This window comes from Cyprinus carpio, chromosome B23 (assembly GCF_018340385.1).
Source record: "Cyprinus carpio isolate SPL01 chromosome B23, ASM1834038v1, whole genome shotgun sequence".
Classification (NCBI taxonomy): domain Eukaryota; kingdom Metazoa; phylum Chordata; class Actinopteri; order Cypriniformes; family Cyprinidae; genus Cyprinus; species Cyprinus carpio.
Window position 1 is genome coordinate 19,084,510 of NC_056619.1, and position 116,882 is coordinate 19,201,391.

General features: G+C 35.8%; 14 protein-coding genes across 24 annotated transcripts; 9 read left to right on the forward strand and 5 right to left on the reverse strand.

Annotated features, from left to right (window-relative positions):
• Positions 1-11,811: 11,811 nt before the first annotated feature.
• On the reverse strand, positions 11,812-16,951 carry LOC109056317 (mitochondrial fission regulator 2-like). 3 transcript variants are annotated; one of them, XM_042750327.1, is made up of 8 exons: positions 16,821-16,951; positions 15,965-16,123; positions 15,718-15,822; positions 14,906-15,030; positions 14,502-14,704; positions 13,935-14,157; positions 13,674-13,857; positions 11,812-12,281 (listed from the first exon to the last, which is right to left on the reverse strand). In XM_042750327.1, the coding sequence occupies exons 2-8, from the start codon at positions 16,034-16,036 to the stop codon at positions 12,237-12,239; spliced, it is 957 nt and encodes a 318-aa protein (XP_042606261.1). In that variant the 5' UTR covers positions 16,037-16,123; positions 16,821-16,951; the 3' UTR covers positions 11,812-12,236. The 3 variants fall into 3 exon arrangements, with proteins under 3 accessions (XP_042606261.1, XP_042606259.1, XP_042606260.1); XM_042750325.1 differs by having other exon boundaries at positions 13,935-14,184; XM_042750326.1 differs by having other exon boundaries at positions 13,935-14,184; positions 16,785-16,823.
• LOC109056331 (armadillo repeat-containing protein 1-like) lies at positions 16,888-19,963 on the forward strand. The gene is made up of 7 exons (XM_019073544.2): positions 16,888-17,042; positions 17,735-17,899; positions 18,028-18,119; positions 18,642-18,831; positions 18,942-19,058; positions 19,152-19,226; positions 19,325-19,963. Exons 2-7 carry the CDS (start codon positions 17,735-17,737, stop codon positions 19,514-19,516), a joined length of 831 nt encoding a protein of 276 aa, XP_018929089.2. The 5' UTR covers positions 16,888-17,042; the 3' UTR covers positions 19,517-19,963.
• Positions 19,964-20,042: 79 nt separating this feature from the next.
• nlrp12l (NLR family pyrin domain containing 12-like) lies at positions 20,043-28,025 on the reverse strand. The gene is given in 14 exon segments (XM_042750340.1): positions 20,043-20,743; positions 20,880-21,053; positions 21,132-21,305; positions 21,896-22,066; positions 22,338-22,511; positions 22,586-22,759; positions 22,990-23,193; positions 23,295-23,468; positions 23,804-23,977; positions 24,068-25,870; positions 26,108-26,209; positions 26,330-26,431; positions 26,526-26,700; positions 27,981-28,025. Coding segments are annotated over 13 exon segments (3,465 nt in total). The 5' UTR covers positions 26,555-26,700; positions 27,981-28,025; the 3' UTR covers positions 20,043-20,733.
• Positions 28,026-28,565: 540 nt separating this feature from the next.
• LOC109073502 (uncharacterized protein C1orf115-like) lies at positions 28,566-33,821 on the forward strand. The gene is made up of 2 exons (XM_019089610.2): positions 28,566-29,115; positions 32,921-33,821. The coding sequence occupies exons 1-2, from the start codon at positions 28,879-28,881 to the stop codon at positions 33,056-33,058; spliced, it is 375 nt and encodes a 124-aa protein (XP_018945155.1). The 5' UTR covers positions 28,566-28,878; the 3' UTR covers positions 33,059-33,821.
• A 283-nt stretch (positions 33,822-34,104) lies between these two features.
• On the forward strand, positions 34,105-39,151 carry LOC109073501 (nuclear envelope integral membrane protein 1-like). The gene is made up of 9 exons (XM_042750321.1): positions 34,105-34,335; positions 34,917-35,038; positions 35,128-35,347; positions 35,466-35,538; positions 35,772-35,865; positions 36,023-36,137; positions 37,293-37,519; positions 37,595-37,761; positions 38,457-39,151. Exons 1-9 carry the CDS (start codon positions 34,230-34,232, stop codon positions 38,674-38,676), a joined length of 1,344 nt encoding a protein of 447 aa, XP_042606255.1. The 5' UTR covers positions 34,105-34,229; the 3' UTR covers positions 38,677-39,151.
• Positions 39,152-42,168: 3,017 nt separating this feature from the next.
• On the reverse strand, positions 42,169-45,830 carry LOC109073500 (ORM1-like protein 2). Its single transcript, XM_019089608.2, has 4 exons — positions 45,722-45,830; positions 45,103-45,277; positions 44,025-44,176; positions 42,169-43,552 (listed from the first exon to the last, which is right to left on the reverse strand). The coding sequence occupies exons 2-4, from the start codon at positions 45,274-45,276 to the stop codon at positions 43,417-43,419; spliced, it is 462 nt and encodes a 153-aa protein (XP_018945153.1). The 5' UTR covers position 45,277; positions 45,722-45,830; the 3' UTR covers positions 42,169-43,416.
• A 1,360-nt stretch (positions 45,831-47,190) lies between these two features.
• On the reverse strand, positions 47,191-48,692 carry LOC109073516. Its single transcript, XM_019089625.2, has 4 exons — positions 48,419-48,692; positions 48,182-48,280; positions 47,662-47,811; positions 47,191-47,445 (listed from the first exon to the last, which is right to left on the reverse strand). The coding sequence occupies exons 1-4, from the start codon at positions 48,569-48,571 to the stop codon at positions 47,284-47,286; spliced, it is 564 nt and encodes a 187-aa protein (XP_018945170.2). The 5' UTR covers positions 48,572-48,692; the 3' UTR covers positions 47,191-47,283.
• Positions 48,693-52,523: 3,831 nt separating this feature from the next.
• Positions 52,524-68,540, forward strand: LOC109112074 (PAN2-PAN3 deadenylation complex catalytic subunit PAN2-like). Its single transcript, XM_042750285.1, has 25 exons — positions 52,524-52,621; positions 54,420-54,589; positions 54,795-54,915; positions 56,663-56,740; positions 58,532-58,802; positions 60,241-60,586; positions 61,694-61,790; positions 62,019-62,138; positions 62,283-62,402; positions 62,667-62,795; positions 62,887-63,086; positions 63,171-63,319; positions 63,411-63,517; positions 63,705-63,803; positions 64,096-64,178; positions 64,296-64,437; positions 64,554-64,691; positions 64,781-64,840; positions 64,982-65,072; positions 65,322-65,479; positions 65,822-65,965; positions 66,267-66,446; positions 66,524-66,617; positions 67,116-67,319; positions 67,956-68,540. Exons 1-25 carry the CDS (start codon positions 52,607-52,609, stop codon positions 67,988-67,990), a joined length of 3,351 nt encoding a protein of 1,116 aa, XP_042606219.1. The 5' UTR covers positions 52,524-52,606; the 3' UTR covers positions 67,991-68,540.
• A 2,345-nt stretch (positions 68,541-70,885) lies between these two features.
• Positions 70,886-75,233, forward strand: LOC109112002 (zinc finger protein PLAGL2-like). 3 transcript variants are annotated; one of them, XM_019125021.2, is made up of 4 exons: positions 70,886-71,130; positions 72,066-72,142; positions 73,194-73,260; positions 73,463-75,233. In XM_019125021.2, exon 4 carries the CDS (start codon positions 73,509-73,511, stop codon positions 74,643-74,645), a length of 1,137 nt encoding a protein of 378 aa, XP_018980566.1. In that variant the 5' UTR covers positions 70,886-71,130; positions 72,066-72,142; positions 73,194-73,260; positions 73,463-73,508; the 3' UTR covers positions 74,646-75,233. The 3 variants fall into 3 exon arrangements, with proteins under 3 accessions (XP_018980566.1, XP_018980565.1, XP_018980567.1); XM_019125020.2 differs by lacking the exon at positions 72,066-72,142; XM_019125022.2 differs by lacking the exon at positions 72,066-72,142 and having other exon boundaries at positions 73,197-73,260.
• Positions 75,234-77,344: 2,111 nt separating this feature from the next.
• On the forward strand, positions 77,345-79,372 carry LOC109112006 (trafficking protein particle complex subunit 6b). Its single transcript, XM_019125026.2, has 6 exons — positions 77,345-77,631; positions 77,762-77,829; positions 78,088-78,205; positions 78,323-78,406; positions 78,799-78,892; positions 79,080-79,372. Exons 1-6 carry the CDS (start codon positions 77,554-77,556, stop codon positions 79,109-79,111), a joined length of 474 nt encoding a protein of 157 aa, XP_018980571.1. The 5' UTR covers positions 77,345-77,553; the 3' UTR covers positions 79,112-79,372.
• Positions 79,373-79,906: 534 nt separating this feature from the next.
• LOC109112075 (targeting protein for Xklp2-B-like) lies at positions 79,907-86,496 on the forward strand. Of its 3 annotated transcripts, none has more exons than XM_042750287.1 (18): positions 79,907-80,063; positions 80,652-80,777; positions 80,924-81,067; positions 81,174-81,291; positions 81,600-81,674; positions 81,749-81,796; positions 81,958-82,122; positions 82,550-82,659; positions 82,765-82,928; positions 83,012-83,180; positions 83,358-83,496; positions 83,575-83,791; positions 83,900-83,995; positions 84,077-84,247; positions 84,335-84,481; positions 85,295-85,406; positions 85,653-85,819; positions 86,007-86,496. In XM_042750287.1, the coding sequence occupies exons 2-18, from the start codon at positions 80,669-80,671 to the stop codon at positions 86,115-86,117; spliced, it is 2,262 nt and encodes a 753-aa protein (XP_042606221.1). In that variant the 5' UTR covers positions 79,907-80,063; positions 80,652-80,668; the 3' UTR covers positions 86,118-86,496. The 3 variants fall into 3 exon arrangements, with proteins under 3 accessions (XP_042606221.1, XP_042606220.1, XP_042606222.1); XM_042750286.1 differs by having other exon boundaries at positions 85,295-85,403; positions 85,629-85,819; XM_042750288.1 differs by lacking the exon at positions 81,749-81,796 and having other exon boundaries at positions 85,295-85,405; positions 85,631-85,819.
• A 7,257-nt stretch (positions 86,497-93,753) lies between these two features.
• Positions 93,754-101,718, forward strand: LOC109063358 (CD63 antigen-like). Its single transcript, XM_019080432.2, has 8 exons — positions 93,754-93,895; positions 95,186-95,270; positions 98,468-98,650; positions 99,925-99,999; positions 100,086-100,178; positions 100,712-100,858; positions 101,110-101,193; positions 101,282-101,718. Exons 2-8 carry the CDS (start codon positions 95,205-95,207, stop codon positions 101,345-101,347), a joined length of 714 nt encoding a protein of 237 aa, XP_018935977.1. The 5' UTR covers positions 93,754-93,895; positions 95,186-95,204; the 3' UTR covers positions 101,348-101,718.
• A 93-nt stretch (positions 101,719-101,811) lies between these two features.
• On the reverse strand, positions 101,812-106,676 carry LOC109063357 (LETM1 domain-containing protein 1-like). The gene is made up of 9 exons (XM_019080431.2): positions 106,516-106,676; positions 106,078-106,232; positions 105,849-105,964; positions 105,682-105,764; positions 104,663-104,849; positions 104,455-104,556; positions 104,210-104,362; positions 104,021-104,117; positions 101,812-102,992 (listed from the first exon to the last, which is right to left on the reverse strand). Exons 1-9 carry the CDS (start codon positions 106,632-106,634, stop codon positions 102,919-102,921), a joined length of 1,086 nt encoding a protein of 361 aa, XP_018935976.1. The 5' UTR covers positions 106,635-106,676; the 3' UTR covers positions 101,812-102,918.
• Positions 106,677-107,062: 386 nt separating this feature from the next.
• Positions 107,063-114,068, forward strand: LOC109063359 (gametocyte-specific factor 1-like). 5 transcript variants are annotated; one of them, XM_042750332.1, is made up of 8 exons: positions 107,063-107,158; positions 107,420-107,572; positions 107,754-107,866; positions 107,997-108,123; positions 108,216-108,296; positions 108,499-108,562; positions 108,823-108,893; positions 113,962-114,066. In XM_042750332.1, exons 2-8 carry the CDS (start codon positions 107,488-107,490, stop codon positions 113,967-113,969), a joined length of 549 nt encoding a protein of 182 aa, XP_042606266.1. In that variant the 5' UTR covers positions 107,063-107,158; positions 107,420-107,487; the 3' UTR covers positions 113,970-114,066. The 5 variants fall into 5 exon arrangements, with proteins under 5 accessions (XP_042606266.1, XP_018935978.1, XP_042606268.1 ...); XM_019080433.2 differs by lacking the exon at positions 113,962-114,066 and adding an exon at positions 109,292-109,626; XM_042750334.1 differs by having other exon boundaries at positions 107,099-107,113; positions 113,962-114,068.
• Positions 114,069-116,882: the final 2,814 nt, after the last annotated feature.

The following is a 116,882-nucleotide window of genomic DNA, read 5'->3' on the forward strand; positions in this document are numbered from 1 at the left end:
TCACAGCCAGGTTTCTGCCCACCTGAAGCACCTCTTGCACTTCAAAACTGCTGTCAATGTAGACACGCCATATTACTGACCAATTTAATTTTTGATGACTATTATAAACAGTGCCATGATACTTAACAAATAGCAGATGTCTTACTGCCCACATGGCACTTAATCAGACAAAGAGTAAACACAGAAACCTTTCATGCCGATTAAAAATTGCTCTTTACGCAACACTTCAACAAACACTTGTAGCAACCCGATAAGCATCATGTGATATTTGTCAAATTCATAGGAAAAGGCAACGTCATGGATCCGGGTTCTAGAACATCAAGAATTAAAGAGGAATGTATTAAAGGAATAGTTCGACCAGAAATTACAATTCAGTTATAATTTACCCACTTTCATGTCAGTCCAAGCCAGTATGACTTTGTTTTTTTAAGACTGTTCTGGTTGCTCTTTTCCACTGAATTACAATTAACAGAGGCTTTCAAGCTTCACAAAGGATTCAAAAACACCATTTAAATGAGTATTTATGGAAATTTGTATATAAATTGCACAACATACACTACCATTCAAAAGTAAGATAGTGAACAGAGTAAAAAATTTTAATACATAAAATGCATAAGCTGCATTTATTTAATTAAAAATACAGTAAAAACAGCAATACTGTGAAATATTATTGCAATTTAAAATAATTTGAAAAATTTTAAAGTTACTTTTCAAATAAAATGTAAAAATATAATTTTATTCATGCTGAAACAGCATTTATTTGAAAAGGAAATCTTCTGCAACACTATACCATACATGTCTTTGCTGAATAAAAAGTGAACTAAAAAGCTGAATAAAAGCATTAGTATATTTCTTTTAACCATAGATCTTACTGGCCAAAGTTTAGAACATTAGTGTGCCTCTTGCTATAAGATTAAAAAGACCATTAATGATTTTTCAGTCATTGTAGTATCAAAACAATACTACAACATGATACTTGGATAGATGCTTTATGGACTTTTAAGCTTTAGTGTTTTACATCAGAACAAATAATATCTGTTTCAGCCAAGAGAAAAGAACTCCATCAGGACAAACTGCTCGTAAATTAGACATTGGTTAGTGATTCATAGAACTGTTACTTAATGATTTATAGTGGCTAAACAGCACAGTATGGACAAATATTTGAACATGCAAAAACTTTTTTAGGCAGAATCCAACATTTAAATTGTTTTCAGTTCATTTAGAAAACACAGGTCACAGAGACACGTGCTGGATAAATCTCTGATAATGCATAGACACCCATTTACTGATTCTTCCCTTAAATCCCCGTGGGACCCCCAGAGTCGCAATGGAAGGTCACGACTGTTCTCGTGGGAAAATGCTGGACCGATACTCCCTCAGTCGGGACACAGAGCTGGAATCCCGTCAGGCCTGTTTCCACCTTCTCCCTATTCTCAGAGTTCCGATCCCAGCATGTCCAAACCCGTCATGACGCAGACTTGCCGAACGGGAAAAATGTTACCCATATGACTTGGGGATCTTATTTAGATTTCATTTGGGCTTTTTCTGTTAGAAAAGGTTGTTTGTTCTTTCATTAGGAAGTCTTTAGAGGAATAAAGAAGTTAAATGAGGTTTAAAAATGTTTTAATACAGCAGAATCTAATGACTGACTTTTACTGGGGTCACACTTCTGAATTGACCGCAAGTTGCACAAAGGTTCAACTTCTCCTAAAACACAGAACGTGCCTGGAAACATCCTGATATACACAGATAAGCCTAACCTCTTCCCCTCCACCTCTTCACCACTTCTTCTTTCCTATAAATTCCAGAGATAGAGGAAAGTGGAGGCAAACAGGACAGACTGGATATGACTGATGTATAGTTCTGCCAGAGGATTCTCCATCTTAACGTGGGAGGTTAATCACCTGCCTGAAGCTCTGGCAAGCAGGGTTTCGCCTGAAAGAATGAAGTCATTTTCCCAAAAAATTTGTCAGTGTGCCATGGACAGGTTTTGCTGCCTACGTTCTGAATTCTACTAAACCTGTACATTCCTAATTCTAAATGATTATATAAAATTAGAGCAAACATTTAATTGCAATTATTCTCATATTTTTCTTAGTTAATAAGTCCAGTTTCTTGTTAAGGAAAGAATGGTAAAGAATAATAATAAATATATTATTCTTTATAAACTAATATAGATGCCACTTGGTCTTATTGTTGTTATAAAATGCAATAGCATTCATTCATTTTTGAGTGTCCAAATGCTAATCAAGGGTCCACAGCATTTTGCATATATAAGCAGCATAGTACTGGTCACTAGTGCCCAGTTACTGAAATAGCCCATAAAATTGTATGTAGTTTACGAATTTGAGTGCTGGTTACATTTTACAATAAGTTAACGTTGGAATCAAAAGTCATATCTTTAACTTAAGGTATTGCACTGTGAAGAAACAAACGCATTAAGAAAACTTGACAAAAAAACAGTAAAAATATATCATTATATTGTGCTAGTTGTTAGTTTATGTTAGTTAATGCATTAACTAATGTTAACAAACAAGACCTTATTGTAAAGTATTATCAATACAGCCTTAAGTATACTAATGCACCTATTTATCTTATTTTACTGCATTTGTTTACTACTTAAAACTGCACAGCAATGGATCATTTTAAAGCAAACTCAAGAGCAACAATACTTAATTTGCCTCAGCAGCCATTATGATGTAACTCTCTCTATACCCCTCTGAAAAACACCTGGCAATGTCTTGATGTCCTTCTAGACACACCTTGTCACGGGTCTCCTTATTTGCATATCATTTGCAAGTCAAATTAAATTATCTGCCAGATATCAGGCCAAGGGTCTCAGCAGCCAGTTTTCCACACATTCTGTCTGCACCTTCAACCTCCCAGACACATCTCAAACTACCCCTAAAACATAGCCTCAAGCACAGAAACATACACGCAGCACACATCCAGACTTCCAGAAAACACCACACGCCAGTTAATGAAACACATAAAATGAATAATTAAATTATTAACTACACTAGGCCATGTGTGAATAGTGAGGCGTCTAAAACAGACACCATTGTATGCATGTTTATGCTTTCTTGATAGGAATATTTATAAATGATCATGTAGTTTAAACTCTGGTAAGTCTGCATTCTCCACCACATTTGAAAGTTTGAAAGTTCAAAAAAAGAGAAAAGAAAACTGAAATTGAGAAAGATTGAAAGAAAGAACATGTTCCAAAACAAAAAACCTTCCAAAAGGAAACATGTTTGAAAGTAAAAAAATAAAGTTCAAAAGTTCAAAAGAAAGATAGTTCTAAAGAAAATTCTAAAAATCTTTAAAAGAAAATTGTACAAATATCTGAAAGATAAATAAGTTAAAAAAGAGATGAAAACAAAGCCTGAACGTTTAAAGCAAAGTTATCAAATGTTCTAAAGCTTAGAAAATTTCTGAAAGTTCTAATTATTTGAAATTTAGAAAGTTGAATAAAACAAAATATTGAAAAGACTAGACAGAAAGACTGAAAAAATAAAAAAGTTCAATGAAACACTGAATTAATTATTAACTATAGGCAAATCATGAATAAGTGACACCACCCTGTGTGTCTAATTTTCACATTTACAAAAACAAAAGCAGAAAAATTAGAAAGAAAAAAGATAGCATAAGAAAGTAAGCACACATATTCTTCCACGCAATCTCTCGATAAGAATTCTTGGGAAGAAACAAGAACATAATGTCGCAAGAATGCTGTGGACCACTGCACTTATAGTGTGGGCAGACAGCGTCACAGTAATTCTGCACATATGTCCCTGTCTCAGCCTTCACGACGCATGCATACTCACACGCCTCTCTCTGTGTGACCCCCACATACACAACTGGCAGACACATGACCAGCTCCTTGACACACCCTTACTCAGGGCCCTCATTTGCATAGAGATTTGCAAGTCAAATGAGATTGTATATTCCCTGTGTCAGTCCAGGGGTAGACATCTCCAAGTTTACAGACACACACACACACACACACACACACACACACTTTCCAGTCCAAACACTTCAATCTCACACAAATTCCTGATACACATGCAAACTGTTCCTGGTGCTCATAGTTCCAGACAAATAAACTGTAAAACAGATTTATTCAAGTACTACATCTAGAAGAGTGTCATTTCTGAGGCACAGGCATCACCAAACTTAAAGGGATAGTTCACTCAAAAATTTGAATTCTATCATTCATTACTCACCCTCATGTCGTTCCAAACCTGTAAGACCTTTGTTCATCTTTGGAACACAAATGAATATATTTGTGATGAATTCTGAAAGCTCTCTGTCAATCCCATAGACAGCAAGGGTCCTAACTACAGAAACGCAGTAGGGACATCATTAAAATAATCCATGTGATGTCAGTGGTTCAACCGTCATTTTACGAAGCTACGAGAAAAAATTTTGCGTGCAAAGAAAACCAAAATGACTTTATTCAAGAATTTGTCTTCTCCACATCACCCTAGCGCCATTTTGGAGAGTTTCACATACGTAAAAAATGTACATATGTGGATACGTTGTTTGCGTTCAGATCAAAGCGTAAACAACGTAAACAGTGCATCCATGTACAGCGCTGCTGACACAGAACAGCATACGTTGTTTACATAGGTGATACTCTCCAAAATGGCGCCAGGGTGACGCAGAGGAGACGATTTATTGAATAAAGTCATTATTTTTGTTTTCTTTGCACACAAAAATTATTCTCGTAGTTTTGTAAAATTACAATTGAACCACTAATGTCACATGGAATAGTTTAACGATATCGTGTAAGGATCCTTGCTGTGTATGGAAGGGTCAGAGAACTCTTGAATTATAATTAATATCTAATATTAATATTAATATAATTTGTGTTCCGAAGATGAATGAAGGTCTTACAGGTTTGGAACGACATATGGGTGAGGAATGAATGACAGAATTTAAATTTTTGGGTGAACTACCCCTTTAACTGATAAAAATGATTGTGTTCAAACAGGTTAACCCAAGGATTTTAAAAAGCCTTCATTAAAGATTTTAATGAACCTAATCAACCATCAACCAGCTACGAGGTGAATCACAACATTACAAACAAAAAGACTTTATGTATATGTGTGTGAGTGTGTGTGTGTATGTATAAGCACACACACACACACACACACACACACACACACACACAATATGGAATAGTTTGGCTGCACTCTATTGGCTGACCATGTGTCTGGTCAAAATTCTCCAACAATGTTTAGTGGAACCAACCTAAAAAATATATTTCTTAATATTAAACTAATTTAACTAGATCTACATAGCTAATTTAAACAGTGCTTCTTTTTAACACCTCAATAATATTATACCTTACTTTTAAGCTGATAACACTGCAGCTCAGTGTAATGCCACACATTTGCATCATGAATCTCTGAGAAACAAATGTACTGAAACATCAAATGTTTTCATAATCATGGTAACGTTTTAGTCATCTCATTAAGTCACGGTGAGTCAGTGTGTACTCACGGACTGTATTGTTTGTGACCTAATATTTGCCTTTAATTAAACCCAAAAATACAATAATTAATGCAGACAGCTGAAAAGCAGACAAACTAGCTTAACTCATCCTACAGGTTCAACTTATTGAAACACCTTTTTCTCTATTTATCATCTCTCTGCTTGTGGAAATCACACACACAGAGCAGCTGACCCATGACACTTAGTGGCCTGCTAACATACAAAAAGCCGCTTTTATTCTTACACACGCCTATTTGTAATGTTTATGATTGCAATAAGAGCAGGTGATAGAGACAGGTGTGTTTTCCTCTGTTTATGGGGGCTAATAAAAAATACATGAGACTGTGAAAAGCAGAAAGTAGTATTTAAACGCACGCATAACCACTGTCCACAAATAAAACACGCATATGTGTGTCATAGGGCAAGATATGCGTAGAGTTAGTATAAAAGTCTAAATGAAGTACGGTGAGCTGCCAAACGAAACAGAAAGAAAAGGAGAGCAGGAAGAGAGTGACAGGAAGAAAGAGAGAGGAAAGAGTAAAGGAGAGAAAAATAGACGGGGCAGTGAAAAATTAACCCTTTCCTTCCCAGAATCATCAGCTTACTCATTTAAGAACTCAAATGACTCTCACTGGGAAAGTACCGAGCCTAGGCCAGAAAGGAGGTTATGCACGCACACATGACGCTTATACAGTACATTTGTGTGTTGTTAACGTTAAAATGAATTTAATTCTAGAGAAACTGAATTAGTCAAGTGCAGTCCTGACAAACGATGTGAGTGCAAATAGGGTCAAACCAGTCACAATGGGCCTCATGGGGTTTTGTGTTGAGTGTAAATAGTGCTTGTGTAACATGCACACATAAAAACAGATTATGTTCAATGACTTTAAACATGTAATTTGCACTTCCTGCTAAAACTTGCATGTAGTCTGAGCTCCTTAACAATGCAAGTGAAAAGTCACATTAACTTCCGTAACCTCAAAACCCTAAAAATTCCTGCTGGTCCAGTAATATTGTGAATATATATAAGTTTTCATCGTGGTCTGAGGTGTAATTGCTTTGTAGTGTTGTAAATAGCTTAATTTGACCCCTGCACTTCGGTTGTTCAGCTTCTTGTCAATAGCATGGCCTGCAAATGTTTTTCAAACATGGAAAACGCCTCTGGAACACACACAAACACAACAACAACAAAAATCTGCAAATTGATGTGTGGAAACACTCTACAAGGAATTCTTTTCCCAGGTAAATAGGTAAATGTTCAAAATAGTGAACAAAGGGTTTGCCAGGTGACCTAACTAGCAGCCAATCATATTGCAGTGTTCTTATAACTCTTTGGCTTGACTTTGCATTGCAAATAAGTTCATACGAGTATGCAAATTCAAAATGACACCGACCCATGAATTTTCGCGGCCTCTCCCTTGCTTCTTTTTCCCCACTCATCACATCTCTGCACTGTAGATTGTTTTTCTCTTTCTCTGTAAAGTGGTCCTGTTTATCAGTTACATATCAGTTTCTGCAGCGTTAGTTCTGATTGCACGAGAAAGGCAATCCTTAAGCGCCCTCAAGTGGTTCTTTGATTGTTCATAAAGTTCGTCTTCAAACACAGAATCTTTATGTAACAGAGTCTGTATTTACTCTTTACCTTTTTTTTATTATGATATGTGCAGCAAGAGCTTATATTAATAAGTAATATGCACTTACTGGTATTTAAAAAATTCATTACAGAGACAATTTAAGTGAATATTTAATTGAATAAAAACGGAAAAAAATCAATATATATACATACATATACACATATATATATATATATATATATATATATATATATATATATATATATATATATATACATATATATTTTTAAAAAAAACTTTTTTTAACGCAAAAATATATAAAAAATATGTATGTCCCCTTAAACACTCAATGTCAATTTTATTCATCCTGATGGTGAATAAAAAAAATAGACTTCAGTATTTCAGTATATGTCAAAGCCGTGTCAATTATGCTATTGCTTCTCAGATGCAAGTATTAATAATCAAAAATGTCCATTAGTGTCTGGAAGAGAAATATAGATTTTCAAAGTGTAAAAATGTGTTTATCATTCTTTTTGGAAGTTTTAGTAGTACAGTTGCAAATTTATGGCCTAAAAATATAATTAAAACCTTTTGAAACAATGAAACCAGATTTTTTTTCCCTTCCAAAGGCTCAAACCATGTTACATTGTTCAAAACCTTAGAGGGAAAGCAAATAGCCATCCACAAAAAGATAAGCCAACAGATGCGGGCTGCGGTCAAAAATCACAGGGCCTGGGAAAACTTATTTCCTGTCTGGTAGCAGTGACAATTTATTTGCGGTATTAACAAATAGAAAAGGGGAGGGAAAAAACATCATCATTATCACCCTCCTGCTAAATTCTGTCAGCCTTAAGAACAAACAAACATGTGTTACGGAAACGTGGGGGTAATAAATTTAGTCCACAAGTTTCTCATTAGAGCAGGTGCATTTCTGAAGATAAACAAAAATAGAAAGCATATGCCAGATATAGCAGTGGGGGAGAGACTTTACACTACAATATTCCACTCTGAACACCCTCCTGTCAGGCCAGCATCACAACACATCTGACGGAAGCAAAGGATCAATCAGATTTTCAGCGTGTAACCATTTCCTGTCTCGGTAGACCAGCATATCCTCTCCATGATAACCTTTAGTGATTGGAAGGATGTGGTTTACAGACACAACAAGTTGCAATTATTCCATCCAGCAAGCATCCACCCACACATAGATACACTTGGCCTGACAACAACAATGTAAACACATGCTGGTGTGTGGAGGTTGTTAGGTCAGGGTCAAAGGTACACGCAGTGCACATCCACACTGTTTCACACACACAAAAAGTTTGCAAATGCATGCAACCATCAGTAGTTGTAATCAATAATACTTTTACTACAGAATTGATTTGTTGTTTACTGCTAAATTAGATGTTAAAAATATTAAAATAAATAACTGAAAAAATTGTTGAAATAACATAGCCAATAGAAATAAATAGAACATAGAAATAACATTGCAAAATATACTCTTTCAGGGTGATACAGGACCCTGTCAGGATTTATTTTGCGATAATTAATAAAGAGTGCTTGTGTTAGAGGGTATTTAAATAAATATAAAGAAAAGTAGGAATAGATCAGATAGTGCTAGTATTAGAGGGTCAGATATTAATATTATTAAAAAAAAAAAAAACAAGTAGATAGAATAGAAATAGAATTGAGAGTGCTAGTCTTAGAGGGTCAGTTGTTAGAGTGTCAAGGTTTTTTTAAATAAATAAAAGAAAACAAGTAGGTAGGCTAGAAATAGAATAGAGTCAAGTGTATACGTATACGTGATACATATACAAACCCATTGGGACAAAGTTGGGACACTGTACAAATTGTGAGTAAAAAAGGAATGGAATAATTTACAAATCTCATAAACTTATATTTTATTCACAATAGAATATAGATAACATATCAAATGTTGAAAGTGAGACATTTTGAAATGTCATGCCAAATGTTGGCTCATTTCATGAGAGCTACACATTCCAAAAAAGTTGGGACAGGTAGCAATAAGAGGCCAGAAAAGTTAAATGTACATATAAGGAACAGCTGGAGGACCAATTAGGTCAATTGGCAATATGATTGGGTATAAAAAGAGCCTTTCAGAGTGGCAGTGTCTCTCAGAAGTCAAGATGGGCAGAGGATCACCAACTCCCCAAATGCTGCGGCGAAAAATAGTGGAGCAATATCAGAAAGGAGTTTCTCAGAGAAAAATTGCAAAGAGTTTGAAGTTATCATCATCTACAGTGCATAATATCATCCAAACGTTCAGAGAATCTGGAACAATCTCTGTGCGTAAGGGTCAAGACCGGAAAACCATACTGGATGCCTGTGATCTTCGGGCCCTTAGACGGCACTGCATCACATACAGGAATGATACTGTAATAGAAATCACAACATGGGCTCAGGAATACTTCCAGAAAACATTGTCGGTGAACACAATCCACCGTGCCATTCGCCGTTGCCGGCTAAAACTCTATAGGTCAAAAAAGAAGCCATATCTAAAACATGATCCAGAAGCGCAGGAGTTTTCTCTGGGCCAAGGCTCATTTAAAATGGACTGTGGCAAAGTGGAAAACTGTTCTGTGGTCAGACAAATCAAAATTTGATGTTCTTTTTGGAAAACTGGGACGCCATGTCATCCGGACTAAAGAGGACAAGGACAACCCAAGTTGTTATCAGCGCTCAGTTCAGAAGCATGCATCTCTGATGGTATGGGGTTGCATGAGTGCATGTGGCATGGGCAGCTTACACATCTGGAAAGGCACCATCAATGCTGAAAGGTACACTCACCTAAAGGATTATTAGGAACACCTGTTCAGTTTCTCATTAATGCAATTATCTAATCAACCAATCACATGCCAGTTGCTTCAATGCATTTAGGGGTGTGGTCCTGGTCAAGACAATCTCCTGAACCCCAAACTGAATGTCAGAATGGGAAAGAAAGGTGATTTAAGCAATTTTGAGCGTGGCATGGTTGTTGGTGCCAGACGGGCCGGTCTGAGTATTTCACAATCTGCTCAGTTACTGAGATTTTCACGCACAACCATTTCTAGGGTCTACAAAGAATGGTGTGAAAAGGGAAAAACATCCAGTATGCGGCAGTCCTGTGGGCGAAAATGCCTTGTTGATGCTAGACGTCAGAGGAGAATGGGCCGACTGATTCAAGCTGATAGAAGAGCAACTTTGACTGAAATAACCACTCGTTACAACCGAGGTATGCAGCAAAGCATTTGTGAAGCCACAACACGCACAACCTTGAGGCGGATGGGCTACAACAGCAAAAGACCCCACCGGGTACCACTCATCTCCACTACAAATAGGAAAAAGAGGCTACAATTTGCATGAGCTCACCAAAATTGGACAGTTGAAGACTGGAAAAATGTTGCCTGGTCTGATGAATCTCGATTTCTGTTGAGACATTCAGATGGTAGAGTCAGAATTTGACGTAAACAGAATGAGAACATGGATCCATCATGCCTTGTTACCACTGTGCAGGCTGGTGGTGTAATGGTGTGGGGGATGTTTTCTTGTCAAACTTTAGGCCCCTTAGTGCCAACTGGGCATCGTTTAAATGCCACGGCCTACCTGAGCATTGTTTCTGACCATGTCCATCCCTTTTTGACCACCATGTACCCATCCTCTGATGGCTACTTCCAGCAGGATAATGCACCATGTCACAAAGCTCGAATCATTTCAAATTGGTTTCTTGAACATGACAATGAGTTCACTGTACTAAAATGGCCTCCACAGTCACCAGATCTCAACCCAATAGAGCATCTTTGGGTTGTGGTGGAACGGGAGCTTCGTGCCCTGGATGTGCATCCCACAAATCTCCATCAACTGCAAGATGCTATCCTATCAATATGGGCCAACATTTCTAAAGAATGCTTTCAGCACCTTGTTGAATCAATGCCACGTAGAATTAAGGCAGTTCTGAAGGCGAAAGGGGGTCAAACACAGTATTAGTATGGTGTTCCTAATAATCCTTTATGTGAGTGTATATCCAAGTTCTAGAACAACATATGCTCCCATTCAGACGTCGTCTTTTTCAGGGAAGACCTTCCATTTTCCAACATGACAATGCCAGACCACATACTGCATCAATTACAACATCATGGCTGCGTAGAAGAAGGATCCGGGTACTGAAATGGCCAGCCTGCAGTCCAGATCTTTCACCCATAGAAAACATTTGGTGCATCATAAAGAGGAAGATGCGACAAAGAAGACCTAAGACAGTTGAGCAACTAGAAGCCTGTATTAGACAAGAATGGGACCACATTCCTTTTCCTTAACTTGAGCAACTTGTCTCCTCAGTCCCCAGATGTTTGCAGACTGTTATAAAAAGAAGAGGGGATGCCACACAGTGGTAAGCATGGCCTTGTCCCAACTTTTTGGAGATGTGTTGATGCCATGAAATTTAAAATCAACTTATTTTTCCCTTAAAATTATACATTTCCTCAGTTTAAACATTTGATGTGTCATCTATGTTGTATTCTGAATAAAATATTGAAATTTGAAACTTCCACATCATTAATTCTGTTTTTATTCACAATTTGTACAGTGTCCCAACTTTTTTGGAATCGGTTTGTAACACTGTCATGGCAGACGGCGATTATCGGGATATCAGACTGCTTTATGGTGCGACTAAATAGTCAGAATCAAGTATTCCAGAGAGTTGTATAATAAACTGGATTATGTAATAGTGCACACTTTGGACACATTTAAAAGGCATATAACTTGTTTAATGCTTTTGAGTGTGATAATGCATTAGCACTTTGTAGAAGAGGATGATAACACATGAGAAACATGGATGAACACATTATTAGCAAACCAAGTACCATGACTGATATTTTGTTACCCCAACTAGGCTTAAAAAAAATCTGTATAAAAAAGAAGCATTGCATAGATCAGAGTAGACCTTATTTATATGCTACATTGGTAGCTGAAAAAAAAATTAAACTGTAGCATCCTATGAGATAATTAAAATCTCAAAAATATGCATAATGTACTCAGATGGAGGCCCATGTGATTAATTCAGAAAGGGGAAAGAGAAAGCGAGAAAGTGCAACCAACATTAAAAAGAAACATGTCCGTCACGTCAGTCCATGACACAACTTTGTTCCTGAAAGACTTTAAGGTTGAGGGTCAAAGGTGAATGCGTCCTTGGCTGCGTCTGGTGTGAGGGAGAATCTGTAAACCAATACAACACTAAAGTCACAATGCATTCAATGCAAAAGCACACAATGCATTCTCATTAAACTGCATTTGCAGCTAAACTTTATAGCAAAACGTCAAAGGTTCTGTCCAAGTATTGTGTAATAGTACTAGAAACCAAACACTGGTGTGGCAAAGATTTGGAAAGTGGGGAGGAAAATCTCATTAGAAGATGAAGACCACAAGTATTTCAAAAACGCATACTGTGATCAGAGAAAAAAAAAAAAAAGAATCATTAATGGCCATAAATGCTTTTAATAGGATTTTTTAAAAACCTGATTTAATGTTCATAAACTGCTTAGTGCTAGGAAATGTGTTCAGTCAATGCTGAGGTGGCTAGTTTGCACAGCTTTAATGGACACAGTAATGAAAAGTCGCCCTCTGCTGGTCAAAATTTAAAACTATGAAGTTTTTATACAGATATATTCCCTTAGTGGTTCAAATGAGATTTCCTCTGCTATTATTGCACCCTGAAACAGGGTTCGAAAATCCTACCTGAATCCTGCTACCAGCTAGTTTAACTTCTATTTCCCAGGTTGGGTTATCAGTTTTTTTTTTTTTTTTTTAAAGGCACTCAGAAACCCCAATCCTACCTCTAAAATCTGCAATTCATTTACTTATCTATAATCTAAGGAAGTCACTACTCGGAAGCAACAGTAACTGTGTGTACATGCACAACAACACAAAGATAAAGATCAAACATCTGCTTTTTCAAAAACAAAAAAAAAGAAAATATGAGAAAATTGTGTTTTGACCAGATTTTCACTAGTTTTTATGTAATTATTATTACAAAAAAAATATTAAACAAAATCAGATAATTTTCTATTATTTTACTATTAAAAAAAAAAAAAACAATAATTTTGTTGTTAACTGTAAAATTGCAATACTAATATTAACGGTTGTCTTAATGTCTTCATTTTTTAAGTTAAACCATCAAGCTTTTGGTGAAAGATTTTGGCAAAAAAATGCAGGAAGCCTTTAAAGCTTCTCTTTTGTTGACAACTAACAGTTTATAATCACTTCTCATTACAAACTTGGGAATATGATTTGCATGTTGCATTCGCAAATGCATGTAATAAGCAATCACGTGTAAAAAAGAGCACAGTGCCATGCTTCACTCTGAAACATGCAGCACATATATTTATTTCATTAATTCACAGCCTTTGCAAGGTAATAATTGCACCAAGTCATACTGTGATTTTGGTTTTGTTTCTATTCATCGTGCAGCTCTACTAACAGGAAAAAAGTTCGCTGTGGTGATTGTTTTTTGTTTTATTATTAAGCATTGAGTACTTTGCAGTATGATTGGATTTAAAAAAAATAATAATTATACAGGAAAAAAAAAAAAAAAAAATAGAGTTAACCTACCCTGGGAGTATCTGGGCTGCTGAAAGGTGAGGGTTCAGCTGAGCAGTTCTCTTTACCAAACGAATCGTCCCTCTGTTTGTGTGCAAACTTCCTTTTCAGTGCTTCGGCTATAAGAGCTGCCGGATCAGATGAAAATGCTACACCTTTACTTCTCCGTCTCCTCACTGGCGTTCCACCTGGAGATCTACAAATACAAATGCATACTCAGTACTGAACTTAAAACGCAGCTGTGCTTAAAGTTTGAGCATGTTAAATCCATACCTCTCCACAAAGCGTAGTTTGACTTGATTCAGGTCTTTCAGCACCTCTAACATTGAGGGCAGGGCAGCAGGTGGATCACACTGTGCTAGTTTTTCTCTTTTTGCTGCCTTTCTTTGTCGAACCACATCTGACACGGACACCTCCACGCAGCTGCCCATAGCTGGAGAAGGAAGTGGTGGTGGAGGTGGAGGACGACAGACAGGAGTGGAGGTGAGGACAGGAACTGGAAGAGGAGTAGAGCCGGTAGTAGCTGGAAAAACGGAAGGTGCAAACCTGGTGACCAACTACAAAAACCGTCTTACCTCTGTGCTTGCCAACAAGGGTTTCTGAACCAAGTACTAAGTCATGTTTTGCTTGGGGATCAAATACAAATCAATTTCTAACCTTTATATAATGTGTTTTTTCTTGATTTTTTTGGTTGATATTCTGTCTCTATCCATTAAAATAATTAAACCTACCATAAAAATGACAGACCCTTCATTCTCTGTAAGTGGGCAAACTTACAAAATCAGCAGGGGATCAAATAAATATTTTCCCCACTGTATAGAAATTCATAGTATATGTTACCTGCAGGAGCAGTGACTATCATAGCAATCTGTGCTCGCAGTCTCTGCAGTTCCTCTTCCAGAGCTGAGATCTTCTGCAGGGCCTCTGGCTGGGTGCCCTGTCCCAGCACCCTACATCCCCTCTGAGCCGGGACAGACACGGACAATCGACGTTCAGACCCCAGTGAGGGAATCTCAAAAGCTTCCCTCAACGGGACGACATTCCTGTTTTAAACATGGTAAGATGTGATGACACTGAACTTTCTCCATAAACCAAAACTTATACGAAAATACCTCATACAGAAATCTCATAACAGGTGTAACTTCTGTTCAGAAGAATATAAAGCAATCTCATACAGATGCTGTCAGTGAGCTATTAATAAACACCAGACAGTTGTGTTTATATGGCTTCTGATGTGTGACTACCTGAATTTAGTGTGGCTGTCCCCTTCCTCCTCCACCAGCCAAAGCACATCCTCTAAAGTAGGAATGGCTGGCTTGTCCACCGTCACATCAGTATGGCTGTGTCTATTGAATGTCTGCAGAGGAATTTGAAACGAAGAGTAAGAACTCATTAGTAATGGTGCTCTTAAGTCCTTCAAAGCCTTTTACATGTGAAGAGACTTTAAAGTGCTTTCTTAAATTCTTATTAACAATTCATATCAAGTGAAGACATGCATGTCCTGTATACAAGCATCCATTGCTCTTGTGTCACTAATGAACCAACCATAAAAGAGTTATACTTCAATCTGAAATATTTTCCTCTGATGTGCAAAATTTGATTTGATCAACAGCTAAACAGCAGCTTTGAGATTTAAGAAAAATAGGAAACTGCTTGTTAAAGGTTAAGTTAAAAGTGTACTTGCTATATGGACAGATTTTTATTATTTTTTTGATGTCAACATATCCATGCACATAGTGTCTGTCTTTATCTCATTGTTATTGTTTACATTGGCTGTTGTAATTGTTTTTAGTAATTGAAATTATAAATAAATAAGCTTAAGTTTTCATTTTTTACAACTGTTTATTTTTTTTAATTTTTTTTTTAGAAAAATTACTAAACTAAAAAAAGGAAGAAAAAGAACAAAATTACTACAACCTATATCAAGATGACAATAAAAATAAAATAAAACTAAAAACTGTTGGGTGTATCATTTTAGTAATATTTCTCAAAAGTACTCAGAATTAAAAGAAAAAAATACTGAGTACAAATAACACACAACAGAACACGTGTTTACCTGAAACCGCTGCCGAGGCTGAGGAGAGAGGGGAAGGTTTGTCCCAATCATACGGACTATGCTTCGGTATTGTCCACAATATGTACTGTCCCATACTGGAACCAACTGCAACAACACAGAGTTCACAAAGATGTACAGTTAAAAAGCTGCACTTACAACCATACTGTAAACCAGCCTGTAAAATTATGTTATTTGTTTTAATAATATATGCAAACATATTTGCATACTAAATTAGTTTTCGCTTTACCATGTCAGGTGGCACTCCAAAGAATTCCAGGACGCATCTCAGCAGGTCAGCGATGTCCTCCAGCAAAGACATTGACTGTATTCCTGTGTGCTTCCACTCTGGATTTCTGCTGACAAATGAGCCGACAACAATCCACTGCACCAAACTCCTCCACGTGACCTGAGGGATCAAATCAGCTGCAGTCCATTCAATTCTGTAGCGAAAACGCCGTTTAAAGCTGCAGTCGGTAACTTTTGGGGCTCGCGTCTGGCGGAAGAAAATTGTAGCCGGAGCTACTTCTCTCTGTTTAAATCTATGGCGAGTCACGCAGCGTGGCCGACCCCAACCAGACTAAAATAGTCCGAATATAAATACTTATTATAGGTGTACCGTGGTGATTCATGATGTACTCGCTCATTATATATATTTTTTACATTTTCAACACAAAACAACACTGTGGCACAGCCCTGCGCTGATTGGACCAGAAGAACCGGGAGCGGTGGATTTTGTTTATATTGGAGAGAAGTAGCTCCGGCTACAATGTTCTTCCGCCAGACGCGAGCCCCAAAAGTTACCGACTGCAGCTTTAAATGTGCAACGTTAAATTTTAAACACTGAGGAAAAACTATCAGAATCAATGCGAGAGATGGAGGCGTAATTAACCACAGCAATAATTAACTGTCAGCATCAACAAAGACTATGTCCGGCATCAGCCAGTAACGTTAATCTCTTATCGCCGGGTTCGTGAGAACACGCACGTATTTCAAATCTATGCATGTTCATCTGCTCTTAATTTAAACACATATGCATTGTATTATTACAAAATTTAGCTTTTACATACAATGCCGATTTATTTCATGCGTATTTGTCACCTTACCTCTTCCTCGTATCCTTCCCGTGCAGGTAAACTCAAATAACGCTCGTTGCCTGAGAGCGTTTGTGATTGGTCCGGAGAGAAGGGCTGGCGCCTGTAGCCAATCGGCTTGAAGGTTTAGGAACGTCATCAGGGGCCTTCAACCAATCATTTTGTTTAAACAGAAGCAGTGGAAAGTTTTGTATTTTGAGTGTGCTGTGCGCTGTTACAAAATAAACGGTGGTGGTGAGTAGTACATTGTAATTTTATAATTTAATTAACATATTACACGAAGTCGGTTTTTATGAATGATGTATAAGAAGGTGAAAATGAATAAAAATGGATTCGCTCAATTACAGGAATGCACATTTACATTAAACTCAAATCTAAATTCCAGCGATGTAGCTTTCATACTAACAGACTAACGTTACTACTGTTAGTGTCTTCAGTTTTTGTGCTGTAATTGTTTTTATGTCAACTCATTTAGTTTCATCCGGTAATATTAGTGGCCAAAATGTACTTTTGAAAAGTGTATATATATTTTTAATATAATTGAAAATGTATGCGCCTTGGTTTTCGGTGGACATTTACGCAACTGATGTAAATGGTCACGTGACAGGAGATGTTGCTATCTTTGAAAGATGTTGCGTGTGTGTGTGTGTGTGTTAAAGTTTCATAAAACGAAGCACGTAAAACATATCATAATACTCCTACAAGTACTACATTATTTAGGACATATACTATTTAAAGGACCTATTATTAATGTACCATTAAAAATTAGTCTCATATACATAATGATCATAAAAGTGTCCAGTAGGAAAACCAAGAGATATAGTTTTGAATAAATTAAAGTATTGGATCGTGTTTATTTTTTAAAGTGAATCTGTGCAATCATATATGATTCAAGTAATTAGTTTTCATATCTTTTTTTGTTTCAGATGTCCACAAAAATGATGGACACGTTATCAGTAGTCACACAGCTGCGGGACCTGGCATCAGAACCACAGAATCGGGAGGCGATTGTTCAGGACCGGGGTTGCCTTCCAGGACTAGTGCTGTTTCTCGACCACAAAGACCCTAAAGTGCTCTTTGCCACCCTCCAGGTACACCCAGAACTGATTTGTCAGTGCAAAAAATCTTGTTAAACTGATAAAGAGCCAGTTGTGATAATAAATTGTTTAATGCTTTGTATGTTTCTTGTACTGAGCTCTTAAGGCTTGTGTGTCCTCAGACATTGCGGTACCTGGCTGAATCACCCCGCAACTTCAACACCATGAAAAATGAGCTCGGCATGATGGTGAGCCTGGAGAGACTGATAGAGAGGTGATTTTATTTATTGGAGGATAAAATTATTTATTTTAAGATATTAATATTTTTCTTTTTTTTTTTTTTTTTCGGTTTTCATTTTAATTAGTTGGTTTTAGTATTTATTTATTTTTTACTTTTTTTTTTTTTTAATGTCTATAGTCAAAATTGTCTATATCTATGTTCTTTATGCCAGTTAGTGTCTTTGATATACTATTATAGCTTTTATTAATATTTTGATCTGTTTTTTTATATTTTTATATTTATATTTTTGTCTATATACATTTTTAATTAATTTTATATCAGATTTATTTATTTTAGAACAAGTTAAACTAAATGAGAAATGTTGCAGCAAACACATTTAAGGTTTTTAATATTTTATTTCATATTAATGTTTATTTCAAGTAACAAATTATATATATATATAATTTTTTATTATTTTTTTTTTTTATTTTAAAGCAGGGTTATTATGGTTAACTAAAAAAAAAATCGTAGGTTTTTTTTTATGATTTATTTATGTCCCTTTTCTACTGTTTGAAGGACTGGTATGACGACTGATATTACAGACCTTGCAAAAGAGGTGTATGGTGTGTTGAGTTCTCAAACACAGAGACCGGCTTGTCAGACTCCAGAGCAACAGAAGAGGAGGAACAAACCCCAGTTCTTCATCAACAGCTCCAACAAGAAAGCAAAATCAGTTACCCTCCATATACAAGGCTTAGATGGGGCAGTATGTACCATAACAAAGCTTTCACACATGCACTTTGTTGACCTTAACTGGAGTTTTCTCATATTTATGCAGATTACAGAGTAAAATCAGATGTTGCCTTGTGTTGACAGGATCAGAGAGGTGTGTGTGAGGAGGCCCTTTTGAGAGTCAAAGGAGTAATCAGCTTCACCTTCCAGATGGCTCTGAAGAGATGCACGGTACGCATCCGTGCCGACCTGTCCACTGAGGTACACAATATTCCTCTTTCTGTAAGGGGAGAGGCAACTAATAAAAGCAGATTTGTTTTCAAGAAATACTAAAAGCAAATATCTTTTGTTTAGAGTCTGGCCTCTGCTATTGCTGCCACAAAAGTGCTTTCAGCTAAGCAGGTCTTGAAAAATGAAAATGGAGAAGAGGTGGGTGTTTCTGTTGCTTTTAAGTATGTATTTAAATATGTTTTAAAGTGACCCATAACCTTCTGTTATTTATTTTCATGGCTGTGCTATGGTTACAGGTTCTCATTCCACTCAGCACCTCTTGCTCAAAGGTAGAAGAGAATTCCCACCTGCCTGATTACCTGCCAGAGGATGAGAGTCCGGAGAGAGAGCTGGACCGCGCTGTGTCCCGTACTGGTGCCAAACAAGACACCGGTGGCAGCTGGCTGAACACAGCAGCCAGTTTCCTCACTAAAACCTTCTACTGGTAAAGCCTGAGTTTCACAGACCTCTCTGGCTGAGTTTGGACCTCAACATTTTTAAGACATCAGCCTAGAAGAGCAAGTTGCACCACTATTGGAGCATTAAGCATTAATGGAAGGTCGGGAACTGACAAATGTGCTTTATCTTCTAAAGGTGTTCAATTTATAAGCAAATATCTGAGATGTCCGCCTTGTCACAACTCTGTATTGATATATATAGATAGATGTTGAATTCATGTTGTAAATTTATATGTGTTTATGAAAACATGTCTTTCCTCCCTCTCAGGATCCAAAATGTCCTGTTTCTGCTGTCAAGTTTGTCTGTTGTATCATCTTCCTGATTTCTTGTAAATATTTCCATTTTGGTGTCTTATCTATCAATGGAAACAACTGAAAGATAGGTTAAATGTTTATTGCTGTTTTGTGTAAAATAAAGGTTTGGAAGGAAGAAGTCAGTACATGTTTTTGTACTGATTATGTAAGTGTTCAAAATATGCTTTCATGTTGAAAAAGGTGAGTGAATACAGATGCCCACACCAAATAACTTTCTCTTTTAATTCAGTTGTATTATGGTTTATTGATACAAACAAAAAAGTTTTACATGACTTTAAACACATTTTGTAAATGAATGACATATATAAAAATGTAACTTAAGGTTTTACATTATAAATGTCTGACCACACACACATTAAAAAATAAAGATAGCATTAATTTAAACTACATAAACAAAAACATAACCAATTAAATTTATGCAAACAACCTTCCTGATTGCTTTAGACCTACATCTTGTAATGACACAGGGTTTGCATAGTTCAGTGGAAAAAGTGTCAATGACCTTTACAGTTAAGAGGTTCTGAGCCTTTTCTTATGAGTTATAAAAAAATATGCATTGCACACCTTGGCCCATCTTTTAAAAACAACAGCAGTTCATCAGTCAACATGAAACACTTGTAACTGTACATAGTACATATTAGTATCAAATGGAAAGCATAGCTTTGTATAACCAACACTAATGCAGTGCAATTGACTTCTCTGCTCAGTAATTCATACTAGAATATAATAGTGCAATATAAGAAGAATATAAATAAAGGATTTAAAAATAAAACATCTGAAAGCATCATATAAATTACCAACAAGAAGTGCCTTCATCAGTGGTGAGGTATGGCAGCATTCTGCTACACTTTCATCAAATGTTGATGTGTGTTGTGGTACAAACAGGCCTGATTTTAATACAAGCTGGAAAGACAAAAGAAAAGGTTTATCAAATACATTATTACATAAAGCTCAACACATGCAAATATACAATTTGAGTGTTTTGTAAGACACACTGTTGCTGTTATGCTGTCAGGAGTTTATAACAGGAACTACTTACATAAGTTTCTCTAGTTTACAGTCTGGATCATCTAGCAAGACTGATAGTGGCCTCACGGCTGAATCTGTAAGATTGTTTTCACTCAGGTCCAGCTCTCTTAAAAGTGAGTGCTTAGATCTCAGTGCAGAGGCTAAAATTGTGCAACCTTCCCCTGTGACCCCACAGTTAGACAGCCTATACAGAAAAACATTAGTGACATATAAACAAAACTTCTCTGAAAGCATCTTTGAAAGGTTGTAGATATAGCATTACCCTAAAGTGTCCAGCTGACAATGTGGATTTTCCAGTCCAGCACAGAGGATTTCAATTCCCAGATCTTGAAGATTATTTACTCCTAAATTCAGCTCTCTAAGACTTGAGGATTTTTCTTCAAGAGCTGCAGCCAGTGAATCACAGCAGGCCATGGTTAAACCACATTGACTCAAACTAGGGAAAACAATGATATAGTAGCATTTTACTACTATACAATTGTATACGTTTATAAGAAGTATCTTTTGCTGGCTGTACTTATTTGATCAAAAGTATGGTATAATCATTAATACAGTAAAGACCATAATATTGCAAATTATTATAACAGTTTGAAGTTACAGTTTTCTATTTTAATAAATTTTAAAATTTAATTTATTCCTGTGATGTCAAAGCTGAATTTTCACCAGCCATTGCTCCAGTCTTCAGTGTCGCATGATCCTTTAAAAATCATAATAATATGCTAATATTTGCTGCTCAAGAGACATTTCTTCTAATCAGTGCTGGAAAGACTTTGCTGCTTTTTTTTTTTTTTTCTGAAAATCTTTTCTTCCCAGGATTATTTGCTAGATAGAAAGTTCAAATTATTTGAAATAAACTAAATAAAAAATACAAATAATTAAATAAACATCTGTACTTCCACTTTTGATCAATTTAATGCATCCTAATTTGTAAAAAAAAAAAAAAAAAATTCTTTAACAATTATTTATACTTAACATAGTGTATCTGATACATTAGAATGTTAATTAAAATATATGTACAGAACCTACTCTAATTTCATAATGTTGCTGTGATTCCTCAGGACAGGAGAAAGGAGCCTCATCCCTGCGTCTGTGAGCTCATTACTGCTCAGGTCCAGCTCTCTCAGATACGACAGGTTTGAGTTTAGAGCGGCAGCGAGGACAGCACAACCGTCCTTTGTGACCCCACTGTCTCCTAAACTGTTATGAAAGACGTGTGTTCATAAAATGCTCTTGTTGTTAAAATATTTAAAACTAGATTCATAATTTGCTTAATAGAATATGTCATCATTCAGCATCCAAATAAAAGAAAAACCAACTGACATCAATATCACATTGTCACTGTTGATTGTAATTAGAACCTTAATCTTAAATTGAATACAAAGTATGAGATTTACAAAAATCAACAATAGTTAGTACACCTAAGATTGAAATTACCTGCATAGCACTATGATAAGAGTCTACTGCTCACCATAACATCTCCAGCCTACAGTTGGAAATCTTCACCACTTCAGCAAGTCTTGATACACCGAAATCTTTTATGTGGTTCTGTCTCAGGTCCAGCTCTCTCAGATGAGTTGGGTTAGAAACAAGAGCTGAGGCCAAATCATCAACACCCACCCCTGTGATCTCACACAATGCCAACCTGAAAAGACAGGATATGCATCAAGAGTTTGCTGAGGGTAGGATATAAATATACTGCAGATTTAAAACCCTTACCTCAAAATCTCTATTTTACAGTGAGGGCTTCCAAGTCCATTCGAGAGCATTTTCACTGCTTCATCATAGATTGCATTGCCACTCAGATCTAAAGCTTTCAGAGTAGAGAAGCTGGACCTCAGAGCCGAAGCCAAAGACTGACAGGATTTCTCAGTGAGCAAACCGTAACTTAGCCTACCGGTTGAAAAATTAACATTTAGGACATATGATAAAAAATAGTAGCTATGTCTTTGAATGAAGTCTCTTATGCTCAGAAAGATTCATTTGATCTAAAATACAGGAAAAACAGTAATATTTCGAAACCTTATTACAATTTTTCTAACGGCAAATTTTCAGCAGCAATTACTTCAGATGTCAGTTAACGGCAAATTTTCAGCAGCAATTACTTCAGATGTCAGTGCTACATGATTCTTGTAACAATGTAAATGTCTTTGCGTAGTTTTTCTTTTTTTTATAGTGTATGCTTTTTAACAGCTGAAAGCTTCTCCACTCCATCATCTCCTGGGTTATTCCAGTGCAGATCGAGCTCTCTTAAGTGTGACGGGTTGGACAGCAGAGCTGAGGCTATTGCAATGCTGCCCTGAGTTGTAACTCTGCAGTCCTTAAGTCTATGAATAATGCAATGACAAGCGCTCATGAGGACCAAACAAATTGATATCTTCTGATGAACTAAAGTGGTTTGAAGAGGTTTAATTCTATTGCGACTGACCTCAGTATCTCAAGTTTACAGTGCTGATGCTTCACGTAATTGGCTAAGATCTTAATTCCTGCTTCTCTCAGACTGTTTTCACTCAGGTCCAGCACCCTAAGGTTTGGAAGGTTTGGAAGCAGTCCTGTTTTAAGAATAGAGCAGCCACGTGTGGTGATTCTGCAGTATGAGAGCCTGAGGAAAGAGTAACACGTCACGTGATGTGTTATAGTACTAAATATTAATTTACAACTACAATATGAAATCATTTTGTTGAGGAAATTAAAAATAATTTAAATATGCTTAAACATTTTCATGACGTATGCTTTATTGGGTTTTTTATATTTAGTATTTTCAAAAAAATCAATAGGCAAAAACATTTTAGAGAAATGTCTTAATTTTAGTACTCTGGTTAGGGTTAGTTTAGCATCTTGTTTCCCTCCAAATATGTAATAAAAGCATTAAAATGATCAAAAGTGACATTTATATTTTTTTAATAAGATTTCTATTTCAGTGATTAAGAACTTTACCTCAGTTCCTCTAAATTACACTGTGTGTTTTCCAGTCCGGCTGTCAGAAGCTCCAGGCCTTTGTCTCCAATGGAGTTATTGCACAGATCTAGCACTCGTACATTAGAAGAGCTAGAGCCAACAGTGGAGGCAAGAGTTCTACAGCATCTCAAAGTAAGTCCACAATTATCCAGTCTGGAATATAATGTGAACGTAATAAATAAGACACACAAACACACACATGTGACTTCAATCAACATAAAAAACACCAAAACAAAAACTCACAGCGCAGTTTCTGAAGCTTTGACCACTGGCAACAATCTGGTGAGGCCTTCATCCGATCTGATATACTTCTTCAGGTCAAACACATCCAGCTTCTCTTCTGATGTCAGTAACACAAAAACCAAAGCAGACCACTGTGCAGGGGACAGTTTAGAAAAATGCCCTGAGTTCAGGAACCGCTGGACCTCCTTGACCAAAGAGAGATCATTGAGTTCATTGAGACAGTAGAAGAGATTTATGGACTTTTCTGGCACGGACATCTCCTCTATCATTTTCTTGATATAGTCAACGGTTTCCACAATGCTCTGACAGTCTCTGCTACCAGACTGAGAAAGCAAGCCTTGTAAAAGGCTCTGATTGGACTCCAAGGAAAGTCCCAGAAGGAAGCGGAGAAAAAGATCCAGATGTCCATTCTCACTCTTTAGAGCCTCGTCAATGGCACTCTTATGCAATTCAAACAAGGTGGTCTCGGTAAGCTCTTGATGTTCTTCATGATCAATGACGTTGCTGTGGTGGACCTTAAACATGTAATACACATACAGGGCTGCCAAAAACTCCTGAATGCTCAGGTGGATGAAGCAGTAGACTTTGTTCTCAGTTAATGCAGACTCCTCTCTGAAGATCTGTGAGCAAACTCCTGAGTACACCACTGCCTCCTTCACATCAATCCCACAGGCCATCAGGTCTTCCTCATAGAATATCAGATTGCCATTTTTCAGTTGTTGGAAGGCTAGCTTACCTAGCTTTAAAATCCTTTCTTCATCCTCCATGCCTGGGTTGTGCTCTTTGGTGTATCTCATGTTTTTCGCATGGGTTTGGATGAGAAGGAAGTGTGTGTACATTTGAGTAAGAGTTTTGGGGATTTCTTCATCTTCTGCTGTGTTGAACATTCTCTCTAGTACCGTAACGGAGAGCCAACAGAAGACTGGTATATGACACATGATGTACAGACTTCTTGATGACTTTAAGTGTGTGATGATACGACCAGAGAGGTGTTTATCACTGATTCTCTTGTTGAGGTATTCCTCCTTTTGTGGGTCATTAAACCCTCGAACTTCAGTCACCAGGTCGATATACTCAAGAGGGATCTGACTGGCTGCTGCTGGTCGAGATGTTATCCAAATGAGGGCATCAGGAAGCAGATGGTTACTGATGAGATTGGTTAGCAAAACGTCAATAGAAGCTGGCAGAGTTGGGTTACTCAACTTTCCGTTATTCTGGAAATCCAAAGGAAAGCGGCATTCATCCAGACCGTCAAAGATAAAGAGAACTTTTTGGTTTTCGTGATTATCTGCAGAGCCTGTTTCCATTTTGAAGTGTTGGAGAAGCTCAATCAAGCTGAAATGTTTCCCTTTCATCAGGTTCAGCTCTCGGAATGGAAGTGGATACACAAACTTGATATCCTGATTAGCGCTGCCCTCAACCCAATCCAGTATGAATTTCTGCACTGAAACTGTTTTCCCAATGCCTGCAACACCCTTAGTAAGCACACATTTGATGGGTCTGTTTTCTTCAGACGATTGTTTAAAAATGTCATTGCATTTGACTGGAATGTCCACTGTGGTTTTTCTCCTCAACGCTGTCTCAATCTGTCTCACCTCGTGTTCTTTGTTGACATTCTCACTTTCCCCTTCAGTGATGTAAAGCTCTGTGAAGATGTCGTTCAGGAACGTGGGATGTGATTGTTTGGACATGTCATTGTGAATGCACTGAAATTTGGCTTTTAGTCTTGATTTATATTCTTGCTGGCACTTCATGGCTGAATTAGAATGGACGGTTAATTCAGGAATATTGTTCTTGTGAGACCTGTGAAGATACATTGACAATCAAAGTGTATGACTGGACCCTGATGCAGAATATACTGCTGTCCTAAAATTTGTGGTCAGATAAATTAATAACTTTATTCTGAAAGGATGCTTTAAATTGATCAGTAAAGGCAGTAAAAACTGACACTGAAGACTGGAGCAATTCAGCTTCGCCATCACAGGAATAGGAAGTGTAAATTATGAGACATAATGGACACAGTTTGTATAAATATCTTACTGTTGCTCAGTGGCAAAGTCTTCAAAATTAAAAAAAATTGGTTCAGTCATTGATGCCTGGCTTTTGTTTGACACATCATTCAGCTTTCTCTGCTTACCAAACTCAGAAAAAAATATAGGTAAGCTGTATTTATGCATTGCATGCGGCATGTGAACATGAAAAGTCCTTTTAAATTATGTTTAACGTTCAAATGTTCAGTATGTCTAAGCAGATGTTACATACCTTTGTACTGAAAAAAGAGGTACTCTTTTCAAATCAATTGGATCCAGCATAGAATTAGCACTTTTTAAAGAAGCATGGCTGTGCTGATTTTCTGATGCTGTCCTTGAATGAGAGACAAAAAATGTTTAGAAAATACATTTGCTAACTCATTTATCTCATAAATAATGGAAAAGACATATAACCACACTTTTCTCACCGTGGAGTGCTTAAATCTGGCAGATTCATTAAAATGCAGTTGACCAATCCAAAGTTTTTCTTTAGTTAAACTTAATGACAAAGCTTTTTTATTTTTCCTCTAGGAAAACGGACCAAAAATGAAAACAAGATGATTCAGAGAGTGTTATAAAATAATTGATAAAGGACAGGAAAACCTAGGAAACAAATACACAAGAACCGATGATTAAACAAGACATGTCTGGACACAGTGAAGGAGTGATTACTGAACAAACACATGACATGGATTAGAAACGTGAACAAAATAGACAGGAAAAAGATAAGACAAACACAGAATGTTACAGGTATAATATGTAATACTAATTAATAATCCACATGAACTTTCAGTAAGAGATTCTTATCAAATCTAACTATGTATCCAAGTGTGTTCAAAATAATGTATGACCTAAGTATACTGGCGTGTGGAGGACTTTCTCTTAATCTATAAATGGTGTGTCATTTCAACATCAATGTTGCAATTTACAAAACACAGCAAAGAAATGAGGAACCACTAAGTTAAGTTGGAGAAGTTAACCAGTTTCGTACATTCATGTGGGTTTTTGTTTGAAACAATTTTTCTGTGGTTTAATTGTGTACGGCATTTTATGAGTGACCACACGCTGGTGAGGCTGTGATAACTGCTGTGATTGTTAGCTCTTCAGCATATTTAAAAAAATTAATTATATATATATATATATATAAGCAGAGAAGCATGACTGTATATCCATGTACACTTAATGCCATGTGATTTTGAGAATATCACATGCCAAAAAATCACCACCGGTAGTTGCATCATACCTCTGTATCTTGGATTGCTTATAGAATAACAGTAACAAAACTGGTTGCCTAATCAGTAACTACACTTTGGATTGATGTGTTATGTAGGTGACATTTGCTTTGAAATACGCCATTGTGTAATTAAGCTAAGAATCACGACAATACTAACACACCCAGTTAAAGAATTTGACATTTTTATTGCCACCCTTGTTGTCATTGTCAGTCTAAAGTGGATGTAATCTAATTAAAGAACGCGTCCCTTCTAATATCAAGCATTCTAAGCAAGTATTTAATGTAATCTATTATTTCATTCAGTTTTGTAACGTTACCGCAGTGATGCTGATGAAACGGTATCTGACTCAGTAAAATACGGATAATTATATGCTACCGCAGACTGTGACAACGTTTAAAACGGAACATCCAGTAGACTAGAAACACTACTAACAATCGAAAATAATAAAGTATTAGTAATTAAAAAGCATTTAGTTAACAGTCAATGTAATGACTGTTTAGTTTATGCTGTAACTCCCAACCATCATCGTCTGTAAAATTTAAATATACCTTTTAAACGTTAAAGTTAAATTCACCTATTCGTATAATGATTTATGTCAAGCCCATAATCTTTTATCCCATTTGTTTAAGAAGCTAATTGTGTACTTACGAACAAGCCGAGTATATTTCCAAACGTCTCGCTCATTCTACTTTCGCTTCAGCGATTTCGCGCCTGTCAGTCAATGATCACGTGGTCACAAAGGGGCGGGTCTGCGCTTAGCTTACTGTATATCATGGTTCAGGTTTTTGCACGTTGATCTGTTCTTTCAAACTGTTTTCAAAACCTTTACAAAACTTTAGTGTCCCCTGACCTTTAAAAATACTGTTTCTACTAATAACTAATATAATTTAATAAAAATCAATAGCATTTGTTTTTTTAAGGAAGGGAAATGAGCTATGAGCTCACCAAACTAATTTTGCAGTCCATGTGCTATATTTACAATCATTTATTTATTTAGCCTATTTTTTGTTTGTTTGTTTTAATATTTTCTTTAACAGTTTAATTTAGTTGCAAATTGCAAAGTCACACAAATCAGGGTTTTAAATGGTTTTTAGACCTAAATAATAAAATAGCTCATATAACATTTTGTGTTACCTTCTAATGGTCTATAATTTCTAAATAATTTCCTCGACTGACCACTTTTTTTATTATTTAAAAATCCCAGTGTCTATTTTGTAGAAAATGCAGCATGCTCTATTAATCTAAATCATTTGATTGATTTAACAGTCCCCTATATGTAGCTGGCCCATGAATTAATTCAATAGTGAATTCAATAGAATGGAAATTAAATTAGATTTGAATATACTTCACTGACCCTGGACTGTCAACAAGAGTTTGCACTCCAGTCTCAGACAACCCCCTGCTGTGAACCTGATGATGTAAGCAGTCCAGTCACAGCTGGAGTCCAGCCAAACCCAAACACTGCGGAGCTGCTCCAAGAGGATGTGCGTATGCAGTCCTGAGAGCTTGATCAGAGCTCACGAACAACACGCTCCTGCTGAAGACCATGAAGCCCAAGTCTCTCTGTGTCCCGCGGCTTGGCCTCTTTGAGGATGGCAGATACAGGCGGCAGGTCGATACCGGCGCACCGGAGCAGAACCAGAGAGAGAAACCCAGAGATCTGCGCTTTACTTTACTGCCAGAGAGAACTCCATATGAGCCTTTAGTGGAAGATGACAGTCAACACAATCTAAAGGAGGAAAAGAAAGCAAAAAAGAAAGAAAAGTATAAAAAATACAGAAAGGTAAGGTGAATATAATGCCTTGTGGAGTAAATATTTCACAAATTATTTATGTAACTGCTTTTTATGACCACTAAGCTTTCAAAAGGCTCGGAAAGATTTTGAAAATGTTTTTAAAACAAGTCTCTTATGCTCACCAAGGCTGCATTTAGCCGGGAAGTCGTGGCCTAGTGGTTAAAGAGTTTGACTCCTAACCCTAAGGTTGTGGGTTCGAGTCTCGGGCCGACAATACCACGACTAAGCCGCCTTTGAGCAAGGCACCGAGCCCCCAACTGCTCCCCAGGTGCTGCAGCATATAAATGGCTGCCCACTGCTCCGGGTGTGTGTTCATGGTGTGTGTGTGTGTTGACTACTGTGTGTGTGCACTTTGGATGGGTTAAATGCAAAGCACAAATTCTGAGTATGTGTCACCATACTTGACTGTATGTCACGTCACTTTCACATTTATTTGATAAAAACACAGTGAAACCAATAATATTTTGAAGTATTATTATAATTATAATTTAAAATGGCTGTTTTCTTCCTGTGATAGCAAAACTGAATTTTCAGAAAGCATTCCAATATGCTGATTTTGTGCTCAAAATTTCTTCTTATTATCAATGTTAAAAATAGTTGTCTTTCTAAAAAACTTCCAGTTTCTAACAACTACACTTATTTTGATAAGTTTAATGAGTGCTTGATGAATAAAAGTATTAATTTCTTTAAAATAAATATCTTACTGACCGTAAATTCTAAACACTAATGTAGCCTTTTTTTTTCTTTTTTTTCCTGCTCCAAAATAATAAATAGCCTACAGGCCTTTGTTTAACTAACTTTTATTCATTTAGACTATGTATTTTAATGTTATATGTTATGTAGCAGTGATTTTTTCCGTTTTCACTGGTAACTTTTCATTAGTATTTATTCACTGTTTTACTATTGGGATAGAGATAATCCCGAGCAGGTTTACTAGTTCATTACTAGTAGGCCTATTGGCTAGTATAGTTTACATTCCAACAGTGACAAGTAACTGTTCCAGTGGTATTTGTAAATTGATTATGGTTTGTAATTCTTGTGGCTCTGATATCAACTATTCACTTCTGATTCATTTTATTTGCAGGTGTTGATGTGATTTTCTGTTGCACAAATTTGAGCATATAGAATAATTCTTTAGATTTGTCAAAATAGTGTTTTCCTGATTTAAAGTCTTACAAACCTTACCACTAAGTATCAGAATAGTAGTATACTGTTTATGAGTGAAAGGGTGACATAATACAACACAAAACTGTCATGTCTGTTTATGAGTGAAAGGGTGACATATTTTACTGATTTTGAGAGGGTCATCCATGCTTTTATATCATCCCGCCTGGACTATTGTAATAGTCTCTATGTAGGCATTGGTGAGGCATCTCTAACACGTTTGCAGAGGGTACAAAACGCGGCTGCACGTTTATTAACAGGGACACGCAAACGAGACCACATTACACCTATATTAGTTTCCCTTCACTGGTTGCCAGTTCGTTTTAGAATTGATTTCAAGATTTTACTTTTAGTTTTTAAATCATTAAATAACACTGCTCCTAAATACCTCTCAGATCTATTACAGCCATATGCTCCATCCAGAGCACTTAGGCTGCTGGGCAACTGCTTTTAGTCTCCCCCAATGCAAGATTAAAGAGCAGAGGTGACCGTGCCTTTGCAGTAGCGGCCCCGAAACTCTGGAATAATTTACCTTTGTACATTAGGCAGGCACCTTCACTTGCTGTTTTTAAATTACATTTAAAAACATATTTGTATAGTACAGCATATAACACAGTATGAGAGTTACCTGTTAGGAGTTCTTTTAAGTGTGTGTTATAAATCATTATTGTATTTATTGCATATTTTATTGTGTTTTTATTTATCATATTTTATTCTTTTTATGGTTTTTAGTTCTACTGTTTATTTTATATTGTATGTACAGCACTTTGGTGAACACCTACTGTTTTAAAAAGGTGCTCTATAAATAAACTTTGATTTGATTTGATTGCCACTAAGTATCAGAATAGTAGTATACTGTTTATGAGTGAAAGGGTGACTTAATTAACCATGAAATTGTGCAATTTTGATTATGAAATCATACACAGTTCCCACTTCAGTTGATGCTTTGAATATATTAACCATATAAATTGTTATCTTCTGAACAAGCACATGACTGTTTCTGTGAATTTGCTGACCTGGTGTTAGACTGGGTCAAAGATCAACAGGTAGCCTGTCTGGCGTCAGACTGTTTCCTTATCAGACTTAGCCGATTAAAACTGATGAGGCTGTGAGTAAATGGAGTATCTTTAGTAAACACATCTCACTGTAATCCACTTAATAACTTGATCAAGTTTGGTGCTAATGGCCAACTTTTTCAATGATGCAAAGTTAAACAGAGGGCTCAACTATAAGAATTGAATGTTTCTGGTCCAATTTGTCCTTTGAATTTCAATGGCCACAACCATAAATAATAAAGAATGCAAAATTATGTTTGAGACTTAAAACATTTTTAACCATTACAGAAAACCAGCCTTTGATGTTTGCAATCCATTGTCAAGCAGCAGAAACTTCCTACCACAGGATAAAGCAGTGCATCCTGTTTCTGACCTGTTGTCACACAGAGAGACAGTCACTAACATAAAGCCACTAAACTACATGCTATTTACAGTTTAAAATGATAAAGCCTAGTGTTTAATCCAGCTAAATTGTCTACTTGGAAATCCTTTAGCTATTTAAACCACTCAAAGTCTTAATTCTGTATTGCTGCTGGCACAGGCTGAACCTCCTGGATCTGTGAATGAAGCTGTGTTTCCTCAGTCCAAAAATAGTGTTTGTTTGTTTGTTTTTTCAGAGGAGCTGTATTGCGTTTAAATCCAACTGTTTAAATGATTTTGATTTGCTGCTCAGATTTACCAAATGCTTCAGCACTGTGGTAAAGCAAATGTTGCCTAACAGCCAAATCATTTTGTGTAATTATTATTCTTTTTAATAATTACACTTTTTAAGTTATTTATCTAAAAACTATACATAATTGTAAATAATAAAGAATTAAACAATGAAATAAAGTATTAACCAACCTGAATAAAAACTGGAAATTAAAAAAGCACCAAACGAACAGGGGAAATACAAACCAAGAATCTACTAATAGTAGTTCCTAATAGTTCTACCAAAAATTTAAATTTGCTAAAATTAACTCAGCTTAAGGCAATCTTAAGAAGAGTTTGTTTCTTCTTTGGAACAGATTTGGACAAATTTAGCATTACAAAATTTGTTCATCAGTGGATCCTCTGCAGTGAATGGGTGCCGTCAGAATGAGAGTCCAAACAGCTGATAAAAACATCACAATAATCCACATGACTCCAGTCCGCTATCCAAAATATTGCTTTCTCCAGTGAAAAAAAAAATCACCTTATCTGAATCAGGAGAGAACTATGGACAAATCAAGGACCACTTACAGGCAAAAACAGTCCAAAACAGCTCTAAACAAATGTCTGTGGATTTTGATGTGAGAGGACAACAGGGGATGGCCTTTTTCACTGGATGAAGTGACCGTTTTGGCCAGAAGTGACAGTTTGTTTCTTAACAACGCTCATTCTGACGGCACCCATTCACTGCAGAGGATCCACTGGTGAGCAAGTGATGTAATGCTAAATTTCCCCTAATCTGTTCCGATGAAGAAACAATCATCAGCTAGGCTACATCTTAGATGGCCTGAAGGTTTTCAGTAAATTTCAACAAATCTTAAGGGCAATACATTTGTTATATATTCAGTATGTGTTTAATTTTTAGCATTCTGTTTGTTTTACAGAACGTAGGAAAGGCTCTTCGCTACAGTTGGAAATGCCTGATGTTGGGTCTGCAGAACTTCACTGTGGGATATTCCACCCCTCTTTCTGCTGCTGCTTCAGTTGTCCCAGATTTCCATCCGGGAGGAGCCTGGGGTTGAGACAATCTGTGACCAGCATTCGTACTTTATTTGTACCTTTATGGACCCTTTAATGCTGCATGTCCAGATGCTTATTTAAAAATGGACAATACATCTGCCCTGAGCAGCTACCTGTCATGCTGTAAAATTGTTCAATTGTTGTAAATATTTTCTCTTTGAATTTGTGTTAAAGTGGAGTTTTCATCTTGCATTAGTGATTTACAGCTATAAGAAAGACATGGATCTCTTTTTACTTTCAGATCTATCTGTATATATTTTGCTTTGATTGAAAGAATGGATATGAATTTCTGTACTGAAGTAATAAAATGCAATTTTTCTCTATCACTCTTCAGCAAGTTGCAAGTGAGATAGTCACCTGAATTCTTGCTGTACAGATGTAATGATGACAAAGGTGAAAGTGATGTACACTCTTAACTGGAAGAGATGTGTTTATCCTCTGAATGAAATGCCCTCTGAAATGTTTTATTTGATTTAGTCCATTTCATGGACAAAAGATAGGATTTGCTTGACATAAGGAAGCTGAATGCTCTTAGAGAGGGAAGTAAGTGTTTTCAAATGGTAACTGGGTCAAGAGCCTTAAAGACAAAGGGATGGGATTATGAAAAACCACAACAGGAAAAGACAGTCTGGCACAGGGCAGAGAAATGGCTGTGCTGTGACTTGTTCAATAGGGTTAGTGAAGTATCTGTCATACCTGTAACACCTGTTTAAAATGAATCATAAGAAATGTGATGGAAAAACTTTAATAAATGAAAAATATGAATGGGTCTGGTTTTTTTTCGTTTTTGTCTATTTTTAATATTATAGCAAGAAATTTTATTTGCAAAGTGCTATTTTTTTTAATTATTAAGAACTATAGATTAATGGGCTATATCTGTTTTTTTTTTTTTTTTTAGATTGCCTTATAGATTATAACTGTAAAATATCACATTAAAAACATTTTAACATATATCCCAATTTGAATAGAAACAATAAAGAGGTTTAACAAATGAGAACAAATGCAGTGTTTTATAAGATCCGTTTTGATTTTGCTGTTGATACAAACATCCGGAGGTGTGATGTTGCCGCAGACAGACGCGCTGTTTCTTCCAGTGCAGCAGGTGACGCTGTTCAGCACTCGAGTCTCGTCGGTAACGTCACTCCGACCATCGAAGAAACGCGAGAAGACATCATGGCGGGATTAATGAAATCCAAAAGTGGCTTTGGAATCGAAACTGTCAGATTAAAAGTTATCTTGACTGCTGTGTTGTTTTTATTTCATTTGTCTCAAACGTCAGGTAAGCAATCGTTATGGTTATGTTTTATTATATATTGCTTTTAAATGATTTAGGACAGTTAAGAAAGCTATGTGTTGTTAGCGTACTAAGTGTGTAGTTGATGTTGTTAAAGCTGTAAAAAGTGTAAAAACGATTAGTTAAGATGTAAAAACTGATCTTTTGAAAATAACGATATGTAATAAAATCGGTATTTTATGTCTTAGTCAGTTGTTCTGTAGTAGAACCGAGACACAGGAGATTGTTTATTGGAAAATATACATATGTAATACTTCATAAATAGAATGTTTTTTTTATTTTATTTTTCATATATATATATATATATATATATATATGTATGTATGTATGTGTGTGTGTGTGTGTGTGTGTGTGTGTAGTATATGTATACAGTAGTCAACATTTGAAGTGGTTCAAAAAAGTTCATCAAAGTTGTCCTTAGACAAGAACGCATTTTGGTTTTAGGACAACTTTGATGTAAGGATTTGATCCGCTTCAAATGTTGACTAGTAGATATATAGATAGATAGAGAGATAGATCGATAGATTCACACAAAGTATGACTCTGTCATTTTTATCTTCATGCAGGTGCCACCCGTCCCATTATAGAAGTTAAAGATGGACAAGAAATCAAAGTACAAGCCGCACAACATTTTTGCTACAATAACCCCATTGTACCTGGATGGAGGGAAACATGGACTAGAATACAGGTAGAGGACTTTTAACTATGACTCTTGTTTATGTCGCCAGTAATGTTTGCATCAATACTGACAGTGCCTTCCTCTTATACGATCAACAGGTGAGAGTGTGGAGCACCACACAGCTGAAGGTGACGGTGGTTAATGATGAGCAGGACCTGCAGGAGCTTGAGCATTTCAGCATCTGGCAACTTGTGCAGTACTTTGTACGTGAACAGACCAATGAGACCACCGTGAGCATTGGTCTCTTTAACAACAAGACCTGTTTTAGAGTGGATCCTTCAGATTCCCGTACACTCTATACAGTACAACCGAGTCGACGTAAGTTGAAAACATATTTAAAAGAAAGAAAACAGAAAACCCATTCCAGTCTTCATGCTCTGATATGATCGGGACTGTGATATTGATTTGGAGATTGACATTGGTTTTTCTCTTATAGATTTTGACATCTACTTATTTATTTTTTTTCTGGCTGGACTGTTGCTGTTCTTTTTTGCAGATTCTCTGAGCAGGTAATTGTAACTACATCTGTTTATATACAGAATAGTTAACCCAAAAATGAAACTTTGCTGAAGATTCACTTACCCTAGTGAGTAAAATGATTACAAATGATTATTTGAGTGAGCTATTCCCTTAATCAAGAATTTTAGCCAACTCTGCTCTTCCTTTTCTTGGAAGGAGGCACAGTTTGGGTTGTTAGTTTGATGTAGTGTTTGTAACTCTCTGTGCTTGATCTGTCTTGTAGAAGTCAAGTGTTCTACTACTCTGCTGGCATGAGCACTGGAATGATCGCCTCCCTCATCATCCTCATCTTCATCATTGGCCGTTTTCTACCCAAGGTAGATTCCTGACATTCTTTAATGTGTTTTAAACATCTTTCTCTCTAGTCTCTACCATTGAGCATCTCAGGATTTTATTCTGCATTTTTTTTAGCAATTAATAATGAGATCTTATTAAACGGTCTTATTTTCAACATGTTTGTTTCCTTGCCTGTAGAAAAGCCCATTCTATGTGCTGCTGATGGGCGGATGGTCTTTTTCTCTTTACGTCATCCAGCTGGTGTTTAGGAATCTCCAAATCATTCTTAAAGATCACTGGCATCTGGCTATCGGTGAGAGAACCATCAAAACATTGTGGTGTAATTCAACCCTGGGTCTGCTAGTAAGGGTTTATGAAGAAGTTTTGATTTACACTTTTAAAATACAAATAAAAGTTAAATATTTTAAAAACATGTGTTGTACGTGATCCTTATGTTATAAAGAGAAGCGATTTTTGTATTGAATTGAAATATTTGCCTGCTGTTGAGGCGGTAACAGACTGTTGGCGGTAAGCAGGTTGTCCTCCAGTGCCCGGTTGCATTAAACACCTTAAGTTTTCCCTTAAGTATTGCACTTGTTGCTTGATTTTCCCTTACCTATGGCAATGACTTAAGGGTGTTGCATATAATCCCTTAAACATTTCTCTTAGGGAAGGGAAACCAGCAACCCATGTTTTACTGTTGTAAAATTCTATTGTTGCCATGGACACATTAATACAGATAGCAGTAAGTTTTCACAGAAAAACAACATAACATAGATAAGGAAAAAAAAAAGAAGAAACTAAATATGGAAGAAAAGAACCTGACATGAAAATTCTGTCATAATTTACTCTTCCTCATGTTGTTTCAAATTCAAACACAATAAGACCTTCATTCATCTTGGGAAAATATATGATATATTTTTAATATGCTCTTATAATTCTGTCCATTCATTGAAGGACATAAATTTAATCCGTATGATTTACACGATTCATATTGAGATTAATATTCATGTTTTTGTTTTTTTCGAAAGCTCAAACATGTGCACGAGTTCAGTGCACTCACATTTGCGCTATTGTTGACCATATGAGATATGTGCTACATATGTAATATGATCAGTGTTTATGTGAATAAATGCCTAAATTAAAATGTTTATCATATAAAGCCAATTTCTTTCATTTTCCCATCTGATGAACAACAACTTTTGGTAAAAAACTACTTGCGGTTCCTCTATTTGAACAACCATAAAATGATGCAAAACACAGGGATTTGATAATGCACACTATGTAGAAAATAACTTCCTGCCCTCCATCTGCATTTCGCTCCACTCTGTAACATCATGTGCAAGCAACCTATTATTTTTATTTTATTGGAATATTAACATTTGAGTTATTTTGCTCAATATGATTTGATTTCATGTTCTTGAAAGTATATCAGTTACTGATTGTTCTTTATTTTGTAAACGTTTAGGTTATATCATCGTGGTTGGGTTCATCAGTTTTGCGGTGTGTTACCGCTATGGCCCCCTGGTGGATAAGCGAAGTATTAACATCCTGTCCTGGACACTGCAGATCTTCGGCCTTCTGCTGGTGTACGCTGGAATTCAGGTCCAGCAAGTGGCTCTGGCCATCATGATAGCTGCATTCTGCTCCAAGAACATGGAGTACCCTTTTACCAAGGTCTTCATGCTTTATCAGTGAGTATACAACCTTAATAAATGCTGTTTAAGTATGTTAAACAACGTAGTCATCTTGCTGAATGAATGCTCTGAAAAGCTGAAGCCGAAGAAACTCGAGCCCCGCCGTCTGCTGACAGAAGAGGAGTATCAGAGACAGTCAGAGGTGGAGACTCAGAAAGCTCTGGAGGAGCTCAGGAAATACTGCAGCAGTCCTGAGTTCAACACCTGGAAGACTGTCTCCAGGCTCCAGTCTCCTCAGAGGTATGAGAGGACATTTGAGAAACAAATAGTGTTAATAAAATAATGCCGTTTATGGAGAATGTCTTTAGAGAAACCTAAAATGCCCAATTATCTAATTTAGGTTGCTTGCTTAAAGCCTACTGTATTGTATTTGATATGCAAAATTATCAACAAGATCAAAACTTTGCTGAAAACTCTCTTGTAAAAAATATTCAACATTTTGTCATAATTTAGCAATTAAAATAACTTTTAGTATAATTCTGACTTCAGAATATTGAAGAAGACCAAAAATGAATATATTGAAAGAATGTAATGATTTTGTTATTTAATAACTAGGGCTGTCAAATGATTAATCACGATTAATCACATCCAAAATAAAAGTTTTGTTTACATAATATATGTATGTGTACAGGGTATATTTATTATGTATATATAAATACACACACATAAATTATATATTTAGAAAATATTTACATGTATATACATTTATATATTTATATTCTTATATTTTATATTATATATAAATATATTTAATATATAAACATAACATATTCTTCTTAAATATATACATGCATGTGTGTGTATTTATATATACATAGTAATATACACAGTATACACACATATATTATGTAAACAAAACTTTTATTTTGGATGTGATTAATCGTGATTAATCATTTGACAGCCCTATTAATAACAGTACTCTGTCTTGTGCTCAGGTTTGCAGACTTCATTGAGGGTTCTCCACATCTGCTGTCCAATGAGGTGTCGGTTCATACACAGGAGTACGGGCTGGGTGGATCGTTCTTTGAGGATGAGCTGTTCTCCACTGATGAGGAAAGTCAGGAGGAGGAGGAGAAGGAGGAGGGCTGGGAGACGGATGATGATGTGAAGCCAGTTGTGGCATCTCCACGACTCAACAACACACGGGTGAAATGACTGATGAAGCGTATGGAAGTATTTAATTTAAGCAGATCTGAGATCTGTTCAGGTGTAGCATTCACTGTTCTACTGTATGTATCTTTTGGAGATTTTTATTCATCACTTCAGTCTCTGATGCATTCATAATGGACTATTAACAGTGAAAAATGTTTTCATGGCTCATGAGAAAGGCCAAAAGTTATTTTTCTTACGATCGGTTTTTATTTGTGTTAAATCTTTGAGTTTGAAATTATGCAGACTTCCTGTGTGAGGAGATAACTGTGAACGCTGTGCTGTTAACTGGACTGTATTTTATGCATTTTGTTTTTAAGTTTAGAATACTTAAATAGTGGATCAGAAGAGGCACATACATTATACAGTTTTTTTTTTTTTAGGTTTTTTTTTTGTGGCCATTGACTGAAGCTGTCTGTTTAGGGTCAAAGGATAATTTTTTTTTTTTTTTATTAACGAGTAATAAAAGCAGAGAAATACATACAGTGTGTCTTAATGTATTGGCTTTACTTTGTAAGCCAATAAATATGGTCAAATCTCTCATGAAATTCAGAAATTACGTACGTCTTTATAGTGACCACTTGGTGGCAGCATAAAATCTAACATTTTATATAGGGCACTGTTGAAACTAACATGTTTTGTTCAAGTATTCCTGTGCTTTGCTAGAAAAACTACAAGAGGAGAGCAGAATGAGACTTTTTAAATACAAAAATCAAACAGTGTAGCAAATACTGCCACCCTAGTTGTAACATACCATAGCACAAATATAACTAATGTCATTCTTACACAGTGGAATTGCTGAAACTCTTAAAGATTTACATCTTTTCTGTGCTTAAAATCCCCTTATCAGCACCATTAAATAATTTTATACTTTTAAACTTATTTTAAAATAAAAACGTTTTGGAATATTTATGTATCATCAGTAGTTTTTTTTATATTCAATCTCTTGAACATCACTATAGTGTTGCCACGAGAAAGTGTGCATTTGCTCTCAAAACGTTTGTGGAAAAACTATATTTCAGTATTTTTGCTAGCCTCATGAGGTAACGTTAAGCAAATGTTTTGCTAGTGAAAGTTTCTCGGGGGAACGCAAACACATTGGAATATTATTTTTCCCCATCTTATCTATCACCATGCTTAGTACAGTTATTTCATGCGTTTTCAACAGATTCCTCTGCAATAAGAAACAAATCCGGTCTTTAGAATAAGGTTCTGCTAAATCATTTTCACTTTTCTTCTGTCTCGTTTTAATTATTGCTGACTCACTTCTACATTCCCTCCAGTAAATAAACCTGTAAAAACACAAAGTCATTCCGCAGCTGTCAGCAGAATAAGACGCAGTCCCTCTTTAACCACTGTTTTACGGCTGATCACCTTTTGGTTTTCTTTATACAAATGCTGTGGTTTGGCTGACCTTCATCGGCCTTTCTTACAGCAGGCTCTGGAACAGGAACAAGCAGAAAGCAGAATTGCGAGAAACAGCAGATGCATTGTCTGTTCTATCACAGCAGCGCCTCAGCTTTTGGTTTTGGATCCGTTCTGGCTTTGAAAGGCTTAAGCAAGAACAGATATCACAGCCTTCCTTGTTGCTGTTCTTCCTCTGCAGCTCATGCAAATGCTGTTTGCATTCCAGCGGTGACATCAGCGGTGCTCCCCTCGTGTCACTCGCACAGGATTCCTCAGTATTCTAGCGCGCTGAGCCAGAATACTATTTGCATGTGCTTCCGTGGTAAATAGACAGTGTGTGTTACATATGCTAGGCAAATCGGTGGCCTAGGTGGGCCGAGGACACTATTCCCCTCCTTCTCCCTCTTCCCTGAAATGCAGCTGGGAGACACCTGAGCTTGTAGGTGGGGATTCCCGTCCAGCTATCGGCTTATCGCAGTCGCTGGGCTTGCCCCGTCCAAGTGTGGGTGTGTAACATGTAAAACTCACGAATTTCCCCCGGTACACCTTCACAACTTATCCAAATGCGCGTCTATATTCGTCGGACTGACACAACCGAGGCTGTGTGCACGGCGTGTGTTTGTTTAGCTTCCTCGTGGCTCGTGCTTACACCTCTTCCTTGTTCACCTGTGTGGTTTGTTGTTATCCAATAGGTGAGAGGCGAGGATTCCCACGTTCACTGATTATCTGCATGTGGTTACATTGATCCTGTAGTATTATGATTGCTGTAGATCAGGGATCTCCAACCCTGCTCTTGGAGAGCTACCGTCCTGCAGACTTCACCTTGATTAGCTGGCTCAGGTGTGTTTAATTGGGGTTGGAGCTGAAATCTGCAGGACAGTAGCTCTCCAGGAGCAGGGTTGGAGACCCCTGCTTTAGCTGATTTACATGCTTCCGTGCAATTTGATGCAACTTTATGCCATTCTCTCTGAGCATCAGACCTTAATGTTGTACTTATCACATGGAATAAACACAGGTGGCTAAGTAACGAGGGCCATATAATGTGACACATGCAACTCTAAATGTCATTTATTTGATATAGATTGGTGTATGCAGTGGTTTGCGTATCATATCATTACATTAGGTCATTTTGAGACTTTGAATATTAGTCCAAATGACTTTATGACTGATAAGTTATCTTGTGCAAGTTATCTTGTCCATTTTTAAAGGGTCATATGATGCCGCTAAAAAGAACATTATTTTGTGTATTTGGTGTAATGAAATGTTTATGCGGTTTAAGGTAAAAAAAAAAAACACATTATTTTCCACATACTGTACATTATTGTTTCTCCTCTATTCCCTGCCTTCTGAAACGCGTCGATTTTCACAAGGCGCATCTCTCTGAAAAGCGAGGAGTACTGTGATTGGCCAAATGCATAAAGCTTGAGACAGAAATGTTACGTTTCTTAACATATTGTGAAGCATTGTCCGGCCGGCGCGACGAGACATAAACATAAAACCCATTATAAACGTGATATAAACATGATTTCTAGTCGTGTTTTCTTTTGGAAGGCAAAAACAAAGTAGTTTTGCTTTCTCAACGAAACAGCGTCACACACCGCGGCCTTGAGTGAGCAGAGGCGGGCGGCTTGAGGACGGTGCGGCAGGCAGATTCTACGAAGGAGCGTTCCTTGGTCTTGCAGCAAACACGTGACGACCCCGGGCTGGACTCCGCTTCGTCCACGGTGAAAGCCGATGCGGCGATCCACAGTGGATAGTTGATGTATTTCCTCAGCGACCAGCACGGATCAGCCCAAGGCATGACTAAGGATATTGTCCTCTTTTGGAAGGCCAAACAAAGTCGTTTCGCTTTCACAGTGAAACACAGCATCTATACGACATGGTGGCGGCAATAACAATACTACAACGAGAATTAAAGGTACGCCTTCTTTCTTTGCGTGAACATCTGGGTGGCATTATGCAAATCTTCCCACATACTGACGTAGAGAAGTGGGGGCGTGTTAGAACGAGCCGTTTCAGGGGGACGTGGACGAGTGTTAACTTTTATAAAGAATAGGCCTATCTCTTTGGATTTGAGACTTTAGTCTTTGCAACTTTACAGATCTTCTTTATTCACCAAGAGCTTGTAACACTTTGAAATCGCATCATATGACCCCTTTAATTATACCAGTGCAACACATTATAACTGGGCTGAAAAAAACTGAACATACTAAACTGGAAAATTGATGCTGAAATTTTATATTATGACAAAAAAAAAATAAAAAAATCATCTCAGATTTTAACAAAACATTGCTTTTACAGATAGTTTGAATATTTCAGTGCTGTATGAACTCCACAACTTTATGTAAAACTTGATGATCGTGATCTCAAAAACCATCTTGTCCTTCTGTACAAAATTTACATACAGGAATGAACATGGAGAATATAAAAAGGACAGAATATACTATTTCTTTTTCATTTTACATTCTTATGTTTTATTTTTAAGCATTCTAAAACTTTCCACCTATTAGATTTTGAATACTACATTTTCAATGTGGTCCCAGACTGTTGTTCCCCACTGTGCATACTTTCACTTTTGTATTGTGAACAAATATGATCCATGCAGACATGAACATTTAAAAAATCTATAATATTTTATGCGCACTATGGCAATTGCATCAAATTGGAATGTTTCATGATATGATGACAAATGAAATAAATACAGGAATTCAAAGAAATCTAATATAACAGTGTCCCACGAGAAACTTAAGCAATAAACTTTGAGATTGTTTATCATATCACATTCATACATTGTCACAGATTATTGATTTGCATTTTTGGAGGAAATTAAATTAAAAATGCAGTTCAAATTAAAATTAAAATCAGTTTTTCTAATTAATTATCTTATTTACTGCAGTTTTCCATGTTGTATATATACTAGAACACTGACAAAAACTCTCTGAATATTATAATTCAGAACTATCATGTTTTGCCCCCACAGTGACAGAGCTTGTTGTGCCAAATAGGTTTATGCAAACAATATCAGCAGGTGATAAATGGCACATTGTCTGGTGCAATGCAGTCAAAAACATCCTTGAATGTGATGAATCTAGAAATTATGATGGAGATCTAGAGATTATGATGAAGAGAAATTACAGATTTAAGACAGGATTTAAAAAAAGAAACGCCACAGATCGAATAAACCTGAGCATGGAAAGCTTTTTTTAAATAGTGTACTTCAGTCCAGTGCAGTTTTGGTTCCTTAAGGCCTTACGACTTTGGACCAAGGAAGCATCATATGGAGAATAAAGGAATTTCAGTCATTTCATCGCATCTCCATGATGCTACATCCCATCCATATCAGTATTTATTTATACCAAACAGACGAACTCCATGAAACTGAGGCAGCTTGGGAAGGAGGACACTTAGTAGTGAACCTGTGTTGACTACGAAGTGAGTTGTATCATATTTGGTGTAGAAGCTGGCCAAGATGTACCTATGAAAAAAATAACAGCAGTTAAAGTAAATATTATAATTAAATGTAATGATTTTACTGTAAAAGATTATATATAATTGAGCACATCAAATAAATAATATACCATTATAAAAATATAATAAAGATATAAACAAAATAATAAAAGTTAATATAGATAATTAAGTAATTTTAATTACTGATTATAATAAAGTAGTTTAGTAAGTGAAAGAGACGTGACATACAGCCAAGTATGGTGACCCATACTCAGAATTCGTGCTCTGCATTTAACCCATCCAAAGTGCACACACACAGCAGTCAACACACACACACCGTAAACATACACCCGGAGAAGTGGGCAGCCATTTATGCTGCGGCGCCCGGGGAGCAGTTGGGGGTTCAGTGCCTTGCTCAAGAGCACCTCAGTCGTGGTATTGCCTATAGTGCATATAGTCCTATTTCTGTCAGTTACTACAGAAATATGAATATGACTCACAGTACAATAGGTAAGATGGTGAGGAACTTTCTTGATGCTGTAAACTGGATGCCATAGTCCATCTGTTCCCAGTGAGTGAGCAAACGTGCCTTGCCTTGGTCCGGCGTCTCAAACGGCGTGCCTTTGACGGTATGTAAAAACAGATACATCGCCTAGACGGCACAGAAGTGAGTTAACACTTGACCACTGAACTCATTTATGTTTATTCTACATAGACTATAACAATTATTGAAGCTTGACGTGGTGTTATTAATGTTACTAATTAGTAATGTGTCATTTAGCTGATACTTTTATTGTTGCTTTAGTGTTCTATGAAGGACAGACAATGGGGGGTGAGTAAATAATGACAGCATTTTTGGGTGAACTATCTCTTTAAGAGTTTACCCAAAACTGAAAATTTTCTAATTAATTAATCACACTGAGGCCATCCAAGATGTAGCTGAGTTTGATGAACTAATTGATGGGCTGGAGTCGCGTGGATCATGATGTTTTTATCAGCTGTTTGTACTCTGGATTCTGACGGCACCCATTCACTGCTGAGGGTGAACTAGTGAGCAACTGAGATATTGCTACATTTTTCCAAAACTGTTCAGATGAAGAAACAAGCTATCTACATCTTGGATGGCCTGAGGGTGAATACATTTTAAACATATTTTCGCTTTTGGGTGAACTATTCCTCCAAAAAAAAAAAAAAAAAAAAAAAAAAGTGAGAGAGAGAAAGAAATCATTTTAAAATAATAGTTTATCCAAAATGAAAATGTGCTATTTATTGAATCACCCTCTGAGGCCATCCAAAATGTAGATGACTTTGATGGACTAATTGATGGCCTGGAATTGTGTGATTCACTTGTGGATTATTGTGATGTCTTTTATCAGCTGCTTGGACTCATTCTGACGGCACCCATTTACTGCTGAGGGTGAACTGGTGAGCAACTGAGATATTGCTAGATTTTTCCAAAACTGTTCAGATGAAGAAACAAAGTATCTACATCTTGGATGGCCTGAGGGTGAATCAATTTTCAGCAAATTTTAATTTTTGTGTTAACTGATCCTTTAAAGATTTCTTGCATGGACTGACCAGGTTGTGTATGACGTTGGTGAGCGTCCACACCACAGGCACACTGAGGAAAGGGATGCTGAGTAGGACCACATGCAGGGCAGTGGTGAGCAGCAGGTAGGCCAGCCAGATCCCCCGGCTGTTCATCACCCGCGTGTTAGGGTTCACCTCGCTGTGAGCAACGCCCACATTCATCCTGCACGAAAACAACAGCCGTGATATGCTTCATGCAAACACACAAAGAAAGCCATTAAAAAACAAATTAGGATGCCCTTTAACAAAGACCACACTCTTTACGAGACATTCGTTATCACAATAATAGAACATTAAACGATAACTTGTTTGTGGTTTATTTAGGGGTGTTTACTACCGACTGAGTCTAATATGTACTTTGCTGGGTCTAAATTATAGTATGTAAAACATTCATGCAGATTCGTCATCCGAACACTGTTAGCTATCCGGCTAGTGGATTCAATAGTAGTTCAGTCGCTGCTGATAAAAGATGAAGAAATGGCTCTATGAAAAAGAGCCATGTTTGAAACACAAATGAAACAAGCAATTAAAACTGCTCAAAATGCAAGTTAAAGTACATTAAATAGTGTAAATAAAGAGCTAATGTTGTCATCTGACAGCCACCCACCTTGCGAAGTAACCAGGAAATAGCCAGTCTGCGGCTGCGTTTGAAACCCTAGCGAATCGCCTGCGTAGACAGCATCCTAAGCGCGTGACGGGCAGAGCCGATGACGATGTCTAGCAAGCAGCGCGCTAGGTTTGAAACACAGCCATAGATTCTCTCCGCCCTCTGACCATTATCACAACGAGAATTTATTTTAAAACCTATCTTACCTTGTTTTATTTACTTTTTATAAGAAAGTATTTTTATTTCAAATTTTATTACCAGGGTATTTTTGTGTAGGAGTTTATTTAGATATCTCAGCTTGTAAGGAATATGTAATTTATAATTTTATTTTTATTTTCAAGTAGGCCTATTCTAATTTTTTTATTCTCTCGCTCTCTCTCTTTCTCTCTCTATATGATCTAATGATCTAATATGATCTAATAAATATTATTTACTGTGTTTGTATAAGGCCTACCTTTTTCTTTTAATATGTTTGTATCTTCATAATTCTTAGTTTGTAGTGAAGCTTGTATATTCCACAAGTACTGACACTTATGTTGTACATTTGACACTTTTAACATTTTAAAAGATATGAATAGTCTGTATTAAAAATATTTCAGGAATGAAAAAAGTTATCAGACGTGATATCTATAGTTTTTATAGATTTACTGGTAGTGGCAAGATTCCTACTTCCTTTTCACATACTGTGACCACAGGAAACATTTCACGCATGTATGTCATAAGAAGAAGAATGATAAGAATGACTATAGGTATATATTTTAGCAGTGATGTCAGAAAATATCTGATGATGATGCTTTCACTCTATTATTTGTTTAAAATTTTCTTTGAAATATATTTTTGATTTGTTGTTCTTGCCTATGTGCCTTTGCTGTCAAAAGGAAAAAAAAATGGTATTAGCTGGAATAAGTTAATAATGTGAACTCTGTGTTTGCTTGTTTTGTGTGTTTGTTGGTAAACCAAGTTCCCTTTTGTAGGTATGACATAATTCCTAGCAGGACAATACACAGTCTCCGAGTTTGGGACATATTTTGCAGGAAGCTTCATACCGCTGTAAAACATAGCATGAATGTTTATGGAAATCACATCTTCCCTCTCTTTTTACAGAGAGCTGTTGACCAGACTGGGAAATTTGACCACATGCGCTATGTCATTTCCTTGTTGATTAGAGTATACTAGTACTAGTAAAAGTAATTTGCCTACATGTTAGTTCTTTAATTAATTTCTTTATTCCCTCAACAAACAATACACATGAACGAAGCCAATAGAACACTTGTTGATATATTTATTAGCTATAAATTACACACTTCTTTGGAAGTTATTTAAAAACATGTTACACATTGTAATAAAATTGTACAATAAATTAAGAAATAAATAAGAACACAATAAATAGTTCTATAAATATTTCACCTCATGTCAAGCATGAACTCTTAATGTTAACGCAAGATGTTATTAAATCCATGTTATTATAACACAGGAGAACCTTTGAAGAAGCAGCAAAAGCTGTTTGAAGGTTTCGACCAACATGATCACGACTGACATGTATCTGTCTCCTTCCTCTCAATCTAACACTGTTTCATCTCAACTTTAGGAGCTTCTGTGGATGCCAGAAATGAGAAGACGCGTGCAGATATGATAGAAAAGGAATAGAGCCTTTCCACGCTGTCCCGGCACAGAGCGTTGTGATTTGTGTTAACTGTTGTCTGAGGTTGGTGGATGGCTGGTTCCTGATCATCAAACAAGAACAATAATGAAATTAAAAGTGCTTACTAGAGAAACCGATGCAGCAATAATTTACATACGAAACTTTCCAGGAGGATAACAGATAAGGATGTGGGAACAACTTTGTGCCTCTTGCTGGTGGCACGTGTCCAGACATTATATCAAAAGGAAGTACATGAAACAATAGCAAAGATTTTGAATAAAAACAGACATAGGCTTACCTTAAGCATGCGCAGCAGGTCTCCGGTAACGTCTGCGATCTCGTTGGCACGCTCTCTCCACTTACTGCAAGCTGAATTCTTAAACACACCGTTCTTGTGGAAAATCCTGGTGTAGTTTTTCAGAGCGAGAACAATTCTTGATTGACAAGTCTGAAATGCAAGACACATAGGGACAGATTACAACATCTGACATAGTAAAACCATTTTAGACCTTAGTCAGGTTAGATGCCATATTGAATTTTTTGTGGATGAAAATGAGGCTGTGAGGGATGCTACAACAATGGCTCACAGTGGCTGAAAATTTTCACAACTTTAAAAACTTTTATAGAGTTTTTTTTTTCTATTTTCTCATAAAAACACTTCATTGGGTGAACAATTGGTATGTTGTTAAATAGCAGTACAAATATTCTCATTCCTGTCAACAATTACACATGGCTTCACACTAGCCTAACATAGTTGATCTACAAGAGAAATTAGAAAATCGTTACATGCATCTGAATTATTCCGTTATTTAGCCTACCTCTTTGTTGCTTTGGAGGCTCAGTGGGTCACATGTGTCAATCGGTCTTATAGACACTGGAGGGTCATCAATGATACTTGAAATGTTTGGAGACTCAACCTGCATTGAGCATAAAATGCGTTGTTATTATTATTATTACTAGGCTATTAAGAACTCAAGAAGGTGTCTGAAAAAAATCTTAAAAGAAATTAAAGATAAGTTATTATAAAATTAATATATCATCATTAATGTACGTACCGTGTTGTATAAATCTCTCGCCATCTCATTGAGTTTGATGGACAGCGCTCTACACTTCGAGAAATTCACCTCAGCAGAGCGAGTCGGGGCTCCTCTGGCGCTGGACAGCGCCGAAAACGCCACGCAGAACATCAATAATAATGATGAACACATAATTACAAAAATGTCTTGTAGAATCTGTTACAGTGTATCCTTTCTTCTGCAGTGCTTAGAAGGCAAATTGGTTGTAGTGGCAGCATCGGATCTTGTTTTATACTCGCGGTGAGTCACAGGATTTCCCCCGACAGGTAGGCAGGCTAGAGACTTAAGCCTAATTAAGAAGCTACTTTGAGTTTCGATTTCATTAAAAAAAGTATTGTTCTTCAAATTTCATTCTCCAAGATGCTCAACATAATAATTAAAACCTTGATGAGCTCAAATAATAATTATTATTTTTATGAGTAGCTCCATGACGCCATCGAAATTGAGATTGTGATTCATTTAAAGACGTGAAATACATTAATATCTTTTGAATTGTTTAAACCAACCCTATTGCAGCTAATTATGGGGGCCAGTTGTGGTTTGGGGGTGTTAAAGGGATACCCATAAAAAAAAAAAAAAGAAAATTCTGTTTTTGTTTTTTTTTATTTAGATTATGGATTTTGGTTTTTTTTTATTTATGATTTTTATTTTTAGAAAAAATAATCAATCTCCGTGTCCATATAATGCAAGTGGATATTCATCCAAAAGTTGACAATTAATAAATAAGTGATGGTTTATATTAATGGGAGAATTTTCTTTTTTGGGAGAAGTATCCCTTTAAAGGTACCTATACAAATAACAAATGTATGTTATAGCCTTGGGCCAAAAATAACTGTTGCATTAGCCTATATCCAAACATATCATCTTAAATGTTATTAAATTTGAAACATCTTTAAATAATTAAACAAACATTTAAATAACATTTTAAAATAAATTTGAATCAAATTCAATCATATAGTTTTACATTTCAATGCAATAAATAAATAAATAAATAAATAAAAAAATGAACATATGCTTCATTAGCATCCCCTAACCCTAAATCTACCCCTTACAGAAAACCTGTTTGCTTTGATACACTTTCAGATAAACATCATTTACTATTTGTAATAATTGTTTTCCCTCGTGTCAAAAAATTCATGTTTTGCTATCGTTGTAAAGACATTTGGTCCCCACAAAAGTACACACACACACACACACACACACACACACACATAGAAATTGTGTGTGTGTGTGTGTGTGTGTACGTTTTATATTTTGATTTTACAATTTACACTAATTATGTTTTTACAATTTTCATTTCATTTGTTTATAGTATTCCTGACACTGGTGTGGAATGTATTTCCTATGGTACTGGTGCTGATTGTGGTGTGAGGTCAGATATGAGTGAGTTTTCTTGAAAATATTCTAACAAATATTATTAGTTAACTATTAAATTTGAAATTTAAAAGAATTGCCATCAACCAGTCCACTGAGGTGCTGTACTAAAAGAATAAGGCACAACAAAAGCGACAGAGTAAGTCTGATGATGTATCAGTAACTTAATAAATAGACCTAGTACTGAACCATGCTATACTAACATAACTAACCTAGTATTGTTATATACATTTTTACATAAGGTCCAGCTATTTATATATGTATTTATTTTTTATTGATTGGTTGATGGAGTGATAACATAGAGACATGGACTTGTGAGCCAAGGTATTTTTGGAGTGTACCTCTATTTTGCTGACAAAAATCAGCATTAACTTAGAACTCTGTATAAAGTTACAGGAATTTTCTTCCACCTCGACCAAGCACATATAAGATTCATGAGAATTTAAGGTGGTAAATCTCCTCTGCAGGTTTTCCTATTCACAAATGTTTCACCAATTCATTGACATTACTACATAACAAAACAATTCATCCATTATAACTGAAATGATAGAACTTCCAAAGCTGTAAGCCTAACCACATTTCTTAGAATCCTGAATGAGATAGTTCCCTCATCTGATAGTTTTTTTTTTATTATGGGAGGAAGTGAGACTATGTCATCAAACCTTGCATACAACAAGCACAAAAATTCTTCCTTCCTGTAGACAGCTCTCTACATGTAGTGATGTAAACATGACTGATCCTATAAGTTCCTGCTGACTTTTTATAGCTTCTGGTCATGTTTGTCTTCAGAGTGTCTTACCTTACAGACCATTATCTCATCAATAAATAACCTAACCGTGCCACATTTAAGCTTGGGAAACTTTTGCATACATTAATTTGACATGCCAGGGAAATGTTTAAGGTTTATGATTTGTTCATTTTTATTTTTTTATTTGTTATTTTTTGGAATGTTTTGTATTGAGATGTGTTTTTGTGTTTTTTTGTATTTTGGTAATGCAAATCACATAATTATATAATTTCTGTTATGATAGATAGATAGATAGATAGATAGATAGATAGATAGATAGATAGATAGATAGATAGATAGATAGATAGACAGATAGATAGATAGATTGATAGATAAATAGATAGATAGAATCTAATGTTCTTAACTTAAATAACATTTTCATGTCAAACACTCTCAAAGCACCTATGATGATTCCGGATGCAGTTCGATCTAACCCGGAAGTGCGTGCTTGTTATTGTTTTGAAGGAAGCGAGTAGTATGAGCATATGGATCCGAAGATAACCGTATTTTAGAGGTTTGATTTTATCCCGTTAAATATTCACAATTCACAGTTAAAGTCCCTTTCTGCTAGTTTGTTGAAATAACTTTTTAAACGAACTGAAATCCTGAGTATAGATGTCAGACGTGCCATGCACAGAAATGTAATAACTTTTCTCTTTTATTCGGATGTATTTTTGCACGCGCATTTAAAAAGATCACGCTATAATAATTATTTGAACACACTGCGGTAGAATACAGGGAAACAGTCACACACTTCGATGCAATAACATCCCGTTTATCCACGAAGTGTGCAAGTTTATTAATTAATTTTGCTTTCAAAAGTTAGTTACTTTGTTTCATAGCCTAGTGAGCTTTTAGTAAGTATGGGAGCAGTTTTAGTTAGAAATTGCAATGTGCCTGTTAAACTCATGATGCCTAAAAATGCTGTGTAGGTACGCAGCTAACTGGCTTTGTAAAAGCAGCACATGCAGTAAGTGTCCATGACCACTGGATTTAATTGTCTAAATGGGTGCCTTTCTTATTTCTTATGAGAAGAAAATTTTATTGGTGAATGTATTATGTTCATTATGTTTTTTGAATTTTTGTTGTTTTGAAGTTTGACAGTTTTGTAGTTTTTTTTAGTTATTTTTAACATTTCTAACTTTTTGTTTTTTTGTTTTTATTTATTGTTTTTATTTCTAATAATATCCAGTTTTCAATAATCAATTTACTTGACAAGCCTAGCAAATATAAGACAAATTTGTAAAAAGAAATAAATAATAAAATAATAATATAAAAAAATCTTGCACATTATCATGGTAAGATTCTACATGATGCATCTATCTTCAAGTCAATAAAACCTTTTATCACTAAAATAAAACAAAAAAATTGTAGGGAGAGAATAAATGAAGAGTGTTAGCTTTTATTTCCATATTTTAAGGAGAGATTTGGATGGTAACAGGCTACAAATTCATTGCATTAAGAAAGAAGATAAGTAAATAAATAATAAATAAGTAAATAATTATATATATAAAACATCAAACAAACAAACATATATATATATATATATATATATATATATATATGTTTGTTTGATGTTTTAAGAACAATACCTGTATTATATACACATAAAAATAGACATATACACATAGAAAAACACAACACAACCATTTTTTTCACAAGTCATATATATTTTTAAATGACACAAAATTGACCCCGTTTCCTATCCCTCTAACCCAGCACCACCATCCTCATGATGAACTTTGAGGGTCTGGACCCGGGTTTGGGCGAGTACACGCCTGGCCTGCATGGCGGCCTGGAGCCCGGTCTGGACTCTTCAATGGACCCGCGGCTCGACCCAGCTCTGCTGCAGGGCGTGGACCTCGACCCCGACGCGCTGGCTGTTTGTTGTGTTGTAATAATTGATGATAGTGGTGGGGGTGTTGTAGTAGGAGCACAGCGTGGCTGCTGAAGTTGGGATCCCTGTGACGGCAACACATTTCGATCTGCAGGAGGAGCTGCTGTGGATGGGGAACCACCGGGTGAAGTGACACATTTATTGCTGCATTTAAACTATCAGTCAAAAGTTTGGAATAATTATGTTGGTTTTTTTTTATGTTTTCAAAGAGGTTATGCTCACCAAGGCTGTATTTAATTGAAAAATACTTATATTGTGAAATATAACTACAATTTAAAATTGTAATAATTATTTGAACATATGTTAAGATCTAATTTATTCTTATGTTAGCAAAGCTGAATTTTCAGCAGCCATTACTCTAGTTTTTAGTGTCATGCTGATTTGGTGCTTAATTTTTATTGGGGCTCATTTATTAATAATGGTTCTTCTTATTATTAATACTGACAACAGTTTTTGCTGCTCTGTATTTTTGTGAAACAGTGATGTATATTTTTTAGGATTCTTTGATTTATTAGAAAGTTCAAAATAACTGATTATTTGGAATATAAATATTTTGTAGCATTGTATTTGTTATCATATTTAATTGAATGTGCCTATGCTGAATAAAAATATTCAGTTTTTCTTTAAAAAAAAAAAAAATTACACTGTCATTCAAAAGTTTGGGGTATCACAGGATCCACAAAAATATGAAGAAGCAAAAAAAAAATTATTATTATTTTTTTTTTTTTTGAGCAGCAAATCAGCATATTAGAATGATTTCTAAAGGATCATGTGACACTGAAGACTGGAGTAATGGAAAATTCAGCTTTACCATCACAGGAATAAATTGTGTTTCAAAATGTATTCAAATAGAACACAGTTATTTTAAATTGTAATAATATTTAACTATATTATGGTTTTACGGTATTTTTTAATCAAATAATAATAATAAATGCACCCTTTGTGAGCATAAGAGACTTACTCAAAAACATTAAAAAAATCACAATTATTCCAACCTTTTTTTTTAAATTAATATTTTTATTGAAGGAAGAACAGAGTGACGTATTACATACCCACAACCCACAAAAAAAATTAATAATCTTAATAAATAAAAAACGAATTCCAAAATGGAAAAACTAAATCTCGAAGTTTTGATATTACAATCAATGAGGAAATGCTTGACATTATTGTTAGCCTATTGTGTCTGATTGCGTTATCCATTTCATTGTGGACAGGCATTTTAATTTCACTATTCATTTTAGTTTGGTGGAATAGTTATGCCCTTTTCAAAATATGTAATCACTGGAGTCCATGCTGAATAAAAACGTTTGGTAGATCCTCTTAGAGAATATTTAATTTTCTCCAATTGACATCACATCACATCACTAAGCCAGAGTGAAACTAAAGATGCTTTACTTGATTTCAAGTCCATTGGTTTGGGATTAGATGATGAACTTAAAAAAAAAAATATCTAAACAAGTTTGATCTGGCAGATTGTATTTATGAGGAGAGTGTTGAGAATGGGGCAAAAAGTCATCAATGAAAAGATCACTTAATTTGTCAAAGACCTGACTGTTGCCACTGACTGAGTCCAGTTGAGCTGGAAGGAACAGCTAAATTGAAACCAAACCAAACATTTGACCAGCAGTGTAGCCTACATCATCTACTCAAATAATATGCAGAGCTGTAAAATGAATCAGTATACCTAGCAAGTGTTTTCACCAAAAATTCTGCATGAATGGATAAATGTTTCTACTGAAGTTGGGACAATTAAGGCTAAAGTTTAATCTCGCTCCAAAAATTCAGCTGTGGTTTGGATAGTCATTGAACGCATCACCCCGTGTACTTCCACATTTAAGAGGTTATGTCACTTTATTCACAAGCATGAGCCGCATTACTGACCTGGGTGTGTGTGTTTTTTTCTTTCCTCTGTTTCATAACAGGGACATGCAAGTTCCTTCTTTGGGCCGACAATGGGCCGCTACTCCTCTTTCCAGGTGCACATGACCGATGATATTCGCCACATCCAGAGTATGGACACAGGGGTGCTGTTTCTGACCAAAAACAACCTCAAATGCTTGACACGAGGAGGTTTAATTATGTTTGATTATACGTGAGTTGCACACCCACATAATGATTATTTGAAGATGTAAATGCAGGTATCATGTCCATACTAGCACTCCTCTGTCGGAAGCCCTCAAAGCATAAAGTCATGTAGAACACAGGCATATCCTGCGAATACTGTAATAAAAGGTTTTATTTGCTTATGTATGCCTATGTGTGGGTGTTCATTCATTCATTCATTTTTATTTTTTCAGAACGGAGGAGGGTGCTGACATGCACAGTTTGATTCTGACAGATAATAACACATTGTTAATGGGGGGTCTGCAGAACTTTGTGGCCGAATTGGACCTCACAACAGTACAGGAAACACAAAAAGTAGGATGATACAACACTACTTCAGTAATACTTTAAAACAAACTGTACCTGTTTTATAAAGGATTTATTAATGAATGTTTTTAAAATAAAAATGAAAGAATAAAGGTAAAAAATTTAATGTACATTTTATAGTTCAGCTTTATCAAATTAAATTTTTTTTAATCATTGAATGATTTTTAAAGATGATTGAATAAAAAAATGAATAGAATTATAAAATAAATAAAGGTAAAAAATTTTATGTACATTTTATATATATATATATATAGATATATATATATACAGCTACAGTACAGGTCAAAAGTTTGGAAACATTACTATTTTTAATGTTTTTGAAAGAAGTTGCATTTATTTGATCAAAAATACAGAAAAAAACAGTAATATTGTGAAATATTATTACAACTTTAAAATAATAGGTTTTCTATTTAAATATACTTTAAAAAAAAATTATTTATTCCTGTGATTGCAAAGCTGAATTTTCAGCATCATTACTCCAGCCTTCAGTGTCACATGTAACATCCAGTCTATCACATGATCATTTAGAAATCATTCTAATATTCTGATTTATTATGAGTGTTGGAAACAGTTCTGCTGTCTAATATATTTGATGAATAAAAGGTTAAAAAGAACTGCATTTATTCAAAATAAAAATAAAAAATAATAAAAAAACATCCTTTCTGAATAAAAGTATTGATTTTATTTTAAAAAAAGAAAGAAAAAAAATTACTGACCCCAAATTACTGACCAGTAGTGTATATTGTTATTACAAAATATTTATATTTTAAAAACATAGCTTTTTTTTTTTTTTTTTTTTTTTCATCAAAGTATCCTAAAAAGTATCACATGTTCTGAAAAAATATTAAGCAGCAGAACTGTTTTCCAACTTTGATAATGAATCATCATATTAGAATGATTTCTAAAGGATCATGTGTTAATGATCCTAAAAATTCAGCTTTGCATCACAGAAATAAATGATAATTTAAAGTATAATAAATTTAAAAACAATTATTTTTAAATTATAATAATATATTACAATATTAAATTTTTTTTTCAGTATTTTTGATCAAATAAATGCAGGCTTGATGAGCAGAAGAAACTTCTTTCAAAAACATTAAAAATAGTAATGTTTCCAAACTTTTGACCTTTTTTGATTATATATATATATATATATATATATATATATATATATATATATATATATATATATATATATATATATATATTAGTGCTGTCAAACGATTAATCGCGATTAACCGCATCCAAAATAAAAGATTTTGTTTACATAATATATGTATGTCTATGCTGTGTATATTTATTATGCATATATAAATACACACACATGCATGTATATATTTCACAAAACTAGGTTGTTTATATATTAAATATATTTATTTATAATATAAATTATATGAATATAATTATAGACAAGTAAGTACATATAAATATTTCAAAATATGTACTGTTTGTGTGCGTATTAATATATACATAATAAATATACACAGAACACACACATATATTATGCAAACAAAAACTTATATTTTGTATGCGATTAATCATTTTACGGCACTAACATATATAAGTATTTATAGAAAAAAGTTTTCTTTTCATTTTATTATCTTTATCATTTATGGCTTTTGTGGGATATATCTTAATGGGAATTTTACACTTATCTATAATAGATTAGAGGATGTTTCAGTATTAAAATAGTCAGAGATCTTTTCCTGATGTTTCATTTCCACTGTCACTCTAGTTTACTGTTGAGGTGCCTGGAGTCGCCATCATGAGACAGTCCAATCGCTTCTTGTTTTGTGGTCACACATCTGGCAAGGTGAGTGAAGGAGTAAAGCGAAAATGGATCTGGAACAAATTGTTTCCTTCTTTCGCTTTTCCCACAGAATAGAGGGATGTTGTTTATGAAAAGTTTTGCTCTGAGCTAATGTGGGAACATGCTGCCTACACTTCAGCTGTAAACACAGGTAGAATACACAGGGCTTTTTCACACATTCCTAATTTTCTCACAGGCTGATCAGTTCAGACTATTTAGTAGTTGGAATTTTCAGCTTGTCCACAAAATTAAGTGGAAGAGCTTAATGTGCATGGATCCATCTGTCTTACCATAACAACTTATATGGTGGGTCATTGAAAAACATGGAAAAAGATTTTAGTATTTCATTAGTAAATGCAGTTAATGAATAATAAATAAATACATAAATAAATAAATAAATACAACAATAAATAAATAAATAAATAAATATATATATATATATATATATATATATATATATATATATATATATATATATATTTATGTATATATATTTAATATATATATATATATATAGTACAGGTCAGAAGTTTGGAAACATTACTATTTTTAATGTTTTTGAAAGAAGTTTCTTCTGCTCATCAAGCCTGCATTTATTTGATCAAAAATATAGAAAAAACAGTAATATTGTGAAATATTATTACAACTTAAAATAATAGTTTTCTATTTGAATATACTTTAAAAAAAATAATTTATTCCTGTGATGCAAAGCTGAATTTTTCAGCATCATTACTCCAGCCTTCAGTGTCACATGTAACATCCAGTCTATCACATGATCATTTAGAAATCATTCTAATATTCTGATTTATTATGAGTGTTGGAAACAGTTCTGCTGCTGTCTAATATATTTGATGAATAAAAGGTTAAAAAGAACTGCATTTATTCAAAATAAAAATAAAAATTTCTAATAATATATATTCTAATAATATATTTTCTTTACTATCACTTTTTATCAATTTAACACATCCTTGCTGAATAAAGGTATTGATTTTATTTAAAAAAGAAAGACAAAAAAAATTACTGATCCCAAATTACTGACCAGTAGTGTATATTGTTATTACAAAATATTTATATTTTAAAAACATAGCTTCTTTTTTTTTTTTTTTTTTTTTTACTTTTTATTCATCAAAGTATCCTAAAAAAGTATCACATGTTCTGAAAAAATATTAAGCAGCAGAACTGTTTCCAACTTTGATAATGAATCATCATATTAGAATGATTTCTAAAGGATCATGTGATAATGATCCTAAAAATTCAGCTTTGCATCACAGAAATAAATGATATCAACAATTATTTTAACAATTATTTTAAATTGTAATAATATATCACAATATTACATTTTTTTTCTGTATTTTTGATCAAATAAATGCAGGCTTGATGAGCAGAAGAAACTTCTTTCAAAAACATTAAAAATAGTAATGTTTCCAAACGTTTGACCAGTACTATATATATATATATATATATATATATATATATATATATATATATATATATATATATATATATATATATACTGTATATATATATATATATTAAACTGAGAAAAAGCTAAAAGATGACTAAACATTTTTAATTGCCGACCATATACTATATCTAAACATATAGTCTATAAAATAGATAATAAAATAGATAATTGACCTTATTTTCTGGCATATATTTATGGATAATGAAAGATGCCATAATGAAATCATTATTCAAATGCATTCATCTATCTCTGCAGTTTGTAGTTTAATATATAGTACTCAACATTCATTTAATCTCTTCATTGTCATTTGTGTCAATTATTTGTCATAGGTGTCTCTGCGTGATCTACGCACATTTAAAATGGAGCATGAGTTTGACGCGTTCTCTGGCAGTCTGTCTGATTTCGACGTACACGGTAACCTGTTGGCAGCCTGTGGCTTCTCAAGCCGTGGCCTGAATGGACTGTCATGTGACCGGTTCCTCATGGTGTACGATCTGCGCATGATGAGGGCCATCACCCCACTGCAGGTCCACGTGGATCCCCTCTTCCTCCGCTTCATCCCCACATACACCTCCCGCCTGGCTATCATTTCACAAACAGGTATAATGCATGGACGTGTATGTCATGAAGGTGGGAGTACTGGTGGTTTTTACCTAACTGTTGTCACTAAAAGGAGAACTCTAATGGTAATTCTCAGAATAAAATACTATGAATAATACACGGGATGGTATTGGTGTGGTTGCCGCACCCAAGTGCCAAGTGCCAACTGTCCCTGATGTGCTGAAGAAATGTTGGGGGTTTTTTGTTTGTAACTTGCGAAGTATTTTAATCATCCAGTAGTGTTCTTCTTTGGATTACCGTTGTTGTTCCAAGCCTCACGTTTAATCTAGTTCTTTTCTTCTGAAGCATACTGATGTTATTGCAGTTTTTCAGAATTTCAAAAGTCCCACCTTACTTTCATTTCCTCTTTGGTGGTTGTCATGTTATCCACATAGATTTTCAGTCGGAAGGTCACATGAACTAATCATGCTGAAGGTGCAGACATGCATTACAGAGTACTTGGCTTGAAAACATTCTGACTCGATGCATTTAACAATTGTTATGTGTTGTATTTCCAAGTAGAAAATGAACAAAATGTAAGTGGGGTTTGGTTTTCTTCAAAACAAAAAAGGGAAGGAAACGTCATTAGAAATGCAGAGTTATTAAATGTTTTTTTTGTTTGTTTGTTTTTTTAAGATTTCAGGTTAAACATAAAATCATTATTTTGAAATTAATAATTTATTAATTATATTGTAAATAAAATAAAATTTTCAATTAAAATTTAAATAAAATTAAAAAGTACATTTTATAAAAGAAAATAAAAATAAAAATGAAAAATGGGTGAAAACTATTGCTCTTGAGTTAGAAGTTGAATCAGACGTCTGATTTGAAATAAGCACTGTTACTGTCCTTTACTAGTCTATTTACTATTTGGTTGTTGTTTTTTAAATATACAGTACATATTTACAACATAGCTTTGCTAATTGTGACCCTGGACCACAGAACCAGTTATAAGGATCAATTTTTCGAAATTAAGATTTATACATCATCTGAAAGCTGAATAAACAATCTTTCCATTGATGTCTGGTTTGTTAGGATAGGACAATATTTGGCAGAGATACAACTATTTGAAATCTGGAATCTGAGGATGCAAAAAAATTTAAATATTGAGAAAAATACCTTTAAAGTTGTTCAAATGAAGTTTCTTTGATGTGTGTTTTACTAATCAAAAATTAAGTTTTAATATATTTATGGTAGGAAATTTACAAAATATCTTCATGGAACATGATCTTTACTTAATATCCTAATGATTTTTGGCATAACAGAAAAATCAATAATTTTGACCCATACAATGTATTTTTGGCTATTGCTACAACTATACCCCAGCGACTTAAGTTTTGTGGTCCAGGGTCACAATTAGTAATAGTAAAAAAAAAAATAGAATATTTTACAAAAATATATGAGATCCTGGTGTGTGAGACTGTCTTTGTGTCTGTAGGTCAGTGTCAGTTCTGCGAGCCCACTGGTCTGGCCAATCTGGCTGATATCTTCCACGTCAACACTGTGGGGCAGCTGCTGATGAGCTTTGAAGTGTCCTCCAGCAAACAGGCGCTCTCCTTTGGGGACTCTGGTGGCTGTGTGCACCTGTGGTCCAGCGCCCCAGAGGTGTCCTTTAACAGTTACTCCAGAGAGACAGAGTTAGCTCTGCCCTGTCTGGTGGACTCCCTGCCCCAGCTGGACTGGAACCATGAGCTCATGCCTCTGTCTCTCCTACCCATGCCCCTCACCAGTACCGAGCCCCTGCTCTCTGATTGGCCCACCTCCCTTATCATGCCCAGCCCCAGGTATGACTACACCTCGTATCGACACTAGGGTCAGCAAGATATTTTAATGTTTTTGAAAGAAGTCTCACAAAAGCTGCATTTATTTGATCAAAATAAAGTAAATCAGTAATATTGTGAAAAATTGTTACAATTACAGTTTTTCATTTTATTATATTTTAATATAGTTTATTCCTGTGATGGCAAAGCTGAATTTTCAGCAGCCATAATTCCAGTTTTTCTTTGTCTTTATTCTCAATTAATATGCTTAAGAAACATTTATTATTATTATTTAATATTAATATCAACAACATTGAAAACTGTTTTGCTGATTCATATTTTTGGATTTGATGAATAAAAACAAACAGCATTTATTTGAAATAAAAAATATCTTGTAGCATTGTAAATTTTTTACTGTCACTTTTGATCAGTTTAAAGCATCCTTACTGAATAAAAGTTTTAATTTATTTCTGACATCAAGCTTTTGAACAGTTGTGTATATGTAAATGTTTTTAAATAATAAGTAAAAGATATAGTGCTTGAAGATACATTGAGATACAAGTGCATTTTATATCTTTTTTTTTTTTTTTTTTTTTTACACTTTTTTAATGTATTATTACATTTTGTACAACTATTTATTTAGATTTTGTTCATAGCAGATGTAAACTTAGGTCACATTTATAATCCAATTTTGTCCAAACATTTTTTTTTTTACATTTGCAATCCAACCACATTATGTAGGAGTCAAAAAAGAGAGAAAAATTGCAGTATTCAAATATTTGTTCTGCAAATTTAGTAGGTCATCTGGGTATTCTATGCATTCGTACATACATACATTTGCATATTTTGCAGAAAATCATAGAGTATTAGAGTAGTATGGAATTCTGCACAGCCCCTACTGTATTTGAGTGTTATTGTGTAATACTGCCCCCTGCAGTATGTCTCAGGCAAGGTCATGATCCTATGTCATAGACCTGGATCTATTGTTTAAATTTTAGCAAAAATATATTTGGTAGCTCTCACTTTTTTATTCACACTAATTTCATTTACACAGGTGTAATATAAATTCACTTAACAAATGACATGCTATATGGTGATTAATTAATGTAAATGTGATCTTTTCACTGTCAGACGGGCTCCTCCAGTAGATCCAGAGATTCTTAGGACTATGAAAACCGTGGGCTTTATTGGATACGCCCCCAATCCTAGAACCCGTCCCAGAAACCAGGTAAACTCAACAGATTTCAATGGTTTCAGCATCACTAAATGTGTAAAAATGGTAAACAACTATCAAGACAAAGACTTTCCATATGCTGTAAGAGCGAAGTCCTGTCTTACAGTAACGTAGCTGATCTAGTGTCTCTGGTATGTTATTTGACAATGTGTCAATCATTTCAGTTCAGTAATGCTGTCCAACAAGTAATTTCTTTATGCTTTTAATCTCTGTTTTTGCCAGGTTCCTTATAAGATTAAAGACACAGAGCTTGAGTATGACAGTTATAATCAGGTCCCGGAATCTCCTATTGGTCGAGATGAGGAGCCGCATCTTTACATGGTTCCAAAGAAATACAGGAAGGTAGTGATGAGCAATTGTTGTGCATAGATAATTGTGTTTAGATAATGTTAAATGTATTGTTTTTAGAACAAAATATTTGTTTGCATACAATTGAAGACCCCTGAGATACTGGGTTTCTGATTATGTGGCACGTGTTTATGTCAGGTCACCATTAAATATTCCAAACTGGGACTGGAAGACTTTGATTTTAAGCACTATAACCGGACTTTGTTTGCTGGTTTGGAGCCTCACATACCCAACGCTTACTGCAACTGCATGATCCAGGTGAAAATACACACACATACCATTTTTACTGCATTTTATACTGAATATATTATGTATAATAACATTACATATTTATTCTGATTCATAATTATACACATTAAAATGTAATTGCCTGATATTTGCATAGTCACCATGCCGATTCCTCTAAAAAGTCCTTGGAATTTTTTTGCTTTCTACAGAATTTTGGGAATACACAACTTTCACTTTGGATGTTCCAGTTCTCTGGAATTGTGTTAATAGTTAATTCTGTGTATGCTGTGGCAGGTGCTGTACTTCCTGGAGCCAGTCAGGTGCCTGGTACAGAATCATTTGTGTCAGAAGGAGTTCTGTTTGGCCTGTGAGCTGGGATTCCTTTTTCACATGCTGGACTTGAGCAGAGGAGACCCCTGCCAGGTACACTAACACTTTCAGTTCAGTCAGAATTCATCCCCAGCTGAGTATAGCATATGCACATACACAAAGCACTTGTTTGTTTTCTTTACAGGCCAGTAATTTTCTCCGGGCTTTCCGGACAATCCCGGAGGCGTCTGCTTTAGGTTTGATCCTGGCTGACTCTGATGAGCAGACAGGGAAAGCCCGTCTAGGCCGTCTCATCCAGAGTTGGAACCGTTTCATTCTTGCACAGCTGCATCAGGAAACACTGGAGCAGGAAGGGCCGCAGGCATACAGAGGAGCCAGCAGCAGGTGTGGAGCACTATTCTTAAATTCAATGCAATAATTTACACAAGAATGAAGTTGAGAACAATTTAGGTTTTGTCTCCACCGCAGCACGCTGGGTTCCTCGGGGGAGTCTGTGATTGGCCGGTTGTTTGGCTGTGAAGTGGAGAACAGCAGTTTGTGTCGCTGTGGAAAGGAGACGGTTCGCTCCTCCTTAACTCTGCTGTTTACCATGCACTACCCTGAGCAGAGCTCTCTAGGTCAGAACCACCAAACATTCACACATCAATACATCTGTCTTCTTTTGTAAACTGAGCTAATTCATTAAATGATCTCTTTGATTCTTGACAGATAAGAAGATAGAGGAATATGACTTTGCAGAAATCCTAAAGAAGAGTATATGTCTGGAGCAAAGCACACAGGCCTGGTGTGACAACTGTGAGAAATACCAGCCAACAGTAGGTTTTTACATGCCTATGTATCTATATATAAACGTTTCACAGTATTACTGGTTTTGCTTTATTTTTGATCAAATAAATGCAGCCTTGTTGAGCAGAAGAGACAAAAACAGCTTCAAAAACTTGTTTCAAAAATCTTACCAACCAAAAGAGAAGCACAAAATACTAAATATTTATGTATTGTTAGGTGCAGACCAGGAACATTCGCTGTCTGCCTGATGTTCTGGTGATCAACTGTGAGGTGAACAGCGTTAAGGAGGCAGAGTTCTGGAAAGCACAGACTGAGGTTAGACCCATATCCCCTCTTGTTGTCAGGATATATAGTCATGCATTTACAGAATTCAGCCATAAATCCACACTTAAATATCCTTTACACAGTCGTTGGAGTCATTACTTAAAGATGGCTTTGTTATATGATATTTTTCTGTCATATGACAGTGAGATATGTCAGTGGTGTATTAGCAATGCAACAGCCTGTTCATTCAGCTGATCTGTATGTTACTGGTATATGACACTCTAGGCACACTGATTTGTTTTAATTTTCCATTCATTAATTTTTACATTTTTTTTGTTCGCAGTATGCATACAACAAAGCTCTAAAGAAAGAAGCAGATGAACCTCCCAAACCCAAAGAGCCTTTACCGACAGAATGGTGTTTAGAGTAAGTGTGCTGATTGTAGAAACGCATCTGTCTATATGTTTTTTATTTAATATATATATATATATATATATATATATATATATATATATATATATATATATATATATATATATATAAGGAAGAGCTGTGCAGCGTGGAGGGCTTGACCTTTGACACTCAAGCGGAGGACATGAGGCATGTGTGGATCCCTCTCAGTCTGAAGATGTGCATCAGTAAGACTCAGGGCCTGGAGATCAGCAGCCTGTCTGAGGGAGAGGAGGTGAGGAACACCTTTTCACTGTTTCAGAGGGTGAACTTCATTAACCACATCGAGATTTGTCATACCTGGGAAAGATGCCCTGGCTCAAATGAAATGTGCCTTGTTTCTTCTCATAGCTGACTGAAAGTGAAGAGGCAGAAGGAGCATCTGTCTATGACCTGGTCGTCACCGTATCTCATATCCAGGATGCTCGGACCGGAGGAAACCTGGTAGTACATATCAAAGTGGGCGAGACCTACCATCAAAGGAAAGAGGTATGAGCGAATCTTTAAAGTACTTGCTAGATTTTTGACATAATATGTTGGACATAAGGGACAAACTGTGTTTTCTGTCTTGCTTTCAGGGAGTAACACACCAGCAGTGGTATCTGTTCAATGATTTTCTGATTGAGCCCATCGATAAGGTAAAAATACCAAACATCAGGCAAATTCCAACTTTTCCTATTATGAAAAGACCCCATGTGTACTCGCACAGCGAGTTCTGTATTCCCACTGGAAATGCGTCATATGTGACCCTGAATTGTGTTGCAATATGTCTCCATTAGGCAGAATCAGCTCAGTTTGATATGAACTGGAAGGTTCCTGCTGTACTTTACTACGTCAAGAGGAACTACCATCCCAAGTATGATTTGCGAAGTATGTGATCATTCATCCAAAAGAATGTACTTTTGGGCTAGTCACTAAAATGTATCAGTGCTATCACAAATATGTAATAAAGTTTGCATTTTATTAAGATGATGAACATTTATAATATACATACACTATTGCATCAAATTGTAAAATTGTAATAATATTTCACAACATTACTGTTTTTTTAATCAAAGAAATGCAGCCATGATGAGCATCTGTTTTAATTATTCCTGCATCATTTCCATTTCCTCCTAGTTAAGAATCCTATTGATGCCAGCGTTCTGCTGACCGAGGCCTCGTTGGCACGGAAACAGAGGAAGAGTCACGCCACCTTCATACCTCTAATGATGAGTGAGATGCCGCAGGCTGCAGACCTTGTTGGATTGGATGCAGAATTTGTCACACTCAACCAGGTCAGTGGGAAACACTCTAATGTTCTATAATTACTGACATTTTTTGAAATATTTTTTTCTCCTACCCATCTTTAAATCATATTTTGTGGATTGTAATAGTTTAAAGTCTGTCAGAACTCTTTATTTTTCTGTTGACTTTAATGGAAAGATTTTTAATAAAGTAAGGCCAGATTTAGTTTTAGAATTATCTAAGATCAAATTTAAAAACTTAATTTAACTAACCTCGTTCTCGCAATGAATATAGCCGAGGTAGCCCGCATGCCATTAGATCATAAACAAACAAACAAACAGTTTTCTCCTACCCCAAATATTTAATGCTTTTGTGTGTTGCTGCTTGAACAGGAAGAGGCAGAACTGCGCAGTGACGGGACCAAGTCCACCATTAAGCCCAGTCAGATGTCTGTTGCTCGTATCACATGCGTGAGAGGCCAGGGACCCAATGAGGGAGTGCCGTTCATTGATGACTACATATCAACACAGGAACAGGTCATAAATCAGTAGAATCATTCTAAATGTAACTCACATAATAGGGAAATTACCTTTTGAAATTTTCAGGACCTTTTAATGACCTCATAAAGTGAGAACTACAGTTTTGTGCCTTGTCAGGTGAGATGTGTTATTTGTTTGTGTCACTTGTGACACTGAATATATTTGAATCATTTAACTGTAAGGTGAATCACAGGGAATAACTATTACTGTACTAGTGATTTCCATACTTTGTGTTTTTATCAAAATGTTGGGAAAAACCTTTCTGCTTCTTACTAATTTAAGCTCTTTGGATGTACAGGTGGTGGACTACCTGACCCAGTACTCTGGTATCAAACCTGGAGACCTGGATGCAAAGATTTCCTCGAAACATTTGACTACTCTGAAATCTACGTATTTGAAATTGCGTTTTCTTATCGACACTGGCGTTCGCTTTGTCGGCCACGGGTTACAGAAAGATTTCCGGGTCATAAATTTGATGGTGAGTTGAATTTTTTGTGAGTTAATGTTTTATTTAGTATCCTGAAGTGTTTAAATTATAACCCCTCACATTTTTAGGTTCCAAAAGAACAGGTGATTGACACCGTCTACCTCTTCCACATGCCTAGGAAACGAATGATTTCTCTGCGTTTCCTGGCGTGGTACTTTCTCGGTAGGTTTCTTGCATAAAGGTCATTCCATGTCAAATTTCAAAAACTTCCCCTGCTCAAATTTTTGATTTTGCTAATATATCTTTTCTGAAGAAAGACAGAGATGTATAGCGATGAAAGCCAAAATATTTAATGTCATGGGTGAATATTTACTGAGTAGTCCACTATTTTGTAGAGGGGGGTCAACATGGCAAACTTCACATGAGATTCAGTGCCAAATTACAAGGGGGTGAAAATGACTTCAGAAAGATGGCAGCATCATAATGTTATTTTTACACACAGATTGGTAGGTCTGTTTGTAAAATCTTTTGACTTTAGCAACCTTTGTTGCATTATGTGCCAAATGGTTTCTTCAGAATTTTTTTTAGCAAAATCAAACATTTGAGCCAGCAACACTGCTTGAGTTGACACAGAATGACCCATAAACTTTCCCTTATCTCTTGACCTCGTATGTCATTTTCTATGTATCGTGTTTTATGGCTATTTGAACATTTGTTCAGATCTGAACATTCAGAGCGAAACTCATGATAGTATCGAAGATGCACGGACTGCCCTACAGTTGTACAGGAAGTACTTGGAGCTGAGTCATAACGGAGGACAAGAAGAGTTCCGGAAGGTCCTCAAGGCTCTCTATGAGAAAGGACGCAAGCTAGATTGGAAAGTTCCAGACATTGACTCTGCAGATGGTCAAGGTAGCCCAAAAAGTACGAATCACTGACAAGGCAGTGAGATTATTTTATGTAATATATATTAGAGTTTATATCTGTATATAACAGGTATTAAATAAGTAATAATACAGTATTTTTAGAGGCTGTTCAGATGTTTAAAAAAAAAAAGTTTTGCAACATTCACAGTTGAGCGATATAGGTTTGTCAAATGCAGATACAAATGTCCTTTAAGTTAATTTAAAGCTAATATACTGTATATATAATGAAATGCACACAAATTTTATATAATATTATCCATTAACAAGGCTGTCAGTAGATTTTGTAACAAACACAATGAAGAGGTAACCCTGCTGTTAAAGGAGTAGTTCACACTAAAATGAAGATTGGTTGGAAATGTACTTACCCTCAGGCCATCCAACAAGATGTAGATGAGTTTGTTTCCTCTTTAGAAAAAGTTTGCATAAAGTTTAGCATCGCATCACTTGCTGGATCCTCTGCAGTGAATGGGTGCCGTCAGAATGAGAGTTCAAACAGCTGATAAAAACATCAAGTGATCCATTCGACTCCAGTCCATCAAACTCATCTTGGATGGCCTCAGGGTGATTAAATAATTAAGTTTGCTTTTTTACAAATGTTGTTTGATGAACTTTCGATGCTCTTTTCTCTTTGCAGGTACAGCCGTGTTTCCCTCTGTGATGGGGTTATGATTAGACCTGAGCTGGTTATATTCCTGCCAAACAGATGCCAGCTCAGCAGGCATATCTTGTACAGACTTTCAGTTCTCCTCTAACAGCTCTAGAGCCAAATTACACCTCTTAATGAGTATGTGTCATTATCTGTAGATGACCAATCTGAAATAAGGCTTGTTATACTGTGTTAGAAATGTCTGTTTTGAAATGAAAAAACGGTTGGAATCAAAGGAAATGTTAAAACATTTCATCATGTCAGGGTTTTCTCCACTGCTTTGTGTAGCCTGTAAGTGGTATTAAGAAGAATATGCATAAGGAACAGAAAAAAAAAAAAATGTTTTCAGAACTGAGACCCGATTCAAAACTCATTGTGTTTGACTCCACGGTGGCTTTTTCACCAAGGTATTTATATTGTGTCAAAAACTGCACTGATACAGAATATGAATTACTACACAAAGAATATGAATTAAGCAGTCGATGGATTTAAGGTGTTATTTTGTATATTGTAACTATGATGTACAATTTCATAATGTGGCAGCTGAATAAAGACTTTTGGATAAATCTTTAAGTCTATTTTAAAGCTCATTTCAACTGGGTGGATTATTTCAGCAAATTCAATAGCATCAGGGAAACTATTATATAAAAATACTGAGAACTAGTGTAGTCTCAAAGTAAAAAGAAAGTTCACTCTTTTTGTAAGGTATGTACTCAAAGTCTCAGATATGCCACTGAAACATTAAACAATAAAATGCAATTCTAAGAGAACACATAAAAACAGCAAGCATGCATTTAATGATTTTTTTTTTTTTTATCCATAAATGTAATTCATATAAATTTTCTGGTTATACTCTGACTTTAGCTGGATATCACTCTTGTGTACAGCATATTTGCTCAAAAGTGATATTGATATTTGATTTGGGAGTGAATCTCTTCTCCAATGAAAGAGTCAAACTCTTACAACTTTTAGTTGTAAGTATTTTTTTTTTAAAAAAACAGCAGTTGAAAAACTTTTGTTGTTTTAGTAATCGTTTATTTTTGGTAAACTTTTTTTATGATATACATGATCATACTGCTTATGATCTTCAATTACAAGTCCGTGTTTAACACATTGTTCAGAGTTGTTAGCCAGACCCTCTTCTTAAATTTAGCTCCAGTTTTCTTGGCTGGCGGAGAGCTGTAAGTGATGGAAATATTTTTAGCCTTGACACTCTTGAGTTGACAACAATGATGTATAATTTCTGTCCTACTGATTAAACAATGCATAGATTCCTTACCAGGCAGCAAGTATAACTCTGCGGTCTAAAGCATATACAGACATTTATCCAGTTTGTTATAGTCTGTATAATCTTTGCTAACAATATTTATTTTCCTAGTCAGTACTTTCCCATATATTGCTAACAAACATTGCACATTACAGCACAATATTTAGCTCTTTGCTTACTTAAACACTCTTCAGTCTTGTATTGAACCTTTTTTTCCCTTTGGTTTATGTGTATTTCTAGAATAAGGACTACTATTTGCTGAGCAGGAAAATATCAACACAGTTATTATATATCTACTCAAAATGTACTGAGTTTGTTGTTGTTAGTAGTTTTATAACAGGGTGAAAACTAGATGTGTGGAAATCGTATATTATTATATAAGACAACAATATGCATGTACTTTAACCTTGCTCTTAAAATTCTTCATTTAATGCAATAATAAAATATATATAATGTTTCCACTGCAAAAGTGACAGCTCTGTTTTATTTTGTTAAATTAATAACATAAATGCTAAATTTACAGTATATAAACATTATGAATTTAATTCATAATTATACTTAATAACAAAATAGCATTATTTTGTAGAAGTATTCCAAAACTATTTTAAATTTGTTAATTTTCATTATCCAACTTCTCTCTCTCTCTATGTTAAAATATGTATGTGTTTAAAGTAATATTTTAAGATTTAAAACTTGGATATTTTTTATGTATTATTTTAGGCTCTATCGTAATTATTATAAATAAATTATTTACACTTACTGAGCTTCTTCAATGAGCACTTACCGCCAGTAATAATATAACAATTTAAAGAAGTTTCATAGACAAATAATGTTACTTGTTCTGAATGCTCTTCGTTAAGTTACATCAGTTTTTCACGAGACTTCACCGGATGTTATTTCGCATGCTGCAAACTAAAACGCTCCATTGGATCCAATTGAAATGCAAACAATGTTAGAAAAGCATTACTCATTACATATGCTCAAAGCAAAAACGAAATTGTGCTAACGTTACCTCGGAATGATGCATAATGAACTCAGAGACAGTGCCTTGCGCTGCTTTTATTTAACCTTATTTTTACTTAATTTTTTCTATTATGTCTTTTTTTACATTCCCTTATTGTATAGTTTTATCTTATATTTTATATTTGATCTAGATTTTTAGGCTCTACTGTTAGTGTTATCTGTATGCACCGGGGGTCTGAGAGTAACGCAATTTCGATTCTCTGTATGTATGTACTGTACATGTGGAAGAATTGACAATAAAGCAGACTTGACTTGAGAAGAAAAGAGAAGTTCTGCTTTTTTGTCAAGTTCGTTCCCGCACGTACAGGTTTCTTTGGCAATTACTCGAGTGCAACAAACCGGACGTTGTAAACAAGTTGAGTGGTGATATAATATTTGCATCTAGTCAAATACAGTATTATTCATGAATATGTTTTAAAAGATGTTAATTGTCAGAAACTTAAATTTTTCCTTCACAAGAGAGTTGAAATATTCAGTAACTTTTGAAAATTGCCATACCGCGTCATTTATATTCGTTTTTAGTCTATTTATAGAACTCACTGAGATGCAGTGTGAGTGTTTGTAGTAGTTTAAATGGTGAAAAATAAGAGTGAAATCCCACCCTGAAAGTTGGCCAAAGAGGTCTGACGTCACGTTCCCATAATGCACGCGCCCATCAGCTCCAGCGCTGCTGTCTGTGTTTAGAGGGAAAGAAACAGCAGGCCCGAAAAATACACACATTATTGAACAAAAAAATTAATTATCCACCGCGAATAGTTTTTGAGAATTCATCGAGATATGACTGGGAAACGAATTTTTTATTTGCGCCCTTGCGAGATGTAGAATGGAGGAATGCATGAGAACCGCAACTTTAGCGGGGATCAAAAGTTTCTGGTGAGCACAAGACTGTTTTATGCAAATGTTAGACTGAATTTAAGACCGCGTGGACTGTTTGCATTGATGTTCAAATGTTTCAAACCCTCATGGAGTTTCGTGTGTAGTATTTTTAGACTTTTGAAAAGATAAATGTGCGCCATTAACCCACACAAGAGGTTTAAATGTTGCGTGCGCGAGCAAACACATTAGCTACGCGTAAGACTGGTAGCGCTTTCAATGTCTTTTATTTGTTTATATTTATACATTTTTAAGCACGAACGGATAGTTTGATTTGTGTTGATACGCTGTTTATTACGGATTATTTCGATTATACCATTTAATCACAATGTTCTGCGGTTCTTTGGAGATCTTGCTGAGCGAAACGTGCCACAGGTTTCTGACCCCGAAACGTGCCAGAAGTAAATAGACTAAAAGATTAAATCAACAAGGTGTTTTTTTTTTTTTTTAAGAAACTAAATATATATTACCAGACACACCTTAAAAAAATTAAGTTTTACTTTATAAAATCAGATTTTACGCGAACATTTGTATGTGTTCAGTACAGGTAATTTAATAATTACATGTGTCATATTTGCAGTAAACTGCTAGTTGAAATGGGAAAACAATGCTGTTACTATGTAATTTGTAGCCAATCTGGAATTTAAAATATTCAAAGCTGAAAATAAGCAATAATATTTGTTTCCATTATTGTATTTGGTAATTATGCTTTATTTCTACATGGACAAGTTTTATATTTGAAAGATAATAGATAGAAGCAGCATATTTTTTCCCAATTGAAGTTTTAAAGCAGAACCAAATTCATAAGCTTCAAAAAAGAATTTTTTACTAAATTAAAACATAATTATAATAATGAAGTAAAATAGTTTGGATTTATGTTCGTATTAAAATACTTGAAATGGTTGCCTGAATGATGTCCATCCATTCTCTAAAAGGGAGGGAGTAATAGTGGACATGCGTTTTCCGGAGGTCTGTCAAGATAATGAATGTGCTTTTGTGAGACTTGAACCAGGTAAACAAACCCTTTATAAATGTCACTAACCAATCATCATTGACATCCCCTCAGGGTGTTTTTAAGTTTCTTCTGTTGAAATCTGTTACCATTCAGAGAGACAGGTTGGTTTCAAAGACTGCACTGCTTTGCCATCAAGCACTCTTTAAGTTTTGTGTATTTTTTTTATTTTCTTTTTACAATCTAAAGTTTTAGCAATAAATCTAAAAAATATTTTTCCATTGTTCATATATAAAATAAATTTCAGAGTTAAACAATTCCAAATTTCCAATTTTCTAACCGTTATCCGTTTAAACAAAACCAAATCAAGAATTGATTATTTTTTCTGTTTATTTCTCTTTATAAGTCAGAATTCTCTAGGGATCTTTTTATTTTTCAGAAGTATTCTGTGTTATTTAAATGATATGTTGAAAGAAGACAGTAGAAATCAATGCATTTGTGTCCTCCAAGAATTTTAAAACAAAATATGTATATAAGCATATACAGTATATACATTTTTTACCATCATATTGCATTTTATTGCATTGTATATGCCTTAAATATTTTTGTTTGGATAATATAACAGCAAAAAAAGCTTTAAATTATAGGTATTGTACTTTGTTTACAAGCAAGTTAAAGGGATTGTTCACCCAAAAATGAAAATTGTCGTCATTTACTTATCCTCTTTCTATGGAACACAAAAGAAGATAATTGAAGAATGTTAGAAATCAAACTTTTTTGGTTGTTGCATGGCCAAATCCACTGGATTTATTACTATTTTAGATAAACATTTGCATAAAAGAACTTGAATGGGAAAAGTTATTGGTTATACTTTATTTATTTACTTCTTTATATACAGTTTGTTTTTTATTAAGGTGTCGTTGCAATGTAATTATACAAATTAGTACGGAGTAATATTAATTAACATATACCTAATATATGGTTTGGCTTAGGGTTTCATTTATGGTTAGTTGCTTGTAACTGTGCATTTTTACTGTTATTACTGTGATAAGTGCATGTATAAGATGACGTTACCAAATCCTCACCTGCTGCAGTTTTTCTTTATGTGCAGAAGACTGAACATGCAAAAAAACAATCTTCACTCCGAAGAAAAATCACCTTTTGGAGCTTCTTCTCAGGTACTTGCTTTTGTTTCTAAAACAGGGCTATCAAATCCTGTTCCTGGAGATCTACCTGATTGAATTTGGAGCTAAACGTTACAGGTAGGTAGATCTCCAGAAACAGGATTGGGCACCCCTGCTCTAAAATAATGTGATTATAATTGTGCTTTATTTTTTTAACCTTGAACTGTTGTCATCACTGATCGTTGGCCTTTCACAGATGTACAGTGACATACTCCCTGAGAACTAGCCATATATGTGAGAAAATGTTTCATGGCAAAGACCAGCTAAACAGCCACCTGCAAAACCACGACTCAAACAAGCAGGAACTGCGGTGCGAGGAATGCGGAAAGCATTACAACACTCGCCTGGGTCTTAGACGCCACGTGGCCACACATGCCACCCCCGCCAGCGGTGACCTCACCTGTAAGGTCTGTCGTCAGGCGTTCGAGAGCATGCCGGCGCTACTCGAGCACCTGAGTACGCACACCGGCCGGCCACCTCCGGGGACTGTGGTACGAGAAAGGAAGCATCAATGTGAACGGTGCGGCCGCCGCTTCTTCACTCGCAAGGATGTGAGGCGCCACGCAGTGGTGCACACCGGCAGACGGGACTTCCTGTGCCCACGTTGTGCCCAACGCTTCGGCCGTCGCGACCACCTCACACGACACCTGAAGAAAAGCCACGCGCAAGATTTGGAGACCCTTTCTTCGATGCCCATTAAAGAGGAGCCCAGTCCTACCATGTGCTCTGTTGGATCTCCGAAAGATGCCACAGAGGCGTTTTCCATGGCCATGTTCAACTCCCAAGGCCTTCCGAGCACATCTACCTCAGGGGTCAATCATCACCATCACACAATGGTGTCTGGCCCCCTTTCCAGCCCAATGGGTGTGGGCTGCTACCTTGAGCCAAACAAGCCTCCTCCGCAGCAGTACCAGCAGGCTCACAGATATCAGCCGAGTTCCACTACCTCATATCTGAAAGCGGAGATGGAGACCTTCCTGACTGAACTCCAGTGTGGGCCAATGCCACCGCAAGCTGCCGTAGCGTCTGCCGTCTCCCGGCCTGGCGACCTTCTCCCTGACACTCTGGGAGGTCAGAGTGCCCACTTCACTCTCAGGAACTCGGCGTTCACCTCAGCTGAGCCGCCTACCACCTCCGCCAACATGGACCTCTCGCACCTGTTGGGCTTCCTGCCGTTTGGCCTGCCTCCCTACAGCACTACCTTGGGATACTCGAGCACCACCAACGCCGTGTCCCCAAGCCCTACCTCTCAGCTCTCTGGGCCGCTTACCTCATTTCAGCCACAGCCACTGCATGAGCCTCAGGCTTCAGGGCACTTAAACCAGATCTCTGGTTTCTCTCCAACTCTACCTCGATTCCATCAGGCCTTCCAGCAATGATGTCGCCCGTGTCCACTATGACCTGCCAGTCAAACGCGACAGTTCTGTTGCGTCATTGCCAAGTAGTTTATAGGTAATGAACTGGAGATAGTGAAGTTTGTTGGGTGCGAGGTCTTCAAATGGATACTGTAGAATTAGATGAAAGGATCACTAGGATAGATGGAGTTTTGGTTTTAGTTTTGAATAGTTTTAACTTTGTGGTTTTTCCTAGAGGGTCTTCAGAGTAACTGTTTTGTAGTGATAAAAGAACTTATAAAATTCATAAAAAAAAACTGAAACTGAAAAGTTAGCTAAAGAAATACCTCAGTATTTTTGTCAAGAAGGAAATTAATGCTATTACAGTGTTCTTCGTTGTATAATGAAGCACTTTTTATCAACGGCACTTCTATGACTTAAGGTGCGGTCACATTTATTGTTCGAAAGAACTCTAGTTCGAATTTTTGTCTGCAAAATCCAGTTATTTCAATAGGAATCCACGTGGGTACTATTGCATATGGTCAAGTAAATTTAACGCATTGACCAACAAAAATTAGTTTGTTCTGAATCTGACTTCTGTGTGCGCTGTGCTTCATATACATCTACAGCAGGGGTGCCCAACCCTGCTCCTGGCGATCGACTGTCCTGCAAAGTTCAGCTCCAACCCTAATCAAACACACCTGAAGCAACTAATTAAGGTCTTCAGGCTCACTTAAAAATTAAAGGCAGGTGTGTTTGATCAGGGTTGAAGCTAAACAATCCAGGACAGTCGATCGCCAGGAGCAGGGTTGGGCACCCCTGGTGTGCGCTGTGCTTCATATACGTCCATGAAATCTTGCCGAAAATTTTCTAATGTGACCGCACCATAAAAGTCAAGTTGAACTGTGTTCTTAGATGTACCTCTCAGCTCACGGTCACACAACACAAAAAAACCTACCTCTCTAAGCTGAACTCTTGTCACGAAAAGGATTCAACCATTTGACAAGAAATGAAGCAAATCCTCACGCGAATTGCGTGAAGAACGTTATCTCATTTGATTTTTTTTCTTTTTGAATGCTCAGTGGTTTTAGTTATCAAGTTTTTAGAATCAGGTGATTAATTAGCATTTAATTAATTAGCTTGTGTTGATTTTAGCCTTTAGGTAAAAGTTTTTAGGCCCTTAATGCTAATGAAAGGAATCACAGTTATTGAGGAGACTCTGCTCCTGTGAATCCCCATCTCTCTCGCTGTTCATTCCAGAGTATTTAGTGAATGAAATGCAGAATAAAGCATCGATCCTTCTGGAACTGAAAATCAATGAAAAGTGAACATTTGTTTAAAATTAAGTAGCCCATTCTGACAAATTCCTAATATGGGAACTAAGTAAAATATAACTTTCTTTTTTTGTTATGTAATAAACAAGAATTGATCATATTTGTGCCATAAATATTCATGTAAAATGGTTATACTGGTTTTACACAACACGTAGTTGTCACACTACAAAGTTTCCCTCAATGAATTGCCTGGATTCAGAAGTTTCAGATAAAAAAAATCTTAGCACATACCCGGTTATTGCTGAAAAGCACTTCATGTATCTCTCCAAGCTAAACCAGGGGCACTGTTAGAAAAGAAAATGTTTTGTCATGTAAATTTGAATGGTATTTTAGCACTGCTTCGCTGTCTGTACCTTTGACTCAGTGTTACATGCACCAGTGGCCTATAAGGTAACTGTGATTAAATATGTTGTCAACTTCATTTTGTTTAGGCCAGCTTGAAGGTGTAAAATCATTTCATGAGTTCTTATTTTGTTTAGAAACCATCATGAGCATTTCCTTCTTTGGCTGAACTGAAACTGACCTCAACCCAACTGTGATGTTTAGACTCAGACTGATCTACCTCAGAGAGATGCACACTGTGCACAGCTGTACTGTTCCTTTAATAAGAAATGTAACGTTTCGATGGCTGTTTAGATGGAGTAAACAGGTGTTTTACATCTTCAGAATTCCAAGCATTGGCATTTTTGGGTTCCAAGGACTGTTTGTTTTCATAAACATTATGAAAGCAAAAGTGGGTAAGTGAGACATTAAGGTCTATGTGGAAAGAAACAATGTTAAGGATGAATTAAGAAATAAAGCATCTTGTAGAATTTGTGTTTCTGTTGTGTTTCATTCATGATTCACTGTCAGTAAAATAATAATAGTTGATGTTTTTACCAAGGGCTCTAAAACGTCAGTATTTATGTGAAGTTTTTCATTCATATTAATGCAATGGGCTAAGATCATTAACAATTGAAGTCTTTAATGAACTATATAATAGTTATATAATTATAAATATGAATTATAGAAATTAAGAGATAAATACGAAAAATTATAGGGAAACATTCATTTACAGGTGTTTTTTTTAATGATTTTATAAAATACTTAATTTTTATAACGGTTTTATAAACTGAATCCTGTGTATCATTAAAAAAAATACAATCAAATACTATAAAAAACGTTAATATTGTGATGTCTACTAATAAGAATGCAAAAAGATTAATACTAGTATGTGTAATACAACAATCGTATTAATAGTTGCATTCCATTTTAGATATAAAAGGCAAAGTGTTGATTATAATAGTCAATCGGGTGTACATGACTGCATCACTTTTAAATCCTAAATTTACACAAAACGAGAGAAATTCCTTTTTCCAAACAAAACGAGAGATAAACATCTTTACGTTCAGGCATAAAGAAGGGCAGCTAATTTTCAGCCAAACAGGAAGTGGAACAGATGCGAATAAGGACCCTAATAGTAAATTAGGGAGCAGTCGAATACACTGGCGAATTATTTGAGTTTAGTTGATTTATTCGCACAATGAATAGTGTCCATTTACTCAAATAACGTTAGCAGGCTAAGTGGTTTATACCCGTAGTCGGTTTGGGTCGCTTGTCAGTTTCTGAACTGGCTCGAGATGGCAGACGAGGCTCTATTTCAGTTTCTGCACAGTGAAATTATTCAGTATGTCAACAGTGCAGAACCTGGGGAATCGGTAAGAGCCCTGAAAACACTGTCACAGAATAGTAGAATAGCGTAATAGGACCGAGTAAGTCCAGCACATTAATAAAACAAATTGTGGGAAAGTTGCATGTTGAATTAATGTAATGTCGTGCTGTGCTCAGGAGAATGGACGATGTGTTTCTAAACTTGAGAACATGGGGTTTCGTGTGGGACAAGGACTTATCGAGAGGTATCATGGCAGATCTTTTCATCCATAGATCTAAATTTGATCAAGTCAAGCAGATACTGTGAAGACATCTATGATCTGGTGTTACGCTTGTTGCAGTTTTATTTGTAGTAGCTACTGCAGATTATCAGTGGACCCAAATTTAACTAAATGGTTTTTAATTCATTTTGCTGAGAATTTAATGGACTATTTAATTAGTATTTCAAATAAATAGTCATTTGTTCTTGAGAAGATGCGTCTCAGGCACATTTTTGTTCGCAGGTTTACCAAAGACACGCCACGTTTTAAAGATGAGCTTGATGTTATGAAGTTTATCTGCAAAGATTTCTGGACCAGTGTTTTTAAGAAGCAAATCGACAACCTGAGAACAAACCACCAGGTGTGTACATTGTAATGCTAGTATATGTCATCTCAATTCATCTCAGTGCTTAGCGTATGTCTTCATTGACTAGAGGTGCTTATTAAGAATATCATCACATGTTCAAATTGTTTGTAGGGTATTTATGTGCTACAAGATAACAAGTTCCACCTGCTGACCCAACTGTCTGCTGGAAAACAGTATTTGGAACATGCGCCGAAGGTAAGCAGCATAAATAACTTCAATAAGCTTTAATGGTGAGTTAAATAAAAACATAAACATAACCTGATGTGATCTTTAAACTGAACCTGCAGAATCAATATCTTCATCATTGTAAATACCATAATGAGATGTGTAGTATTTAAATCTAATTTTAAATAATATTGTATCTAAAAACAGGGAAGAAGGAATATATAATATTTGATAAAATTTCAAATAATGTAATTAAAGGGATAGTTCACCCAAAAAAGAAAAATTTGTCATCATTTGCTCACCCTCATGTTGTTGCAAACCTGTAAGACTGACCGTCTATACAGCTACCAATTTTATACTTCAAAAAGTTCATAAAGAGATCATAAAACTAATTTTTCTTTCTTCTTTTTTAATTCCTGCAGTTCTTAGCCTTCACCTGTGGACTGGTCCGAGGAGCGCTTTCGAACCTTGGTGTGAAAAGTATAGTCACAGCTGAAGTATCAGTCATGCCTGCTTGTAAGGAGCAAATTTTATGCAAAAATATAAAGTCTTAGTGAAATAACCGCTAGATTTTCAGTACTTTTTCATGGTCTTAATCTGAAACTTAACATCAGTAAAGTCTGAGCTCATCAAGTTCTAATTAAATGTAAACTGTAACTAATTGTTTCTAATCCCTTCTCTTCTGCGCCTTCTTTGTTCTTAGGCAAATTCCAGGTGATGATCCAGAAGATGTAATTCACTACACAAAAGCGTATTGCTTTTAACATTAATTTTATTGTCTTGTCATTTTATATTGCCTTGCCCATTTTTATTGTCACTATGATTGTTTTTTATTTGCAATCACTTGAAAACTACTGGCATTTAAATTGATTTGACATGCAAAGGTCAAGCCTTATTGTACTGTATTGTGTTAGTATTTTGACATGCATTATTCTCTGTACACAATCACTGTTTTGATTATTAATTTGCACTGATAACATTAAAGCTGGAATCCTAGTTTGAGTCTGTGCTTCATTTTCACTGAATTTTAATGAAACAAAAAAAGAATAGCCTATTGAGAATTAAGATACTTGTATGAAAATATAACTTTTTACTAACAACTGATCACAAAAGATGGTTTTGTAGAACAGAAGACTGTAAATGCAGGTAATCTGTAAATAAAACATTTATTTATTTAAGCTTGGTTGTGGCGAACAATGAAATTAATTTTCTTTTTATTAGATTGTGTTTTATTAACTTCTACACGTACCCCAACTCTAAACATACCCCTTACAATAATGAAAAAAATATTTAATTTTTGTTGTACAGTGACAAAAATGACGCTGCATTTATGTGTGCATGCTCAGTATCACCAAAGGGTTTTTAAAAAAAACAAAAAAAAATTTGATTGCTCAAAAATCAAGAATATTAGTGCCATACATATATCCCTTCTAGCCTGTGCATCTCGTTCTTTCAGCTAGTCACGTGGTTATCGCGTTCGACGACGCCACAAGCGCGGAGCTAATAGAAAACGAGAAGCGCCGCGTTAAGCCTTCTGATTGGCTGATTCATAAACGCAGTTCTAACGGCACCAACATTCAAACCAGCATTCTCTTCTGGTTGTTTGTGGAGGAGGATACGTGCGTCTGTTGATTCAAATTTTTACTATAATTTTTTCAGGTTGTGATAGTAGGCGTCGGTTTAAAACGTAAGTATGTTTCTTACACATTTTTAAACATTATCATATTTGATTTTGACTCAGCTGCTGCGTTTAAATTAAGCTTTAATTGGTGCGGTTGTATTTGGCCGTAATCGCTGCAAAACAAGTTTTTCATGTTTAATGTAACGTTAATAGAACGACGGATTAATGAGTATATTTGCTCAATTGATTGGTTATCTTAATTTATGTAAAGATATGTTATTTAGACATCGTTTGTTTACATTTAGCATTTTTTTTTCGTGGTTATGAGTAATGATGTATGCGGATATTTCATATCAACTGATTCTGAAATGATTGTGTAAAATACCGATCTTCCATTTAAGATTTATTAGAATATTAATAGTCTGTAACTTGCATAGATTAACGATTATTGTTATATTCCATAACTGGTGGATGAATTTAGCGCTGCTGTTGCAGTCTGGGCCTCGAGTCTGAGATTAGCCATCAACTGCCATTTTGCGCCGCTCTGCGCAGGAAACGTTGAACTACTTTATCATTTTTCTGTATTATTATGTGTGCAGCTTTGCTACAGATTAGGTTTTAACAGTATAAATCATTTTCTTTTTGGTTTTGCAGAAGATTCTGGTGTGAATATGGAAGAGGGTTCTGCTGATGCGTACACATGGGATGCCCCTTCTCATGTTATAGAGTCTATAGATGATTTTGCCCTGGACCCTCAGGATAATGCTGACCAGTGGTTTGGTAGGACTTCAATCTTTATGTTTGTGTGTGTATGTATATTAATAATAAATAAAAGCGTACATGTTCTAGTGCACAGCTAATAATTATAATAATTAAACGCATGCATGTTCAAATGCACAACTATCTTTGTTCTGTTTTGCTATTAGAGTTAAAGGCAACTCCTAAAGGGGGCACTGTGGAACAGCTCACCACCCCTTTACAGACTAAGCTTTTTGATGAAACCCACAATACCAACAGACCCAAAGCTCTAGTGTCTCCCATGGTCAAAAAAGATGACACCACAAGCTCAGGTTGGGGAAAAACTGCATCAATTAGGAAAAACTTTAAAAAAAAAAAAAAAAAAAAAAAAAAGATGTTTGATTTGCATGTGGAATCTTAATATTTGCTCTGCTTCAGATGTCAAAGAAAGCACCTCTACTGAGGTCCCATCTAACATAGTCACATCATGGGGAAACGGCAGAACTACTTCAGCTCCTGTTCAGGGCCAGAAATCTGTTCCTGCTCCACCACGGAGGTAAATGAGACCTTATCTGTAATTTATATACACCCTATTAAACTAGTAAATTTTTCACTCTCTTCTAGTTAAGTCACCTTTATTTATATAGCGCTTTTTAACAATACAGATTGTCAAAGCAGCTTTACAGTATCAATAATTCTAAAGGAAAATGGTAAAAACACTCAATTTTCAGTTAAAGGCAATTCATCAATGAATTCAGTGATGTCATCATCCAGTTTAAATAGTATCTGTGCAATCAAGTCGACGATATCGCTGGGAATTAAACCATTCTAACATCGGTTGACTTTTCTTGTTTCTTCCTGTAGAGTGTCCAAAAGGCCTGTTCCTAAAAACGAAAAGCTTACAGCTCCTACAACACCACCTCTTGTCAAGAAAAGAAGGTATGTTTTTCAAAGTTTAGATGTGTTTCTAGTCTATTAGAGTGCTCAATTCGCCGCTTTGTCTCGCTGCGTAGAGTTGTACTGGCTGCCACAGCATGGAGAGTTTTTGATCAGCGGCGAAGGTAAAATTAACTAAGAAATGTGTGTGCTAAGCTGAGAAGGGCACCTAGTGGGCATTCAGTAGACTTCACTGGTGAAAATGCTGGTAATGTGGGATGTTACCTGGAAGTAACAATATCCTGTGATTTTTCTAATAATATGCTTTTGGTTTGTCTCCTCACAGAAGCTCAACATCCCAAACTGTGAGACGCAGTGGTGCTGCTGTGAGACGCAGCGGTGCAGGTGCAAGACGCAGTGGTGCAGGTGCGAGGAGCAGCGTCCGGCTGAGAAACAAACCAGCCATTGCCTCAAAGACCTCAGATACTGCCTCCGCCTCCAACACTACACAGTGAGAGAGAATCCTATTAGCAAAAGTGTTTTTTAGCAAGTCAAACTACACTATCAAAAGTTTTTGGTTATTTTTAAAATAACTTTCAGTTGATTTAACTTCATGGTATGTTTTCAGACTTTAAGGATCATGTGAAACTGAAGACTGTAGTAATGATGCTAAAAACTTGTAGTATAATTTTGATAGTATAACTGTTTAACTGTATCAGATAACTGAAGCTGAGGTGAGATTTTACACACAAAAAACAAAACAAAACATGAAAACATACCCAACCTCAAACTTTGGGTAGTGGTTGGTGTTTGTAAAGAGCTGGAGCTTCCCTTTGTGTCTTTTCAGTTGATTTAACTTCAGTGTATGTTTTATCATCTACTCATCAGAAAGGTTTCATTTTAAAAAAAGTAAAATATGTGCTTTCTTTGAATTTCAGACAGAAAAGCACAGAACAGCAAGAGATGGAGCACATCGAGGCTTTACAAAAAGAGGTGGCCGAACAGCGGCGTAAGAATGAGGCAAGCTACAGGGCTGCTCTGGCAGGCAGTGAGTCACTAGCAAAACTATTCTGTTCTTAATGATAAGAGCAATGCTGCATTTTCTTAATATATATAAATTCTGCATTAATTGGTTGTTCTGGTTGTTTTGAAGGTCACCTTCCTAAGAAGCATGTTCTGTCCACCACCATTCCCAAAGAATTCAACTTCCGCTCAGATAGCAGGTTGAAGAACCACTTGGATGTAGGCTCTGCAGTTGGCAACTCGTATAAGGAAGTGGATTTCACCTCTCAGCTCCGCAAGCACCCATCTTCCCCTGTGAGTACTGTCACTAGGATGAGTAGTTGGATTCTTTTTGAAGCTCCTTGATGACTTTAAGTGATATAAATGTCATTCTGTAGTTGAAGGCTCCAAAGGGAACAACCATTCCTAAACCCTTCAACCTCTCCAAAGGAAAGAGGAAGCTTGATGAGGCAGGAGCCTACGTGCCAATGGCCCAGCAGATTGAACAGTTTCAGAAACGCACTCCCACCCGCTATCACCTGCGTAGTCGGCCTAGCCAGGAAAGAGGTGTGTCTCTTTGCATTCTTGTGTGATGCTGTCAAAGCATCATTTATTGAGCCTCCTGTAGTTCCAGAACCATATGACTTTCTTCAGTGGGATAAATACATGATTATTTCCTCTGAAATATGATCTGTAAACCACACTTCAGATGATTGACTAATTTTGCCTGTATTATATTTGCAGGACCTTCACCAGTGAAAACCGAGAAGCCAAAAATCACACACCCCAAAACGCCACAGCTACTGACTCGCCAGAGACATCGTCCCACAATGGTGAAAAGCACTGCGGAAATTGAGGCAGAAGAAACAGAAAAAATGCAGCAGTAAGTTTTGCAGAGACTTGTTTTAATGCTTAATTTGGCACAAGAACATCTCTTCAAACTTTGCTTCTGTCATCTCAGGTTTAAGTTCAAAGCTCTAGAACTCAACAGAAAGATTCTAGAAGGAGCTTTGGTTCCTAAAAAGCCGGTTAGTAAAGAAGTTACCAAGCCTGAGGGCTTCCAGTTGGAGATTGAGAAGCGACTTCAGGAGAGGCAGGCCGGTAAGAAGCCTGAGGAAGAAGAGGACCACACGTTCCATCCCAGACCACTACCAACTCGAATTCTGGAGGAAGTTGTGGTTAGTAACAGTTCTCTTAACCCAATTTTTAGATTTGTTATATCGAGGTTGTGATGTCCTTTTTTTATAATTCCATTGTTACTGACACCCCTCTCCCCCCAAATAAAGGGTGTCCCAGAGAAGAAAGTTCTAAATCCAACTGTTCCAGAATCACCTGCATTTGCTCTTAAAAATCGAGTGCGAATGGAAAAGAAAAAAGAAGAGGTACATTTAAATCTTAAGCTTTATTTAAATTCATGAAACTGATATTTGTTGACTCTTCACCGAATTTCTTTGCCTGTTCAGGAGAAGCCTCCTGCTCCAATTAAGGCACATGCTGTGCCCCACTTCCTGCCATTCCAGCCCAAACTACCAGTCAAGAGCCAGGTAGAAATGTGCCCTTTCTCATTTGAGGAACGCGAGCGTGAACGAAGGGTAATGAAAGAGAAGAAACTGGAGGAAATGAGAAATGAAGAGGTATTTTCTTTATGGAGCAGCTAAAAGTCTTATTGTTATTCATTTCATAACGGTGTCTAAACTGGACTGGCTCACCAAATCTCACAGGTACCTAAGTTTAAGGCCCAACCCCTTCCTGACTTCCATGAAGTGCACCTCCCTGAGAAAAAAGTAGTAGAGCCCACCAAACCTGCTCCTTTCAAGCTGATGGTTGACGAACGAGGAGCTGCAAAGGGTGAACGCTGGGAGCAGATGGTAAGATCTAAACCTTTCCTCTTCATCTTCCATATATTATGATATTCTAGAACAATGGTCTGAAACCTTCGACATCAGAAGAGCCATATTGGGCCCTTTCCCACTGAAGAAAATTAATGTGAAAATTCACAATTGAATAAAATTCAAAACTGTCACTTGTCACAGAATAAGGCAGAAAATATTTTATCGCTTCTGTGCTGTAATAAATGCCATGTCAATTAGCACTGTATCATTCATATACTTTCCCTGCCTGGAGAACACTTGAAAAATACGCAAACCATATATTGTCACAATTATTGTCTTTGTTTCATCAGTTAAGGTTTATTCTTGTTACTCAGCATAGCGATAGCGAGATGCCTTTGTCCATTTTTCAAATTTCTAAAGTTATTACTTCTATGAGTCTTAGAGTTTCAAACTTTCTGCGTGAGTGTGCCATCCGGCTTCAAGAATGAATGCGTCCAAAATGATGTGACCATCTTGTCTCTTAATTTAAATCTAGATTTATTCACACTGGTCCTTGAAAACTTCTAAGTGAACACACTTACCCGAAAAAAAGTGCAGGGGAAGAGTTTACGTTTTATTCAAATTTGGGGGAACACGTCCCCTGCTACAGTGAGCCACCACAGAGGGATGAAAGAGCCACGGGTTGCTGACCCCTGTTCTTGACCACACATGACCAGTGTTCTGCTTAGCAATTGTGTTTGCATGTTTTCAAGTAGTTAGCCAGTGGAAAATCACTTGTGTCTCTGCTTTTGTGACATTGTATACAATCTGTGTTTTAACTGGTTTCTTCCATTTAAAATGTTTCTCCAGATGAAAGAGGAGTTAAAACGACAGGCAGAAGCTGCATGTTTTAAGGCACAACCAAACAATGTAGTGCACAAAGAACCATTTGTACCGAAAAAGGAGAATCACTCTATCTTGGGTATGTTGTTGTATGTGGCAGGTGGTTTTTGTGATCTTCCCATGTAGTGTTGCACACCCAATGTTGTGCTGTCTCCAGTCTGACCTTTTTTTTGGGGCTTGCTGGCTTTGTGAATTTTGTTGGAGTGCACAGTTAATTCCAAAACCACCTCTCGCTTCCTTCCAACTTTCACCTCTATCTGACCTCTTCATCTGGTCATCTTTGTTCACCTTTGGCACTTTCTCGCCAATACTACTAATTCTGCAGTTCCAGAGGCATTCCAGTTGGCCACAGAACGGAGAGCCAAGGAACGTATGGAGTTCGAAAAGGAGTTGAGCGAGAAGGAGGCACTGAGGGCTCGCATGGAAGAGGAGTGGACAAGAGAACGAGAGGAGCAGAAAAAGGAGGAGATTGCAAGGCTGCGGCAGGAACAGGTGAGAGATCTCAGAATGAATGTTGCTCATCCTCCCAGGCCTGGAAAGTTGTGAATTACGATCAAGTAACCTAAAATATTTATCTGCATTCAAAAAGAACAATGCATTTTATTTCTTCATCACTTCAATGTAAAATTATTTGGCCCATTTATTTTGTAAATTAAATCCATCTCTTCTTTTTTGAAAGGTGCGCAAGGCCCAGCCAGTCAGACGCTACAAGCCAGTGGAGTTGAAAAAGAGTGACGTGTCTCTCACAGTGCCCCAGTCTCCAAACTTTTCAGATCGTTTCCGCTTGTAAATGTGTAATGCACCATTACATTGAAGTAATTGTACATAGTTCTCTTAATGTGTTTTCCTATTTTGTCTTTTATATCTCTATGATGTCTGAACTTTTAGAGTAGTTTTTATCTGTCTGTGGCTGATGCATTAAAGCCTTTGTGGTCAAGTAAAACAATTTTACAGTTGGGTGTGGTGACTGGCCCAGCTAAATTTATTTTTCAACTCCTGTATATGAAGACAATTTTTTTTTTTTCTTTCTGTTATCCTCTTTTTTTTTTGACTGTTTTCTTCCATTTCTTGCAATAAAGAAAGTTTTAGTGTAAATGGTTTGTTTACTGTCTGTAGAGGCTGAACTGAAATTGGACCATTCAGCTTCATTAAAACTATTTCTTACTTAATTTGGTTAAATGTCATCTATAAGGATTCAACATTCTTGATCTTGCACTTTTTAATTACTAGTCACTTTTTTACTAAATACTTAGTAAAAGGGTAGAGATTTTATTCCATTAAAGCTGCATGACTGTCAGCAGTGCATGGTTGAACACTAAAGGTACATGTCTCGCATTCGTTCAGCTCATGCTTTGTTCTCTACTCTTTTTGTCTTGGAAAGACTTTGTGCCCCCTCCCCAGGGCCAGCTCTGTGTGCCTCTATTATCAGTTTACTGTTTGTGAGCCCCCTTTTCTGGTCTGCCTATTTCTGGTGAGGTGGCCACCGAATGATAAAAGATGATTCTGACAGGCTGGTACTTTGTGAGCTTCCAGAGAACAGTCTATTCAAACCCTTGGCCGGAAAACGCATGTACTTTTCAATGGATAAACCTCTTTACAGGTGGGTGTGAAATGGTTGAGAATTTATTGAAAAATCTTATTTGGAGTGGAGTCTGAAGACATTAAGATGATACTTACAGTTAGTTACTATGAAGATTAGTTGGAAAGCTATATTTTGTTTTGTTTTTTTCTAGTTTTTTTTGTAATTGTACATCTGTCTATCATTACAGAACAGTTGCACATACATATGGAATATTTCTACTTTTAAAAAGTTAATGTCATACTGCAGGTAGTTTTCAATTAACTACAAGAAAGTTATAAATCTAATGTTTAACCAGTCTAAGCTTGTTTGCTGGTTTTAGTTGGATCTATTGATTTATTATCTTTTTTTTTTTTTTTTTAAGGAGGTTGTGTTTTTTTCAGCTGGTCATGCTAGGAGACAATCTAAAGCCAGCTAAGACCAGCAAACCAAATATTTCAGTAGGGTTTCTAGTAAAAACTTGAAAGTAGCTACAATGATGTTCACTGTGTGTAAATCCACAAGTCTAATTGTAATTTTGACCTTAAGAAGACTTGTCTTCAATACCTGTATTTTTTCATCTCTTCATTCCATGTCTGTCAAGGGCTCTATGAAATGTCCCGTGCCTCCATCCAGCCCCACAACCCTGGAGGCCAAGGTTGATGACCTGCGATTTAAAGTGGAGCAGCTCCTCTTGAGCCCAGGGAGAAGTTGCCCCATATGTGGGACCTGTGTTCAGCACAGCACACTGCAGGAGACTGTGACCAGCCAGTTCCACTTCGGGATTCCCCTGAAGTCCTGGAGATGAGAACAGCTCTGGAGGAACTTGCATGTGGTATGGAGCCAGAATGTGTCTTAAAGGGGATAGTCCAACCAAAAAGAAAAATATCATCATTTACTGATGTCATTCCAAACCTTATTTTCTGCTGCTGAACACAAATATTTTGAAGAATGTTAATAACAAAACCCTATTGGTTCCCGCTGACTTCCATTGTAATTGTTGTCAAGTCAATGAAAGTCATTGGGAACCAAAAGTGTTTTGTTACCAGTTTTCTTCAAAATATACTCTTGTGTTCCACAGAAGAAAAAAATAACAAGTCATACAGGTTTGGAACTAGTTTGGTGTCTAAATAATTTTCTGTTTTGTCTCTTAAATATGTAAGGTCTGGAGGACAGACAGTGTGAGTGTGTCTGTTCCTTTAGTGGCTCTACAGAGATGGAAATCACTGCCTGTTCAAACCTCTGCGGGCAGTGGACAGAACAGCCAGAATTGCTTAGAAATGCTTCCATTCTTAAGTGAAGTGAAAGTGAAAGTGAGTGAAGTGAAAGTGACATTCAGCCAAGTATGGTGACCCATACTCAGAATTCGTGCTCTGCATTTAACCCATCCGAAGTGCACACACACAGAGCAGTGAACACACACACACTGTGAACACACACCCGGAGCAGTGGGCAGCCATTTTTATGCTGCGGCGCCCGGGGAGCAAGACTATGGCAAACAGTGATTGCATTAATCAAAATGGCATAAATTACATTTAAGTCCAACTAACACCAAGAACAATAACTGTAGTTTTAAAAATGTATGAGAATAGAATATGATTACATGTAATCAGTAACTATTCAGCTCTGCATACATGTTGCTGTCAAACTAGTGCTCTGCTACCACAGTTTGTTTTTATTACCAACATAACAGAACCATAATAAACTAGAGGTCATTTGAGACAACCTGTTGTTTTGCAGGACATAGCACTAAATGAGATCCAGGTCATGAACCAGCTCAGTCACCCCAATATCCTCCAACTTTTTGAAGCCTTTGAGGTCAAGAATCAAGTTGTGCCGATACTGGAGTAGTGAGTAGGGTGATTCTTTTTAAGCATTAAAACACAATTGGCTAAAGTGCAACATGGCATATAAAACAACAGTGATCATTGTCTTTTCTAGTTGGTGTGGAGGGAGGTGAGTTGTTTGAGAGAATCGTGGGTGAGAGCTGTCCGCTGACTGAGGTGGATGCCATTGTGTTTGTGAAACAGATCTGTGAGGGTGTCCAGTACATGCAACAGATGTACGTGCTTCACCTGGACATCAAGGTAACAGATGACGCAAAAAGGGCTCACTTTGTTCTGTCAGATTTAGGCTAGTGATTTTATTATTTTCTCAAGGGATTCCCCTAGATTATAGCGTAAGTCTTTATGGAAACTGGAATGTCAGACGGAAATGTGTAACAGTTTATCACTTTTTTTTCCAAGCCAGAGAACATTCTTCTTATTAATCGTTCTAGCCATCAGGTGAAAATTATTGACTTTGGACTAGCGAGATTTATAGATAGCGGGATTTATACTTACACACTGCTATTGTATTGTACTTGTCCATGCATGTTTATGTGTTCAAATGAAGATAAGTGTTGCCATCAGCCATTTTTGCTGGCAGGACATTTGCCTTACATACTTTTCCAGTGACCACTGTGTATTTCTGAATGTGTCAAATGAATTTTCTAGCTCCAGAGGTGGTGAACTTTGATTTTGTCTCCTTCCTTACAGATATGTGGACTTTGGGAGTCATCACATGCTATAAATCACATTAACACACACCAGAACATGTAATTCACAATTACATAATCATTTGAACAAATGTCTATATTTGAATTTAAAATTCACTGTACCACTCTAAAAGAGTCATAAGCAGGCCTTGATTACAAATTCAATTATTTTTATAAGAGATTTCATACAAATTAGTCACAAAGATTGACTAACAGTTGTGATGTCCGGTAAATGTACTGGGAGTGAATCCAAAAACATCAAACAAGGCAGTAAAACAGCATCCAACTGCTTAATCGAATTAAAGCAATAACAGTGTTATGGAGTTATTCTGGGCTGCCTCCAAACCAGAAAAAGAAACTTGTGTAACCCTGTTAGCTTCATGTTAAATGAACTCTTAAAATGGAGAAGCAATAAAAATCATATTTGATTTCTGTTGGTTTAGATTAAGCGGCCTTTCTCCTTTTCTGGGAGATGACGATAGCAAGACCCTCAACAATGTGCTTATGGGCAACTGGTAGGCCGCTATTATATTGATTCTATACTCAACAGAACATGAGCTAATTATAAACAAGTGCTGAAACATCTATTTAAAAATCATAACAGCTCTTAAGGGGAAGTCGTGGCCTAGTGGTTAGAGAGTTTCACTCCTAACGCTAAGGTTGTGGGTTCGATTCTCAGGCTGGCAATATCACAACAATATCACTTGAGCAAGGCACTGAACCCCCAACTGCTCCCCAGGTGCCGTAGCATAAATGGCTGCCCACTTATTTTCTACTGCTGAACACAAATTACGTGTTAGTTACTATGTTACGTGTTCACGTGTGTGTTCACTGCTGTGTGTGTGTGCACTTTGGATGGGTTAAATGCAGAGCACGAATTCTGAGTATGGGTCACCATCAGGGCTTGACATTAACTTTTTTACTCACTAGCCAATGTGGCTAGTGGTTTTCTAAAGTTACTAGCCACACAGCATTTTTACTAGCCACATTTTGTTGTTGTGAAATTACCTGATAAAAGTTGACTATGGCGTGCTAATATTTACTTGAACTAGATTTACAACCTTTTTAAATATAAAACCACTGTACACACCCAAATCAAGACTACATAAATGTATAACAATACAGGTCATTATCATTAGCTCTGATAAGGTTGTGTGTAAAGCTCCTTTTTTAAATAAAACCATGTATTAAGATAAAGACATAAAAAAGTAGCTTCTTATTGCATGATAAAAGTGGTGCATGGATGTAGAAGATTAATAAAAAAGATAAAAAACTAAACTGGAAAAAAAAAACCTTTAGCATTAGAAACACTGTCTGTTTAAATATTAGAATCCGACTCAGAATTACTTTATTGAACCACACTGGGAAATATGTAAACATCGCCCCCTGTTGGATGTCTGTAGGTACTTTAATGAGGATGCGTTTGAGCATGTGTCTGCTGAGGCTCGGACTTCGTCTGCAACCTGCTGATCAGAGAAGGTGACATTAAAAATACTTAAGTTTAAGGCTGATGATACACGGGGCAACGTTTTGAGCATTATTACCATCAAAGGGGAACCAGGTGTGACACTGGACCCAAGACAGATCTAAAGATTTTAAAATTTGTTACCCATTCTCAATGGGTACGTGTCCAAGAAACCGCACTAAAAAAAAAAGTTGCCTGCAGAACTGCTCAAAACGTTGCCCCGTGTATCATCAACCTAAGAGAAGAGATTAATACCAAGTTCATCTTAATAAAATAATTTATCTAAAAAACATGTAAAGGAATAGTTATTTACCCAAAAATGAATATTTACTTACATTTTTGCCCTCAGGCCAAGATGTAATTGAGTTTCTTTCTTTGTCAGAAAGGATTTGGGGAAATGTATTATTACATCACTTGCCCAACAATGGATCCTCTGTAGTGAATGGGTGCCATCAGAATGAATCCAAAACAGCTGATAAAAACATTACAATAACGTGATGTAATGCTACATTTTTCCAAATATGTTCTTATGAGAAAACAAATTCATCTACATCTTGGATAGACTGAGGGTGAGTAAATTTTTTTAGCAAATTGTCATTTTTTTTGGGTGAAATATTCCTGTGAGTGTGTTCCAAGAAAGATGATATTCGATGCTTTACAGAATGTCTGAACTGCATGTTTCTATACAAAGAAAGTATACCATGACTAGTGGCAGTCAATCTCCATAAAAAACAGAAAAGCACTATAAAAGTTCTTCATAAGTGAAGTGAAGTGACCCATACTCTGAATTTGTGCTATCCAAGTGCACACACACACCCAGGGCAGTGGGCAGCCATATTGCTGAGGTGCCTGGGAAGCAGTTAGGTGTTTGGTTCCTTGCTCAAGGGTCTCACCTCAGTCGTGGTATTGAGGGTGGAAGAGAATGCTGTACGTTCACTCCCCCCACCTACAATCCCTGCCGGACCTGAGACTCGAACCTGCAACCCTCCAGAGATGTTTCATCTTTATTTACAGTGGTAGTCTGAGGGCTACACAGTGTCTCAACAACATCACTGAGCAAGCCAAGAGCAGCAACACTGTGCTCAAGTCTCAGGTTCTCCTCAAGAAGTATATGGCTAGATGAATGTGGAAGGTGAAGCACAGAGGACACATAATGATTTACCACTTTCTTAACACTGTTTTTAGATACTAAATGCTTGTTTCTCTCTTCATTTCTCGTTCATCCTCTTCCATCTGTCTCCTTTGTGTAAAAAAACTACATAGCCGTTGCTGCAGCAAATAGGTTTCAGAAGATCGGAAGTTCAGGTTCCTTAACTGCGCTTTTAATCTGAGAGGGTCAGAGACGTCCTGCTGACTGTGCTCACTATGTGTGCTTTTATTATATGCAGATCATATCTTTGAATTGTGTGCTGCATTGTACTGCATTAAAGAATGTAAGAAAATGTTGTTAATCTTAAACTGAGAATGGCTTGCAGCTGATTATTCATATATTGAAAGGTATACAGTAGACAAAGACCAGTGGTGTGAATCATGCTAAATGTGTCTGCAATACTGGTGGCTTTTGTCATGTGTTGTGCGGTGAGTGTTAGACCAACAGGAAGTAAAAACAGGATGTTCGCATGTAAGGCAGTGTGGAAGAACCAGTTTTTGAAAATATATTCATGTCATTCTTTCGCTGATGAAACAGGATGTAATGCTCTCCCTTTTTTACTTGCATAAATAAACAGTCATGCCCATTCAAATTGCACATGTCCTCTTTTTTTGAATGCAATTTCAAAAAAACAAAACAATGAATTGGTTAAATATTGGTTATGTACATATGAACATAATTATTTTTCGACTTTGCAGAGCAATACTAATCATTCATCATTCACATCAACACAGTCACACTGGGGGAGGCTTAAACATAAAATGAGACTCCCCCCAATTTTCAGAATGCCTCTGATGAAATTTAATCCAGAATTCCCTTTCCATGAATGCACAAGGTTGACCTCCTTTAAATGATTGTGTTGAATTCCATTCATTTCTGTGGTCTATTTAAATTATTTTTTCAGGCCATGACAATGTTGCAATAAAATTATATCCCACTGGGTGTGTGTATAATGGGAAAGATGATGGTGAATTATTTCTAATCTTTGCCGGCGTCTTCAATATGTCGAATGATATTTGCAAGACCGTAATAAAATAATCTTAAATTAATCGTAGTTAGTATAACAAACAACATGACTCCTAAACACATTTATTAGTGATATGAACGGGTTAGGTGTTATATATGATGCAATAATTAAAATATGAACTTTTATTTGAGATTCTATTTCAGAAACAGACGTTTTTGTCTCAGTGGTTGGTTTTAGACTTAATATGTATTGGTGTAAAAATATTTTGTTTACTGATAATACACTAATCCATATAATATAAATTAGTAAAACAATACAGGCCTATATATATATTTATTATTCTTAATAACTTCCATGACAGCTGGTCATGTGATGTCAACATGGTGGCCTCTTCATGTAGAATAAAACAGCTGATACATAGACTAATTAAAAGTGCTGTTGTGGACCTTTAAAATATGACACTCGTATTGTTGTTGACAATACCTTTTAACCATTATAAACGATTTTATCTGTTTTAGGCAATTTAATCTGTGGACACAGACTGTCACTGAACTCAACACAGTCGATTGATATGATCGAGGAGGTACATGTTTAAGATTTGAGGGAAGATAATCTGCGAAGATTCTCTTTATGTATGTGTGTGTGTGTGTATGCGTATGCTGCAAACAGATTTCAACATAGGTTATGATCTTTAAACGAGTCTGAGCAAAGTTAAAGTAAAGCGATGGTTTCTGTATTAGGCTCAGCCTCTTTCTGCAGTAAAGGGGTGGGTGCACTTAGAGGAGGGATCATGTTTACACAGTCATATCTGTGTGCTGCTGCTTGAAGACATAGCATTCGACTTTTCACTCTACAGGTTTCCTGCACGCTAGACTTGACATTTTGACCAGAGGTAACGTAAAGCGCTTTTATTTCTCACCGATGTTTTTCGAGCGAACTCGAGATTGAAGCGAATGGGTCTCACTTTCTCTTCGCTTATAAGGAGAACTCGTTTTTTTGTCATCTTAAGTAATTAGTTTTAACTGGAAATCGTCGAAATTACAGGCGGGGTGTAATCTCGTTAACCCAGTGAATAGTCACTTTGTTTCCTCACCTTTGCGATGGTCTTGTGTCGTAGCTTGAATTTCAAGTCTTTTCTAAAAGAGGGTATCCCTGAAAGTCTTCAAAATTTCAGAAATGTTGGTTTAAACATGCGAATCCCGTGTTTTATCAGATTTAAAACACCACCATGTAAAGCCTTCTGAAGTTAAGGATTTGGTTAAGAAATAATGCGTTTGTATAACACGAGGACGGGATTATCAGGAAAAAGAAAGAAATGATCGTTGAGCGTCGTCATACTCAGAATCTTTATTTACATAGTTACTGTTTATTTACAACTGGCTTACCGACTCCGTTAAAGATCGCGTAACGTTAGCTTTTAAAGGCCAATTTGACGGTAAACATTCACAATTTATTTAAAACATCAAACTAAACTCATGTTGACTAACGTTATCAATCTCGTGACTGCAGTTAGATGACGTACCACAGTTTCACCTTTTTTTACGGTTTGACTTCGTTCCTTGTGCCAACATTTCTAGTATTTCTAATGTAAAATTATTATTTTTTTGTTCTTGTTAAAGAGAACGAGAACTGTTATTATATTAGGCCTTATTAGGGTCCAAAACCCACATTTTACTTAACGTTACATTTATTTAGCTTATAGTAATTTTGTTCGGCACATCTTTCACACAATGATTTTTACATTTTACATATAATAATAACTATAAAGTGGTTAATCTTTTGTTTGTATCTTGAGTTACTGTCCGGTGATACTTTGTCCTGTAAGAACGAGTATTTAGTATTTATTTATTTTTAAAAGGTTATAGTCATCTATACAAACAATCTTTATAGTTTGTTTCAGTCATAGCTTAATGCTATATCACTTTATAATCTTTCACATCACATCTTTACATATTTTTGCCCTTTGACCTTTAGTTTCTTGTCATTTTTATGGTTTCTTTCAGTTACCTGAAAAGGATACTTGACTTTCAGTAAAATACAGTTAGTCAGTAACCTCATTTAGTTCATTTCAGTACACTGACCTGTAAATTGTTTTAGTATTTTTAACCTTGCAGGTATTAAGGGGAGTGGGTGTGGTCATTTACTTTCGTTTATGTGTTTTTTCACCTTTATTTTTCCACAGGAATCGACAGAAAAGCAACATGGCTGTAGAAGGGGGAGCAAAATGCATCAAATATATGCTCTTTTTCTTTAATTTCATCTTCTGGGTGAGTAACAAATAATATCTGTATTTTTTCAATAGGGCATGTGTTCGAACTGCTGACCCGTTGTCTTGAAATACCGTTGGCTTATTGCATGTTATCTGGAGGCTTTATTGTGAAAGATTTATACAAAACTCTTTCCTAACTCTCCCTTTTTACAATTCATGCTGCTTCACGATGACTGTAGTTTGGTGAGTGACTTTGACGTAAAAAGGAGATATAAGATGGACAGGTTTTTCGTTACTTCTCATAAAAAGTCTTGTGCTATTTCACAATTCCTCCTCCCCCTATCAAAACCAAAAAATGAAGTTTTGAGTGTTCATAGTATCTGACGCACAGTTTTGTCAGTCAAAAATCCTCTTCTAGTGACTAGAGTGGAAAGACAAATACTTTCACAACATTGAGGAATACGTGTTTCCTGGCTTTGTCAGATGACAGGAATACAGTCATTTAGTGTTAGCATGTAGATCAAACATGGCTTTGAGCTTTTAAAGACCGATCACTCATGAGCACGGGTGTTTACTCAGGAACTGGGCAAACCTTGGCATTACATTTGTAAAGTTAATGAGAATGTTGTGGTGACCTCAATTTTATTTAATGACCGTTTTAGCTTGTAGAAAGCCACAACCACTTCAAGGCGTAAAATTAAAGCATGCTTAATGCAGAAATGTGGTTTTGTTATTAACACTTGGCTGTTAGTGGACTTTGGGGGATTAAAGTGTTTATGGCTGTCCTTCAGCAGCTCGCTGATAACGCAGGCTTCCTTTCAGATCACGGAAAATAGCACTCACTTCATCCCAGCAAGTTTGTTTGATCACGCAAAGCGCTGCTTTCTCATGCATTCATCTTGTGCTGTTGGTGTTGACATTGTTTGGTGTCTAATCATTCCCTGGTGTAAATGTGCACACCACGCACTCTGTTTAAAGCGTAACCTGAGCATTTAGTGGTATGTTTTCTGAAAGAAAGAAAAAAACATTCTTGCATGTACAGCGCTCAGTCCTTCAAATTGAAAACATAGTTGAGCTGACACCTTTTTTTTTTTTTTATATACTCTGATGGGGATGTACACAAGACCACAAACTCATTTTTGCACCTATATCATCTATGCTTCCTGTGAACAGACAAGCGCACTGAAATTAGTTTCTGTTGCGCTGTTAGGACCTATTTAATTTTCTAAACTACATTTGAGCATTATTATGTATATAATAATAGGAAGGAATAATTTAGATATCTGCCTTGATGTTGCTACTGTGTTGAACATTCTGAACACTTTCTGGGATTCACCTTATCTTTTTTTTTTATTTTAAGTTTTTTTTAATTTATTTTTTATTTCATTTTTGTTTTATTCCGGTATTCCCCCGAAGTACTTGAACTACTATCTGTTTACTCAGAAAGTTTACTCGCCTTTTATAATTTAAATAACTGATTTGTGACACAAAAACATTAATTTAGTTACGGTATTCAGTGAACATCAAAATAAATGAATAATGTGTGAATATATACGTCAACAAACACAAAGAACGAAAAGAAAGTTTAGATAGGTTTAAAAACAGATGTGTGGGATTAAAGTGACTTTCCCAGGGGCAGTCCATTGGACATTATATCACTTGGAGATTCTCAACAGTAGTGTAAGAAACCACAACAACAAGGGATTTTTTAAATTATTATTAAACCACAATGAAACCGTTCCATTTGTGTTCATTTTAACCAAACATTCAGCCATTAACAATTCCAGTGAGTTTGAGAACTGTTGTTACTGTTGAACTGTTGTTACTGTTGTGTTTGCTTTTCTAGTTCTTTTGAACTAGAAAAGAAAATAAAATTCAGGAAAAACTACTCTGTGGAGTTTTGAGCTGGGAATTTAATAGTCTCTCTTACTTCTCAGTGAAAGCAAGGGAAACGTAAAAGTTCAGTCTCAGTCATGTGATTGATCTTTCTATTCGTGAAGTCATCATGTGACTTTCCCCATATGACTATCAACGATCATCTGTGACACATTCAGAAAATAAATGCCAAAGGCCAACTGGAATATGGGCTGATAATAGACAATTAAACACCACTCCTTATTTGCAACATTGTCATGTGTCATGTGCATTTATGTAATAATAGACACTCCTGGCAATTTCAACGTATATCTTTATTTCACTCAGCAGGATTTATCCTCCTGTTGTTTTCTCTTTGTCGATTTTGTTCAGGTACCTGCTGCTACTTATTACCCTCAAATATTTACTCGGGTGTTGCTTTGTATGTTAGCCGGGTCAGTATAGTCATAAAAGTTGATCTGGGTTGTTGACTTGCTGTGGGACAGCCATACAACCTTCATTTGTACAGCCAACATATACGTATTTCTGAACATCCTTTACACTTTACTTAAGAGACATTTACACAGTACTTTATCTGTGTGATAATGATGGTGCGTAGCTAATTTCCTGATAGCTGACAAGCTTTACATAGCATGAAGAATGGATATTTCAAGCTATCACCAATGGCAAATTACTCTACTGAAATTACTCTCATAGTTCTAATAACTTACCCACACCTAGTTACAACTCCCTTTTTATGTTTCTCTTTAATGCTAACACAAACATCCTACATTCAGAATCATGGTTAGGGAACAGAATAATGATATAAGTTATGGTACCATTTTTTCCTCTACATCTTTAGTGGAAAACAACACTTAAAAATTCCTAGTTGATTTTAATTTGTAAATTGAAAATATAGGGTTACTCTTTATTTTAAGGTGTCCTTGTTAAAGTGTTATTATGCATTTAAATACTCATTAATATTAATTGACTACATGTACTTACTATATGGTTAGGATTAGGGTTTGGCTTAGGGTTACTTGCATGCAATTATACATAATTTATTTAAAGTGTTACCAAAGACAGTTACGTCCTAAAATAGTCTCAGATCAGAATTGATCAGAATTTAATGAAGACTTTTATTTGACTCTTTGAGATAATTTAAGAATGCAAACACATGACATGTGGCTTCTGTCTTGAGGTTCCAGTTCCTGTTTTTGGGTCTCCTTTTCATCATTGTTCTTTTTTTTTGTTTAAATTTTTACGATTCCAAATAAGTGAATGTAAAAGTGTAAGTTAATTAAAGGTTAATGTCAGTTTAACTACAGAATGAGGAATAACTAAATTATTAAAGAAGAGTCACTGTTTTTCACACTTCCTCTCTCTGTCTCTTATCTCTAGCTGTGTGGCCTGGCCTTAATAGTTGTGGGGGTATTGGCTAAACTTTCTATCAACACCATGGCCTTCCTCAAAGGATACTCTGGGTCTCCTCTAGTGCTCATAGTGGTGGGAGTCATCATCTTCTTCATCGCATTCTTTGGCTGCTGTGGTGCCTGGAAGGAGAATCAGTGCATGATCACAATGGTAAGAATGTGTGATGAAAATATTCATGTTCTAGTGCATATAATGATATTCAGGGATTCAAGTAAATCTAATTTAATAGGTAGGGTTGCTTCGGCTGTTTGCACTAGGGGCTAAAATTTGTTTGCACCATTTATTCTCAATGCTTCAGTATTAGATTACAAGCTCATTGTAAACAAAGGCCTAGTCATCATGTATGACATGACATTTATCTTTATTGAGAATCCAGTAAACAGCTCTCAAATTTGTAAATAGTGCTAAAATCCAATTTCGCTTGTAATTGTAAGGTTTGTTTTGATCTTATTTTACCCGATGCAGTCAGCTGTCATAAATTTCAGTTGCTATAATGCACACACATTTATATTTCCACATTTTGCCAGATTTTAATATCAAAAAGATCAATTAAAAAAATGTGATTTTCCAAGTTTAGTGTTATTTATTATTTTCTATTGTAATTAAGTATTTTATTACATGTCGTACAAGTAAATAGATTAACATTAAAGATTTGGGAAATGTGTGTAAAATGATGACTATTAATGAACAAATTGGGAAAAAAGACAGAAAATATAAATTAATGATAAAATCTGGCATGTACTGAGGTGGTAGACAAACGTTAACATGTAAATGTACACAAGTGTACTTGTTGACACATACAGTGGACTGACTGAAATATGAAGTTTATATGTGGGGTTAAGTTTAGTGGTGAAGCACACTAATATTAAAGTCCACAATTACTCGGCCTATTCCAGAGTGGAAGCAAATGTTCAGAATTTGATTAAAGATTACCAAGACAAACTTTTTTTTTTTTTTTTTCTCAGTAGATTAACTTGCATGGATTAATTGTTCACCTCAAGACTAGTGATGTGTGCTAACAAACTAAATTGTGTAAATTTTGATTTAATGCAGACTTTAAGTATTGCCCAAGTAATGTAATTACACTGTTACACTACATCTAGGCTGTATTTCCACTAACTTGCCGGTTGCTGATGCTTTTGTTTATATACCGACTGCTGTAAAGCTGCAGCATGTCTGTGTTGACATGGTCAGCACATGGCCAACAGGTCAAACCAGATTCTTTTTATACAGCACTTAATTTCAAGAATAGATCTGTATGTGCATATTTGACTAAACTAACTGGTGCCTCAGAATGTGCCACTGTATGCCTACACAAATACAGTAGCACAGCACCTACCAGCTCTCAATAAAGTCATTAAAATCTTTGAAATGCTATTCATTTACCTTTATCATTTACCTTTCCTTTATTTATTCTTTCCTAGTTTGCTGTTATTCTCTCCCTCATCGTCATCACTGAAATCGGAGCTGCCATCGCTGGATATGTCTTCCGTGGGAACGTGAGCACTCTTCTCACTGGCACTTCATTTTTATTCATCTGTTTTCTAGTACAATTTGGTTCATAATAATTTGTCTTTCTCTGCAGCTGACTGACCTGCTGAATAAAGGATTTGACGACATGATTACAGGATACAATGTAACGGAAAAACGCGAAACCCTTGATAATATACAAGAACAGGTTAGTAAACCCAAACTTCTCACATTTTGGACGTCTTACTTGATTTCCATTTTCACATGCATGTAATCGTGTCTTATGAGTTTCTCTCATTTTGTTTGCTCAGTGCCATCTGTTGACACTACACTGCATCCTGCTTCCTCTTATTTACATTTAGTCATTTAGCAGACGCTTTTATCCAAAGCGACTTACAGATGAGGACAATTAAAGCAATTAAAATCAACAAAAGAGCAATGATATGCAAGTGCTATAACAAGTCTCAGTTAGCTTAACGCAGTACACATAGCAAGGTTTTTTTTTTTTTTTTTTTTTAAATCATATAATCAATAAAAAGAAAACAGAATAGAAAAAGAATAGAGCAAGCTAGTGTTAGAGGCCTTTTTTGCTTTTCTTAATTGTATAATAAATAAAAAGAAAACAAATAGAATACAAACCGATTACAGAAGTTATATGCTTTTATAAGTCTCATGCTGTTATGTGGCTAAACTCATCTCTCTACAAGTAGTAAGTATGAATTTGTAATGTCTTTCTTCTAGTTCAAGTGCTGTGGAAAAAACTCCTCTAGTGATTGGAAGAGCTCAAAATTCTTCGATTCCAATTCAGTCCCAGATTCCTGCTGTAAAAATGTCACCAAGGGTTGTGGTAAAGGAGCTCTCCAAGAAACCAGCAAAATCAACACTGATGTAAGAAACTTTTTATTTATTTATTTATTTTTTTTAAGTGCACTAGGGTTTTGCTGACTCTTTTGTACTGTAGTATTTTTACAAAGAAAGTCCACAAAAAGTTAGACTGTCTGTGTTTCTTGTAGCTTTTAAATTTTAAAATAATTTTAAATTTAAAATAATAATAAGACTAGTAGAAATTGTTTATTGGACAGGATTTGTGGGATGTGCTATAAGCGCTTAGATTTTGGTTTTGTGTTTGTTTAACACAGGGATGTCAGCCCATTTTGGACAAATTTCTAAAGCAAAATTTCCTGTGGATCGCTGTGGCAGCTCTGGTCATTGCATTTGTGCAGGTAAGACCTGTTACATGCACATCAAAACATCAATGCAAACTCCCCTTCCTCGTACACAAACCAATAAATTTGTTTTGTTTTTTTGTAGATCACGGGCATTGTGTTGGCCTGCATTCTGATGCGAGCCATCCGCAGTGGCTATGAGGTCATGTGATCATATCAAGATACAGCACTTCACCCATCTTAGCATATCACTTAAAGCTGTTAAGAGACTCTTCAGGTGTTTTTAAAACTATTATATAAATCCCAATTATTTTCCCCCTTGCTGTGTAAGTTGACAATACTTATTTTCTTTGAGAATGACAAATCGATGACATCTGTGCTTCTATGACTAATCCAGTAGATTAGTCTCCTGTTAAGTCTGATTGACTGATTTATACTTTAGACATAGTTTTAAACTTGATCTTTACTGCAGTGACATTCCTTTGGGTTACAAGACAACAATCATTTATTACTGATATGGCAAATTTTATACATTTATAGAACATTGGTGTCAAAATAGAAGGAATAAAATGTTCTAAACAAGTTTGTCCTTGTCTTAAATATGAGCATTTAGCTTACTACTGTGGGGTTGGTGAATCAGTGCTACCTTGATGAGGGATGCAAACAGAGACCATAATGATTGAAGTCTTTTAATAGAAGTTCCAATATTTTCATACTGCACTGACTATGTACCTTAACACCGAACCAAACAGCATTGTCTCTTTATATAAAAACAAAATAAAGCAACACATTTGGCAACATATAAAGATAACTGCATGAGCTGCACCTCGTTTGTACCTGTGTTCTTAAGTAAAAGGCACCTATTAAAAGGCTGAATAAGAAGTTATTTCAGAACTTGACAAGACTCATTTAGCTTAACAGAAATGCTATGACCAGTACTCACAGCAAACAGCTTCTTATTGGATAGGACAGGAACGAGGTGCAATATTGTTTATGTAGTCATTAGAACTCAAAAATAAATAACAAATGTAATTAACATAAGTATATGCTGCATTATAGAACATAGCTTAATAATATATTAAGGAATACACTTTATCTCCAGTATTTTTAAAGGCTGTAAACCTCTTTTCAGTTATGACATCGGATTTAAAACATAAAAAATGGGTTTCTATGATAAAACATTTTAAACAATCTGAGAGAGAAACTAGAAAAATGAATGTGATGGGTGATACTTGCCAGTGCAGGTTTTAAACAAAGGTACAAAATGCAATTCACAAATGACTGTGCATGAACAACTGTTGTTAGTAGAATAAATATTCAGAATGAAAATGTTCAATATAAGACCAATGAGTTTTAATTCCAAATGGATGCATTTGGCAGATGTTCAGTGTGCTTGTTGTCTCAGATGTGGTTAGAAACTCTCCCAGTGTAAATGTACGTCATTAATTACACACCCTGTCTATATGGGGGGAAAAAAATTATGAAATTATTAGACAAATTCCAGAATCCCGATGACATCTTTCAGTGAGCATGTCCCTCCTACCTGTTCCTTACTGAAGTAAACAAAATTGGATACATCTCCAAGAAAAACATTTAAAGCATGACAGACCCTTTAAAGAATAATTCCTGCAAAAACCTAAAAAAAAAATGCCTTCATTATTAAAGTAACGTGCGACTTGCGTACACAAGTCTGTTTGTTCCCGCTGTGTTTTGCCTTTGGGTGTGGTGGTGGATGATCAGTGCTGGACATTTAGAAGAGAAGTCATTTACTTCCCCCAGATGTCAGTGACGTGGGTGTTTAGGGAAGTTTACAGTTAGCAGGACCATACAGTGCAGATAGAGAGAGGTCTCAGACTCTGTTCAAACAGGAAGGAAATGAAATATCACAATGAATGTGCAACACAGTAACTGTCAAGTCAGTTTCACAAGCACAAAAGTGGTTTCTTCTGTGCTATTTGTTCATGCTATTCAACACAAAGACCTCCTGACCAATTAAGAAACATTCAGGGTATTTTAAAAGAAAACTTTAGAGCACATCTATGCTTAAATACTGAATACTGTGCAGTGCACACTATACTTCATAATACTAAAAGTCTTACATTTTGGCAGTTAAATGAAATAGAGTTTAAAAAAAGCAATTACTTTTGGTTCATTCATGACACTGCACTGCATTGTGGGATACAGTATCCTGGGCAATGCACTCAGTTGTACACTAGACATTTTGTAATGTCTGCTCTACAGTCAATTTGCAGAATGTTGCAAATTAAATGTTATGTTTAAATATGCAAATAAAGCATTATCGAATTACATGTGCACTAGTTTGCATACATTTCTAGAACAGAAATCTGAACCCTGGTAAAGCCAGGTTAAAAATTATTATTTTACATTAAATTTAAATGTTTTTCACAGAGAGGATTTAGGACATCTGTTTTTATCACTTCATGAATCAGAAAATACTTTCAGCAGCCAGGAAATGATTTTAGGAATAAAATGTTGTATAAAAACAGACAAATAATATACTGTATTAACAAACCCTTCTGTAAAACTTCAGAATATAGTTAGCAATAAAACTTTAAAGTTTAGTGTATATAAGCTCTATTGAAGAAAAAAAAAAGCCTTTAAAGATGGGCATTGTAATTGAAATAATCATACAATACTGTACAATAAAATAATGTAGTTGGGAAAATAATGTTACATTCAGGTAACAGCTGTTGTTTTGTTATTTTGTCACTTACAAATTAAAGTTACAAATAATAATTCCTGCTCTGAAGACAAGAATGGTTCGGAGTAGAACGTCCAGGTTTTCATCTAGTAATTATGCACCATAAACGTAGCATGCTAGTACGCTATTCTGAACATAGCCTTGAACTTATGGCTTGTGTACCTTTAAGGTGTGTTGAGAACTGCAACCACTGTGTGAGCCATTCCCGGCACTGTCCTGAACTCAGGCGGTCTGGATTCAGACCTCTCACGTAACATGCCTAGGAGATGTGAAGTAGAAGTATTCTTCAAAAACCACAAAATAAAGGCTGCTAACAGAATGTAACAGGCCACATAAGGAGTGACCTCTGACCTCTCTGAGCTCTGTGTCGTTTAACTGATGCAAGCCTAATCGAACAATGGCACGGTCAAGCTGCATGAGTTCAAAGGCGTGGCTGTTCAAACGTCGACCAATCCAGAAGCCTGGGAGGCGGGGCGTCAGAAAGAGCAATGCACAGAGGTGTCTCTGCAAATACATTTTAAACAAGACTAAGACTAAAGACTAAGTACATTTAAAGTGAAGTTAATTGTTAAACTAGTCAATTATTTGGAGCTCACCATCTGATCTGCATACATTCTCTTGATACCCAAGGGAGGTCCAGAGAACAAAGTTCTCACTGCATGGACATCAGACACCACAGGATGGACTCCACTTCGGACCTGCAGACACACATTTATAATAATTAAAAAGTCCAAATCTGAATAAAATAACGAACAAAGGCTGTGATTTTACACATATGTAAAATAAGGAATTAGCTCAAGCTACCTTACTGCAGAGCTCTGTAAGGCGGCTTTTGAGTCGGGTATCTTGGACCGATGTTGAAGTGCTCTCCATCCCTTTGACTATAGCCCAGTGGTGCTGGGCTCTCTGGGCATGATACACCCCCCGAAACTCCACCAACTGCTGTGGGGTCCAGAAGTGCCGGATCAGAAGCTGACGAGGATAGAGGTACCTAGAGGATGATGCATGTGATTAACTAAGCACAAGAAAGAGGAAAAAACACCCCTCACCCCATTTAATAATAATAATAAACTATTATTATTATTATTATTCAAAATGTTTTTTACTTGCATTTAAAAACTACTCAAAGAAATATATTACCATTGCAAACAAATTACTGTGCTGTAAAATAAAAAGCTGAGTATATAATAAACAATGAATGAAAACAGTATTTCAATTTGTGAAAATTAAAATCAGTAAAGAAATATTACTATGAAAATAATACAATTGTACTGTAAAATAAAAATAACATTTAATAACAACAAAGTTATAATTATTCAGTGTTTACTATTATTAAAAGTTTAAACAATAAGTTAAACTTAAATCCAGTAATGTTTAAATTGCAATAAAACTATTATAGTGCAAAATAAAGAGTATTAATAACAAACTTTTTTTTAATTAAAAATATGTAAAAATTACATTTTACCAATTAAATACATATATTACTTTTGCAAAATACTATTGTAATATAGCTAAGTATTAACAATAATTATTTTTATTTTTTTAATAATACCTAGCTATACTATAATAATAATTATTATTATCATCATTATTACTTTACTATATAATAATAATAAATAAATTATTATTATTACTGTGAAATGCATCCATTTTTCACTCAGATTGACAATTCATGTGGGTCACATGTCAAAAATGTGTATAAATATGGAAAAATCACATCTTTGAGGGTGTAAGTATCGTTGGATAAAAGATGCAAAAATACTTCATAATTCCTAAAAAGACAAAACACTGAATAATCATTAAGTAAGATGCTAAATACTCACATAAGGATGAAGACCACATAGTTGGCAAAAGGAGGTATTGATAAGATGACCAATGGAATGGCTTTGATTAAGTCCTTGCGGACCTGAAAGCAACAGACAACATCAAAAAATTATAATTTAATACAGCAGTATATCCCATAAATGTCTGTTTCGGTTCTTTGACTCGCCTGCCTGATTTTCTCCATGTCACGGTAAGGCAAATTCTGGTGCTCTATTCTTTCACTGAGCATGCGGGACACGATTCTTCTCACTTCTTTACCATCTTGAAACAGGAGCCGGAAACCTTTATAGAAAATCATAAAACCAATATCATAACATATTTGCCAGAGATGGTTTCAAGATAAAAAAAAAAAAAAACTAATGTAATAATTTTAAATATATATTATTAACTCTGACCTCTCATAAAAGTGTGATAAATGACGTAAAATCTTGGAAAGCGACGTTGCAGGAATCTCTCATATTTCTCATTGGCCCATTTCAGGCCGGACACAACGCTTCGACCAATCCCACTCCTCGCTTGTGAAGGAGAGTAGTGTCTAACAAACCACAAACTAAATAAACAAATAAATGAACAAAAAATGTCGTGTGATGTCACAGGGCAGGGCATGTACTGCATTTCCTAATGAACCCAATGCAAATTTTTCTCTTGCCAACGACTAAAAGGAGGATAGACAATGAGAAATATTTCTCTTGGCCCCATTTCTCTTATTTATTATGTAACATCATCATCAGTATCATTTTATACCGACTTTATATCCAAAAACACCTAGCTGTATGGTATGAAAACCACCGCCTACATATGATCGATCTTTCTGAACTTGTTATAAATAGTACCTGGATTTTGTGGAAGCCAGTCTAGGTGTGCAGAGACTTGCTTTAACCCCGACAGGTCGTTTTCCGTACAGTAAGATCAATGAAGCCCCGCGGCATACCCCTCTATAGGACAGCGCCATCTTGGACTGAGCAGCTGACAGTTCGACGTGGGCGTGTCTTCAGAGAGTGGAATGCGGGCACGGCGCTGTGATTGGCTGCTTTAATAACCGCATATATTGTAACCAACGCGCACCAACTTTTTGCGTAGCTGCATACCGTAGTATTCATTTGAAAAACTGACTTTCTTGGCTCAAGCCAATAAAAAAATTAATATATGTGTGTTTTATAGATTAATGATCCTTCATGTTTTGTTGGCTGAAACCTCAGAATAGTCTGTTTAAGGCTATTAAGGTTTTTTTCCATTTGTAGCTGTTTAATCTAATTCAGTTTCATTTAATTATTTGATTTAATTGATTTTATACAAAGCCGTTTTGCTAGTTTTTGTTTGTTTCCTGCCTGTATTTGGAAAAGTGTTGACAGTGGTATATAATTATGATAATACACAATAATGACATCACGTGCATCACGTGACATTCCACAGTCACGATCTCAGCACAAGGTGATGGGAGCACGCGCCTTACCTCACGACTACAAAAGACAAGTTGTAGGTGTTCTCACAAGATAATACTATTTTATTTTTTTATTTTATTTATCTACTTCAAGTTGTGATTTCTAAAGAAATCTGGCAAATTTTTTTGATCGAAATTCCTTGACCTTTGGCGTTCGGCGGCCTCCCTTCTTTCAAGTAGTTTGACCATCTTGTTTAAAACGCGCTGCTTTTCTACTCATCAATGTGTGTGTTTTTAAAGTTTGGTTTGTTTTTAAACTGGGCGTTTTTTATTTTATTTTATTTTTTTTTATTTAGGGTGACATTTTTTATCAAAGCCAACGGAGCACGCAAGGCTGAGCAAACCTCTCCAGAAGCAGGCAGTCATGGCCACTGTTAGATTCGGGAGTAGTGTCGGTCCGTCTGGAGTAAACTCTGAAAATCAGCAGCAAGGCTGGAATGAAGAGACCGGTAATTCAGCAGTCCGGTTTTCTATAGGCCTAACACTTTTAAAGTCACAAAATAATAGTTAAAACATGTCTATCTACCATAGCAAAACCACGGACATGTAGCGCAGTGTAATGGAAAGCGCGTTCTGTGTAAACCAGCTGCAAGAGCAAGAGTTTGATGATGGCGCCCCTTGTTTCCACAGCTTCTGGTGAAGATGACGCCAGTGACCCCAACAGGATTGTGCAGTGCCCATATGACAAAAACCACCAGATCAGAGCCTCTCGCTTCCCTTTTCATGTTCTTAAGTGCAGGAAGGTGGGTTATGACAGAGGGAACCTTTTCCATGTGCTAATATTTCATGTAATATTTACTGAAATTGTAAAACCACTGTGTACTCGGTATTGGTGTAACGAGAACTTTATCTGTCCACCCCCATCTGTTTCAGAACCACCCCAAACTGGCCAGTGAACTGAAGACCTGCCCCTTCAATGCCAGGCACTTGATTCCCAAGCATGAGTTGTCTCATCACATCGCAAACTGTGAAGACAAGAGGACACTAAATGCTGAAGATGGTTAGTGTCACACATTTGAACATGGGCTGGTACTGTAATCATTTCACTGTACTTTCAGGTAGAAAGTCTTATTTGGATGAAATTTTGTTTAGGAAATGTAGAGCTGCTGGAGAAGTTCCAGGTGCCTGTTAACACCTGGGCAAACCCTTCCCCCAATGAGGACTGGGAAACAGGTCTGTGACCAGCTGAATGTATGCTATGCCTTTTTGAATGTTTTTGTTTTCGTATACTAGGCTTCTACTGTATATTTGCAGTGGCATTGCCACTTTGCCTCATTTAACATGCATAGTTTCTGGATTCTGTATTTAGATTTTCGCTTAAAAGAATAAATAACTACTTTCTGGATGATTTCCTCTTATGGGCCTGTGGTTACAGAGACTGATGATAATGCTGCTAAGTTTGTCTGGGGTGAATCCAACAATCAGCTTTCCCAAAACAAGTGAGTCGTCTTGTCCTTTTCCCTTGACATTAAAAAAACAACAACAAACTGACCCAGTAAGGCAAACAAGCAATGTTTCTGAGAGTTACATTTTTGGGTAAAATAACCTTGTAATGGGTTGGTTGCAAGTAACCAGGTTTAACAACTAGGGGCACTCTTATTTATACCTGGTTTCTTACAAAATAGGGCTGAAGTGACCCCACTCAAGAGAATTGAAGTGATTTTTGCTTTACATACATCTGCACTCATGTATTTGTTAGGCCAGAGCCATCTACCACCATCAGTTTATCCGATGGACTTCGGGCACCACGGACTCTTCCATGGAAACTATGTAAGCACTCTAACACTTTATTTAACCAGAGGTTTTAGCTTGTAAACAAGTCTGCTCTTCTATCTGTGAGTGTTACGAATGCTCCTGTAGATGGCAGCAGCACCTTTGGCTGATTCAAGCATTCCTGTGAGAGGGGCCACTATGTTAAGACTGTGTTTTAAGAACTAGTTTCACAAACTAATAGTAGACAAGCCATAATCAGTCTTTTCAGATTCACATAGACCAATTTGCTTTTTTGTAACCGAATAAAAAAAAAAAAAAAGTATGACGTGTTTTGAAGGGAAAAAATGGATGACCCATAACTTAGGACTAGTCCAAGCAGTTTACTTGCCCTTGGCTGTGTATATGTAACAATATTATCGCCATTCTCACTACCTTTCCTCCCTCTTTTTACTAAGGATGTCACCTCTGGATGGACTTCACTGGCTAATATTGTGTGATTTCTAGCCCAACTTGTTTAAAGTCTACTTATATTTTAAAGCTTTTCATTTTAAAGTGTTGTGAAGTTTCCCTTTTCCTATTTTCTACAAGTTAATACGCTGTCTATAACCGGCTATGGTCCATGTGTAGAGACGCTCCTTGTTGAACCAAAGAATAGTGTCATATTTCACAGGAGAAACCATCAGTGCCATTCTTTCTGGACTATTTGCTTTAAACTTTCTTTGCTTTTTGTGGAAGTGGTAACCCTTAATCTTGACTTGTATGATTCATTAAAGATTTCTTTAAATGCAAACCTATTGCTTTTTTTTTTTTCTTTCTTTTTTTTTTTTAATCTATGCTGCAACAGAGCACAAATTAATTCAAATATTTATTTTGGGAGTTCGATACATTTAGCTATAAGTACTGGTATTTGTTTTTGAGTATTTGGGTTTTAATGACTTTATTAGCTTAATTTAAAATAAATGGCTGTTTGGATGGTGCAAAAAAAGTACAATTTAAGATTTTTTTTACACTATTTGTTTAGGCTTCAATTTGCACAGTTTGCAGAAGAACATTGAGCAAGATCTAAAATGTTTTTAAATTCAGAATTTTTCTAAATATCAGTACAGATTTTTATAGTGTTTTTAGTGTTTATAAATTAACAGATCAATAAATGCTGTAAATTGTTGCATTATTGCATCTTTGCATTTTTTTTTAATTTCTACCTGTTAAGTTTTTGGTGATTTTAATTACCCTCATTCTTGTATTACAGGTTCATTTATTTATTTATTTATTATTTTTTTGAAGTTATGAGATCATTATTTTCTTGCGCAGTGTGCTTTGAGCATTTTTAATTATTGTATGAACGTTCTGTCCTTTTTTCCATTACAGTGGCTGCTTTGAGTCACAGAGACGATGGGCTAGTGTAACCCATGTGTCAATATGAATGGAGCATGAGTTAGTATGGCAGGGCCACAAGTCTGCCCCCTCTTCCTCATCTTCTGTGCCTCGTTTAACCCGCACAGACAGCTGGCCACACCAGCTCTCCCCTGCTAGCTGCACTGACAGCAGACATTTACACAAATGACAGGGTCTCCGTGTGTGTGTGTGTGTGTGTGTGTGTGTGTGTGTGTGTGTGCTTGTTTTTGCGTAGACAGGGCTGATTGCTCCCCCCTCTGGCGTCTCTGTATCTCTGTGCCTGTTAAACACAGCTGTGTAGCACTTCCTTCAGTGCACTGTTGCTCCGAGGAGCACTTTACAAGCTCGCTTTCATTTTTAAACTTCACACTTTGGGCATGTGAGCGAATTAAGTGCAGTGCTGTTGGAGTTTTGTGATTCTTTGATTTTCACATGATAGTTAAAATTAAAGCAGTATCCTGCAAGATGATGTCCTATACTTAATCTAAAAGTTTTTTATTTTTATTTTGTTTAAATAATTGTAAGTGTAAAAAGGCTAAAGGATTAATTAATATGGTGAAAGAAATAATGGCCAAGTTTCATTATGTAAAATAGACTACTTTTGAAAACTTTGGGATCAGTAAGATTTAATATTTTTGAAAGAAGTCTCTTATGCTCACCAAGGTTGCTTTTTTTTGTTTGTTGATAAAATACAGTACAAACAGCAGTATTTTAAAGTATTATTACAATTTAAAATCTAAAATTTAATTCGTTTATAATATTTTAATTAGAACAATAACATCTGTTTAAATATTACAAAGTGTAAGTTATTCCTGTGATGGAAAATCGTTCTAATGAAATTGTATTTTGTGCTTATGTAACACTTATTTTCAGTGTTGAAAATAATTGTGCTGCCTAATTTAAAACTTTTTCCAGAATTCGAATAGAAAGTTTAAAAGAACAACTTAATGCATTTTTGTTTATAACAATATATGTCTTTACTGTTGCTTTAATTAACTGTATGCATCTCTGCTAAATAAAGGTATTTAAAAAAAGAAAAACCTCACTAACCTCAAGCTTTTGAACAGTAGTGAACTTAAATATTATGGATAATACATTGGATAAAGAATACAATTCTTGAACAGTGCATTCCTCTCATTATTTCAAGCTTTTATAATATAGCTTCATGAATGGTGTTTGGGAAATGCTAAAAATAAAAACTTCATGAGACCACAGGATTTTCCTCCCATAGCTCATTAATATGGGATAGAATATTGCCCCGCTCCTCAGTTCTTTAATCTTAAACCATAACTAAACCAGATCTGAATGCAGAGACAAATCCTAGATTACACACAAGACATGCTGCAGCGTGACTGACAATAAAGACCCCTAATTTGCATCTGATTTTCTGAAATTAGCCAGCATCATACTGTAGTCTCACATGCTTCCTTTCGCTCAGAGTTTTGTTTTGACTCGAGTGTGTCAGTTCATCATTAGCCATGACGTTACTTGTGGAGCCGACTATAGAAATGGGTCACTTGAACCCATCAGCTATGCTGAAAGAAAAATAACGCAATGTAGAATTGCATTTTTGTCTCATTTATCTAGATTTTAATGTGGTTGTTAATAGGCTATCCTTGGATAATAAAATTGGACATGAATGCATCTTTTGGAGCAGGAAATAGTGTTGTTGTATATAGTTGTTATAGGAGTGTTCTCTGCCCTTAGGATTGCTGTATACTATTCATGAGGTGCAAATATATTCTGTCCTTCAATTAATTTTCCCCAGAGAGCAATTCTAGCTGCCTGTGCTGTGTCTTTCTCTTCTGCCAGCGTTTTACAGTTACATCAGAAAGCGCCTAACATCAACGTTTGGTTACTGTTTACTGGACCAATAATAGTTTAGTAGAATTTCAGTTCAGTGTGATATTGTGGATTTTTTAACCTTTTGTTTCACTCCATACTGCCTTCTGCCGTTTTTTTTTTTAAATAATAGTAATATTATTCATTATTACAGTTTATTGTAGTAGTGTATAATAGCATTTTCACCACATATTTGGCAATATTTGACTAATCATTTCTCATAATTATGACTTACTTGGTGACCTTCATAATTTCAATTTGTCATAATTTCAACCTTTTGACTCTAAAGTTGAAGTTCACATTGACTTTGTCTCTTTTTTCCCGCATAATTATGACTTCATATCTCATAATTTCATAATTTAACTTGGTGTAATTCTGATTTAATATCTTAATTTTGATTTGTCAGTTTCAACTTTCAACAAGATTTTTTTGTCATAATTATGACTTTGTAACTCAGTTTCAATTTTCACCTCCTAATTGTAATAATTTTACTGTTGTCATAATTATGAGTTAGTATCTCAATTTCGATCACATTTTTTATCATAATTATGACATTTCATCTAATAATTAACTGTCATCATTTTAACTTTCCATGTTGAATGACTAATTGGACTAATTTCAACTGTCAGTTTTTTACCATAATTGTATCTCATAATTTTGACTTCATCGCAACTTACCGTCCATTTCAACTTTTTGCTGTAGTTATGACTTAATATCTAATAATTTTGACTTTTCATGTCGTAAATGATTGACATAATTTTGTCCTAAATTACTTATAATAATGTTTTATCAAAGCATGTTTGTTTGTTTTTTTTGTTTGTTTTTTTCTCTAATTTTTTGCATATAGGTAGTTGTTAAGTTTAGGTATGGGGTGGATTAAGGGATCTAAAATATGGTCATGCAGAATAAGACATTAATATGTGCTTTATAAGTACTAATAAACAGCCATTTTAGTAATATGCATGCTAATAAGCAGCTAGTAAATAGCAAGAATTTGTCCCTAAAGCACATTGCACTGTGTGGTCTGTTGTATGGCATATTTTAACTTGTGTGTTTTATGCTTACAGGTACATACATATGTACACAACACACATATTGCAAAAATAGTAGTATGAACATCCCACTTTTGCTGATTTTAGTTCTAATCAGTCATTTGTGATATTGGGTTAAAGTTTTCATTGTCTTCAAAAAGAACGGTTTAATCTGTTCCTGCTGATACTTCAGTGTCAAGTTTATCAGTATGGCTAGCAGAACTATGAAGGGGAAAAAAAGACACTTAAGCAATGTGTTTGATCTTTGGACAAAATAGACTAAAATTTTAAAGAAGTTTAAATTTCTGTTCTTCAGTGTTCTGTTTGCAGTAAATTCATCCAACATAAAAATTTTCCCCCTTTTCTTTAGATTTTTTTTTTTTTTTTTTTTGTGCTTGCTTTATTGGTGAGCCAGCATTAAACCTTGACTTGACTTTAACAAGATTTTCTCAATTAATGCATAGCAGTGACGCATTTAAATCAATGTCATGCACTTAAAGCATTCAATATTTGCTTTAAATAGTGCTCTCTCTGTTTGTGAGGGTTCCTGAAGCCCAGACGATACAATAAGTGGGGGGAAGGATGTCTAATAAAGGTGTATTATTTGCATCCAGTGGGATAATTGAAGGACTCAGAGCTTAGTTTGAGGTTTCTGCACTTTCTGGGTCACCATCTGCGTAAGCACTGTGTGAAAGAGCTGCTCAGCAGGACTCAGCACGCTGCAGGTTGAGACTGCATGTTTGAAAAGGTTCAGCAAGGTTCATGAATTTGATTACATCACTGTTCCTTAAGACTCCGAGAACTTTCCTTATATTAGCGTTTAACATGATTGTTTTATTTTTTGTCGTTTATAACAGATTTCTGAAATACCTGTGATTTTGGCAATCATGACGTTTAGCCCTTCCAGGTAACTAACACCATGGCTACTTACATGTGTCTTGCATCACACCGCAAACTCACAATCTCAAAGGACTTCAGTGTATTGTAATATTGTTTTAATGTTAATCTTGTAGCTAGGCTGATTTTGTAAATAAAGAGAATACAGGTAAATTTATGAGAATTTCTGTTGATAAAATCATAATTTTCACCATCACAAGTAGACTAGAAAGCCTAGGCCTACACCAGATATAGAAGTAATTGTAGGAAATGTACTTTATCTAAATTTAAAAAATGCATTTCTAATATTTTTCATTTTTAATCCAATGGATAAAAAGGTTTTAATTTTTTCCACATACGGAAGTTCTTTTTTTTTTTATATACAAAAAAGTAACCCCCCCCCCACGTATGGAACACTATAAATAGTGATTGATTTTAACTGTAAAACACTATAAAAATATGATAAATCTGCTATTTCTCTTATATATTTTATAAAAACTATAAGAAATCTACTGAGCGGTAAAATGTAAAAAAAATTTGTTTTTGGAAGTGAAAATTAATAAGTCATCTTATAATTTACAATGCAAAACCATCAGTTAACATAACCAGAATTTAGTATTACAGAATTTTTTACAGTGAAGATTTTAAACGGTAAAAAATGCAGTGTTAAGTTTTTTTGGCATTCAAATACAATGTGTAAAATTAAATTCAAAGTATGTCTACCTCATATGAATTTGATATTAACACCCACAAAACTCTTACAATCCTTTCATCAGAAAATAAAATGTGTAATAATATGCAACCAGCAACTCAAGCTGTCAATTCTCATTGAAATCTAGTTATGCAATATTTGGTGCGCTGTACAAACATTTGCGCTTTGCAGTACTGTGGCAGGGCTTAAAATGCCTTTTGCTGTCAATCACATTTAAACTCATTGGACTGAACAAAAAGGAAGGGAAGGGGGAAAAAACAGACTGTCACTTCCTGTTCCTCACACACCACTGGAGTGATGGGTCGCTTTGTCCTGACTGTGATGGAAAGGTATTGCAGCTGTTACTCCCAAATGCTGAGCTGAAGTCTGAGGCTCATGGGATGATGGGGAGCAAATTAGAGCATTTGCATTTGTGCACGCAAAACAGAGATAGGCATTTAGAGGGATAGAGAACAATAGCAACTGAATCAGCAGGGTGAATTAAAATGGATGAGAAAAGTCTGGACATCATGGTGCCTCATGTCAGTTATTAAAGCATCTGTGGGTGTATGACTAATACCATACTAAAGCATCATTCAATTTAAGTCCATTTAAAGATCTTTAAATAGTACTAGCCTATGTAGATTTTTTCCAATGCTAACAGCTGTGTGACTGTGAAAACTCAGTCTTTCACATTTGCAAACACTTAATTAAGCCACAGTCTCTCCAAAGAACTAGAACTTTCTACTGAATGAAGGATTTTTGTATATTGCATGTTGAGTGTCAGTCGATGGTAACTGAGGCTATGAGATGGTGTGATTAAATACAGCAAGTTTTACTCCACGAGTCACACAGTTAGTCTCCAGGGAAACTTTTTTAGGCCGTGTCCCCCGTGGCTTTTCGGCAGACCCTTGATTTTGTATAACATCTGTCAACGATGAATAAAAATACTGATTACTTGTGGGAGTTAAAGCTGTCAGATATGATATAAAAGGAAGAGATTTCATAGATGGTGAATGGTTTTTGGATTCATCTCAAAGTAGTTTAGGGCGTCGTTATAATTGTTTCTCTGTCAGTATACGTCTCAGTGACGGGGGGGGGGGGGGGGGGGGGGGGGGGTGGGTGTAGAGTGACTTCCTATGTGCAAAGAGGCCTACTGAAGAATCACTATAAAAATCTGAAATTATTTCTGCCTCTTTGAGCTTTACACAATGGCTTGTTGCATAACAAGTTAAGGTGGTTGCGTCCCACCTAGACCCTTTTTTATGCTTTTCACATTTATGCTCACATTTTTTCCCCTCTTTTTACTCTGACATTTCCCCTGTTCCATAGCCTTTCTCTAGCTCTGTCAGTTCGTAATGCCACGTCACTTCTCAGGACCGTACCGCTGTCTGACAGCCACTACCACCGGGAGTGACCTTTTCTTCCATTCCTTTCATCCATGCTACCACTCGCTCTCCCTCTATCTTTAAAGAAGGTCTGAAGAAAATAAATATAAAGCAATCACGGCATCAGTCATTCAGTGGCTCTCTGGGGAAAATTCATGAGAACCCGTAGCAAGATTCTCTCTTTTTAGTCCCGTCATCATGATATTCTGAAGGAGAAAAATTAGATATGCGTAGATGGCAGAGTCTAACTGCACAGGCTGAAAAAAGTAAAAAAAAAAAAATGTTTTATCTCCTAACTGTGAAATATTTAAAATATTTAAACACCAGATGAGCATAAAGATGTTTACCCATAATATATATTCATCCTAGACCGGCCCAAAGAGAATCTTCAATATTATACAGGTCCTTCTCAAAAAATTAGCATATTGTGAAAAAGTTCATTATTTTCCATAATGTAATGATAAAAATTAAACTTTCATATATTTTAGATTCATTGCACACCAACTGAAATATTTCAGGTCTTTTATTGTTTTAATACTGATGATTTTGGCATACAGCTCATGAAAACCCAAAATTCCTATCTCAAAAAATTAGCATATCATGAAAAAGGTTCTCTAAACGAGCTATTAACCTAATCATCTGAATCAACTAATTAACTCTAAACACCTGCAAAAGATTCCTGAGGCTTTTAAAAACTCCCAGCCTGGTTCATTACTCAAAACCGCAATCATGGGTAAGACTGCCGACCTGACTGCTGTTAACAGAGCTGTTAACAGAATTAAAATGTTTGATGGCCTTTTCTACCAAACATGAAAAGTAGTTT

Excerpts from the sequence above, each read along its gene's own strand:
- LOC109073501 (XM_042750321.1), top strand. The coding sequence starts at position 34,230 with ATGGCGGGATTAATGAAATCCAAAAGTGGCTTTGGAATCGAAACTGTC. Across the intron at positions 37,520-37,594 it reads AGGTCTTCATGCTTTATCAG|AAGCTGAAGCCGAAGAAACT; the intron begins TGAGTATACAAC and ends GAATGCTCTGAA. Across the intron at positions 37,762-38,456 it reads AGGCTCCAGTCTCCTCAGAG|GTTTGCAGACTTCATTGAGG; the intron begins GTATGAGAGGAC and ends TCTTGTGCTCAG.
- LOC109063357 (XM_019080431.2), bottom strand. The coding sequence starts at position 106,634 with ATGGCGCTGTCCTATAGAGGGGTATGCCGCGGGGCTTCATTGATCTTA. Across the intron at positions 104,363-104,454 it reads GAATGTATGCAGATCAGATG|AGACACCTCTGTGCATTGCT; the intron begins GTGAGCTCCAAA and ends ATGTATTTGCAG. Across the intron at positions 104,118-104,209 it reads ACGACACAGAGCTCAGAGAG|GCATGTTACGTGAGAGGTCT; the intron begins GTCAGAGGTCAC and ends CACATCTCCTAG.
- LOC109073502 (XM_019089610.2), top strand. The coding sequence starts at position 28,879 with ATGAAGCCCAAGTCTCTCTGTGTCCCGCGGCTTGGCCTCTTTGAGGAT. Across the intron at positions 29,116-32,920 it reads AGTATAAAAAATACAGAAAG|AACGTAGGAAAGGCTCTTCG; the intron begins GTAAGGTGAATA and ends TTTGTTTTACAG.
- LOC109073500 (XM_019089608.2), bottom strand. The coding sequence starts at position 45,276 with ATGAATGTGGGCGTTGCTCACAGCGAGGTGAACCCTAACACGCGGGTG. Across the intron at positions 44,177-45,102 it reads CCAACGTCATACACAACCTG|GCGATGTATCTGTTTTTACA; the intron begins GTCAGTCCATGC and ends TGTGCCGTCTAG. Across the intron at positions 43,553-44,024 it reads ACCATCTTACCTATTGTACT|GTACATCTTGGCCAGCTTCT; the intron begins GTGAGTCATATT and ends TTTTTTTCATAG.
- LOC109112002 (XM_019125021.2), top strand. The coding sequence starts at position 73,509 with ATGTTTCATGGCAAAGACCAGCTAAACAGCCACCTGCAAAACCACGAC.
- LOC109056331 (XM_019073544.2), top strand. The coding sequence starts at position 17,735 with ATGTCCACAAAAATGATGGACACGTTATCAGTAGTCACACAGCTGCGG. Across the intron at positions 18,120-18,641 it reads CTGGAGAGACTGATAGAGAG|GACTGGTATGACGACTGATA; the intron begins GTGATTTTATTT and ends TACTGTTTGAAG. Across the intron at positions 18,832-18,941 it reads TACAAGGCTTAGATGGGGCA|GATCAGAGAGGTGTGTGTGA; the intron begins GTATGTACCATA and ends TTGTGTTGACAG.
- LOC109112006 (XM_019125026.2), top strand. The coding sequence starts at position 77,554 with ATGGCAGACGAGGCTCTATTTCAGTTTCTGCACAGTGAAATTATTCAG. Across the intron at positions 77,632-77,761 it reads GTGCAGAACCTGGGGAATCG|GAGAATGGACGATGTGTTTC; the intron begins GTAAGAGCCCTG and ends TGCTGTGCTCAG. Across the intron at positions 78,206-78,322 it reads ACCTGAGAACAAACCACCAG|GGTATTTATGTGCTACAAGA; the intron begins GTGTGTACATTG and ends AATTGTTTGTAG.
- LOC109073516 (XM_019089625.2), bottom strand. The coding sequence starts at position 48,571 with ATGTGTTCATCATTATTATTGATGTTCTGCGTGGCGTTTTCGGCGCTG. Across the intron at positions 48,281-48,418 it reads CGAGAGATTTATACAACACG|GTTGAGTCTCCAAACATTTC; the intron begins GTACGTACATTA and ends TGCTCAATGCAG. Across the intron at positions 47,812-48,181 it reads GCCTCCAAAGCAACAAAGAG|ACTTGTCAATCAAGAATTGT; the intron begins GTAGGCTAAATA and ends CTTGCATTTCAG.
- LOC109063359 (XM_042750332.1), top strand. The coding sequence starts at position 107,488 with ATGGCCACTGTTAGATTCGGGAGTAGTGTCGGTCCGTCTGGAGTAAAC. Across the intron at positions 107,573-107,753 it reads AGGCTGGAATGAAGAGACCG|CTTCTGGTGAAGATGACGCC; the intron begins GTAATTCAGCAG and ends TTGTTTCCACAG. Across the intron at positions 107,867-107,996 it reads ATGTTCTTAAGTGCAGGAAG|AACCACCCCAAACTGGCCAG; the intron begins GTGGGTTATGAC and ends CATCTGTTTCAG.
- LOC109112074 (XM_042750285.1), top strand. Across the intron at positions 56,741-58,531 it reads GTGGTCACACATCTGGCAAG|GTGTCTCTGCGTGATCTACG; the intron begins GTGAGTGAAGGA and ends TATTTGTCATAG. Across the intron at positions 65,480-65,821 it reads AATTTGTCACACTCAACCAG|GAAGAGGCAGAACTGCGCAG; the intron begins GTCAGTGGGAAA and ends CTGCTTGAACAG.
- LOC109056317 (XM_042750325.1), bottom strand. The coding sequence starts at position 16,036 with ATGTCTTTGCTGGAGGACATCGCTGACCTGCTGAGATGCGTCCTGGAA. Across the intron at positions 15,823-15,964 it reads TTGGAGTGCCACCTGACATG|TTGGTTCCAGTATGGGACAG; the intron begins GTAAAGCGAAAA and ends GTGTTGTTGCAG. Across the intron at positions 14,185-14,501 it reads GATAGTCACTGCTCCTGCAG|CTACTACCGGCTCTACTCCT; the intron begins GTAACATATACT and ends CCGTTTTTCCAG.
- LOC109063358 (XM_019080432.2), top strand. The coding sequence starts at position 95,205 with ATGGCTGTAGAAGGGGGAGCAAAATGCATCAAATATATGCTCTTTTTC. Across the intron at positions 98,651-99,924 it reads ATCAGTGCATGATCACAATG|TTTGCTGTTATTCTCTCCCT; the intron begins GTAAGAATGTGT and ends ATTCTTTCCTAG. Across the intron at positions 100,000-100,085 it reads GATATGTCTTCCGTGGGAAC|CTGACTGACCTGCTGAATAA; the intron begins GTGAGCACTCTT and ends CTTTCTCTGCAG.
- LOC109112075 (XM_042750286.1), top strand. The coding sequence starts at position 80,669 with ATGGAAGAGGGTTCTGCTGATGCGTACACATGGGATGCCCCTTCTCAT. Across the intron at positions 81,675-81,748 it reads CCTCTTGTCAAGAAAAGAAG|AGTTGTACTGGCTGCCACAG; the intron begins GTATGTTTTTCA and ends CTCGCTGCGTAG. Across the intron at positions 81,797-81,957 it reads GTTTTTGATCAGCGGCGAAG|AAGCTCAACATCCCAAACTG; the intron begins GTAAAATTAACT and ends GTCTCCTCACAG.